We start from the raw sequence: 140,632 nt of genomic DNA on the forward strand, positions 1-140,632 counted from the left end.
ATGCAATGTTAATAACTTTACAACCATTAGTTTCAAACAAGACATTGTGTCCTTTATCACATAATTGACTAATACTCAATAGATTACGCTTTAATCCATTCACATATAATACTTTTTCTATTTGTATGGAAGATGTATTACCTGTAGTACCTATACCTTCAATGTAACATTTTAAGTTGTCACCAAAGGTTACCACTCCTTTATTTTTGTCGTTAAACTCTATAAACCGGCTCTTGTCTCCGGTCATGTGTCTCGAGCATCCACTATCAAGGAACCATGAATTTGAACATGTATTTTATGCCTTGTAGCAATGCACATTTTCCTACAAACATAGTTTAATTTTTTATTTTGGGTCCATATTCATTAGTCCCTAAAATCCTAGTCCTCTTAGGTATCCATTTGTGTAGGATATCCTTATCTTTAGTAGTAATGAGTTCTTTAGGAATCCATATACTTCTAACGATTTTACCATTAGAGGTTCTTTGGGGATATCTATGATTGTAGTTTTTAAAGCCTTTTCTAATATAGTTGGATTTTGAACTTTGTCATTTTTCAAAATGTTTTGTTCCAACTTTATCAAAAGAAGCTTTAAGATCATCAATTTCTTTTTGATGATCATCGTTGACTCTTGAAAGTAAATTATGCAAATCAGAATTTTTATTTTCAAAATCTTTGATTTTGATTTGCAATTAATTAATTTTGCTTTCAAGATCATTGTTGGTCTTGGATAAGAGATTATTTTTCATTTTTCAATTTTGAAATATCTTTCTTATATTTCGAAAATAATTTCTCATAATCCGAAGCCAACCCAGTATATTCATCTACTAACTCATCATAAGAGTAATCTTCGAAATCAAATGAGTAAGAGATTACTGAGAGTCATCCCCGGTGGCCATCAAGCACAGGTTCACTACTTTTTGTTCATCTTCATTTGATGATTCATCGTCATCACTCCAAGTAGCCACGTATGTCTTGTGCTTCTTCTTTGATTGACCCTTCTTCTTCAATTGCTGGCAATCGTATTTGATATGCCTAGGCTTTTTGCATTCATAGCAAATAATAGGGTATTTCTCATTCGGTTCACTCTTGAAGCCTTCATTTTGTTTGAATTTTCTTCCTTTATTGGGCTTTATTAGTTTTCTGAATCGTTTGACAAATAATGTCATTTCCTCGTCATCGTCATCTTCATCAGAACCACTCTCAACTTTTATGGATTTGAGAGCAACTCCAATGTTCTTCTTTTTCTCCGTCTCCTACTTTGTCTCGTCTTTCTTCTCAAGGCCTACCTCATCTTGAATCATCATTTCGTGCGTGAGGAGAGAACCAATTAGCTCATCGAGGGTTAAAGATTTTAAGTTTTTAGCCTCGATAATCGTCGTCTTCTTCGATTGCCAAATTTTTGGAAGAGAATAAATTATCTTCCTCACAAGCTACTCGTTTGGAATGATCTCTCCATATGATTTGAGACCATTGACAATCACGGAAAATTTATCCGTCATAGTTTTTATGTCTTCATCCGGTTTCATCCTGAAATTTTCATAGCTATGAATAAGAAGACTTATTTTAGATTCTTTTACCTTGTTGGTGCCTTCATGAGTGACTTGTAGTTTATCTCATATCTCCTTGGCGGTTGTACAAGATGAAACTCTCCCGTATTCATCCGGTCTAAGAGAACAAAATAGAATATGAATAGCTTTTGAGTTGAGCTGGAACATTCTCGTCTCTTCTTCACTCCACACATTTGGGTCTGTGGAAGGTTCAGAGTATCCGTTCACTACGATTTTCCAAGCTCCCATGTCAATTGCTTGAATGAAATACCTCATCATATTCTTCCAATAAGCATAATTAGCTCCATTGAAGAAAGGAGACTTGTTGACAGTCTGAGAATCGAGAACGAAGTCGAAGTTTGAAGTGGAGGCCATTGATGACTTGATTATCGATATAATTCTTCCCGAATCGACTCAAGAAGTAGTTAAACCTTCAAATGAGTGAGACTTTGATACCAATTGTTAAGTTAATCGATCAATAAAATAGCCAAGAGGGGGTAAATTGACAATAAAAATTTCGGTAGAAGCTTTTACAGAAAATTGAAAATATTTGCACAACGATTTAGAGTGGTTTGACTTCTCAACCAAGTCTACGTCCACTACCTTAGCTATCCACACTAAGGATTTTCCAATAAATTCACTAATTTGTTCTTTCTTTTGAGGACAAAGAGTAACCTTATAACTCCCTCAAAAATTATACCCCAAATTCTTGAGAACACTCTCTCTCAAAGAAAAGATTACAAATTTACAAAATTACAGAAAAATCTCATAAGGTAAATTGTTTGCATAATTCTAGAACAAAGAAAGAACACTCAAGAATTAATACAATTGAGCACAAATTATGTTCTTAAAAGTAAAATGAATATTGAATGGAAATAGGCTTGGAAATGCTCAAACAATAAGTTTAAGGTTTTCTCTTTTATTCTCTAGCTTTTCTTCTTAATTGTTATTGATCAATGGCTCCTGAGCTTGTTTAAATACACATTGGACCACTTCTGAACGTTGGGGGATCATTGGTGAAGTCAATAGAGCTGTTGAGGTATATTTCCCATTTAAAAAATATGTTGGGAGTGTAGGTATATCGGTACACTATCAAGGTGTATCGGTACACTCAATGTAAAATTCAAATATTTCGATCATTATTTGACCTAGTATATCGGTACACTAATTACATTCGATGTTTCTCGGAGCTAGGAGTGTATCGGTACACTAAATACATTCGATGTACAGGGTGTATCGGTATATACTGGAGTGTATCTGTACATCCCTTTGTAAAAATTATTTTTGGCTCAAGTATGGTTCAAAATACTTAGTAAAAATTGTTTCAAAAATATTTTAAGATTAAAACACAATTTTACACTTAAGTAAGGATTAAAATTGACCTTTGAAAACTTGGAGTACTATTTTTTATATTCAAATAATTTAAAATGAATATAAAATCTTAAAATTCAATAATATTTTATTTGTTATATTGAAACATCAAAATGTTTTCAAAATACTGAATGAATCTCTTCACTTACTGGAGTCTTCAAGAGTCCATATCCTCTAAGTTGCCATAATGCATGGGCAAGACTTTCGATAGACTCACATGATATACCATCACGAAATCCAAGAGTTTATCTACCATATCTATTTAGTGTGCTGACCTACAAATAGACATAATAACCATGTGTTTAACACCATCAAGTAAAGTCGCTATAAATATTCTTCAACCACAATTGAGGGTTCTTCTTTACTTTCTTCCCCTTTAGTCCCATGTATCTCATTATATCTTCATTTCAATCATAAAGAAACACTGACTAACGATTGTTTCCTCACCATCATAATTATTCGTCCAATTTATAAGAAGTGAACGGTTAATGACCGATGAAATAAATTTATTCTCATTAACAAATTATATATATTAAATATTGATATACAATAATAATATATTTAACTTTTTATAATATAATTTAAGGAATAATTTATGAGTAGAGAAAAATATATCATTAAAAATAGTTAGAGAAAAAGGCATTCACTTATTCACATCGACATTCAATTCACCATGCACTAAACCCTAAAATAATAAATGAAAACCTAATAACACTTCCATTTGAACGTTGCTCATTCTCACTTACATTTTTTGGAAATGATCATGTGAGGTATCTTTAATATACTATTAAAAAGTATTATCGGTTTTGTTATTATTTAAATAACAAAATCGGAAAAAAAATTACCGGAAACATTATTATTTCTATCGGTTTTGTTATTATTGGGCGCTTTACCGAGTTTGGTAATATATCCGGTAGAAAAATAATATTTTAAGTAGCGCTTTACCGAATATATTATCAAGTTTTGTAAAGCGTCCAATAATAACAAAATCGATAAAAATAATACTATTTTAAGTAATTTTTTACCGATTTTATTATTTAAATAATAAAAAAACCGATAACATTTTTTTTAACAGTATATTAAAGGTATCACACCGAAAAACTTCTAACATTTTATTCTTTCTCTTTCTTTAATCAATTAAAAAGTATTTTTTGAAGTTCCTCTTCACTCTACAGGCTACAGCTATCCATTTTCTCCCTTCTTCGTGTACACTCAAAATAGAACAAAATAAATACTATTATCATTAATTATATACTTATCATATAGAAAATATATAGTTAAAAGTGGTATACCAAAAGGGAATTGGGAAGGAGATAGCGCTTTGTTTGAAGGGGAAAGTGAAAGAAAAAAAGAACGAAGAACCGATTTGTCTGAGAAGATGAGCGGTGGGGGGTTTAGGGTTTCATCAATCCCCAACAGTGTAAGGAAAACGATCCAAAACATAAAAGAGATCACGGGTAATCATAGTGAAGATGAGATTTATGCAATGCTTAAAGAATGTTCTATGGGTCCCAATGAAACCGCTCAGAGGCTCCTCCTTCAGGGTACGTTTTCATTTTCTTTGAAGTTATTTTTAGCTAAGTTTTCGATTTCTCTTTTGGATATTTTCAATGGGGTAGATTTTCTTTTTCTTCCTTGTACAGGAGCTGTTCAATGGGGTTGAATTTTTTAATTTGTTTTAATTTTTTTGGTTTTTGTTGTTTTAGTTTGATCTATGCCTTTTGAGTTTGTCTTTGATCTGAAGTTCATTTTAGTGATTTGGGTGTTATTGCTTAGGACTGCAGTATGCTATTTTCTGGTATTTATATACTTATTTTTGGTTCTGATGGGTTGCATTGTTCATTGGATTATATTAGATCCTGATTTTGATATTTATATTTTTTTTTCATTTTTCCTGGTTCTTTCATATATGAATGTCAAGCCTCGTTTTTCCCCCTTTGACAATTACATAATTGTTTGTTGTTCGATTTTTAAAAAATAAAATGAGCTCTAGAAATGGAGTTTTTGATTAAGTTGCTTCTTAAATGATCGTATTTTCTGCAAAATTTATCCTCTTGAAGCCCATTTTTTTTAATTTCCCGCCTTCATCTCATGAATTCAGACATTTTGATTCTGTTGCATTTTCATTAATCTACCATTTTCTGTTATCATATTTGAAAAAAAGGTTTTCAATTTCAATTTTCTCATTTTCTTTTTTTTCCCTTCAAATATTTTATTTTTAGGCACATAGTACATGTGGCATTTACTATCATAGCACTATTTGTCTTTCTAATGAATTGTAGAATTGTATGCCTGTTAAGTGAAGCTTTTAGTCAGCATTCAATACCAAATCAAGTCTATTGAGGAAGCTTAATGTGGTGATATGCATCTGCTCAATCTGTGACTTATTAACCCTTAGAAGTTTTATTGGTTTAGGTTTCTCTTATATATTTTGTTATTGTCTGTTCTTATTCCATGCTTTCTGATATTTAGATGTTGGTTGTTACTTCAGTTTGGTATCAAGTTGAGCATCGATATCATATTATGGCCTTTGTCATGTAAGCTTAACGTTTCCTTAGTTCATACGAGTTATGGCTTGGTTTTTAGCAAACAGCTGTCGGAAATATATGTAGTAGCGTATGGTACTTTCTTGTTTATATTTTATTGCTTGCTTCTCATATATTACAGTTTTAATTGCCGCATTCTTTCTAACCATCTTACTATCATTTTGCTTTGCTTCCAAATACATGACAAATTTGTATATTGTTCCTCAGATCCTTTCCGTGAAGTCAAAAGAAAACATGACAGGCGAAAAGAGGTAAGTGATTCTACAGCAAAATTTGAAGTGTTTACTGTTTTTTGGGTTTCTGCAAGTTCAACATTTTCTGTTTTTGCTATGTTGAAACTTATTGATATCTGTTTAGGAGAGTTGGAAAGGTATTATATGATGAATAAGCAAAGCACAAATTTGATTGGCGATAGAGGATAAGAGGCATAGGTAACTACCGCCAATTTGTGTTTTATCCATAGCCAATTGCATTTCTTTTTAAGCTCAATCTGTAGGCTGGAGAATATGGGGTATGAAGTGTCGGGGGTGTATGGGGTTGGTTGACAACAGGAGGACGAAAGGCTGAAGAGAGAGTACAAAAGGTACTAGGGAGACTAGTTTATTATATTATGTGGTTAATGTGCTATTGTCACTTTTTATGGCAGAGTTCGAACAACAAAGAGTCTACAGAGCCTCGGTGGCGATCTGGTTCACAGGGAAGGGGGACTAGGGGTGGCCGAGGGAATTTCCCTCCACGTTACACAGCACATGGTAAAAAGAAATTTCAGAACCCAAATTTGTTTATGATGATTATTTAGTTAATACTGTCGGGCTTCTGAAAATATGAGTTGATTGTGCCTTGTAAATTTGCTTTTGTTTCATCCATGTGGCTAGTTTACTGCCGGGTCAATGAACAAGTTGTTAAGTTTGTTTTGAACCTGTTTTTATCTACCCTCATCCTTGCAATATTTTTTATTTTATTATCTGTTTCATATGTGGTTTTGGTTACTAACCCGTGGTGCTGCTGTGGTGGTTGTTGATGTGCTATTGTTATTATACTTTGCAATTCTTTCAGTTTGATATATGAGATGGTCATGACTCATGAATCTGTGCTTATTTTAATGTCGTAAATCTTGTGCTATATATATTTTGTTTGCAATTGTGCTTATTGTAATTGTTGTCTGCTTATCTCACCAGAGGCTGGTGTTTCTAAGAGTTCTGGTCATGGAAGAGACAATGGAATGGATCAAGTTGCAGAGAAAGGTGGTGGTCAGTCCATGTCAACCTTGCAGGACACAAAAACAAAAGAATCTACGCTCATTGTCAGGTGGCTGCAATTTACATATCTGCTATCTTTTATATTTTTCATTTTTTGTCGATTGCTGAAAACATGACTTCACTTAAGTACAGTTTGTTTGATTTACATTTTTATGTTTTATAGTCCTGTACCTGCCATGGTCAATGGTACTCCTGGTGTAGTGGCTGAAACCTTTTCTGCACATGCAAGAAAAGCTGCCAATCAACGTAAAGAAAAATCATCTGCTGGTAACAGTGAGTTAAGGAGTGCACAATCCCCTGTTGATGCCATAAGCAAACCAACTATTGCATTTGGAAGTGGGGACATGAGTGGGCATCCTGCAGCAACCTCTAGTGACTTTTCCATGTCCACTGCTCCAGCATCTTCATCAGCAATCTGCTTCTCATCTTCAGAACCCGAATCAGTTCTACACAATGTTTCTCATCTCCTTGGCACTTTGGACACTATCAAACAGGAAAGCGACCGAGCTTCTACAGAACCAAATGCAGTTATTCCTACCGAAAACAAATTAGCATCCTTCTCGTCTTCAGAACCTGCACTAGTTCCATCCAATGTTTCTCGGCTCCTTGGCTCATTGGACACAATCAAACATGAAACAGGAAAAAACCGAGCTTCTACTGAACCAAATGCAGTTATTCCTATTGAAAACAAATTAGCATCTGGTAAAGACTTTGGAATCCTAATAGTTTTGAACAACTTTTATTTTGTTTAGTCATAAATCTGATTAATTTCTTTCTTCGACTTATAGCGGCTACTGAGGCTAGTAGCTCCTTCCTGCAAGGAAAGATGCCAAGCAAATCCTCCGCAGTTGTGAACAATCCGCTGGGTGAGTCTGCTCATCCTTCATCTACAGTAACCCATGGTTCCTCTGCAACTTGGCCTTCATCCAATTATAGTAGCCGCTCGCAACAAATAATTGACCCTCAGAAAGGTAATTGGAATATTCTATTTTTATGCATTAGTTCATAGTTGACTTTGAGATGTGTTTTTGTTTGATTTATGTAACTTATTGCACAAAGCTGGACAAATATTGTGGATTTTGTGCTATAATCCTTCCTTGTACACAGAGAAAGAAAGAAGCTATTGATGTTCTGATTTGTTTTAGCTGGATCCTACATAGATGCTTATGATCCTACATAGATGCTTATGTTTTCTAGATCTAGCCTTGGTTTCAAGATCTATTGGTTTTTGGAGATGGCAGTTATTTAGCTTTATTGCTGTTGAAATCTAAGGGAATAGATTGAGAGAGAAGGAAAGAATAAAGAGAATAAACCGCGAGAGAAGAAAAAAAAATAATGGAGTTCACACAAGAACAAAATCTGATAATTGAAGTAGGAGATTACAAGAGTCTAAATATATTGAGTTGCCTACTTCTGATAGGACTTTTCTACTAAGTATAAACTTCTATCTAGATTAAGTACTCCTAATACTTATCTTTCTTTTCCTAAAAGACTCCTAAACGAATTAGATTACTAGTATTACAAGGATGTTTCTGACAATTACTGTAGGAAAATTTAGTTGACTACGTGTCAGATTTATTTATGTAGCTTTATTGGTTTTTGGAGATGGCATTTATGTAGCATTATTTACTGTAGGAAAATTTACTTGATTACATGTTTGCTTGAAAAATGTTCAGACTCATTAGTTTAGCCCTTATCATAATTGGAACATATAACTTGGTAAAGATGCATCATTAACATTTGAGCAAGACTAAAGTATGTACAATGTTAATTATAATTCTTGGATGAAAATCGTCATTATAACTTGGTAGGATAGGTGATGAGTTCTTATGCAAACAAAAGGTTAAAATGGCTAATTTTTATCTTTAGCTCAAGTATGCTTGGTTTTTATTTTCATATTATTACCAATGGTTGGACAAATTTCAACTAAAATGTGTGGTCTTGGAAGCTATTTTGGTCGATACTGACAAATCATTGAACCACTCTATGTTCTTATCTTAAGATAGTTGAAAGGGATGCTAAAGATATGTGATTAAGTATTAATAATTCCCTATTTCCCATCAACAGTTGGTTCTAATAAGGAGTGGAAATCAAAGCCAATCAACTCTAATATTGGGCTAGGTTCTGGAACAGCTGGTGCATCCGAAGTTCCTATTTTTTCACTTGAAACTAATGCTCATTCGTTGCCCGTTTCATTTGAGTCAGAAGTAGCCACTTCAAAATTGCAGAAAAAGTTGGAGGAATTACATTTCCCACATCGTCAACATGTAATAATTCCCGACCATATCCATGTCCCAGAATCAGAAAGAATCAAGCTGAGTTTTGGAAGTTTTGATGCTGGTTTTGGAGTAGCATTAAACAATGTTGGTAGTCAGGAGACTGATAAGAGTTCTACACATTTGTCTGAGGCTTCTCAAGATGTTCATGAAACTGCCGAGGAACAGGGTTCAAGGTTTGTTAAGAGTTTCCAATGGATGTAACTTTTTAATTCTCTTTCTTATTGGCAATGTTGACCTCTTTTCCCCCACAGAATAAGCAACTCTACTCTTTTTAATTATCATAATCTTTATTACTAGTTGGTCTCTTTTGCATGCCTGGCTCGTGGTATTTTTTTGTTATATTGTTGATTCCAGCAATCAAAATGCATTGGCTACTGCTGAGGAAGGAGATTACACTGATCATCCTCAATCAGCTGCTCATGCACCTGAAAATTTGTCTCGTGATGGTGGTGTTGCTAGTTCCATTCCAGAGTATAATGAAAACAAACAGGAGAATGCATTGCTCTCTGGAAGCCATCAACACTCTGCAGTAACATCTCCCAATTATAGTTTTGGAATTGTGCCTCCTATGTTAGCACCTTTCGGAAATGCTGAATCTCAAGCCCGTGAAGTTTCTCGCCTTTCAAGCTTTGTTGTGAGCATCCACTTGCACCATTCATTTCATTAATAGATGTCGCTCTTTTGGTTTCTATATCTTTTTCAAGCTTAATTTTTTTAGCTTGGCTTTTATGTAGAAAATAGAAGAAACAGAGTAAATGAATAGAGTTTTGAATTTGCAGGTTTTTATATTCTCAGTATGCATTTGTTTTTTGTCATTTTTCTGATTGCAATAGTCTGAAATATTGTTTCATTAAAGTCAGTTGCACTATGCCAATTGTTGGTTCTAATATTACTTTCATTATTAAATGCTTCAATCTACAGGTTCCTCAGCCATTTGACCCGGCAGCTTATTATGCCCAATTCTACCGTTCTAGTTCTGATACTGATGTTCGTGTTTCTCCCTTTCCCTCCGGAGTTGCTACAAAGTACAATGGGAATGTTGCGGTTCTTCCTCCACAGACATCTCAGTGTGCTCAAGAGGTTTGCGGAGATTAAGATTAAGCAAGTTATATTATGCCATATACTGAAGAGCCGTTATTGGCGGTGTTCTGTGAACATTGTTGACAACACATTGTTGCTTTAGACTTTTTTCTGCTTCCAGTTTGGTCCTGGGATGTTTGTTGAACCTCACGTGATTAATGGATAGGATTACTCTAGGCAAATAATTTGGGGAAATTGACTTCTAAAATTATATCTTTGGGAGATTAGTGTATTTCTTTATCATAATCTTAGGGTAGTAAGAGAGTTTCTTTCAAACTTAGTTTGTAACTGTTGGATACTGGAGCTGAGTTTCATCTTTTGGCAGGGTGGAAACTCTTTGGTACTGACTACAAGTAGTTCATCTCCAGTAGCGACTCAAGCTGCTGGGATGATGCAAAGTTCTATAGCTGTGACTCAGCAACCAGTCCCTGTCTACCGCTCAGCATCTGGGGTGCATTTACCACATTATCCTCCAAACTACATTCAATATGCCCCCTTTTACTCTCCTTTTTTTGTTCCTTCTCCTGCGATCCACCAATTTATAAACAATGGGTTGTTTCCTCAACAACCTCAAGTCGGTACTGTTTATCCTTCTGCACCAGCAGCACCTACTGCAGGAGTCAAATTTTCACTTCCTCAATTTAAACCCGGAAGTGATACACCAAATTCTGCTCATATTGGAATTCCAAGTGGTTATGGACCATATGGCTCCTCAGCCGGTTATAATCCAAGTTCTGCTGTGGCCACTGGGAATTCAATCACAAATGAAGATCTTGGTGGTGCTAAGTTCAAGGAAAACAATGTCTACGTCACTGGGCAGCAGGTTGACACCATATTCCCATTTCCATCTCTTGCTTTGATTTCCTTGTCTTATTTCTTTAAAGAATTATTTGTGACATACTATGAGAATGTTTGAAACAATGATTTTGTAGGTAGGTTCATGTCCCAATTTCTTCTAGTTTTCTTTTCCCAGTGATGATCACATTACAATCTTTATATTTTAATAGATACTAGTGAACCAGCCATATAATGGACTAAATTGGCAAAATAAGACAAGAATGTAAGAGCGGGCTAAGTTCAGAAAATAAGAAATGTAAAATTGGTAGCTTTGATATTGGTTTGAATTAACAGCAAACTAGTGCATACTCAAAAGTGTTTGTCACGGCAGACAGAGGATGACCATTCTTTTAGTTTTAGGAATTTTTAGGGGCCATTAATTCATGTTAGTTAATTGCCTATCAACGGTGATCAAGTTCTCATCACTTGATTTGATTGTCTCTTATGGTTCTACCTAATACAGTTGCTTGTTCCTTTCCTTTCTGATAAGGATAAACATAGGTTTTGGAAAGAAAATGTCATTGGGATTTTGACATTCTTGAATATATTAGGCGTTAATTTTTTTTCTCCAAACAACTTTCTCTTCTAAGATGATTGTTTAACTTATTTACTTTCTTGTAGAGTGAAGGTTCAGCTGTATGGATTGCTCCCCCTGGGCGAGACATATCCAGCCTGCGGCCAAGTTCATTCTATAATCTTGCCCCTCCAGGTCAGAATGTAACTTTTGCTCCTACACAAGTTGTTCCTGGCTCCTTTGCTGGTATATATCACCCACAAGCAGCAACAGCAGCAGCCGTTCATCCTCTTCTACAACAGGCTCAGACTATGGCTGGAGCTGTTAATATGGGGGGATCTGCTGCTGGTGTTTATCGGCAGCCACAACATGCACAGATGAACTGGTCCAGTAACTACTGAAGCAGGGCCATATACTTTTTTTTTGTAAACCAACCAACCAAGACATTCAATATCCAATCTTGGGGTAATTTTGGGAGCTCACCTCCAATAGGTTTGAATGGAGGGGAATCAAGAAGATACATCATTGGCTGGAGTTGAAAAGTGTAAAATCCATTGGAGGATGGAGAAAGAAAAACCCGTGAATAGTATCATCTGTCTTGCTAGGGTTGAGGATTTGTAGGTCTTTCTCTTGGCATATGGTATTACCAATATTCATTTTCTTAGTTTAAAGCTAATGACCCCTTTTGTTTTTGTAAGTTTTTCAAGTCCAAGGATTTTAGGATTGAGTGGTGAGACCGTGAGAGAACATGTTCCCCTCTTTATTTTCAGGTTTAGGGGTTTCTGGAAGGTGAGATTTTAAGGTTGGTGGACGATTCTTTGCAGTGTCTTTTCTTCTTATCTTTACCTGTAAACAGAATTTCATTAGTAAGGATGTGCGGAACTGTTGTATTTGGTATAGCGAATGCTTACGTTTTTCAACTGTTTTATTGGCTTCTGCAATTCCGACGTAACGTATTTGTTGTTTGACATGACACGGGAAAGTTCAATCTTTTAAAAGTTTTTTGTGTTTACTAACATATATTTATCGGTTAATGAATCGAATACCATAGTTTAATTAGCATTATTAAGCACCGCTTAACATTTCTGTTGTAAAAGCAAAAGGTTAAAAAAGACAGCTACGTTCACATGGCTACAACGTCGTTTTGTTATCATAATCTCTTATTTTTTGCAGAGGGACGAACCCAAAATGACCACTAACACTTTATCTCAAGGCTTTCAGTATATAATATACAATACAAGGGACACTGATTGTCCGTTTTCAGATTTCTGAGTTGATAATCCGTTTCCTTTTCCGTTTCTCTCTAGAAGGAAAAATGTCAATCTTTTTGGCCACGAGGATAATGCTTCTTCTTCCACTCATGTCAACAATTCCTCCAAAATCAGGTGTCATTTCTCCTGATCCAAAACTCGTGTTTTTTTCAGACTCCAATATCGTCATGGTGTTTAACTAGTGTCGGTGTTGTTATATGAACAGCTGCAGAATTTGAGCAGTGGTGCATAGCTGATGAGCAAACCCCAGATGATGAGTTAAAGGCAGCCATGGATTGGGCTTGTGGGAGCGGCGGTGCGGATTGCAGTAAGATTCAGACGAACCAGGGTTGTTATTTCCCCGACACCATGAGAAACCACGCTTCCTATGCATTCAATGACCACTTCCAAAAGTTCAAGCACAATGGCGGATCTTGCAACTTCGGAGGAGCTGCCATGATTACAGAACTCGATCCCAGTAAGCAGCTATATTAACTATGCGTTGTGTTTTTTTTTCTTTATTATTTTGCACATGGAAACTTCTGAAGAAAAAAAATTCCCATTTCCATGTATGCATGTGCCTAGAGTCATGTGAGATAGCTGTAATTTGGTGTTGGATAGTCAGATTTAGGAAGCAACTTGCATCTTAACAATGCTAAAAAGCAAAGCATTAGGGTATTAGGTAGCACAAAGGAAGATGAAAATGTTTAAGAAATCTTTTGTGATTGATCTCGTGCTTGTAATAATATTTTTCTTACATGTTACTGCTGCAGGTTATAACAATTGCCAATATCCCTTTATTCCTTGATCAATATCAGATTCAGCTGTTGGTCTTTCTAGTTTTGATTTGTTTGAGATTATGGAGATGCACCATTTCTTGTTCAAAACAATTTGCCCATAAAGCTATTTTTACATTATTTTGTTCGCGTAATATATATCCAAATTATGATAATATATATCATAATGAAATAAATATATTTTTTGCTACTCGATTTTAGTTTTTATATGTTATTTTTAGTATAATTAAATATTTAAAATGTTTTAATGGTATAGTTAAATATTTAATTTTTTTAATTACACATATTCAATTAGGATTGATTTATATTTAATTAAAGGGATACTATGAATTATAGATTCAAAAGTCTTGCCCGTCTAGCTCAAGCTCAGTTGGTAAAGCACAAGACTCTTAACCTTGTGGTCGTGTGATCGAGTTCCACTGAGGACAATTCATAACGGAGATCTTCCACGGAAACTGCTCTCAACCTGGCATTGGGGCAGCCTACTTTCTCTTATTACAAAAAAAAAAAAGTTATGTGCAACAATTTTGAATGTGAACACATGTAGTTTTAAAAAGTCTTAGGTATCTAATTGCATAAAAATTTTGGATACCTAATTTCATTAAAATAAAGTTAAATATCTAATCACAACATTCAAAAGAAGTTTGCATATATCACATCACAAATAAATGTCAAAATTAGATGCTGAAAATTATTTTTATCTAATAAAATACACATTAAGAATCAATTTCTATTTTTTTAATCAAACCAATTCTTTTATTTTAATTTGATTGATTTTAATTTTTGTACTTGTTTAATTTAAAAAAATTTAATATCGGTCCAAATGATACGGAAATTCAAAAGAATTAAACTATAAATTAAAAATTAAATTTATTTATCTATGATATAGAATTAATATTAAAATTTAACTTAAATTCAACTACTATTATCTAAATCAAAATGGAAGTTTTAAAATTTAAAATAAATTTTAGAGAAAACTTGTTGTATTATATGCTCTAAACAATTTAGTTATTGAAATAGGAAAATACTCTTATATTCAGAAGGGGTACATTTAAACATCATTACAGGTCGTAATTTTACGTAAAATTTGTCTTAAAAGCAAACTTTTCGGTTTAAGACAAATTAAGGAAATAAAATGAGGCTTGTCTTCCATTTCCATTTTTCTATTTATCCACAATTTCTCTACTTCTCCATCTTCCTCTCTAAATAAAGCTTGCAATACATATTTGTAACTGAATTTGCATTTTTGGGTATAAAAGAAAACAACTATTGGATTTTTTTCTTAAAGAAAGGCTACAGTAATAAGGAAATATTTATTTCAAGGGGAAGGCGAATAGAAGAGGAGGATGAAACTAACCTCCTCTATTCTATTCTGATTTTGCCTCCTCTCAGTTTTTTGTTGTTGTTGCTAGATTTGGTACTTGGGTTTCCTTTGATTAGTCGGTCATTTTTTGCTGAATCTGGTTTTCAGTTTTTTTTAATCTGTTGCTTAAATTTTCCAAAACTTTTGCAGCTGTATTGATTGATCAACCATCTGGGTTTTTTCCTTTTCATTTCTTAATTTTAGGTGAAGTTAATTTCTGGGTTGGTGGGTAGATTGATCGTGGAAAGATCTGTTTGTTTCTAAATTTTGAACCAGAGAGAAAAAAAGATTGGTTTTGTATCGGATTATTCTTGTTAAAGAAAAGGTATTGAATTGTGTCTTCATTATTATGATTGGATTGCTATAAGTAGTCAATAAAAGATACACCTTTGATGTGTTATTATTAATTTTATTCAGATAAAAATAATATTTTGGTGTTGGTTTTTGTCTTTTTGATTGGTCTGTTGTTGTTGTTGTTGTAATTAAAGCATTGCACTGAATCCAATAATGAATTTGGCTTTCTATGTTAATGCAAGTACATTTGCGTTTGAGATAGCTTGGACTTCGTGCTGATGGAACTAGTTTTTTCTGCAATGTAGAGGAAAGATGCTTGAGAATGGAAAGCTATTTATTGGTGGGATATCTTGGGACACGAATGAAGATCGTCTCAAGGAGTATTTCAGTAGTTTCGGTGAAGTGGTAGAAGCGGTGATCATGAAGGATCGGATGACAGGGCGTTCTCGTGGTTTTGGTTTCATTGTTTTTGCAGACCCGGTTGTTGCTGAGAGAGTCATCAAGGACAAACACAACATTGATGGCAGGATGGTGAGTTGTTAATTTATAACCACACTTCTTTAGATTATTGTTGTGCAATGTTCTATTCATCAATGCTATTAGGTTTATTGGATATGAACCCGCTATTGAAATTGCAGGAATTGGTATGATCCTTGTTTTGTGTCGAACTAAATTCCAAACTTGAGCCAAGATTAATAATGTTTCCCTTTATTTATCTTTTTTCTTTGCAATGACGTTGGTTACGATTGGAGTTCTCTTTGATTTGTATAGTTACCTATAAGCTGAAAGAGTTTGCCTTGTATAAGTTTTATTTTCACCAGAGTTACTTATGCTCAGGTTGAGGCAAAAAAGGCAGTTCCTAGGGATGATCAGAACATTACGAGTAGAAGCACTAGTAGCATCCATGGTTCACCTGGTCCAGGCAGCACAAGAAAGATTTTTGTAGGAGGTTTAGCATCTACAGTCACAGAGAGTGATTTTAAGAAGTATTTTGATCAGTTTGGGAATATCACAGATGTTGTAGTGATGTATGATCACAACACTCAAAGGACTAGGGGTTTCGGATTCATCACTTATGATTCGGAAGAGGCAGTGGACAGGGTGTTGCTAAAGAATTTTCATGAACTGAACGGTAAAATGGTTGAGGTTAAACGAGCAGTTCCCAAAGAGTTATCTCCTAGTCGCAATCATAGCCTCCTTTGTGGATATAACAATGATGTGAATAGGATCAACAGCTTCCTTAATGGCTACACTCAGGGATATGGTCCAAGCAATGTTGGAGGTTATGGACTTGGGATGGATGCGATATTGAGTCCAGTTACTGGTGGTCAAAGTGGGTTTCCTTCTTTTGGTTCTGGTTATGGAATGGGCATGAACATTGAGCCCAGGTTAAAACCAACTTTCGGCAATAGTGCACATTTTAGTAGTAATATGAGCAATGGACAAGGATTGAGCCCTTACTATGTTAGTAATACAAATAGATTTGGTAGTAATCCTATGGGGTATGATGGAACTAGTGGAGGTAATACTTCCTTTTTCAGCTCAGTGACCCGGAACCTTTGGGGAAACGGGGGACTCAACTACAACACAAAAGCTTCTGGTTCCAGTGCATATATGGGATCTGGAAGTGGGAGTATTGGTGGAAGTGACTCTGGAAACAATGGAATAAATTGGGGTTCTACAATTTCCAGTCGAGATGAGAGGAGTAATGTTTCTAGTGATTGTGTGAAATATGGCTATGGAAGCGATGATAACAGCTTTGGTTTGGGGACAACAGGGTATGGAAGAAACTGCCTGACCAATTTGGCACATACAGCATCATATCTAGCATCAAATGGTGGTTATGATGAAACCTTTGCAGACCTTTATGGTGGTGCTTCAGTTCATGGGGATACCGCTAGGCAATCATCAACATCCGAGCCAGGTGTTTCTGGTTCCTTTGGCTATGGACTTGGTAGTGCCACTTCTGATGTTTTCGGTAAAAGTTCTCCTGGTTATGTTAGCGGTTATAGTGTTAATAATAAGAGACAAGAAAATATAGGTAAGTCTTGTTCCTGCATCCTAAGATTCTATATCTTTCACTTGAGGAAATTTCTGCTAAATGTTTTACTCTTTAGTTTTGTTGGAGTTTAGTAGCTCAGTCTTGTCTAAGCGTTGTAGAAGCATAACTAAAAGAACCCTAAAAACTTTCATATGAGGAATGTACTTGTTTACAGTTACAGTTTTTGGGAAACTTTTGAACATAATTGTCAAATGATTCATTCATATACTATTGTGTACCATCAACAGTCCTGGTTGGCATTTTAAAGTTCTTTTATGATTGAATTATTGTTAAAGGACATCGGCTCAGGGTTTGGGTTACTGATTTATTGTTGTGTGAAAAGTTTTGTGATTGCTCATTCCCGCCATACGGTCATAGATTCAATTGCCTGCTCATGAAATAATGTCTATCATATCAAATGCTTCAGGCTGGAAAGCTCTGAATAAGCCAAATGCTCTTTTGATTTTCTTGCAGAATATGTTTTGTGATTTACTTTCCAAAACATTGTTATAGTTCTAGTATTCTTGAGTCGATTCCTTTTTACTTACACATTTTCTCTCTCTCGTGGTTCAGGAACTGCTACCTAGAAAAATTGTTTTGGCCATCATGACATGGCAGGCAAAGACAATCTTACGATGCAGGTGGTCTGTGAATTCTGCACACCTCCAGTCTCGGATAATCTAAGAGCAAACTGGAGTGCCTGTTTTGGAGAATTAAACTTAGAGTTAGAGATGGCAAGGGATTTTGTGGTAACTGGTAAGTGCCTAAGGCTTCAGTTTTGAGATACCTTTTTAGGGGTTATTGATTCGAATGAGACGTAAACTGAGATCACGGGATACACTCGTAAGTTTCATGCATCTCGTGGGAGTGGCCATACATCATGGATATGGAGTTTATGATCTATACTGATTGCTCAGGCAAAGTTATGAGGTATTGTCTGGAATGTATTCTTTGTAATTCGTCCCGTTATTTGGGTTTGTGTTTCAGCCAGATTGTATCTGAGGTTCTGGTTGATTTTTATTAGTGTGACAATACTGATCTTGGCCTCTCTGAATATTCTTTGTGATAAAATGGACTATTTGTATTGATTTTTTTATCTAATACCCTTGCAGTATGCATGCCAGGATCACAGCTTATACTATTTTGATGATTTCTACCAAATGCCATCAATTTGGTAAACAAAATGAGTTCCACATTGTTTTTGAATATTCACATTGCAGGATAATGTGACACATTAAATTAATGAGTAATATCTCATATGATCCCTCAACAATAACAAAAAATTTATTTTATTTCTTTTGTAATATTTCTAAACAATAATTCTAAAAAGAATTAATTTTTTTAAATATATAAAAATTCTAATTTATTTTTAAAACTATAAAAGTATTTTTTAAAATTATATTTTTAAAAGATTCTTTTATAAATCATAAAATTTTAATAGAACCCTTCATATTTCTAATTACTTTATTCTTTCACCTCCTTTAAACCATAACAAAGTTTGATAACAAATACAAATTTAAAATTTTAGTAATTCAATTTAAAATACTTTAATACAAATATATATCAATTTTAGTATTTAATATCTTTATATATTAATTAAATGTGTTTCAATATTAATTAAAATTAGATGTAAAATGTTATGATTATAGACATGAGGTTTAGTCATCTTTAAATGTGTATTTCTTCAATACTCAATGCCGACCTCTCGGAAACAAACTATATCTCAATTGAGTGGATAAATCCTAAAAATATTTTATCTTTATTAAAATTTTAAGTCAATTATTTTCTTATAACGTAGATATTAGCATTACTAAAACTAGGGGATTCGGCAATGCGGTCCAATCTGAGTTTTTGGGCATGGTTCTCGGTTAAAGGCTAGTATAGGAACAGGCCTTTGAACCTGTCATAATTCAATCTGATGGCCTCACTGTTGTTCGACTGATAGAGAATAAAGATGATGCTGCAAACTCATTTTTGCTAGTCCAGCTAATCTATAATCTGCGTCAGAAATGTTAGAAAACGGCAATTCAATGAACGTCTCGCAAGAGCAACATGATAGCTGATGCTCTTACTAAATTTGCACGCCTAAACTCTTTTGATATGTTTGTGTTTACTTCCACACCGGTGAACGTGCTCGGTTTAGTTACGACGGATATTCATGATCCCTCGTACTTAATCTCTAATGTTATTTTTTCGGCTATTTTTTTCTCAGAAAGATGCCCCCACGTTTCCAGGGTTACTCTCACATTGTTATATGTTTCAATCATGCTCATGCCCTCCCCTAGCTCCAACCTTAATAAGCACTAGAAACAAAATTAGTTTTAATTTTATGTGTGCAGAAGATTTCGGATCACCACACGACCCTTTCAACTTGGAAACAAAATCAAATTAACAAAGCAACACCAAGTGCTGCTCCTCATTTGAGGTTTTTCAACCACCGAAAAGGAAAGAGCTTTGTTTGTTTTGGGAAGGGTCAAAAGTAACTGGTTTTGGTTCTTCTTCCATCTCCACTGTTTGATGTCTTTGGCTGTACCACATTGCAGTTAATATGTCGTCAGGTGACAACAAGGACAAGGAGGAAACTAAACACACCACTGGCAATCCTGAAACTAAGCCAACCCATCACCAAGACAGTGATAATGATACCGACGAGGCTATTCCTTTGGGTCCACAGACAACAGCTTGAAAAAGACAAGGTTTCATATTCTCACACACTTTTCTTTATTAACTTCCATTTCTATACAATACATACAATTTCTCTAACAAGTGTAGGATGACGAGAGCTTAAGGAAATGGAAAGATCAGCTTCTTGGAACTGTGGATATTAACAACATCGGAGGTGCTCATCTTGCAGAATTATGTAACAAGTTACGGAATCGAATATGATTATGCATTCTACATTTTTTTCTTTTTTGCAGAAACACTTTATCCAGAAGTGAAGTTTCTTAGCGTGTCGATCGTGCCTGCAGACAGGCCGGACATGGTTCTTCCGATTCCCGAAGATGGAAAGCCCGGGGGCTTATGCTTTACGCTGAAAGAAGGTAGTCACCATCGCTAGAAATTCTCCTTCCAAGTGAGCAACAACATTGTATCTGGCCTTAAGTACACTAACACTGTATGGAAAACTGGTGTCAAGGGTAAGCCATCTGTATCTTCTTTGTTCAGTTTATAGCACAAAAGATATGATTGGAACCTTTAGCCCTCAGCTGGAGCCTTACACGCATGAAATGCCAGAAGACACGGCCCCTTCTGGGTTTTTTTTTCTAGAGGATCATATACTGCAAAATCAAAGGTATAATCCTACAAACGTAGTTGCTCAGATTCGAAACTTTTAGGGTGAACAACATTCCTTTTTATCATTTGGTTAATACAACTGACAACTTTTATTTCAGTTTCTTGATGATGACCAGAAGTGCCACTTAGAGATCAACCATACATTTGACATCCGCAAAGACTGGGCTTAGAGCTCTACCACCCTTCATTCACTCAATGTTCTTATCCTACTTATATATTCACTAAAAAAAAGCTTATGCCCTTCAGTCATTTTATTTAACTGCTACTGCTTTATGCAACCAAGTCAAGCTCACTGCGGAAATATTTGCTATTAATTTAAGAGCAGAGTTAGCATTTTTAGGAACATTTTTGGTAATGAAGATGATTTCTACATATGGTTCTTTCTTCTATACTTGTTTTTGCATCAATGAATTTTATGCCTTTACTTTTTGTTGTGTCGGGAAAATCTATTGTTTCCCCTTTTTTTCTTCTCTTCTAAGATTTTGTTAATTTTTATTTAAAATTATATGATATTATCATCTTAAAATTATCTCAAAATTCAATTGGGTTTAGATGAAACCATGAATAATTATAAAAGGAATCAAATGTTTAACCACATATCATATGTTTAAATCTTGATGTTTACGAATAAAGTAAATTGGGTTAGGAACATCGTCATTCCCTCTATAATACACAATCCAAACTAGTCGATTAATAAATCAAAAATCGGTGGTTATACCAAAAAATATTTAACCACAAATCAAATTATATAATTATTACATTTCTGACCAAACTAATATTTAGCTTAAAATAGGATTAAAACGGAAGACTAAACTAGAAATAATTTACATTTCATTTAAAAATAAAATAAAATCATAAAATATTTATTTATTTATTTTTATAAAATTGAAATTATTCTAAAAATTAAATTTCTAATATTTATTTTAAATTATTATTATTATTTAAATAAAATTAATAATCGTGTAAATTAATTACTTTAAATATAATTGTTTTTTTTTCATATTATATAGGTTGTCAAAATATTCTTAATTATTTTATATTTGTTCAAATCTAGTCTAGTTCGATTTAGAATACAACTTTTAGATTTTATCAATGATTATTCATATTTATAAAGTTTGATATCTTCAAAACTCAATCTAAATTTTCTTTAATTTTCACCAATACATCATCATTTTATAGCATGGGTTACTCTTAAATAAAATTCGGATTAAAGTGATAAAATGTATAAGTAATAATAATACCCGAATGTAAAATTGTTTCATTTTTACCAAAAAGCATATGCAAGTCATGGGCATGTCCCTTAGAATAGGTGCATTAATTTTATTATATTGTTAAGTTATAGAATATGATTAATTGGTTGTTAAATGCATAAGCATTGAATCAATTTAAAGAGGCATATAATTGAATATATGAATTGGAAAGTAAGAGTATCGTGCACAATTAGTTGATTTACAGTTGTCAATGCAGACTTCTTCTGCTGGCAGCAACCACTAAACATGCGACAACCATTCCGGTCGGACCACTCAAATCAATTTTCATAAATATTATTTATGTTTTTGTATTGTATAAATAACTAATTATATTTATCCAATATAAAAATTCATGAATATATTTATTTTAAAATTGCGTACAACTAAATCAAAACTGCATATATATAATTGAATCAAAATTTATATATCATATTATATATTAGGTCGAATTTTATATATAAATTTGATATTTATCTCTTAAAAGTTAATTTTTTTTATTGATTCAGTTTAGCTTTAGGGAGAATATAAAATCTGATTTGAAGACTATGATAGAATCGTAATTTTTGAGGAAAAAAAAGTAAAACTGAACTTCTAAAAATATTTTAATAAATATATTAAAGTAATGTTTAGGGGAACATGGGCACAGTAGCCCCTGTCTACACACTTGTATTAATATAATTTTAATATCTTGTTATTCTTTAAATACTAAAACCAATTGCTGAAATAGTTTATTGTTATTTATTGTATGACAAGATATTTTTTGGATTTGCTGGATGATGGTTTATATTTGTGTTTCTATTTAGAATTTATTTAATTTTATTTGTTTGATATTTGAAATTATTATATATATATATATATATATGTATATTTGATTTTTTAAATATATCAAAAGATAACCAAATTAGGTTTAAATATATTAAAGGTCGATGCATTATTTTAAAATTTAAAATTTGATCATTGTATTTTATTTTTGTGAAATTGAATTCATTTACTATTGTTTATTTGAAAATCTTGGTCAGACAGTAACATGTTTGGGGAATAAGCCTACATTGTCCTCTTTACTTGAAAGAGTTGCCTAATCGAGAATGCTTTATTTTTCCTTTAAGGAAGCATTCATTAATCCCCATCTCATTCATGAATTTTCTTTTTTTTTAAAAAAAAATTGTTACCGACATCTCTTTCACGTACTAATTTTCTTACAAACGCCAACACAGATAGAACAACTTTATTTGTTTGTTTGTATTATTATATATATTAGAAGAAGGAAACCCCATCTTTATATTGTCTCTCAGCTTATTTCAATCTGCTACATTGGTACCCAGAGCAGTAAACTTTCTCTCTGGATTCCTCCTGCTCAGGTTAGTTTCCTCTTTCCTGCATCTGTCAGCTCTCATTTTAGTTTTCTTTAAGACTTCTATTGATCCATTCTTCTTTCAAGTTAAATGAGTGTTACTCTATATCTAGATCTCTTCTTTAAATGTCTGTTGATGTACATTGTGTGGTTTCTTCTTCCTTCCATTTTTCTACTTTTGGTTCTTGAACAACTTACTTTACTTCTAGTATGAAGTACCCAGCAGAAGGAAGGTTGAGTTCAAGCCATTTTGTAAATTCGATGGATTTGATATGTGTTTCTGTCTGAAAGTTGATTGCTTGGGGCATTTGGCGAGCTTGTTGAAGGAGCTCAAGAACAAAAAAAAGTGACCATATATATAAATTCTGTTTATGGTTCTCAATCTCCAAATTCCAATGTCATCTGAAATTGCATTGTTTTAGATCCTGTTTTAAGCTTGTTGTCTTATTATGGTTAACGAGTGTTCTCATTATTTGATTTGTTGGATGAGGTACTCAAGATCTGGTTTTTAGTTGCTTTTCATTCCTGCAGGAAACTGTAGATCTACTCTTATTTATAATGCATACTTGTTTTATACGGAAGATTGAGCTCTGAGATTCTGATCTAGATTGTGGTTTTTGTAGGAATTTGGAGAGCGGTCACGACTAAAGCAAAACCAAATTTCTGGGGGTTGGAAATGGAGTTTTCCAGGATTTTTATGATTAGTAGTTCTGTGTTGCTCTTATGCTCCTCCTTGGCATATGGTCAGGATGCTAGTCCTCCGGCTCCTGCCGCAATGAGCCCCAGTCTAACACCCGCACCGGCACCCTCACCGGCATATGTAAACCTCACTTATCTGCTCTCGGTGGCTGGTCCATTTCACACTTTCCTCGACTATCTTGAATCCACTAAAGTCATGGATACCTTCCAAAACCAAGCCAACTACACTGAACAAGGCATTACAATTTTTGTGCCGAAGGACAGTGCATTCAAGGCCCTTAAGAAGCCTTCTTTATCCAATCTCAGTGATGACCAACTTAAATCACTCATCCTTTTCCATGCCATGCCCAAATTCTACTCCCTTGCAGACTTCAACGACCTCAGTGCCAAAGGCCCTATCAGTACACTTGCTGGTGGCCAATACACTTTGAATTTCACAGACAATTCCGGCACCGTGCACCTCAATTCGGGATGGAGCAGAACAAAAGTCACCAGCGCTGTGCACTCGACTGATCCTGTTGCTATATATCAAGTTGATAAGGTACTTCTTCCAGAGGCGATCTTCGGCACAGATATACCTCCGATGCCTGCCCCTGCCCCAGCCCCTGATATTACACCCTCTGCAGATGCTCCATCGGCAGACTCCAAGGGAGCTGCTTCGCCATCCAAGTCTTCACCTTCAACTTCATCGTCCCATATGATAATGAACATGGGCATATGGAGCCAGCTGGTTTTGGCACTCTTTGGCGGGTGGCTCCTGTTCCTCTAAGATAGGGACTTCACCGAGTTTAATTTATGTTCAGAGGAGGAAGCATATCTGGGTTTCTGAATTTACTTTTGTTTTTTAAAACCATTTTTTCATCTATATGTCACTGAGATTATATGTTAAGAATGTGAGTTCTTGTGACAGTCACTGTTTCAGTTAAAATGGATGTATTATCATCTTTTATAAGAACACTGAATAAAGTTGCAAATTTTGAAGTAAAGTTGGTGCATCAAGATTTGCTTTTGCTGCTGCTAAATCTAGTATTAACATCAATTCTTTCAAGTTTACCTACAAATAGAGAGATCAAAGGAATCAACTCGAGCAAACGCAAGACACGAATAGAGAGATGTTGCTCGAACCGGAAACTTATAGGGAGAACAACACTCTTCTTTACCAATAAGGACACTCGATGAGTGCTAACCAGATCTAATTTTATAGAAGAGAATGTTTTTATTTTTTTTAATACTCCTTTAATTTTTTTAAGAGAAAATAACCTCAGTGACCAAAAATCTCATATAATATACGATTTTAACCAACTTTTTCCGGATTTGCCAAAATGACCAACAAAATCGCAATGCGATCGCTAATTCGCAACGCGATCTCCATTATCGCAAATTCGCGTTGCATTTCGCGTTGCGATAATTGAAAATCGCGTTGCGATGGTCTACAGTATCGTTGCGATTTTCCCAATTCGCAATGCGAATAAGTAAATCGCAACGCGAATTGGGAAAATTGCAATGCGATACTGACTATCGCAATGCGATACTTACTATCGCAATGCGATAATACAAAATCGCAACGAGATACTGACTTTCGCAACGCGATTCTGACTTTCGCAACGCGATAATACATAATCGCAATGCGATTTTCAAAGCGCCATTAGTATCCTGACCAAGTATTTTATTTTTAAATTCCAAACACGAATATTAATATATTGGAACACTGAACCGTCCACAGTATATCCCGTAATCGCAACTCATAACCTAAAACCTAAAATCACAACTCAGTCCCATCTCCATCTCTCACTCTCTCACCCATCTCCGACAAAATCCGTCCCCATCTCCGGCGAAATCCGTCTATCTCCATCTCTCAGAGCCACCCTCACAATCAGAAATGGAAAATCAACCAAATCAACCAACGATGGTTAGTTTTTTTAATTATTTTCTTTTTGAAATTTTTGTATTATTATTAGGTTTTTCATATTGAAATTGATGATAAGTTTACTGGTAATTTCAATAATAGATTAACCATTTCACTTAGATTGCTTATTAAATCAACCGAGAATCGCAACGCGATTTTAGTTTCGCGTTGCGATTCTCTCGTTGCGATAGTCAAATTCGCGTTGCGATAGTCATTTTCGTGTTGCGATTTTCATTTTCAGAAACTATTCTTCTTCTGCAAATTGAAACTTGAATGAATTGCATTACTTCAACCAAAAAACAAAGACAAATACGAAATTCACAGTGTTGCAAATTTAAGTTTGAATAATAAACTACTACTCTTTATGTTTATTATTGTTTTTGGTATATCTTCATAGTGTAGTTTTTGGTATATCTAACTTAGTATGTTTATTGTTTTTGTAGAACTTTTATTCGACTCAATTGACCTTAAGAAATAAAGTCAGCCTGGCCAAAACAATTGCGTCGAAGCTTTCACCTGCACAAAGAAAAATGTTTGAGGATACATGCTTCGGGCCATGGCTGAAAGTACAACATCCCGGTGGAGATGCGATGTTGACACACCTGTTTCTTCAAACCATGACTAGCGATCTACCAGAGACTATACAACGTCGTGATGAAGAGATATGGTTTGATTTTCCACCGGCGTATACGTGTTTTGGACGGGAGGAGTTTTGCTTAATCACCGGTCTACGCTTCAGACACGATGATGTAGGTCGGTACACTAGACACATTACCCGCCCATCATGGCTATCCCGGGTTTTTCTTGAGCTGGAGAGGCCGAATCTACACGTAGAAGACCTGACAAGATTGTTGAATAAGAAAGATGGTTTTACTCGGATGGATGACGTCGACGTTGTCCGAGTATGCCTTATAATTCTTTTGCATGCCGGCTTTTTAGGCAGAGAGGCCAGACAACCTATTCCAAATGATCTAATCAAATTGGTAGAAGACCTAAATGCGTGGAACCTGTTTCCGTGGGGCTCGTATTTATGGAAAGCTACATGGAATAAGTTATCGTCTGCCTTGGATGATCGAAAAAGTTTGCATGGCGATGGTTCCAAATACACTTTGACAGGCTTTATTTGGGCCTTTAAGGTAAGAATTTTTATATAATGTTTCCAAAATTATAAGTAATTATTTAACAATTACTAATGTTTGTTATTATATTGATTGTAGATTTGGATATTTGAGGCCTTTCCCGCCATGAAGACATATGCAATAAAAACTTCAAATGATATTCCCAGGGCTATTTCCTGGAAGAGGAAACGAACCTTGCAATGGAAAGATTTACTACGGTATACGACAATAAATAATGTAAGTTAACATAAATACTACCATATGTTTATAAACAAGTTATTACTAGTACACGTTTAACTTTGTTTGAGCTTTTATATTGTTAGGAGGCCAACACTCCTCTACAGAGGCTGACACTCATGGAAGCTGAGCTTGCCACTGATTGGTGGCAAGCTAGTAAGCATTTTTTTGATGGAACGGTTGATGAGCAGCCTCCATTTCGGGAGCCATCACCTCGCCCAGAGCTATCACCTCACCCAGAGCCATCATCTGATCGACCCGACTATACACCTCCACAACGACAGCCATCACCTATTCTGTCACATCATCAAGCCTCTTCTCCACCATCACCGCAAGATAGGCGACCGGAAAAGATGCCACGACGTTTATCTCCCTGTTCTCCATCTCCACCTCAACGGGATGAGTTAGGGGAGTTACGTGATGAGGTCAATGCCTTGCGTGAGGAGGTCGGTACTTTACGCAAAGACGATGGTGCATGGCGTGTTGAGGTGTCTACATTACGCGGTGAGGTAGCCGCTCTACATGAGATGGTAGCATCGTTTCAGAATGAGGTTCATACTCTACGCAACGAGGTAAGTTTAAGATTTTTCATACTCGTAATTCATTCGGTTGCTGCCAATACTGCTAAACTGTTTTTGTTAGTATTTGTTTTTGGTTTTGTTTTTGTCTTTTGGTTGAAGTAATGCAATCCATTCAAGTTTCAATTTGCAGAAGAAGAATAGTTTACTTTCGCAACACGAAAATGACTATCGCAACGCGGAAATGGCTATCGCAATGCGAAATGAAAATCGCAACGACAAAATCGCAATGCGAAATGAAAATCGCAACGACAAAATCGCAACGACAAAATCGCAACGCGAAATGAAAATCGCAATGCGATTTGTGTTTCGCGTTGCGATTTTGTCGTTGCGATTTCATTTCGCATTGCGATTTTGTCGTTGCGATTTTCATTTCGCATTGCGATAGCCATTTCCGCGTTGCGATAGTCATTTTTCGCGTTGCGATTTTAAGTTTCGTGCTGCGAAAGTAAACTATTCTTCTTCTGGAATGTTTATATATGTTGTCCTTTTAAATATTTATATAAGTGCTTACTTCTGGAATGTTATCTGAGCATTTTGTGAACTATGATAGAATAATGACTTGGGTGAATACAATGCTAGTTTGAAACATATTTGTCTTTGTTTAATATCATGTCTGTTTATTTACTAATTTATGTATTAATTTTTTTTAGCGGCCCGATAAGGTGGATGCTTTACGTCGGGTTTTCCTTGCACGACGGAGTTCACGCATCAGACGGCATGGACGTGCTATTACGTCTCCGTTCACCCCAATGGTGCGAAGACTCCGCAAGAAGAAGCCCGACTCACCTGTCATCCCTCAAGAGTCCCCTCCAATCGTTCAAGAGGCCCCTATCCTCCCTCAAGAGTCCCCCCTCACCGTTCAAGAGGCCACTGTCATCATTGAAGAGGTCCCTCCCACCATTCCAGAGCCCGATTCACATGGGGTAATATATCGAAGTATTGAGAAACCCCCACCGGTTCCGGACATGATGGATGAGAGTTGGCTCTCGTATGAGTTACCGGCTAGTACCCTTCCGGTATCTGAAGTGGAGAGGAGACAACTACCGGAAACAATTGTGGATAATACCCTTTGGGCTAAGACCGCAGTTGATTTTTATCTACATGAGCGGAGCCAAGGGTGTTATACTGACATAAGCAAACTCAACGATGAAATATTTTTGTTGCTTGATCGGTCTTGGTGGGGTGTGCTATTAGGGGTTGAAGACAGTGGCTATTTCGATGGGGAGGTAAGTATTATATTTGTCTTATATATGATTTTGATTAATTTTTTTTAAAATTAATGTAATTCACTAATATATGTATTTTTTTGTAAAACAGCATATCGATGCGTGGGTGTCACGTCTGCTAATAATAAGGAAGCTTAGGAAAAATAAAAAAAAATCACGATATACAATAATGCCGGCGGCTTTTCACGCAGTTCACTTGAAGAATCAACGAGATGAATCATTTTCGTTGGGCAACGGACAAGCTAAACTTTATCCTGCATGGTGGGAGGTCGATACGGTTAGTGTTTATTTTTTAAATTTTTTAAAGGTGTTCATAAATAAGTGCGCAAATAAATGAATTATAACTTATGATTGCAGGTGTTTATCCCTGTTTTGGAACGTCGTCATTGGCTTCTCGTCCAACTTCAGCTCCCATCCCTGAAGATAATAGTGTATGACAGCATGATAAATTACATATCACTGTCTGATTTGAGAGATATGATCAAAGGATGGAGCTCTCATTTGGCTAAATTCTTGGATGGGATTAATTATTGGACTCATTCTGGACACAAGAAGCCAAAGAAGTTCAATGTCACAGTTGTCAGAGACGAGACCGCGCCACAACAATCGCCGGGAGCCAGAGGGGATTGTGGTCCTCTCGTATGCTTGTGCTTGGCGCGTTTGACGACGGGAAGCACAGAGTTTCTACCTCCCACCGATAGAGATAGAGCTGCAGTAGGCTTGTGGTTTCGGCATTATATGGCTAGAGCAATATATTCGGAAGATAATAGTGTATGACAGCATGATAAATTACATATCACTGTCTGATTTGAGAGATATGATCAAAGGATGGAGCTCTCATTTGGCTAAATTCTTGGATGGGATTAATTATTGGACTCATTCTGGACACAAGAAGCCAAAGAAGTTCAATGTCACAGTTGTCAGAGACGAGACCGCGCCACAACAATCGCCGGGAGCCAGAGGGGATTGTGGTCCTCTCGTATGCTTGTGCTTGGCGTGTTTGACGACGGGAAGCACAGAGTTTCTACCTCCCACCGATAGAGATAGAGCTGCAGTAGGCTTGTGGTTTCGGTATTATATGGCTAGAGCAATATATTCGAGACGCTGCCTACCTGCATCCGCCTTATGAAAGTGCCCATTGTTAATTGGTAAGTCAAATACAAGTTTTGTTAACATATATTCTCCTTTTGGTTTGAAAATGTTTGGTTAAGTACCTAGAATTCAATAATTTGCTGTTTGTAGGTTTTAGATGTGTAGGAAGTCTTGTTTGAGCAAATGTTTGGTTTCTGCAGGTTAATCCTTAAGTGAGCTGCGTGAAATGGATGTACGGGGTCAAAAAGTTGTTGATTCATTGATTCAATTATTTATGAACAAATAAGAATTATTATTATTTTTTGATTGTTTAATTGATTTGTAAAAGATTATTTGTAAATGTTGATTTGTTTAATTGATGTGTACATAATTCTTATTTGTGCTTGTTTAATTGATTGAAATGTAATAGTTGATTTGTTGATTTTCAATCTGCATTATGTTGAAGGCAAAACAGACTATCGCAACACGAAACTGACTATCGCAACGAGAAAATCGGAATACGAAATGAAAATCGCAATGCGAAATGAAAATCGCAACGAGAAAATCACAATGCGATTTTCATTTCGCATTGCGATTTTCTAGTTGCGATAGCCATTTTTGCGTTGCATTTTTTCATTTCGAATTGCGATAGCCAGTTTTGTGTTACGATAGCCATTTTCGCGTTGCGATTTCCCCGTTGCGATAGTCAAATGAATGTCTAATAAGTGATAACAACTGAACAGATCATAGCAATGTTCAAACTCAAGTTACTAATACATGCCTAACTGAAAATGTTAAAAGTGCACACATAAAATACACATAATACAACGTTTGCATTTAAAAATCACCTAAGTTAACAGTCCCAAAAGGTGAAGCCGGTTGTGATTGGGATTTTGAAGATGATTGCGATTTTTAGAATCTCGTTGCGAAAGTCAGAATCTCGTTGCGATTTTGTATTATCTCGTTGCGATAGTCAGTATCGCATTGCGATTTTCCAAATTCGCATTGCGATTTACTTATTCGCATTGCGAATTAGGAAAATCGCAATGCGATACTTACTTTCGCAACGAGATAATACAGAATCGCAATGCGATTTTCAAAGTTCGCAATAGGTTTTAGTTTCGCAACACAAATTTTTTGTGTATATATCTACGCATAAGCAACAACTCATAACCTAAATCCCTAAATCGCAACTCATTCCATCTCCATCTATCACTCTCTCCGGTGACATCCGTTCATATATCCGTTCCTACATCCTTCCCCATCCGGCAACAGGTCTTAGTTTCGCAGCTCGTTTGTTTAGTAAATTAATTTACAACCATGAAATCATCTAATGTTGATCATGTTTGGATAGATTTGTGTTTTGGAGGGTCATGGGAGAATGTTCATGGTGTTTTACAATATATGCCTTTACCCATGAATCTTCAACTAAAACTGTCATTAAAAAAGTTAACTTATGAAACTCTAATGTTACGTGTTTCAAAGAAATTGAATTTAGAGCCCCTAAGTGGATTTAGGCTATCTTATCAGAGGAATGGTAAAGTTTATTTGTTAACCGACAATGAAGATGTTGAACGATTCATTGCTTACATTAGTGTTTCAAGTGATGATGTTACATTGTATGTTGTTAAACCTAGAAGTAGTATTGTTGGGTCAGTAGCGGGTAGTAATCAACTAAGTTTTTCTCAAAACCCACAACCTTTCTCTAATCCAAATCCCAATCAACTTTCAACACCAAATTTCGGTTTTCGTATTGACCAATTAGACGATGATGAGCCAAGAGAAAAAATTGTGAGTACTAGTCAGTATTCGAAATTTGATCTTGGTCAATACCCGGACTTTGATATTGGTCAATACTCGGATTTTGATGATGTTTCAGAAGAAGAAACATACCCTGCGTGTAAAGATTTTGATATTGGTCAATACCCGAATTTTGATGATGAAATAACCGTTGCCGAGGAAGATGTTGTTGATGATAATGAGGAGGAAGTGGAGGCTGTGAATAAACATGTTGAACATCCATTCTGTAATTCATATAATCCTGAAGAAGAAAAAAAAGAAGAAAAAGTCCCCGAAGAAAAGAAAATGCCACGGGAGTATAACTGGAATATGCCAGAATTACTTCAGATACCGGAAGAAGAGTTGGTAAAGAAAGCAGTTGATTGTTACACAAAAGTTATTCGTATCAAGAAAGATTATTGTTTTGATACAAATGAAGACTTAAAGATAGCTTTGTATACGAAATGTGTGGAAGATGGCTATCAACTAAAAGTTAACAAATCAAGCAAAGATCGTTTCGAAACAAGGTGTATGATTAACAAAAACTGTAAGTGGCGTATGATTGCAAAGAGGATAAAAGATTGCGAAATGTTTCAAGTTGACTCATTTCTGTTAGTTACATGCATTTCACATTTAAATGATTATATTTCTTGTGTATATTATTTTGTAGATTCGTTCGTTTATTACTTGCATGCGCCCAGTTATTATAGTTAACGGAGCACATTTGAAAGGTCGATACCTTAGAGTAAACTTATTAGCAGTAGCCATGGATGCTAACAATGGGATATTGCCAATAGCTTACGGGGTTGGCAAATCTGAAACCTCTGATTTATGGACATGGTTTATGGGGCATCTTAGGGATTGCATAGGTCCTATTAGCAATCTGACAATCATATCCGATAGGGCAAACTCAATTGACAACGCTGTTAGAAGGTGTTTCCCAGATGCTTTTCATGGACTTTGTGGTGTTCATTTGTATAGAAATCTAAAATCAAGGTCTGCTGGTATAAAAAAACACAAATGGACATACTGGAATGCTGTAAAAGCTTATCGGGAAGTGGATTTCAATAAGCATATAAACTGTTTAAGACGTGTTTTGCCTCAGTGTGCTCAAACACTAGAAGATGTCGGGTTTGAAAGATGGTCAAGAGTACATCGACTTGGAGCAAGATATGGTTTCATGACGTCTAATAGTGCAGAATCAATCAACGCTCTAAGTCGTCATTCCCGGAAATTACCCATTACTATGTTAATGGAGTTTTTTTGAGCCTCTATTCAACAGTGGTACTACAAGAAAAGAAACCATGCATGTATTATTTCTTTGAATTCGTAACTTATCATATATTTTACTAAGTATTATTTATTTAAATTTACAGGAACATTGGAACATCGTGTTACACCATGGACTGAAAAAAAGATAACGAAACGTGTTGTGAAGTCAACGTCATAGAGAGTTGAACCATGTTCAAACACTTTGTTTGAAGTACTGGATAATAACTTAAATGAGCTTGTCGATCTAAATGCAAGAACGTGTAGTTGTATGAAATGGCAAACATCTGGTTATCCGTGTGGCCATGTTATAAAAGTTGCTCTTCATCTAAACCAAGATGATTCAAGCACATACGCTATGGATTGCTACACTACAGAAGTATATCGACAGACTTATGCCGAGATTGTCTACCCTATTCCACATCCTTCTGAGTGGGACATACCAGATGACTTACAAACAGTTTTGCCACCATCCATGGACAGAAGGCTACCTGGCCGACCAAAAAGTCACGATCGTATACCGTCTAAGGGTGAAGAGAAGAAGAGATCGACATGTAGTCGGTGCAAGGAAAGTGGTCATACAAGGTTGACATGTGGATCACCAGTGCCATCACAATCATCTTTTCCTCTACCAAAATATGGATCATCATCAAAATCCAAAGCTCATATGGTGTCAAGAAAAAGGCAATCAAAATCGCAATCATCTTTAAAATCCCAATCACAACTGGCTTCACCTTTTGGGACTGTTAACTTAGGTGATTTTTAAATGCAACCGTTGTATTATATAGATTTTATGTGTGAACTTTTAACATTTTCAGTTAGGCATGTATTAGTAACTTGAGTTTGAAAATTGTTATGATATGTTCAGTTGTTATCACTTAATAGGCAATCATCTTAATGTCTATCGCAACGCGGAAATTACTATCGCAATGCGAAATGAAAATCGCAACGAGAGAATTGCAATGCGAAATGAAAATCGCAACGCTAATTTCGCAATGCGAAATGAAAATCGCAACGAGGGAATCGCAATGCGAAATGAAAATCGCAACGCGAATTTAATTTCGCGTTGCGATTTTCATTTCGCATTGCGATAGTACTTTTTGCCTTCAACATAATGCAGATTGAAATCAACAAAATCAACCATTACATTTCAATAAATTAAACAAGCACAAATAAGAATTATGTTAACATCAATTAAACAAATCAACTTTTACAAATCACCTTTTACAAATCAATTAAACAATCAAAAAATAAGCAATAATTCTTAGAGAAAATAACACTTCTACTATTGAATCAACTTTTGCAGCCATACATCATTTTCACGCAGCTCACTTCTGAGATTAACCTGCATAAACCAAACATTTGCTCAAACAACACTTTCTACACATCTAAAACCTACAAACAGCAAATTATTGAATTCTAGGTACTTAACCAAACATTTTCAAACCACAAGCCTATAAACATATCAATTGTTTATGGACATTTTTATAACGCGGATACAGGTAGGCAGCGTCTCGTATATATCGATCTAGCCATATAATGTCGAAACCACAAGCATACTGCAGTTCTATCTATATCGGTGGGAGGTAGATACTTTATACTTCCTGTGATCAAACGGTCCAACGCCAAGTATACTAGAGGACCACAATCCCCTCTGGGTCCTTTCGTTTGTTGTGGTGCGGTCTCGTCTCTGCTAACTGTAATATTGAGCTTCTTTGGCTTCTTGTTTCCAGAACGAGTCCAATAATTTATCGCATCCAAGAATTTAGCCAAATAAGAGCTCCATCCCTTAATAATATCTCTTAAATCAGCCAATGATATGTAATTTATCATGCTGTCATATACTATTGCCTTAAGGGATGGGATCTGAAGCTCGACGAGAAGTCAATGGTTATGTTCCAAAACAGGGATAAACACCTGCAATCATAAGTAATAATTCATTCATTTGCGCACTTATTTATGAATACCTTTAAACTCAATCTAAAATAAACACTAACCTTATCGACCTCCCACCATGCAGGATAAAGTTTAGCTTGTCCATTGCCCAACGCAAATGATTCATCTCGTTGATTCTTCAAGTGAACGGCGTTAAAAGACGTCGGCATAATTGTATATCGTGTATTTCTTTTATTTTCCTTAAGTTTCCTAATTATTAGAAGACGTGACACCCACGCATCGATATACTGTTTTACAAAAAAGACATATATTAGTAACTTACATAAATTTACAAAAAAATAATCAAATTAAAATATAAGAAAAATATAAGACTTACCCCTCCATCGAAATAGCCATTGTCTTCGACCCCTAATAATACGCCCCACCAAGACCGATCAAGCAACAAATAGATATCATCGTTGAGCTTGCATATGTCAGTGAAACACCCCTGGCTTCGCTCATGTAGATAAAAATCAACTACGGTCTTAGCCCAAAGGGTGTTATCCAGAATTGTGTCCTGTAGTTGTTTCCTCTCCACTTCAGATACCGGTATGGTACTGGCCGGTAACTCATACGAGAGCCAACTTGAATCCATCATGTCCGGTACGTCAGAGGGTTTCTCAAGAATCCTACATATGACTCCATGTGAATCGGGCTCTTGAATGGTGGGAGGGACCTCTTCAACGATGACAGTGGCCTCTTGAACGGTGGGAGGGGACTCTCGAGGAATGATAGGGGCCTCTTCAACGATAGGAGTGGACTCTTGAGGGATGACAGGCGAGTCGGGCTTCTTCTTGCGGTGTCTTTGCACTATTGGGGTATACAGAGACTTAATAGCACGTGCACGCCGTCTGATGCGTGAACTCTGTCGTGCAAGAAAAACCCGACGTAAAGCATCCACCTTATCGGTCTGCTAAATAATTAAATACAAATATCAGTAAATAAACATACATGATATTTAAACAGTGAAAACAAAGACAAACATATTTCAAACTTTCAACCAAAAGACAAAACAAAGACAAATACTAACTTCACAGTGTTAAAGAATACACAGTTTAGCAGAATTGGCAGCAACCGAATAAATTTACTTCAACCAAAAGACAACAAAAAGACAAATACTAACTTCACAGTGTTAATAAACAGTTTAGCAGTATTGGCAGCAACCGAATAAATTTACTAAGCAATCTAAGTGAAATGGTTAATTTAAGTGAAATTACTAGTAAATTTATCATCAAGTTAAATATGGAAAATCTTAAACTTACCTCGTTACGTAGAGTATGAACCTCATTCTGCAACGATACTACCATCTCACGTAGAGCGGCAACCTCACCACGTAAAGTAGACACCTCCACACGCCATGCACCATCGTTATCGCGTAGAGTACCGATCTCCTCACGCAAGGCATTGACCTCATCACGTAACTCCCTTGACTCATCCCGTGGAGGTGGAGAACAGGGAGATAGAAGTCGTGGAATCTTTGCCGGTCGCCTATCATGAGGTGATGGTGGAGAAGAGGCTCGATGATGTGACGGGATAGGTGATGGCTCTCGTTGTAGAGGTGTATAGTCGGGTTGATCAGGTGATGGCTCTGGGTGAGGTGATGGCTCTCGAAGTGGAGGAAGTAGAGGCTGCTCATCATTCGTGCCATCAAGAAAACGCTGACTATCTTGCCACCAATCAGTGGCAAGCTCAGCCTCCGTGGGTGTCAGTCTCATTAATGGAATGTTGGCCTCATAAAAATATAAAAACTCAAACAAAGTTAAACGTCTACTATTAATAACTTGTTTATATATGATAGTATTTGTGTTAACTTACATTATTTATTGTCGCATATGGTATTAAGTCTTCCCAATCCAACAGACGTTTCCTCTTCCAGGAAATAGCCCTGGGAATATCATTTGAAGTTTTTATTACATATGTCTTCATGGCGGGAAAGGCCTCGAATATCCAAATCTACAAACAATATAATAACAATCATTAGTAATTGTTAAATAATTAATTATAATTTTGAAAACATTATATAGAAATTCTTACCTTAAAGGCCCAAACAAAGCCTGACAAAGTGTATTTCAACCCATCGCCCCGTAAACTTTTGCGGTCATCAAAGGCAGACGACAACTTAGTCCAGGTAGCTTTCCATATATACGAACCCCACGGAAACAGATTCCATGCATTTATGTCCTCTACCAATAATATTAGCTCCTGAGGAATAGGTTGTCTGGCCTCTCTGCCTAAAAAGCCGGCATACAAAAGTAGTAGAAGGCATACTCGGACAACATCGACGTCATTCATCCGAGTAAAATCATCTTTCTTATTAAACAATTTCTTCATGTCGTCGACGTGTAAGTCCGGCTTCTCTATTGACTCATCAGGAAAAACCCTGGATAACCATGATGGGCGGGTGATATGACGAGTGTACCGGCCTACATCATCGTGTCCGAATCGTAGACCAGTGATTAAGCAGAACTCCTTCCGCCCAAAAACAAGTATACGCCGGTGGAAAATGAAACTATATCTCCTCCTCACCACGTTGTATACTGTCGGGTAGATCGCTAGTCATGGTCTGAAGCCACAAATGGGTCAAATTAGCATCTCCACCCGGATGCTGTACTCTCAGCCATGGCCCGAAGCAGGTTTCCTCAAACAATTTTCTTTGTGCAGGTGAAAGCTTCGAAGCAATTGTAGTGGCTAGGCTAACTTTATTCCTTAATGTCAATGAAGCCGAAAAAAATTTCTACAAAAACAATAAACATACCAAGTTAGATATACCAAAAACTAAACTGTCAAGATATACCAAAAACAATAAACATAAATAGTAGTTTATTCTTGAAACTAAAATTTGTAACACTGTTTTGTCTTTTGGTTGAAATGAAAATCGCAACGAGATAATGAGAATCGCAACGCGGAAATGACTATCGCAATGCGATTTTGGTTTCGCGTTGCGATTTTTATTTCGCGTTGCGATAGTTATTTCCGCGTTGCGATTTTCATTCTCGAAACTATTCTTCTTCTGCATTACTTCAACCAAAAGACAAAACAAAGACAAATACTAACTTCACAGCCTAAACAGTTTAGCAGTATTGGCAGCAATCGAATGAATTTAATAAGAAATCTAAGTGAAATGGTTAATCTATTATTGAAATTACAAGTAAACTTATCATCAATCTCAATATGAAAAACCTAAAATAATGCAAAAATTTCAAAATAAAAATAAAACAAAACTAACCCTCGGAGGTTGATTTTCCATTTCTGAATGATTGTGAGGGATTTTTGACTGTGAATGGTTGTGAGAGATTTCGCCGGCGATGGGGACGGAAATCTTCGGAGATGGGGACGAATTTCGACGTAGAGAGTGAGAGATGGAGATGGGACTGAGTGTTGTGATTTTGGGTTTGAGGTTATGAGTTGCGATTACTGTGGACGGTTCAGTTTCCGATTTATTAAGAAAAAATTCGTGTTTGGAATTTGAAAAAAATACGCGTTAATACGAATGACGCTATGTAAATCGCGTTGCGAAAGTCAGAATCGCGTTGCGAAAGTCAGTATCTCGTTGCGATTTTGTATTATCGCATTGCGATAGTCAGTATCGCATTGCAATTTTCCCAATTCGCGTTGCGATTTACTTATTCGCATTGCGAATTGAGAAAATCGCAACGATACTGTAGATCATCGCAACGCGATTTTCAACTATTGCAACGCGAAATGCAACGCGAATTTACGATAATGGAGATCACGTTACGAATTAGCGATCGCATTGCGATTTTGTTGATCATTTTGGCAAATCCGGAAAAAATTGTTAAAATCGTATATTATATGGGATTTTTGGTCACTGAGGTTATTTTCTCTTTTTTTAATGTCGTAATTTCTCATAAAAAAGTGTTATCAAGTATAAAAACACTCTTTCTTATATATTAAAAAAATTATAAAAACACACAAAACTGTTTGTACTAAGAAATACACCATGCTACAAATGAGATGCTTATTTTTCTATCAAATATACTATAGAGAGGTAAAAAGAAAGAGAATATCCATGGTGTTCATATCAAGCAAAGACAAGATGATGAAAAGAAAACAGAGCTTATGTAACATAATCATGGCCATCAGCAGCTGAAGGGAGAGATTTTTCTTGTTCTGCAACAACCATAAGCATCTCTAGGCGCTTATCAAAAAGTAGAGCACTTTCATCCCTCTCGTCAAGCTCAGCACCTTCAGCTTCAAGCCATTTTTCTCGAAGATCATCAAGAAGATTGGCTTGGTCTGTATTAATCACAGCTCCTGGGGCACTTGGAACTGTCGTCCGGAGTGATGAATCTCCAGATGGTGGTGGCAGTGTCAAAAGCATTGCTCGGAACTCACATGTGTCCGCAAATGTCTCAAAGTTGCAAGCAATCATATCTAGACAATAGTCTCGTATCTTCAGAACACCATACCTACACGTGAATTAAAATTCTGAAATAAAAAACATTTATATCCATAACGGCTAGGCCAAGGCTGATAATGACATTAGTTTATCTTTAGACAGGTACAAAAGTTCCGACCAAAAAAGAAAAGAAAACACTTTAAACCAGTTTTGAACTCAGTACCTAATCTTTTGATTCAATTGTTCTGTTAAGGAAGATGCACCACTTCTATGAGATAATATCAGAATCTAAACGGCCTACCTACACACCGGAAAGCAATTGCTGAAACATTCCAGCAGACCAAGTAAAGCTGCATGTAAAGAGTCTACAACTCCCAAAGCTCCATTTAACAAGCAAACAAATCATTTCATTACTGCACTTTCATTCTAAAGCCACGCAAGTACAAAATCCATTCCTAGACCAGAAAGAGTTCTAATTTAATGATAATTACCCATTCAAATAATGTTTAATAAAATAATACATTGATCTCATACTTCAGACTTCAGAGGAAATAAAAGGTAGATAAACCATACATGTCAGATAGCATCAGCCAATGGCACAATTCAGCTGGTGAGACCATCTCTAGATGTGGCAGCAGTACATCAGCTACAGCACGCTTCAAAGGAAATAATAGATAGCGAGAAGCGGCATCAAACATTTCTTCCGCCTGATTAATTGGAAAAGTTAAAAGTTAAATTTTAACTGATATATATATATATATATATAAACCATTTTCCTAAGACAATACAAAATACCTGATCTGGATCTATATCTGTCAAACCATCAGTGTACCTGAAGAAGTTATGGAGCTATTATAAGTTGCATGTAGTTATGACAGAGTATGAAGAACAAAATCATACATTAACTAAAGCACACTTGACCATCCCTAAAAGAATATCAATTAATAGAACCAATTTCTAAATACTTTGTACTATTTTAGAAAAACAAAACCCTAGATTTGAGTTACAGTACTAACTACTGAAGTAGAAAGTAAGAAGTTAGAGGCGAGGAAAATATTTACATATACTCGATCATTTTCTCAAATGCCTCAGCACTCAAACCACGTTCTTCAAGATATGGAAGGGTATCGCTTGGTAATGCATCTTTCCCTTCATGAAATTCTTTCATACGAGTCAATCTTGTTTTAAAATATTCTGATCTTGATGCTAAAACAACTTGATGGCAACGGAAAATCCTTTTATCAACTCTTACACAAATATCTGCAAGATCATCTAGAGAGTCACTTAACTGCATAGCACCAACATGAGGCAGTAATCTGTCAACACCAATGTCTAGGCTGTTTTCCTTGGATGACTGTGCCAGTGAAATTTGAAGGATTCGATGCAAGGAAGCAGGAAGCCGGTCTTCCTCAGGAAGGGACAGGCCCTGTAAAATAAACCGTTTTTGAGAGTTGTCGACATCTCTCAATGCTTTGTATTCAGCATATTTTTGGTGAATCAGTTCTTTCTCTAGAATCCTTTGTAACGATTCACATTTGCATACTTTACAAATTCTCACAAGATCCTCCATATCATCTACAGCAACCTCTAGTCTGTCAGAATAAAAGAAGTGGATGAGACTATAGAGAGCAGGATAAGACAACTTTTCTCTTGAAAATCGCACTTCATTGCGATCTTTCCAGTCTGTTTCAAACTTTCTCCTAAAAAATGGAGAGCGGGAACTTAAAATAACTCTATGAGCCTCAATGGGTCTGCCTTGCACAAAAAATACAACATCTGGTGGGAAATAATAGGAACTTGATGCCCCATTCGATGCAAAACCTGAATCAATATCCAAGGTCGTGTCAGACACACACATGCATATTTTTCTCAGACGAACAATACTTGCAACGAAAATGAGCTGATATTTTGGGACCCAATAAATTAACAAAGCAACATCTACAAAATTGCAATTGACTTGAGATTTCATCAAAGATTTCAGTGTTCCGTTATTTTCTGATATTCATACTTGCAAAGCTTTCAACAACGATTGAAATGCAAATATAGGAGAAGCAAAAGTGCTCTTTCAGAGCTAGCTTTCACATTTACTTCATTAAGAAAACAGATTGCCTCTGATGGCTAAATATAAAGAAATTTTGAGCCATTCATGCTAGATGTTCACTTTAGAAAATGGGGGTGGGGTGGAGGGGGGACAGGGTCTAATAGCTCCATTCCACGAAAGATTTAAAAATTTTACTCAAAACTAATAACCATGAGCTGATAGAAACTTATGAAATACCACCAGGCCCTAACAATTCCTTGGTTTATATTTTGGATAAGTATCCCCAAGCATTTAGAAGTCAATTATCCTCAAAGTGGATCACAACACCATATAACTTACAACCATTCTCAAATCTTAGCATCAGGGGTAAAAGAAAATCAAGATGTTGGAAACACAAGACACCATTTCTTCAATCTTGAATTATTGATGCAAATTTAATTAGGAAAAAATGAAGAGAAAATGAGTGAAATGAAGAAATTACTCGGCCAAATCAAGAAAAAAAGAGAAGAAATTCTTAGCCCACAATTTGAAATCTTTCAATAATTATATATGAGAAGCAACGATAGATATTCAATTCCCCGTAATTGTGTAAATTCATTGGCACATTACTTAGTTTTAAATTTTTATCTAACCCTAGTGAAAAGAAGTTACTTTTCATTCTATAAACCACTTCTATTTATGAAGCCTTTCCCTTTTCTTTTCTCCCCTATAAATTCAGAAAATTTAGTTTCGAACTTCACATTGGTTTTGTAACCGTGATTCACCAATGCATCAAACTCCACTAAACTAACAGCATTCATCAAGCAATTCCAAAGTGGAAAGCAGCAATACGACAAAAATCAGTCAAGCCACATTTCACCACTAAATTAAGTAGCATATCAGCTTGATCCAAATAAACCCAAACCCAGAATTAAGTAAAAAGTAAAACTGACCCGAAACCTGGAAATGTAGCCCACTCTCAGTAGCCTGGTCGATAAAACCCCGATTAGCCTCACAGCTCAAGAAAGTATCTCTGAGGGCACCCTGCAAGGGTCCAAGAGGCGGCGGACGAGCCTCGAAAGCCTTGAGAAGTTTCCTAACCTTCAAGTTCAAAGCAGCATAGTGACACCTATCCCCATCGAAGGTATGCTCGGAGCATATAGCCCCATTCTCCAGTAACATACGGGCGGCATCCAAGTGTCCAGCTAAGCAAGCATAGTACAAGGCAACGGAGTCCCAATTATCTCGGGCGTTAACGTTGACGCCGGACTCGAGCAGATAACGGAGACGGTCAACGTCACCGGCACGGGAGGCCTCGAATATGTCTCCGTTGGGAACCTTTTTGAGTGGGACGGAGGCGGTGAAGTCAGAGGCGTCAAGGTCTATGTCGTCGAGTTCCGAGAAATAAGGTGAAGGTGGTGAGGGCATTTGGGAAACTGTAATGGCTATTGTTGTGGCTGTGGGGAGAGAAATTTTTCTGTATGTGTTTCGGCCTTGGGCTCTTATTGCGGGTGGATGGAGGGAGATCTGTCTTTTGGGCCTCTTTTTTTTATAGATCATTACTTCTGGATTTCTTGCAATTTGTCCTAATTGTCTCGTTAAACACAACTAATAATACCTTTTGATGTTTTAGATAATAATTTGGGTTAATTGCACCCCACATTTCAAACTATGATTCACTTTTTAATTGTTCCTCAATGTAGTAATCGAATAGTTTCACGTTTCAATGGTTGCTACAGAAAAAATGTCATTGTTCTTTGTAAATAATCTGTGTTCAAATAATTTTATTTATAAATTGTTCTGATTTTATTTAAGACTAAAAAAGAATATATATTTTTTCATAGAATCATATTAAAAATGCTCAAAAAATGTAATGCACAATCAGATCCTTTCGTCATCTAAATTATCAATTTGGGTGTTAAAAACTAATTTGAAGTTGAAGTAAACCTCTCCAAGCTTTCCTATCGTTCAATTGGATAACTTCTCCATCTCGACTTTTGTAGACCCCAAACGGAGATTCTCAACACTCGATATTCCCTTCTAGTGTCGCAGCTTTGCCACATCTTTCTAGGCCTCTGTCACATACTTTTTAACATCAGTAACTTACCTTTGAGCTCATTTACCTTCTTGAGCCTCACTTTAAGCAATTGTAAGCTCTCGCTTTGCATATTTCAACTCCGTTTTCAATGTCACGTTCATAGAACTTGAAACTTACAATTTGAACTTCTTAGTCCCAATCGCTTCTTCCCATTTACTACCCCATGAAGAAGTTTTTACAAAGGTAGAGTCAAGCTTATCCTCCGCTAATATTGGTAGTCTCGCCAAGTACCTTAGAAACTTCCGCATAGCAGGGCCTGCAGAAGTTCGAAAGAGACCTAAAATCAACAATTCCTTTAGACACCCCTTAAAGGAAGCTACAAGTGCACGACATAAGATTATAATAAAAATGCCCAAACAATAAGACTTAGAAACCGGAGCACACCCATCTACAACCATTTTTTGTCCACCAAAACCTTTTACCATTTTGAAATCGTGCTTTCTTGACCTCAACCTCGAAATGCCCCATTTCACCCACAAGCTCAAGGGGAACCGCTTTTATCTTTTTCCCAACTTGCATAAATTCAACGGCTAGATCCATACTTAGTATCCTTTTGAGGCTTGGATCACACTCTGTCATGCAATCTAGCTTCAGATTTGTTGAAACCTTGGAAGGATTACCTCCATGTTAACGACCAAGGGTAGTTTTAACTTTCTCTAGGAACTAGATAGAGCGGAAGAGGACTAGGGAATGTCCTTTTGGATAGTCCAGTTCATCTAGTCGAACTAGTATTCGGCCGCCACACCCAACGACCTTGTCGAAGTTATCGTCAAGCAAGCCCTCCGACCTTCGATTTATCTCCTTCTTCAAAACGTTCCCATCATCAGGCCCAAAAGCCCTGGAAAAACCCATGGGTGTTTGTCGATCTGACCAAGGTCTCTGAGGGCAATGACAAAAAGGCGAGTGGAGTATCATAATCCCCTGGACTCTGGTACTGCCTTTAGTAATATTTACAAACTCATCTGTACCTTCGTACGACCACACGTCTCTAAAACTGAGAATGCCTGGTGGATATTCCCCACCGACCATATCATCTCCGACCTTAAACTCGTTAGGGTTATTTTTCTTAAGAAAATATATGAAAATAAATTCTAGATGGGGATTATATCCAGCAATCTAACCATACACCTTTCTTCAACACAACAAATTACTTCCTCTCCTCATTTTCTAATCCTTGAATGGAGGTCCTGGCCCACTAACCATGTATACTTCATCGGAGAGAGAATCCAAACCCTCAAAGGAACCTTTGAATCATTTTACTGAATCTAGAATGATCCAAGCTCAGCCTCAATTTAATAGTCCAACTTACAATAGGCTCCCTAATCTTGAACATATTCCCACACTTAGCCACATTATTGAGGGTAAACAAATTGTGCAATATAGCCACAGAAAGCACCCACTTATCGTTCCAGTAGAAAATTAAATAACCTACTAGAATCCTCCAAGAAACCCCGACTAATTGACCCGGAGCTACTCCATAAGTTTCAATACATCACTCACAAAGTTGTGCACATGAAAAATAAAATTCGACCTCCAAAACAAGAGTGGGAGATAAACCACTATGGGTCCCTATTTATCCATCGTCATAATCACTCATATGTTACGAATCACAGGGAACAATACACTCAAATTCGTACTTCTCCCATAATATCAAATGGCTCAGTAAATAAATTCTTAACCTCAAGTCAACGAGTTTTGCACTCGAATGTCCCGCCATCCACTGGTTCACCTCTCCTTTCTCCTCTAATTTCTTAACATCATTCATGCTACTTTTTTTCATAACCATTGCAAGCTAATTCAAGCGAAAAACAAAGAAAACTTTATTGAGATTTTGCAACAATACAAGAGCATAATATAAACAATGGGATTTAGGGTTGTTACTCGAATCGTTCTTAAATAGTTGAATAAAACATGTCCCCAACAGTCAAAACGTCGCACCATTCCACTACATTAGGCACAAGACACCGCGTATTTAAGCCTGCAAGTTGTTCAAAAAATAATCATTGTGACGTTTCTTAAAAGAACGGTCTATTAAATGCCAATAAAGCTTCAACAGATAAATCTCAGGTCAAGTCATTCTACAGTGTTCTCTCGACTAAGAGAGGACAAATGTCATACCTCTTTCAAATCTCTTTTGCAAGGTTGCTCTATGCATATCAGGTGCTCCAGGGAACCCCACCTCCAAGAATAAAGACTTAAGAGTTGTGCACCCCTCATAAAACTCAAATGATCTATCAATGTTAAATCTATCAACTGCTCATATCTATTAAGCTTGTCAATCTAGGAGTAGTCACAATTATCTTATACTTGACACTGACAGTAAACGTCACTATAAAACTTCTCGATCAAGATCGAGAAAAACCGGCTAGAACCTACCTCAACCATCTTTAACCATTCTTTCACTCTTTTCCTACCTTATGAGAGTAGAGTACACAAATACCGACCAACAATCGTATGACCATCGATTATGATTCTATATCCAAACCAAATAAAATGAATTGTTAACAATTGATATAATTCATTTATTTCTACCAATAAAGTTGATAATGTGGCGTATATAATTTATAGTACATTATACATGTACAACCATTTTTTTAACTTTATGAATATTTAATTAACTGTGCGTGACTTCATCGATGTAATAGTTTTTCTAAGAAAAAATAGAGACAATCATAGGGATAAATGAAAATGAAATACTGAAAGTCAAAGAAATTAATCCTCGGGCGCAATGCTAGCCGTGTTGTTTTGGTAGGATCCGACACACTCCACGTAAACAAATGTTGCCATGTTTTTCTCTCTTTAGAAATCCTCACTTTTAATTTATTAATACTAAATATAGGAATTGATCTACAATCCTAGAAAAATTAAAGAAGTAGGTAATTTTTATTAAATTATGTTTATGAACATAAATTAATTTACTTATATTGTGTAGTTGTAATATAAGAAATCTCATCTTAGTTACATTATTTGGGGAAATAAAGTAAGAAAAGATTGTTGGAATCATTTAATCTGAAGGGCCGCTTATGTTAATTAATAATTAATTAAGAAGGTGGGTGAAGGTTGAATTAATTAGCAGTGAAAGCGACGCCGACGCTGATGCAGAACTGTACCGGTTTTGCTTAAATTCTCGTCAGCTTCGATTTAACACTGTACCAACAGACCACATTATGTAGGAGCTAGCTGCAGGCCACACTATTCTGCAATTTTGAGACTATTTTCATTGAATTTCAATTTCCTTAGAAATTTCAGATTCAAACAATTATATTTATAAAATGAATGCATATTTATTATCAACGAATTAAAAAAAAATTAAACAAATATACCTTTCGTAACATCATCAAATGACAAGAACGTGGGATGGTACTGAAACATTTTCCTTTCTGTAGTATATCTGCAATCATATATGAATGTTGATGCAAAAAGAACAGGGAAAATGAATCTCTGGTTCTGAATACATATCTGCCGAATCTGCTTAATTTTAACAAGAGAGTTACATACATACATGTTTAAAATTCTCATTATCAAGAAAAGGATCACGTGATGAAAGAAAAGAAGAAAACAAACCCAGAACAGAACAGGAAAAAATGCCTGGCTTTCCCATGTACGCCAAAGAAAAAATTTCGAATATATATAGATGGATGGATAGATAAATAAATTCTTCACCTCCAAAATACCGATAAATCTTCTAACGAGCCAAACTTTTCGACCACTGATCAGTATGTGGCCAAGCTAGAAAGCATTTCCGTCTCTTGCAAGCAACCGATAACATCGTATTTCTTCCTCTTCTTCATGATTCAAACCACAATTTGAAATGTGGAAATGGAAGGAAGGGATTATGGACTTGTCAAAGGAGAAAGAAATGGGGAGGGTTTGTTGTTGTGTAGGACTTAACGCAAAACAAGTTCAAGATAAAATTAAATAAATAATGTAAGAAGCTAGCTAGGTAAAAGGGAAGAAAGGTGTTCCCAAGAAGACGACGAGCGTTTTCCGTTATTATTGTTTGGATAAACTACACCAGCTCATTCAACTATATTCAAATATCATTGTTTAGAATTCGGGACCTCAAAAAATAATAATAATTCCTTAATCACTAATATCACTCGGTTATGAGCGTTTAATTTTAAATGATTAAAGGTCTTTAAATATATATTACATTGTACTTATCCCATATTAATTAAAAAATTATTTTAAGTACTATTTTAAAATATATATATATATATATATATATATATATATAACTGATCATTAAATCAGTCAAACTGCTATAAAATTATCACTACAACTTTATAACAATGATAAAAGTTTAATAAATTTAATAACTATTTTGTAATAGTTTGATTATATTTAATAATTATTTTATAACAATTTTATAAAATTTAATGATCATTTTATAACAGTTTCATAAATTTAACGATTATTTAATATTTTTTTAAAGTTTAATAGCTAAAACGATAATATGTGTACGGTTAAATGACCTTTGGTATGCTGCCTTTACCCTTGTTATTTTTATTTTTAATTTTAGGATAGAATACACCATAGGTCATTTAATTATTAGTAAAATTATAACTGAGTCAATGAATTTTAAAAAGTTACAAATGGGTCATTTAGTTAGTTTTTAATTATAATTAGATCATTCTATTTATCGTCTATAACAGTCAAGTCATACAGTTATAACTAAATAATTAACCTTTATTTTTATAGGTATAATATCAAAATTAGCTACCAACGTTTACTAAAATGGTCATTTTGACCATATTCCTTTTTTTTGAGCATTTTGGGCCCCAACGTTTCATTTTAGGGTGAAAAAGTCATTAACGTTTGTCAAATAGCCACTTTGACCCTCATTCTTTTTTCTTGGAGCACTTTGGCCCCTAACGATTCATTTTAAGATTAAAAGCCCCTATTTTAGAGCGTTAACCATTTATTAACTAATAATTTTAATTCAAAAAGGGGCTTTTTATCTAAAAAAATGAAACGTTAGCGGCCGTAATACCAACAAAAAAAGTCAAAATGAATATTTAATAAACATTAAGGGCTTTTTTTGACATTATGCCCATTTTATATATACGGAATGGTTTCCTTTTCCTTCACCTTAACCCTAGCAAACAAACTAACATTGGGTCAATGCTAGTTTTAGTTTAAGGGTCCCTTTAAATAACTGAACCGACTATGTTAGGTATGGTTTTATTTTATTTTTATTAATAATGGCCTTGTTTCAAGGAACGTTTCCAGAAAACCATATGTATATCTTAATTATGTAATTAAGGGTTTTCTCAGATTGTAATTTATTAATTTTATTGGTAGGGTACAAGGATGAGTGTATTATTTTTCTGGATGTACACTTGTATCCATTCTTCATATTTTCTTTTTATGATACAGTTAATGTGTTGTTATTTCTAAAAGAAAATTTCTGGAAATTTATTATATGAGAAAAATAGTTGGCAAAGATTGATGTCTCCAATTCCTGAGGTTTCAGATTGGTGTTCTCATACTTATAAGTATTATATATGAACTTTTAATCTAAATATATTATGATTTAAATTTTTATGTGTTATTAAATATATTTAAGAAGTTATTTTGTTCTTGAAATAAACTTAAATCAATAATGTTGTCTTTTATTTTTTTTTAATTGCATTAAGTTTTTATTTGATTAACATTTATTGTTATGATATTGATATGACAGATGTTGACATGATAGTTCATTATGTTGACGTTGTAATCTATTATATTGACGTGATAATTCACATCCGAATAATAATATGACAGAATGATTGAATTGGGTTTTTAAGTCGACTTCTAGGATATATTTGATTTTTTTTTTATGAATTTGAAGACATAATTAATTTTATTAGAAGTTTGAGTGCTTGTTCAATCTTTTTAAAAATAAAAATTTAAGATTATTATTAAAAAATTTAAAAATATTTTTTTATAAAACACTAAAAAACACTACAAAATTATAAATTGATAAATTTAAAATTTTAAAATATTTATAAAGTATTAAAAATTTGAATTCAGATGTTGTTGCCATGCTCGACGAGCACGGATGAATATCATTAATGATGAACATCATTAAATTAATTTATAAAATATTAAAGTATAAAGTACTAAACATATAATTATAAATTAGTTAAAAATCTAATGTAATTTAATTAAAATATAATATTTATAAAACATTAGTTTTTAGGGTAAACTATATCATTGACCACCTAATTATTTACCCCTTTTACTTAACCGATTTTTCAATTTTGTCAATAGGATCACCTAACTATTTAAATATTGTCAATCAAGCCACCCACAGTTAAATATTAACGGAGGAGATGATGTGTCAGTTAATAACATTTATATAATTACACATTTAGTCCTCATTACTTACATATTCTATTTATTTGGTCCTAATTTTTATTTAATTCAATAAATTTAATCTTCAATCCAATGATGACTTGTGTCACTGTGTGATTGGATTTTTTAATATTTTTTTTAATAAAATTTTCATCCAATCAAATGGTGTCACGTGTCACCAATGAATGTAAAATAAATTAAATCAATAACCGCTATTGGTGAGTTTTGAACCTAGGACACAAGCCGAAAAATTAAGCACCCTAACCACTAAACTAGACCACTAAATTTATCTAATGTATAGAACATAATCTATATAATTTATAATATAGTTAATGGTAATAAATGACCTTATAATGACTCAAACATGAAATAATTGAATAATATGAAAATATAAAATATATATAAACAAATATTATGATTGATTAATAAATGAATATGTTTTATTTATATTTAAATCACATTTAATGCAAAAATTAAAATAAAAGTGAATTTAATAGGTTATAATTGAAATTTATCATTTTACCTATTTTAAATTAATAAATTGTCTTCATTATTCTAATTTTATTGAACTGAAATGTATCGTATCTTATATTTTAAAATATTACAACGTCGATCGAATTCTAATCTTATTTAATAACTCTATATTAAAACAGACTAATTCAATATAATCAAATTTGCCCTAATTTTTTTTCAAATATATAATGAATAAATAATAAAATATAAAATTCTTAGTCTAACCGGGATATAAACAAGTCAAATCATAAGTTAAAATGCTTATTAGGATAAGCCCGCAACTATCAGGAAAATTCTAAGTCTACGAAATTCTTCATTATATTTCAATTATAATATATTAAAATTATTTGTATTTGTATTTTTTCTTTAAAATGATTTAAAATATAAATAAAATGCATTCACATATTAATCAGTTATAATATATGTGTGTGTATGAGCATGCGCATGCGCATGCGCATGTGCATGTGTATGTGTATGTGTATGTGTATGTGTATGTGTATGTGTATGTGTATGTGTATGTGTATGTGTACGTGTATGTGTATGTGTATGTGTATGTATATTATCGTATTATTCAATTATTCTATATTAGAGTTCTTATTAAGTCATTTTCCTTTTTTAATTGTCATTAACTATATATATTATGTCGTGACAGGTTTGTTATTTGAATGGTGCAACCCAATGGTTAGGGTATTTGCTTTCTCTCCTCACGTCTTGGGTTCAAACCCCAACTTCAGCGGTTACATCATCTCCTCCGTTAATATTTAATGATAGGTGACTTGATTGATAAAATTTAAATAGTTAGATGACTCGATTGACAAAATTGAAAAATCGCTAGTTAAAATAAAAGAGGTAAATAGTTAGGTGGTCAATGGTATAGTTTACCCTAAAAACTAATGTTTTATAAATATTGTATTGTAATTAAATTACATTTAGATTTTTAACTAATTTATAATTATATTTTTAGTATTATAATTTAATGTTATATAATTTTTCTTTGAATTCTCATATGAAAAGTATTCAATTTTTTACTATCAGTTTGAGTTTATTACCATTTCTTATATTTTACAATGAAATCAACATGGTATTAATGTAATAATAGAATTCAAATTCTCTTTCAAATTTCTACACTAAATATTAATAATGACATCACAAGTTTGATCTACTATCAATTTTTCATATAAAAATATGTGCTAGAATTAAACGTATATATTAAGAGGAATATACATAAAATGTAAATGAAAATTAAACTTGTAACAAGAATATATAATTAATGATGGGCAAAATCTGGGTCAACTTATTTTTTTCCGAGGGTAATTTACATTTGTGACCACTTAATCATGTGGATTCTAATATGATTAATGATCTTTTAATTTTCGATCAAATTATTTAATTATTTAAATTATATGGTCAAGTCACATTCCGTTATTATTTACGGAGAAATTAACGTGTTAGTTAAAAAATATAAAAATTTATTATAATTATACATTTTATCTTTATTATTTTCACATTATGTTAGATATTGAACTTATGATGGGGGGATTAAACGCGTCCTCACCGTTGCTTTTTATCTCTTTAAATAGTCATTTTTTCATAATTGTCGCCGTGAAAACTATTTTATCGACCTTCCTTATCAAATTATCTATATTTCTAGCATGGAAAACCACCTGTTTTCAAGAATTTCCATCCATGCCATCAACCCAAACTCAGTTACCGGACGATTTCTAGCCTTTTATTTAATACTGAATTCAGATCAATGAATTGGAACAGCAGCGACAGCTTCTGTGTTGTACTACTGATATTCACTAAAATACACACGTTGATTGATTTATAACAACCATGACATGTGAACATGGATGAGTTTAACGGCAAAATCAAACCTTTATTTATAGTTCATTCGGTGGTGATTGGGCTTGCAATGAGTGATGAAATGGTCAACTGGGATCTCTTCACCATTTCCAGAGGAGAGTTGGAACCTTTTGTTTTGCAAGATCCAGGCACCTAAAGTTCTCAGGGAATTTGCAGCTTCCAAATTCAACAGTGTAAGCTCTCCCAAAGTTTTGCTTCAGTTGTTACCAACCTCTTCTTGTCATCGATGACTCCGGCATTTGCGGAAGAAGCAGCGGTAGTGGCGAAAAGGGTGGCTGCCAAATACAGCATAGCAGCGCTTCTTGCTTCACTGCCACCTCATTCTTTGGTGTCAAGACTTTAACTTGTGGGGTTCTAATCACGGTCAACCTGTGACCACCAGACACGACTGGGGGAGCAACTCATGGCATCCACTGCGTGAGATTCTACAGTTGCAGACTAAAACGCTGGAATTCATGGCTGCCATTGCTACAAATGGGACTAATTGTTTTCCACAGAAAATGAAGCATAATTTTCTTTATTATAATTTTGTTCTAACTAGTCATCTACCATAACAATAGACTTGTGATTGGGGTAGAGTGGAAGCTTAATTTTTGTCCAAGGAACGTTTTGCAACAATCGCGTACACTTGGTTGCTCTTTAAACCTTCACTTTTACGTAATTAATCAAATTTTACATGTTCAAATATAATCAAGTCATGAGCATATATATCATGATCACGGTTAGAGATATAATCAAATCTTGGATGGAACGTTTACCCGTTCAACTTGAAATCGATGGCCCTGGAAGAAGGGAGCATCTTGAACAAACTACGGCTTACTGAACTATTTTACTGTGGAAAATCATGAATCAACAACGTTATTGCAATTACTTAATGATTCAGAAGAACACAGTTTCATATTCCTAAGCCCCCGCAACAATAAGAATCAGCTATTCTACAGCATGTTATAAAAACAGAGACATCTCAGGAGATGGAATGAAGGAGAGAATGCCTTCACCAAGCAATTCGAATAATGTTACCAAAGTATGTCCAGAGTTCAGGTCATCCTTCCAAATTTGATTAAGGATGACCGACTTCTTCAACATTTGACCATATTTTCCAACTCTCTTGGCCATCTTTTCAGATGATGATGGCTGGCCTGCATCATTCTGACCTAATGATGCAAGTGTTGTCACGGATGGCAAGGAGTTGGCTGAAACCAAACTGCCAATTGGGCTGTCAGTTGCTATTTTCTTCAAGGCTGGTTCATCTTCCAAGGGCTCCATGTTCGCCTTTCGTTTATCTTTAACATTTACCACAAAGCAAGAATGTTATTTAGAGCTGAACATCCAGAAATAAGATAAAATACCAGGCATCAAGCATTTCCAACTTGCTTGCTCAAAATAGTTTCCTTGGGCTTATTAATGCAGCAATGAATACAAAACTAAGCACGGTTTCTTGCCACCTTGATGCCCTAATTTATCAATGACATCAATCAAAGAATATATGGGAAGAAAAAAGATAAATTAAAAAGAAAGTAAACAAAGGCAAGATAAATATATAAGCCAGAACCTTTTTTTAATAAGAAAACATGTTGGCATCTTTCTTTTTTGGTCAGTAGATTTGCTTATACTCGAGCATGTCAAAGAATGAATGACGGCAGACCTTTTTGCAGTCAAGCACATTATATGCATGTCCGTAATTCTTTTAGGTTTATTATAATTGCCCCCTTTGACCAAAATCCAGAATTCGTCCCTGCTTGGGGTACCTTTTATTTTATTTTTCCTAATACTATTTAATATTTACCGTGCACCATTTGTGCAGTCCATCATTAGAAATTTGAATTCACACAACTTTGGAGCATCTTAGAAAAAGGACATATTACTTGGAACTGCAGTAAAAACTTTTTCTTTGGACTTCCAGATAGCATGGCCTGGAGGTGATGGTAAAGGTGGAAATATTTTGAGGCGCTCATATATGCCTTGACCTGCTGCACGCTGGCAAGTGTATGCTTGTGTCAAAATTTCAGTGTTCAATATGAAGACCTAAACAAGAATAACACTCACCAGTAAGGCACCATAAACCCGCCATGCTTCATATCTCTTCATCTCATTCTTTTGCTTCTCTAATAGCAACTCTGGTTCAAGGAGTCGAAGATATGGCTCAAGATTTGGCAGAATAAGAAGACGAACCTACTCATGGAGTAAGATGTATCATGAATGAATAATATTACTAGAATTAGAATAGCAACAAAATGCTCAAAACTAAAACAGAAAATGCTTGAAAGTTAAATCTTGAAAAAAGGAGTTGAAAGACAGAATAGAAGCTTTGCATAAAAGGCACCAGCCACTTTTACGGGGAGATGTATATCACTCATATTATTCTCACCATGCAAAAAGTAAACTAACATGCACTAAGAGTAAATGAAATGTGAGGACATACCACATTCGGTCCTAGGGCTGCCAACCCTTGAATTGCACCATAGTGTTGAGTCAATGCCCGTTGTGGGTCCAGAAGTGCATTGAGTAAAGTTTTTGTAAGACGTGTCTGAAGGGTGTTATAAACATGGCCAAATCTGCAACAATTTTTAAAACCTAAATTCCAAGTATAAGATTGACCCAAAATAAAATAAGAAGAAAACTAAATGGAGTATTTGTATGGAAGTCGACAGCAGTGATCAGCATATCAGATAGAAAGATCATTAACATCAATTTGAATTATTTTAGATTATCTAACTGAGGTCGAGTCACATTTAATTCATATTTTAATAACATATATAAATGCACAGAACAACTAACCATCACGTGACATGTTTCTTAAGAGGATCACATTCAGTAGTTAAAGCAGAATATGAATTCTTTTTCTTTCACCAAAACTGAAGGGTTTTTTTATGACAATCTCAGAAGCAGAGTTGTGTCAACAGACCAGAGAATCAGGGCAATGTCCAATCCAATGAAATTTAGTGATTACCACCTTCGTAGACCTTATTGACACAATTGACAATGTTGAAAACTACATAATATAACTCCATTGCTCACATATTGCTATAGACAAGTTTTTTCACTGCAAAATTGACAGCATCACAGAAGGAAAAAAAATCCAACTCAAGACATTTTATTCAAATGCAATACAGGAAACACATTAGAAGTTTTACCTTTTGCATATTGAAGCAACTAACTTTGCAGTAAAATCTCTAAGTTCCCAGTGGTTGTCACCAATCCGGTTCCCTAGTTTTTTTGAAACAAGGCAGGTCACTACAGATGGCATCAATTGGTGCAGCTGGCAAGACAGAAAAACAATGTTCTTTCTTAGTTTAGAATTGGTAAATCCATGACAGGTAAAACTCCATATAGAACCACGAGTCCACAACAAGAGCATGATTTGCTTGGCAAACCAGTAGGTTGAAATTGAAGTTTGTTCAGTTGCATTAGAAAAGGATTGAACAATTTTAAATCCTTGATGAACATATTTCCTATCAATATATAAATCCAACAGGACAAAAGATTAACTTACATAAGGTTCTATGTGTATGTGGGGATTCTGGAGAAGACTCCAAACAACACGCATTAAAGCAAATAGAAGAGAATAATCATTCAAACCACGTGAAACCTGATATTGTTGGTGGAACAAACAAAGTTAGCAGCAAATGTATAAATGTCCTTGTTCATCTGAATCAATATTCTTGTTTTAAATCAAAAAATTGTTACCTCATCAGCTACAAAGAAAGTGAAATAAGGAACTAAAGGATGAAGTCCTGAATCTGTAGCCAAACTCACTAATGCTTCTTTAAACAGGGCTGAATCAGACTTTCTCAAAGTAAGCTCTGTGATTTTGTCAAAATAGAGCTGCAATAGAAAGAATGTTGGCCAAATAAATAAATAAATATTAAAAATATATAATACATAATATCAATGGTAAACTATGTACCTGAAGCTCCCTAGATAGCACATGCTTAACAGGTAATTTAATGTCAACCGGAAGTTCATCCTTTTGTTTGTAAGTATTGCCATTAGTAGGAGCAGCAATTACTACAGATAAAACAAATCAAACAAAGTATTAGCACCTGGATTTGGCTAGTACCCTGTATTATATTGGTCATGAGAAATTTTTCATAAAGTATGATCAAACAAATTAAAAGGAAAATTTCGGTATCCTAATACCAGAAACAACTACAGAAAATCATAGTTGCAACATACTGGAACCTTAAAAAATAGACAAAGATGACAAAATAATGCACATATGGAAAAAATGCTTGGCCTTTACAGCACATTAAGGTAAAAATAAACTCATATTTTGAATGATCTATGCTTAGAAACCAAAGATTCCAAAAGGTCCAGCTCAAATTTGTGATCAGTAACTACTGATAATGCCTCTAAATTTAGACAAACCTCCCACAGGAGCATTCTCTGGAATGGCAGGTTGTACTCCTTCGATAGCGAGCCAGTGACAAACAACTCTGGTATCAAGTGGTGCTTTTGGTAAAGGAGCCTCAATAACCTACATGTTGAGAGAAAAGACAACATGGAACTTCAACAAGTACCCAACCAATTTCAGCTCAAAGCAAAACTAATGTAGCCTCAGGTTTCTTACCTCTTTCAAATCCACATCCCTATCATCAATGTAAAACAAATCCCTATGCCCAATTGCCCTTTTGAACTGCAAAGGACCTCCAGATGTAAAGCCATATACGGGCTGAGGCAACAAAACAAGCAGAGTGAGACCAGAAGAAAACAATTTTTTTTCTGAAGTAGAATACCAAAGGAAGAAACCTTAAGTGCATCAGAAAAGTGTTTTATTCATCATCATCATATGCAAATCACTTATATTCTCAATCAATATTGAGATCATGTAACCTTTTCAAACAAAAAACCCGCCACTAGCAATTTATGCTTCAAGCCAGGCCCATACAGCTATTGAATACAGGTTAAAAATTTTCCCCTCGCAGCATTTTCTAACAATATCTTCAAAGTTAGAATATTCAAATTAGAGAGACGATTATTTCAAAACAATACATTTGTTTTTCTTGTTCGTGGTTTTACCTTAAAAACACATGCACCGCACACAATAAAACCAATGAAACTAAGATGAGCAAACAATGAAATTAAGACTAGTATATATACAAACTAAGAGTACATGAAGCTGTATTGATGCCAAATAACCTCAACGTTTCTTAAGTTAAGTGCACCATCAACATCGTCTGTAGTTAATATGGTCCTCCTCGAGTGACGCATACATTTGATGGCCTCCTGAAATTTTTCAAAAATTAAGGTAAAATAAAAAAAACCAAGAATCACAGTGACACACTGTTATTCACTTCAATTTTATAATTTTATGCTATCTTCTTATAATTAAGAAAAAAGGGCAGCATATATCACCCCCTAGTGAGGTTTAAAACCCTAATAGAAACAACAAAACATAAACGAAGAAATGAGAAGTAAAACCTACTTCATTAGGGAGAAGGAAGCATTAAAGGTTATTTTTATTTTTTTGGTTTGTAAAAGAAAAGAAACCTGCATAATCTCGCGCATGCGGTACTCGACATCGGGAGCAAGAGAAAGGGCAGCATCATCTGACAAATTGTTTATGCCAATGCTTTGAGCTATAACCTCGATCGTCTCCTTTGCCACTATGCTCATTTTCTTCTTCTTGTTCTTCTTCCTCGTCGTCGAATTTACAAAATTTTCATTTGAAGTTATCTTTTTCCGGTGTCTTGTTGTTCAGGGACTGATATGAGGAGAACTCTCACGCTCGCCGACCTTCGGGAATTTTGCATTAAAGAAACAAAAAGGGGGCGGGGGAGCAGTCGGGTTTAATTTATCGGGTGACCCGAATTGTTTCTACTGGGCTGCATCTTTTGCCTTTTGAATTTGGAGCTCCATAATGGGCTTTTCCCAAATCAGGTCCATTATATAGTAGAAAATTTTGAGATTCGAATTTTAACCTGGATAAAAAAAACGTTTGGGTAAACTATACTATTGGTCATTAAACTATTACAAATTTTCTACTTCAGTCACTGAACGTCTTTTTTACAAAAATATCACTAATGCTACATTTTCTATGTAGATCACGGGCCATTAAAAATTAATTGCTATGGTAATGTGAACTAACATAATAATAGTTTTAATCCTTAAGATTTACATATTTTGTCAATTAGGTACTAATTCAAAATAATTCATCACATATTTAAGCTAAAATCCAAATCTCTCATCCTATTTCTTTTTTCTCCATAACACTTATTTTTTCCCTCTTTTCACCTACTTATTCATGCAATTCAATTAGTCCTGAGAATACCCAGATTGATTGCCTAGAGCTTTTTCATTAGATCTCAAGAATTTTGGTTTTTGTTGTATAGGAAGATACAAATTTAAATGGCCAAAAATTATTATTTTAAAATTTTTGAAGATATAATAAGATCTTTATTTGTATAATTGACTGAGATATTATTATATCAGATTACATCATCGTCCCGTTAAATTTTGAAACAATCAATGACCAAAATAAAAAAAAAGTAACGTTAGTGATGATTTTGTAAAAACAAAAGGTTTGTAACTAAAGTAAAAGATAATAATAGATTAGTGACCAATTATGTATTTTTCTCAAAATATTTTAGGAACGAAAGCCTTCTCGAAACGCAGTGTTTTCGTCATCTCCCTCGTACTCGATAGCTAAGAACAAATCTGTGGAACTGATAAAACTCGGTTAAACCCACCCGTTTTCCTCACTCACAGATCAATTAAAAAAACATAAAAAATGCAAGTCTCTCTCCCCATTTCGCCCTCCAAAATCCCCTCAATTTTCCCATTCCACCACCCCATTTTCCCCCTTCAGCAACCCCAAAAGAACCTCACTTTCCAAACCCAAGCCAGCCCTTTCAACTCCCTCAAAACCGCCGGCTATTTGTCCTCCATAAGCCGTGCTATAGATGAAGAAGAAGAGTACCGAAAAGCCAGAGCTGCTGTTACGAGAAAGGGTATTGAAATTGAAGGCTACTTCATTGAAGGACTCTCTATTGGCGGACATGAAACCTGTGTCATAGTTCCTGAATTGAAGTCTGCTTTTGACATTGGGAGGTGCCCGTCTCGTGCTATTCAGCAGAATTTCGTTTTCATCACTCACGCACATCTTGACCACATTGTAAGTTCCATGATTTGGCCAAAAGATGGTGTTTTTTGCCATAGTTTGAAAATCATGTAGCTCAAAATTATAAGTTCTGGGTATTAGTATAATCTCATGTTGTTTACTGGCTCAGGGTGGGCTGCCAATGTATGTAGCTAGCCGTGGTTTGTACAACTTAAAGCCTCCGACAGTATTCGTACCTCCATGTATTAAAGAAGATGTAGAGAAGCTGTTGGATATTCACAGGACAATGGGAAATGTGGAACTCAACCTTGACTTGGTCGCACTTGATGTTGGTATGTTGGTTTCATCACAAATTTATTTGTTTTTTTCCCTTTAAGATGACTTTAGTAGGTTTTTTCAGGTGAAACCTATGAACTACGGAATGACATTGTTGTCCGACCATTTCGAACTCACCATGTTATTCCAAGCCAGGTATGTTTTACCAAATTTTATTCTGAATTTTATAAATTTTGCATAGAAAAGAACATAGACTAGAAATCTTAATGCCTTAACAAAATATGTGGTTCTTAATTTTCTGCCCTTGGTAAATTCATTATTGAGGTTTGAAGCGTAGATGAAGATCAATTTTTTATTTAAGTTGTTCAGATTTTGGATATTTTACAGTCTGAAGTATTGTTAGTTGTTTTTTTCTTTATTTTCTTCTTTCAGGGTTATGTCATATACTCTGTTAGGAAAAAGCTGAAGAAGCAGTATATTCATCTGAAAGGGAAACAGATTGAGAAATTGAAGAAGTCTGGTGTTGAGGTCTGTAATTTCGGTGAAATAGAGCAGCCGGATTCTTTAGTTTTAGGCATTTATTTGACTTAAAGCCTTCATTTGCAGATCACAGACATCGTATTGTCTCCAGAGGTGGCCTTTACAGGGGATACTACAGCAGAATACATGCTTGATCCACGAAATGCTGATGCCTTGAGGGCCAAAGTTCTTATAACTGAGGTATAGACCGAATAGAATCTTTTCAATCTTCTTTCCCTTGTTAGCTTCATGCTGAATAACTTTTTTGCATCATCTGTGGTAATATTGTCTATTTATGTTGCAACAAATAGTATAATCTGTGATCTAACTTAATGTTAAGGACAAAGCACAATTGGGTGACATGATGGGACATGTACAATGCCTCATGAAATCCATGATCAAGTACTGATAGGCTCCACTGTGCATGTGTGTCACATGCCAATAAGGCATGTCTTCTCTTTGCCTCTTGCAAGTTATAACAGGTGTGAGCTTAGCTGTAAACTTGCACAAGAGACTTGAACTATTATATTCCTGCACGTTGGGAATTATTTTCTTGTTTTGTTTGATATATAACTGCACAGAAATTATTTCATCAGTGCAAGCGAACTTCCATGACTATGGACCTTGTCCTTTCTAAAAGTGGAACTCAATCTGCCAAGTCATTAAGATTTCTAGTATTCGCACGATTTTCTGATTTCTGTTTTAGTTTATATGGAGCTTTTCTGTGATATTAGTGGTTCTTCTCTGGCCAAGAGATTTTTTAAAGTTGCAGCTGTTATGAAAAGAGTATATTTGACATGCTTAAGAAAAGGAAAAAGCCCTACTTATCTTTGCATTGATCAAATGTAAAAATCATTGCATGCAATTTCAATATTATATTTCTTTCCCTTTCGCACCATGGACCAACATTCACAACTTTCTGCAATTTGTAATCTTTACGTTGCTGATGTGGAAATATATTTTACAGGCAACATTCCTTGATGACGGTTATAGCGTTGATCATGCAAGACAACATGGCCATACTCATTTAATGGAGGTATGTTTGATCTTTGAGTATACGATTTTACTGTTACAACATCGTTAATGATTTTTAACATGATCTGATGTTAAATATCAGATCATTGAACATGCTGAGTGGATCAGGAATAAGGCTGTCTTGTTAACACATTTCTCTTCCCGCTATAGCGTGGAGGTAAACATTTAATCGAATTACTTGCCTTTGTTAATATATGCACGAGGAATACATCTGCAAGTCATATGATATTTCGTTCTATACGTGTTGCAGGACATTCGTCAAGCTGTTTTGAAGTTGCAGTCTAAAGTGTCTGCAAAGGTGGTTCCCCTAACTGAGGGTTTCAAATCAATGTACACACAGTAGTCTTGTCTGCAGATACAACAATTAGAGGATAGATGAAATGAGGAAAAATTGCCCATTTGTAATACATTATTTTATTTAAATCTATCCACGTTGTCTAGTGGTCTTGAATTTTTGTGGGTTTGTTTACGTTTAATTAGTGTAAGATACAATAAGTTCAATCACTTGGTTCATAATCAATATAATCATTGTGAAATACGATCTCCAGTGAGCTCGTTTATGCAACTACAAACAGAAGATCACATGAAAATTTCTGCCTACAGAATTTTCAGACAAACTTCAGCCATTACCAGCACATTGTTGTGAAATGAAGCTAGAGAAGCTGCTCTCCAAGTTTCTTGCTAGATCTTGTCTGCCAGATTTCTGGAGGTGCTTCAAAACATTCATATACACTGCAAAGTTTGGTTTTAGACCCTTTTCTATCATCTCCGAAAGCACGGGCTGTGCGATGACCGGTTCTCCCCTTTTTATATGAAGGTTCGCCAACAAACTATAAATCGTATTGCTTGCCGTCTTATACTTACCACTACTAACAACCACATACTGGTGTGCCTCCTGATACTGCTGTAATTTGAAGTAACCCTTGATAAAGGCAGCATGTGTCGTTTGCCGAGGTTCGATATCATCTGATTCCATTTTATCTAGCCACTCAAATGCAGTATCTAATTTACCATGGCTGCAGAAATGGCAAATGAATATCTCAAACGTTAATGCATCAGGAGGGCAGCCACTTTGGAGCATGAGTTCAAGCAGTTCATCAGCCACGGCAGTATCATTCTTGCGTAAACAACTGAGTAGATAATTAAAAATCTGGGAATTCGGGTGACAACCCATTTTGATCATCTCATCAAGCACGTTCCTTGCTTCTTCGAAATGACCTCTACGACACCGTCCTCAAACCAAAATACTGTAATTAGACAACCTTTTCTTTGTACTTGCAACCACATCCACATATTCAGCAATTTCAAAGGATCCTAGAGAGCATAACATCTCAATCAAAGCATGGGTACAAGAAACACCACATGACCCACCTATTCTATTCAACACTTCCGCATATGGAGTTATTCGTTGCAGCTTTACTAGAAATCATATCACGTAAAAAAAACAAAAGCCTTTTGATTCAGACAAATGCCATGTAACCTAAAGTCGTTTAAAAGATTAAACATTGAGTCAAAATCACCTAATATCCCACAATTGTTGATAACCAAACTAAAAATATCATAGTTATGATAAAACCGGGGATGGGATTGTCGAATCCAATCGAAGAAACGCAATGCAGGAACTTTCTGGTAATTTAAAGTTCGGAAAATGGTGTCCAATGATACCTCGGAAAGACTTACATTCATAGCATCCAACTTGGATTCTAAATCGTTATCGCGTCTTCTAATCAAATTGGTAACCTCCGAAATTTGATTTCGACTCGCATTTACCCTCGAAGAAGAGGCAGAGAAACTGCGAGCCCACTGAAAACCGGATGTATTGAAAAATCGAGAAGATGGGTATGGTGTAGAAGGAAATGAGGAAGACCCAGATGAGGAAATGGTGAAATGAGTTGAAGTATCCGAAGAAGGAACGGCGTGAAGTTGATGGGAACTGAGAATTGGGGTTTGGGGAGTGGAAGAGAGGGGAATGAGTGATTTTGAGGAAAGGGCAAAGAGATGATAAAAGAGAGTGCAGCGAGGATTGTGGAAGGGGCTGAGATTGAGATGTTTTCGGAAGAACTGATACATCTGCAGTCCCTTCAATCATAATTTCAGGGTTTTAGGGGAGGTGCCGGATAAGAAACCCTAAAGCTTTGTTAGTCTATTTCAATAGCAGTGAACTAGGATTTAATCTGATTTTTTTTACGATATAATTTGATGATTCATATACAGGAGATAACTTTTTAAAATGATTGTCTAATTTTAAAGTTGTTAAAATAAAATTATTTTTTAAAAGCTTAATTAAAATAAATAATAATTTAAAATGTGTCATTTTTATTTAAACATATAAAATATTTTAGACTTAATTATAAAAAAGACTTTATATTCCAATTGCATAATATAAAATAGATGATTAAGATTATCTTCTTCTTTTTTTCCATTGTATATCTTCTCATTTTCACTATTAGTCTTAGTAATCTATTTTCACTCATCCAACGATCTTAAATTTATGTAAAACTTTGTTAAAGTCGATTTCAACTTTGTCGACAACTTTAGTAATCACGATAACATTCACCCTATACCTAAATACTTTGTCATCTTGTCCTTAATGTAAGTCCCTCCTCTTCTTTCCTTCATTTCATTATTGTTTATGTTAGCTCCTAATCGTTATATCAGCTTATGATTTTATCATCGTGTCTTCGAGTTCACGTCCGGTGCCGGTCGAACTCAGAGAAGCATATCTGAAAGCCTAGCTAACCCTAGTGGCAGTGATATTCCAATGGATAGCACTTAACTCTCTCAATTTTCCTTTGCGGCATCAACCCTTTCACCAGAAAATTGAATTACAGCGCCTGTGTGGTTTTATAAAAAAATTGGCTGTAAATTAATGCTTTCTTGTTTTGTTAGAATTTCTAATGGGTTGTTAAATTTATTTAGGGTGGCCTGAACGTTAATGAATGAAGCGCGTTCCAAATTTCACGTCCGAAGATAATATAATACTCATTCCAGAAAGATGAATCAATAAACTGAGAGTTGGATAGCAAAATTTATGCTGAAAAGGAGAGTACTGAAAAAAGAATCGGATAGAATCAAAGAGTCTTCAAATGAGAGATTGGAGGTATATTATCAAAGGAGAGTCGAGAGGTGGATGTATAGATGAAAGAAGAAATCATAAATCCTGAAAAGTACCGAAAGTATGGTTATTAAAGTGAAACAAAATGTATCACTAATGTTAAAAGAAGTGAATTAAAAGATCAAAGCAATGAATGAATGAAAAGATAATATGTATGCTAAAGTGATGTTTTGCAATGTATTTTGTGTTTATATATTTTATATGATTGTTTTGTGTATTAATTGCCTCACTAAGCCTTCGAAGTTTCCTCTGTTTGTTATTATAATTGTAGGATGTTATGTTAGATAGATCAGTTTCAGATCATATTTTCAGAGGTCACAAGTAAATCTCTCACAAAGGTGTATAAAAAAATTATAAACACTTGAATTTGATGATCTTGCACTCAAAATCCAAACGTTCTTCTCTTTTTCAGCTTTTGAATGTGTTTAAAAAGTGATTTCAAAAGCACTTTCACATCTCCAAGGATAATATTTTATAGTAACTCTACTAGCACAGCAGAGCATCCATCATGAGAAGGATATCAACTCCAAGGAAGAAATAAAGGATCTTACAGCTTCTCACCTGCATTTATTTTCACCACAAAAACAAAAATTGCCTTCTGCCCCCCAGTATTTTGCACGTTTCATATACTCGGGGAAATATAACCTACAACACTGTCAGACCACACAAGTTAATGGGTGCAGGAGGTACATTATCATGGAAGTCTTCTTGGAAGGTTTCGAACTTACAAAACAAACTAGTTTAAAAAGGATAATAAAATGACACCGATGAAAACAGTTTCAGTCTTGTGAGGTTTTCGGAAAAGCCTGCAAAGAATGTGGTGGAGAAGCAACTTGTTCAGACGGATCATCTGAATTCTTTGTCTCCGAGTTCTGATGTTTCTTGCTTACGGCGTCGGTGTTCCGTTTCCAATCGGGAAGTCTTGATGGAAGAGGAGGTTCAGACAAATTGACTGTTGGTGACGTTCTTTGATATGTTAGGAGAGATGTATCAAACACTGATAAAGGAAGGCTTAGAGCATAGTTATAAGGATATCCCAAATAAGGATGATCAAATCTGCATCTTGGTCCGTACTTGCACATCCCATACATACTGTAGCTATAACAAACGGCTTGCCCCTACAATACAGAAGAACAAGAAGTAGACATTTAGAATTCATACCAAAGCATGTGGAAAATAGACATTAAGCTTACAGGTCTCGAAGGAAGCCCGAGGGGGCCAACACTATTAGCCGCTGAATTTGCAATCCTTTCCTTTGGATGATGGTACTTGCAATCAGATCCATATTTGCAACTGCCAGTGTTCATATAATACCTACATTCTGGTTGACCAGGTCTTTCAGGATAGTTAGAAGCAGATGTTGATGACAAAAGCATCTGTCCACTAGAACCTGACTCGGGGGGATTCGTTGAGTTGTAAGCAAAATTGGATCCAATAATATCAGGAGAAGATACAGGACTCATATTTCCCTGATTAGAGTTAAATTAGAAATTGAGAAAAATAAGCAAGAGCAACCTATAAACAAATTTACCCAGCAAAAGAAACATTCACTTACCATGTAGGTGCACCAGCCATTTGCAGGAATTATGTTTTGAGAAGGAGAAACAACAACAGGCACAAATGGTGCCCTAGGTAATGACCAGGTGGGTAATCCATCAGCATATGGCACACCTGGTGACAAAATCGATGATTGCACAGGTCCATTTACAGGTAAGCCAGTCCCGTGTGAAGCAGGCTGGGGATGATGGAACTTGCATGCCACCCCAAACTTACATGATCCAGTCCTCATGAAATAAGAACACGATTTTTCATCCTGATAAATAGAAAGCCAGAGTGAGATTACATAATGTCAAGAGAAAGCATCAAAGAAGAGAAAAAGAATGTACCTGACGCATAGGAAGACCAAGAATGTTAAATGTAACAGGTCCAGCTCCTTGTCTGTCCTTTGGATGGTGATATTTACATGTGGATCCATATTTGCAAGTCCCTGTCTTTAAAAAGTACTGCAGAGGAGGTCAATGAAAAATTCTAAATTAGAAGAGCACAATAGACATAATGTCAAAACAGTTTAGCACTAGATCAACCATATCAATGACGACCCTGAGCTACAACATCGCCAGTTTTCTTTAGGAGAGAAAAAAAAGGGTATGCATCAATTCACCAGGTTAAAAGGGAACATTAGCGCACTGATGAGATTAAGAAGACCATCCAAAATGAAAGCAGCAGCAAAATGATGACCAGCATAATCAGAGAACTCCATTTCGCCACATGTACATGAAATCATGCATGCTATATGTTCCACAGTTCAAGTGAATAATGGACCAAGCAAGCAATATTCATTTCTCAAAAACTTGTTTCTAATTAAGTAAATATCTATTCACCAAACCACATTAGTGCCTTTCCTTTTCTTAGCAAGAGTTATATATGAGCACAAAATAGCAAGCACAAACATCTCCTAGAAAAGGCAATTCAGTGATATTAAATGAGAAAGTATTAATACTCCACAGTCTGGCTGTCCATCTCTTTCAGGGAGTTCTTCCCGATATTGGCCATCCTGCACCAAAGAACAACATATTCAACCATTACATCGGCACCTGATATCGGTCAGTAAATGCGATTCACTTCAAAAGAATAATAAAGACTTCATTACCTGAGCATCATAAGCCGGATGATTGAATCGACAATTACTTCCATAACCACATGATCCAGTCCTTAAATAATAAGAACAATCCGGCTCGCCAGGACGGTCAGGATACGAGGCTGGTTTAGAAACACGCACCTCTTGATCATCATCATTAAATTTCAACTGCAAAATTGCTTCTGAAAACATAGAAACAAAAAGATCCCAAAATTAATTAAAATTAGAATCTCTCAATATAAATACACAATGTGTGTATGTGTAATCTGATTTTACCGAATAAGCCATCACATTTAAGAATTGAAATAACGAACTTCGAAACAAAAGCTATTACTGCTATAGTTTAAAACAAAAAAGAAGAACATAAAAAACATTTGTAGAAGCTACGACTAAACGGGCTTTCAAATTGAAATATACGAAGTTGCTTATTTTATTAACTGAATAGAAATTTACCCTTTTTCACAAGAATTTTAAAAACACTGATCATAATGGAAAATGATCACAAGAAAGGAATTCTAAAATATATAGAAATAACAGGGAAAAGTATGTGGTGGCATCAGATCTTTGTATGATTTGAAGTAACAAAGAGCGCACAAAGAATCGGCGCTACCTTCAACGTTATCAGCGGATTGATTCGATACAAAATTGTTCTGAACTTGCCGATTATCTGGCATCGGTGGATGCGGCACAGAATTTTGTGAAACCGTATCTTACTTTTGATCAAAACAATGAAAAAAACAAACAAACAATGAGGAACAAAAAATAATTTCTGGGCATAAACCAAACCAAGTTTGTATGCTTTTCCAAAAAAAAAGAGTTCGATTTGAAATCAAACGATGATGATGATGATCAAAAGAGTGAAATGAGAGAGAAATTTCAGGGGGAGGAGTTTCTTCTTGTGGAAACAAAGAAAGAGATCAAAAAGAAGCAGAAAATGAAATCCTAGAAAATATTCCAATTTGATTTTCTTTTAAATAAATGAAAATTATTTTTTCTTTTTTATTGTTGTAAATCTTGGATTTATTTTCTTTCAAGTAAGCTTTTGTGTTATGTCCTGGTGCATCAATATTCAATAATGTAATTTTATTTTAGTCAAAAGACATTATTGCCCACAAATTCAACTACTCTCTTTCAGTTATTGACCGACCGCAACAGGTTTTTCTTTTAATTTATACAATTACCTATGTTCAATGTGTGAAGAGATATAATTTAAATTTAATTCTAGTTGCACAAAAAATATTTTATTTTTGCTAATACTGAAACGAAACAACAGTTCTATTTGGTGTAGGTTTCCTCTTGTAGAACAAGGTTAATAAATTTTGTTGGGATCTTAGAATTGGCTCTCTCTCATATATAAGTCGTGGGACAATGTAACATGATGGTCCGCGACTGAGTTTACTTTCCTTCGAGCAAGTAGAAATCTATTTTTTTTTTTGCTCTCATTTCAATGTCATTTTTTTGTCTCAATAAATGTTGTTCTCGTTAAATATATGATAATCCATCCAGAAATCATAAATCCTCAAGATATGTTTATATATACACATGTTTTGTACTCATTCGTGCTGCTCTCTTCAAATTCAAAACCTCGTGTTTTTATTTAAAATTTTATTATTTTAACTAAAATCAGTTTGCATATTAATAATTAAAAATTTTAGTATTTCCAACATAATTAAAGACCAAATTGAATGTGTGCAGAACTATGAGGGCCTTAATGTCCTTTCACTTTTCAGTAGAAAGAGACAAATAAGCGTGAAAGTTACGGCAATAAAGGCTTTCTCTCTTTTTTCTTTTTACAATATATTTTCTTTAATTATTTTAAAATTAAATAAATATATAAATTCATCACCGTCAAAAGCGCGCGAACTTGGGAGGCGGCGATGAGGTCTGGAGCAGTGGATTTGAATCTACGATGGGAGTGGGACCCGATGTAAAGTTTTGTTCCAATGACGAAACTGCCTCTTACTGCCACAAGGTTCACCAAATAGTTGAAAAGGGATGTAACTGTCTTTCCATATTCAGTTATAACGTGGCGCTAAATAAATATCTACATTAATTATTTTATTTCAGCTTATTGTCCTTTAAACGGGTGGGGGGAAAAAACGTGACAAATCTTCACCGTTGGAGCCATAGCGCCATCTGGACAGGCCGTTGGATACAGAAGGAGCGGGACCCACTTCTCTGAGAGCGACAAAAAAAAGCAAACGAAGCTTTGTCTCATTCGCTAAGCTATGGCTTGTGGGTCCCAACAAAGAAGGGGGGAAAGGCTCCGACTAAAGTGGTTCAGCATTGTAGTCTGCACCCGCTTTCGTTGCGTTTCTCGGAAATTTTAATGTTAAAACAAATTTTAAACGAAAAATTGGGAAATATGGGAAAAAATAATTTTCTAAACAGTACAGGTAGAATTTTATTTATTTTTAATTAGGGTGATAAACATAGTATATGAAAAAACGGTCAGAGTACATGATATTTTTATACGAAAAACAATTAATTTATATCATGTTTTCATGAAGACATTCACTAGAAAAGAGCTACGCAAAGAAGAAAATGATTTTTCAAATTTAAAAGAAGAAGACATCATAGACTTTTATTATCTTTATATCTCACCGTTCATTTCACTCTATATGAAAAAAATAATAATTTCTCAAAAATATTATTTGGGAAATTATTTCTTCCATATTATTATTAGGGCAATTTTACCAGAAAAATTGGGATAATTAACTTTTTAATTGACAACTTAAGTTAAGCCCTTAATATTGTAAGATATATAAATAAGAGACTCAATTGTAATTGTGTAAAATTTAATATATAATTTAGTTAAGCATGCAAACTTTATTTAATATATAAATAAGAGATTTATGTATCGATTAAATTAGTCTTGTATATACCCTATTTTTAATTTGTTATGAAAATCATATTTATTCGATTTAATTGTTTGTGTTTTATGTTTTATTCATATTAATTATATATATATTTTAATAAAATTAAAAATATATAGTATTTGTTTGATATTAAAAATTTAGACTATTAAAAAGTAATAAAGATATTTAAATTTCATATAATAGAGACAAAAATTAAATTAAAATTAAAATATTATCGAAAGAGTCTTAATTGATCCATTTAAGTATAACAAATATCTACTTTAACGGACACATATAACATGTAACTTTAAGAGGACGAGCCTGTAAATCCTTTAAATTCTAATATATATACTTTATTTATAAGCCATGAAACTCCGATTTGATTTAAATGTTTTGTGAATTGTTTTGTTATTAAGTTTGTTTGGAAATTATTAAAAATTTCAATTTATATTATTGTATAGATTTCAGTATGTTTGGGCCAACTGCGATGCTATTTGGTTCTCGACCCACCCACATGGGCTTTGACTTCATAACGTCGTTTTTGTTTTCAAGAAACCCAGGTAGTTAAACACACACTGACAAATGTGATAAATATGAAAGATATATTTAAATTCCAAGAGAAAAAAAATTAGAGTATATCAAGTGAGATGAAGATAGATGTAAAATAAATAAAAATAAGATATCAACTGTTTATGTAATACCCAAATTTTGACTAGTAATTAAAATGTAAGTTTTGAAAGTTTAGGGGCTAAAGTATAAACTTTGAAAAGTTTAGGGACTGAAATTTGTATTTTTTAAAAGTTATATATTTTAGCTTGTAAATGATCAGTTTGGATTAAAACAGAGATTTTAGTGAGAATTAATTTTTTGATACGGGAATTGTGTTAAAAGTTATAAGAAGTAAAGTTCGGTATTGAAATCAGATAATCGGATCGAGCCGAAATTTTACGAAAATTGGAAGGATGTTAGAAAATGACAAATAAATAAAATATCGAAACATATATAAAATCATTAAAAATAAAGCAGATTGAATTTTCAGAATGTTCAAACCGGATATCTAATGTTGAACTTTATCATAAACCTAAAAAAAATCATCTGATGATTTTCACAAAATCATAATAAATCATATCAGACAGAATAGCCAGTCCATATTCTTTTGTAATCAGACACTTTTCAAAACTTTCTTATTTCATTTTTATAGCCCAAAGTATATTTTAAGAGACTAGGATAGTCTAGTAGTGTGGGTCACATCTCTAGGGTGTATCATCTCTGTCTTCTTTTTAATGCCTTTGTAGTAATTTCCATGACTTCTACTTTTTATTCGTTTCTGTTATTGGTATTTATGAAGGCTTAGAACTGGGCTTGCTATCGTTTAACTTCTGTGTATCATTATCTCCACTTTTAATTTTAGTCGGGTCTTACGTTTCTGTCTATATACAAAGATTTTTTCGCAGGGATTTTTTTACAGGGATTATTGCCCATTACAGACGCGCATATGATATTAATGATATTAATAACTGCATATGAAACTGTTCAACTATGTATTTTTATATTTATTTATACATGCATTGCATTTTATCTATATTTTTAATTTTCTGACTGCCGGAGGTCTTCCACGGAAGCTACTCTCAACCTGGCGTTGGGGGCAACCTACTACCCTACCTCCCCCTTACCCTATTGCATATGGGAATTGGGTTTTGTTGTTGTTGTTGTTGTTGTTGTATATTTTAAGAGAATATAAGGTACGTGAGTCATACGAGGGTGCGTAATAGATATATCATATCATCAGAGTCGAAACAGATAAGCACAAACAGTGCTATCGTATCGGAAATAACAATATGCACACAAATTGCATTCAGATCAGAATATATATATATACTAGTGTACACTTCGGTACACCACAATATATCATAATCAGAACAGATAATCGCTCCACCTCATGGCATCTCAATTGTACCTTTGACTCTCCATATAACATATAGTGGACTTTTTAGTTCATTTCGTAATCATTTGATAAAAATCATATCAGAATCAGAAATATATTTATTTCACATTCGTAAAATGTGACATGAGCAGTTCATACCCAAAATCAATCATAAAACTTATTAAAAATATTATGGATATAATTCCATAATCAAAACATAATTCATATCTTTGAAATAAATAAGGTGATGTTGACTTACCGCAAGTCGTCCTTAATCATAATAATTAAATAAATAAATTGCACTTACAATTCCCCCACTACAGAACTTGTATACAATAATTCTAATCACGAGCTTTGTCTTTTCCTTACAGATCGTTCGGATTGCTAATTTTATTGTAATCTTGAAACATAACTCACGGCTGGAAGAAGAAAGCATGAAGGAATTCTTGAATTTTATATGCATAAAATAACCTTTACACTTGCATTTAAAAGATTAAAAATGAATTAAAAATTCATTTATTGCAAAATGACCAAATTACCTTTAGTGAATCTTTTTATTTTCATCCATGCCATCCTTTTATCTCTTAATATTATTAAAACAGCTGTAAAAATTTTATCTCTCAATTTTTTTATTTTGACCCTTCAATTTTTTAAAATTTCACTTTAGTCACTAATTTTCACTGTTCGGACAAATCTGAAAAATTCCACTATTTTTAGCAAACTTTATCTGATATAAAATATGAAAAATAATATTTCCAATCATTTTCTAACATCCTTCCAATTTTCGTAAAATTTTGGATCGATCCGATTATCCGATTTCAATACCGAACTTTACTGCTTCTAGTTGTTAACACAATTCCTGTATCAAAAATATGATTCTTACTAAAATCTCTATTTTAATCCAATCTGTTCATTTACATGCTAAAATATATAACTTTTAAAATTACAAATTTCAGTCCCTATACTTTTCAAAGTTTATACTTTAGCCTCTAAACTTTCAAAACTTACATTTTAGTCACTGATCAAAATTTGGAGTATTACAGTTCACCTTTTTTTTTATAAAAAAAAATTACGTATATCTGTGTAAGATAAATAGTCTTTTTTTGTGTAACTTCGAATATGAAATAAGTTTTTATATCTTATTGGTGAAACTAATTATTTGAAATTCAATTGACCTTGTTTTCTTGAAAAATGATTGAAATGAACGGTTTTTATATAAAACTAAATACTTTTTTTTTAATGTGAATTTTGTTGATCAGTAATAGTAATACCAGTCATTTCGATATACAAAATGATTTGTGTGTGTTTTTTAGAACAGATAATGAAGGCAAAGCTTTTATAAATGAAAAAAGATGGTTTAATAAATATTTTTATTGATTGTAATTAGTTGACTAGTCTCTTAGTTATGAATAAGTATAGGCTTTTGTGAATTGATGATTTATTTGATTAATTGATAGATGTTTTAGTAAGATGGATCTTTAATCTAGGATAAAAGTGAAGCTGTTGAAGTCATTATGTATTTTAAGCCTAAGAATAATCATGATATCTCTAAATAGTTCTCTAAACCCTATTTAGTAATATCTAAATTATTCTTTTATAAATTCGATACTATTCTACGTCCCTTGAAAATTAAAGTCTTTCTATTTCATAGCTGTGAAAGTTTTGAGTTTCGATCTATGAATTTAGAAGAATGAAGCTTTCTAGTTGAAATTTGAGTCCAATCTAAATATTCTAAATTCCTTGAAAATTAAAATCCTTCTATTTCATAGTTATGAAAGTTTTGATTTTTGATCTATGAATTTAGAAGAATGAAGCCTTTTAGCTGGATGATTATCCATTATTTTCTTTAAAATTATATCTAACGTTATGTTTTGATCACTAACTGTTAAAAAATAAACATAATTGCTAACAATATATTTTTTCATGGTGATGCGATATTAACTTATGATGACAAACTAGCATCACTATTATTTTTTTAACAATAGGTGATCAAAATGAAACTCATATGATTTTGAATAAAAATAATAATTAAATGACCATAAAAAAATCAAAATAATAACTGAATGACTAAATATATAATTTAGTCTTAATTACATACAAAACGGCGGAATCTTAAAATTTAAATGTTATTGTTAAAATTTGCACGCAAATCTTTTTCAGTTAGTCAATATTTATAGTTGAGGACATGACATACAAAGGTCACTGACAAAGACCTATGCTAGTGCAATATATATAAAGAGATATTCTTAACCTAAAAACGAACTATTAACCTATTTAATGGGTTTTTATTATGATAAATGTAAAAATATTTTTTAGAGTATATATATTGTCGTTTGAGTTTTAAAGTTTCGCTTTGACTATCTCGGATTCACGTCACATATTTGATTTTGGTGGGTGAATCTCCTAGTTAAAATTTTTTGTATACATAAAGGATTCAAACTCGAGATATTGATTAAACAATATTAAATTATTTACCACTTGAACCAACCCATGTTGATAATAGATACACATACATTAATAACATAAAAATATTATATGAGGGTAAACACAAAAAAAGAATTATAATAGATACAATTAATAAAATAAATAACTAAGAGAATAAAATTTAGAGGGTTAATACACTAACCCTGATAATATGTGCATCCGCCACTGGGATTAAAAACTGATTTTCATTTGCTATATATGTTTAGCAAATAACTAATAATATAAACGAATATGAATGGTTGAAAAGCAAACTCAAAAAGCTTTGGAATGTGAACCAACTAAATTGTGCGTGATTTAATTAACTAGGCAGTCAGGTGGACCAAATATGAAGCAAATGATTGAAACCATTAGTTTTTATTTTATTTTAAAGAAAAAACTTCAAACACACAAAATTAGGTCAAGGAACTAGGCAAGGTTTACGTGAAGGGTAGGGCAAGCAAGTGTTTTGAAAAGCACTCAATTAGCCTCTTTATTTTATTGGTTAGAAAAAAATAATTAATGGAAAGTGGGAGCTTTTGTTTTGATGTTAAAATTTAGGTAAATAACATAAATGTGTCATTATACAATTATTGAAATATATTTTAGTCATTAAACTTTTAAATATTATAAAAAGTAATTGAAAATTTTAAAATTTAATTATAAAATGGTCATTGCGTAATTAGCTGTCATTAAATATTGTTAAGAGCTAACTCATTGTGTGACCTAAGTGGAAAAGAGAATATTGTTCTTCTTAGAGGATCTGAGTTCGAATAACTGCATCTGTAGGCTGTGTGCGTGTTTCTAATAGCTAAGAAAGATTCTGAACAAATAATAACTTATAATCATCTAGACTATTTAAAAAATATATTGTTAAGGGGATGATGCAACAAATTAAATTAATGAATAATTTCTCATTTGACCCTTCAATTATAACTAAATTTTTATTTTCATATTTTTCTAATATTTCTAAACATTTATTCTAAAAAGTTAAAAAATCATTTTTGAAAAATATATGAAAAATTATAATTCTTCAACCGTCCCTTCATTCTAAGATTAAAAAAACCTTGAAATATTTTAAAAAATTAATAAATTAAGACTAATTAAAAACTACTAATTAAACTTGCTGATATTAAGGTCCATGAAGACAAATTTTTATGCAAAACATTCCTGATAAATTGTCCAGCATAAGTGCGTGTAATGGTAGAGCTTTGACCCTAGACAAGAGGTGCAATGGCGTAAAGGGTTTAGCTTTAAAATCGAAAGAAAACATTAGTTTAAAATTTAAAAATTACATTATTGAATGAGATCATAAACTCTTAATATAATTCGTAACATATATACAGGAAATATTATTCTCCTTAGAGATATCGGATTCGAATAGTTGCGTATGTAGGTTCTGTGTACGTCTAATAGATTAAGAAAAGTATAAACACATACAACCTTATAATCACCTTAAATTATTCAAATAAAAATATAAATACAAAAATATATTTTTTTAAACAAATAAATAACCTTAACAATTAAACAAGTACTTAAGTTTGAATATGAAAAAATAGACCATTAAGGTGAAATATTATAAAAGGTTATATTGGCAATAATGATGGGTGGTGGATAGCTTTTTGGGTTAAATATGAAAATGGACGATCGGATTTTGAAAAGCAAAGAGAATTGGCAAATGATATCGGCACAAGTAGTTTTCGCATCCCTATATAATATTCAGCTAAATTAGTAAAGGCGATAATGTTTTGAATTTTTGTCACGACAATTTAATAAATATTCCATCAAAATTCTCTAGTTTTTGGATTCATTTCCTTTTTTTATTTCATTTTCTATTATTCTCCGATTACATTTTTTTAATTTAAAAAAAACTATTTTTTTATATAAAGGTCACTAAATTACAAGTGTTAGTTGTAAATCCTTACATGATTAATTATTTCTATAGGATATTTTAGGTTTACGAAAATCAATGAATCGAATGTATGCCAAAAGCATAGTAAACTTATTTGTGTAAGAAAATAAGAAAAAATACATCAAATATAATTGAATTCTAAAGTTTTATATTGTTTTTTTATGGAACTTTCTTTTAATTCAATTATAATATTAAAATTTTGTTTTGATACAAGATAAATATCGAGTTGTTAAAGTTCAAACCATATGATGATATGGATAAATCTTTACGTTAGTACGATGATATGATTTTAGTGTGGCTATGGATGCTCAAAACAAAGTTGTTTTGAATGAATATATAATCTATTATTTTTCCCTCATTTACTTTCATTATTTTCCCATATTTTACCCAACCCATAATCTAATTAGGTCCTAATTGCACCGTTCGTCATTCATTGTTTTTCAATGTCGGGCACTGTCACTATCGTCATTAACGATAGTCAAATTTTCATCAAATACACCTTTTAACTTGTTTTTCTTTCATGAACCCAAATATAAACTTAATTTTTCCTAGATCTAACCCAAATGACTTAGATCTAAAAAAAAAAAAACCTTTTCACTCTATCTTTTCTAATCTTCGATCTTCTATTATCGGATCAGGTTGATTTTCAATTATGTTATTTCTCTTATTTTTGTCGTACTTCCTCATTGTTTTGATCTACAAAAATGTGTTTCGATCACTAAAAATAACCCTTGACCGAAGAAGAAAAGCACAATCAAGTGATTAGAACTTCATTTCATGTTCATACCAATCATTTATTAAACAAATTAATCCTAAAGTTTAAGTCTAGTCTCATGCTTAACTAAATTTGTGCATTAGTACTTCTCATAATAAGTTACAAAACCCTTTTATATTCACAAATGTCATTTCTTAACACCTTTCCTATATAACAACATCATGATTTATTCAAATATATTTACCAAATTTCAATTATTCTACTTTAACCAACATGTATACACATAGCAATGCTACCAAACATGTATTCATCACGCATCTTTTCATCATTTTCCTTCCAACTAATCTATGATCATATTGTATTATAGCACACTCTCATGATTTATATTTTTACATCAATAACATGACGTTAACATGCTATAGCATATTGTAAACATAACAAACATGATTTTAACATGACAATTATACACACAGATACCAAAACGGCCACGAAGACCTCAAAGACATGTCATCCTTGTAGGAGTTGATGGACAAAGAGATATGACACAATCTTGAGTTGTATCCTTGATACAGTAACAAATAAAGTAAGCTTCGAGATCTTATTGATATAATAAATAATATCATAGACATAGCATTTATGATTAACATGAACTTAAAGTAAAAAATATTACCATACATATAAGCATCTGATAAAATGATTGCACACGTTTCTTAACTTTATTTAGTGTAAGCTTACTTATTTTCGGAAGCTCAATTCGAGATAGTTGTAATATCTAAGTGCCCTCAGGTTTTATAAACTTAGCATATAGATGGATCTATTTTCACATTTTTAATAATTTTATAATAACCCATTAACCACACCCATTCTAATATTACATAATTTAGAATATTCATCAAGCGATGAAAAGAAATATTATTCTTTATATAGGGTCTCGGTTCGAGCAGTTGTATCTGTAGGGTATGTATACATTGTTAATAGATAGTGATGGATCAAGAAATATTTTTTAGGGTGGGCACATATATATTAATAACATAAAATTTCCGTATAGGGTAGACACAAATAAAATTTCAGGGTGGGTACGTGCCCACCCTAGGCAAAGTCTACATCCGCTATTGTTAATAGATTAAGAAAATTTTGAACAAATATTACCTTGTAATCAACTCAAATTATTTCAAAAAAAAGTATTACACAATTCACAATTTGATCATATATGACCAGGGTCAGATGCATAATTTTATATTAGAGAGGGTGAACTTATCAACTTTTAAATGGGAGTGGAAGTTATAAAATTTTAGGAAGACAAAAATAATTTTTCAAAAAATATTTAAAAATATTTAAAAATATATCTAAAATATATAAAAATTTAAAAATTTTAAAGGGCGATAGCGCCATTCACCTCTTATATCCATCTCTGATTAAGACCCTTAATCAGATCAATGAACTCATTGATGGGTTTGACCATTATGACACTTAACCCGGTTTTGATCATACCATCAACACCCTGAAAAATTCAAAATAAATAAATAAATATAAAACCAATAATTTATATAAATATAAGAATTCAATATAAACTGATTGGATTGAAATATTTAGAAGATTCCTTATTAAAGGTCAATTTCGCGATATAAAGAGAAAGGCATCGGCATGCATATAAAAAATGCCCTTTCTTATTAAAGTCCATGCTCTTGAACTCGAATTACTTTTCAGTTTTGAGGATTCCACCGTGGCTAATTGCACACCTCAATTCAAAAAACGAAAAGAAAATAAAGAAAACAAACATATATATATAAATAAAAGCATAATATAATAAACCATCCAAAACTTGTATTATAAAAAAAATCTTATATAGATTTGACAACTATAACACGAAACCGTTAAAATTGAACTCAATTCATATTATAGAAAATTAATGACTCATATAGGGATTTCTTCTAGATGTGATGTTAGTGTATTTGGGATGCATTAGACAATTTATGATTGTTAGACCTTAAAAAATACGATGGGTTAAAAAGTTACGTCTATAAGATATATATATATATATATATATATCTGTGTGTGTGTGTACATTTTCAATGGGTTGAGAAAATTTTAAACATATACAATAGATTGAGAAAATTTTAAACATATATTATATCGTAATCACACATACTATTCAACAAAAAAAATCATTAAGTATGATTTTGAATAAAGAAATAAAATTTAGCTACTAAAAAAGAATAAAAATAATAATTTAAGTACTAAATGTATAATTAATCCCAAAAAATTTTGGGCATTCCAGTCCAGAACATTATTTATTCCCTTTTCGTCTCTCTCCATAAAGGCTCAAAGCATATTCTTTAGAATCTACTTCTTTTATTTTATTTACTCTCTCCCTCCACCCATTTCTTTTCTTTTCTTTATTCCTCCTCCTTTTTTTTTTATTTCATTCAATAATATCTTCATATCCATTGTCCCTTTTTGATTTTGACCATCTATAATAAACCTAAAGTGATATAATAAATAAAATAACTATTTTATTATAATTTTTAAATCTTATTATATACATAATTTTTCACTTTTATTAGTTTTTCCTTCTTTTACTGCTTATAATTCAAATATAATGTTAAAAGCGAATTACTTATTATAGTTAATTATCTCACAAAAGTTTTACTACATTTGATCAGGTTCATCAAATTACATTAATGAATTTCTTTACTACATTAATCAAGTTTATTATATATTATATATATTTTTTTATTTAACAATAAAATATAAACATTGAGCTTAATTCATGAGAAATAACACAATTACAATTTTTATTTATTTGATATTTAATTAAATATGTATTGTTTGAGAAAATGGTCAATTGATGCCATGTGATGATTGTCGACATCCTTCAATTTAGACAGTTGGTTTTACACAATAAATTAAGATTAAGTTTTGTGATAATTCTATTGTGCGATAATTTCATTTAAGATGACCTTCAACTTAAAATATTATCTTGAGAAAAGTTTAGGATTTATAATAAAAAAGATTATATAAATTTAGAATATTTTTTGGTTGTAATTAAAAATGTTATGAAAAAGATAACATTTTTTTTTTGTTTCAACCTAAAATATTACTGCAATCTAAAAATTACATTTTTAATAACTTTTTGATTACAATCAATTTCTACTGTTTTTCAATATTATATCAACGAATTGTATTTAGAATTTCCAGAAGGTTTTTTGTTATATATAAAATTTACTCTTTTTTAACTAATGTGTGAAATGCAATTAAAATTATTCATGTTTTTTTTTGAAAAAGTAAAATTATTCATGTTTTATTCTTCAATAGGATTATGTTATAATAATTTTAAGGTACAAACTGATATTTAAAATTTTTAATTAGGTATTTAAATTTAAATTTTAAAATTTAATATATTATTTCATTTTTTTATCTCATTAGATATTTGATCTTAACTTATTAGTTCAAATTCATACATGAAACTTCACAATTCATTCAAATTAGTACTTATAGTAAACGACTTACTTGAATTAACTTGGACTATAAATCAAGTTCATATATCAAATTAAATCTAAAAACCAAGTTTAGACACCTCATTGGACCAAAAACATTTAGACACTAAATTGAAACTTGATGCCAAATTTAAGTATATAACTGGACAAAATAAAGTCTAAGTACCAAATTATAACTTGAAGTTAAGTTTTAAGTATCAAAATATATATTTACCCTAAAAAAAACCAAAATATAAAGAACCAGTGTTGTTTCATGCCGCTTCGGGTCCCTCTAGTATTCTGTCTCCTTTTTTGTGCTAAAGTTTCTTACTTTAGAAAAGAAAAATGGTGTTGGATCGGATTTGGATATATAAAGAAACCATGTTCATCTCCATGCTTCGTCTTCCTTAACAGTTAACTCGCTCCATTTTTACCACCAGCTTCCTTTGGCTATCACCTTGCAGCCCAAGTCAGAATCGTCCGTACCCTAAAAAGGCACATTCCCTTTGATCCTCAACACTTTCTCTTTCTTCCCAACTCTATATATTGTTTTTCCATTTGTTTCATTCATGAAAGACAACACTGCAACATCTAAACTAACCCAAAACCAGCAACAACAGATGTGCAGAACCACAGGTGTTGTTTCCTCCGTTGACCAAGACGTCAACATGTCGCCGCCGGCCATGTCTCCGGAGGTGGTTCCTTCCAACGCTGGGGATGACCTTAACTTGATCCCTCCTTTGAACTTCGCTATGGTTGACAATGGCATTTTCAGGTCTGGTTTCCCTGACTATGCTAACTTCTCTTTTCTCCAAACGCTTCATCTTCGCTCCATCATGTAAGTCCAAAGTTTGTTTCTTTAATGCTTTTTTAGCAGCAAATTTTTGTTCTTTCAGTTAAAGGTTGTTTTTTTCTTTGAACGTTAGATATCTGTGTCCTGAGCCATACCCAGAAGCCAACAATGATTTTTTGACGGCCAATGGAATCAGGCTGTTTCAGTTTGGAATTGAAGGTTACAAGGTAAACTATTTCCCTCTCAAAGTTGATTACTTTTATTAACCAATTCAACTTCTTAAAATTTGCTTTTCAATTAAAGTTTTTTTATTGGCAATTAAGATCAAATGTGATTGTCCTAGGTCGTTTTGTTTCCAGTCCCTAAAATTTGATGACAGCATATATACAAATTTCAACTTCAGAGAAAAGTAATGATGAAGATGTAATTGAAACTTGAATTATCTTGTGAGGTAGGAATTTACGGGGAATATTTTCAATTAATCCCAAAAATTAGATAAGGGAGAAGAAATTAGCATATTCACTCTTATTTTCTAATTCATTTTTCCATTTCCATCTTGATCATGCCTTTGGTGTTGGTGATTCGTTTGAGCCTGGTGCAGCAGTTGTAGTTTGCTTAAAAAAATGGAACTTAAAAATTCTGCCATGATATAGGTATTAATGTATTCGCTTGTTATGTTGGTTTCATCACATGTATGCCGGAGATCACAGTAACTGCAGTGAAGCTATCTTGCTCAGAGAGCATCAAATAAACTGCCTCAAATGTATGATCGATTTCGGTGTGACGATAAAGTGACTCAATGTCTGATTTCTGATGTGCATGTCTAATATTTTGTAGGATTTTATTATACTTCCTTTCTTTTTTGGAATTTGGGATCATTTTTACAATTGGGATGCCATTTATCTTCTGTCCACCAATTAGACATCAAAAAGCCTCGGTTCATGCATGATATATGTATTTTGAAATTATATCTTATGATAGAAACTAATATACACATTTCATCCAGGAGCCATTTGTAAATATCCCACAGGATACGATTCGCGAAGCTCTAAAGGCTGTCCTTGGTACTACAGGCTTTTAACACAGTTACACTTAATCCATGGCTAATCCGAACATGTCTGATTATTTTTTCGATAATTTGATTTTATCTGTCTGCATTGCAGATGTAAGGAATCACCCAGTTCTAATTCACTGCAAACGAGGGAAGGTATATATGCATGTTGCGTTTCTTTTTTCTCGTATCTGAGTATGAGAAAGTGAGTACCTTCTTAGTTTGATTATGTTTCTTTTTCTTGTGTTTCTAGCACCGAACTGGCTGTCTTGTGGGATGCTTGAGAAAACTGCAAAGGTGGTGTCTGTCATCAGTCTTTGATGAGTACCAAAGGTTTGCTGCTGCAAAAGCTAGAGTTTCCGATCAGAGGTTCATGGAGTTGTTCGACACTTCTAGCTTGAAGCATCTACCAATGTCGTTTTCTTGCTCAAAGAAGTAAAGAATCGCATCGGTTGAACAGCTTTTGCTTTCTTTCTTTTGCAAAGAAGAATGCCATAGTTCCTGCTTCCATATAACTAGGAATAGGTAACGAGTTCCCTGAATCGCAATAAAAGGCGCACATAGAAGCAATGTCCGGTTGTGATATTCAGCGTCGAGATCTCCTCCCCACCTCTTTCTTCATGTTCATCCAGTTGTCCTCTACTTGTTTTACTAAGAAGTAATTCCCTGCCTGCCATGGTGCATGCAACAATTATCCAAATAGATATATAGATAGATCTATCTCCATAATCCGTATTTCACTTTGAAAATCATTGTTAGCTTTGTTAAAGGTTTCAAGATGAGCTTTTACAGTGAACAAGAACCAAGATTTACAGCTATTCTTCTGGTCATGCTGCTTCTGCGAATAATTACAGGCAAGGCAGCTAGAGTTCAGGCAATGTAAACACACGATTCTAGTTGGCTACTCAATTATCAATATTCATATACAAAACAGCTCTTCTTTGAAAACATTTCATTTTGCAGAGTTATCTGTTTATTCAATCTTATAGACTCCATAAATTCTGTAAATTTATGTTTTAACATTCTTCAAAATTGGTTTTTGCAGAGGTTCATTAAACCTTAGCCTTTCGAGGCTGCCAAGGGACATGCTCGTTCATATTCCTTGCTCTAACCATAACTCACATTTATGTCGAAACTCCTGGTGGATAGGGGCAGTCGCACACCCTGAAATTTTCAAATTTTCAAATTCTCTTATATTTTAGATTTTTTTTACATATTTTCTATTGATAATCTGTTTTCACCCATTAAAATTTTATAAATTCGTCCCCACTAAACTTTTATAAGTTTGTTACTCTTAAGATAAATTTTTGCATCGTTGTCTGCCAGCTACCTCTCTGAGCGCAACCTTGGTAAAGGCTGGTCCATGCCCTATCAACATTGAGCAAGCCTGTATCCTTTAGCAGTTGTTTAATGAGTATGGACCTCAATTAGTGATGGATGAAACATCTCTTTAGTTCTAAAAGGACAGGCAGCAAGCACCATACAATACTTGTTAGGAACGTTAATACCAACTTGTTCAACCGGAGACCAAAGAGCCAGCTACTTAATATGATACGTAGTTGCATCATCAACAGTTTTGTCGTGAGCAAATAAGATTGTAGCGCAATCAATAGTCACTGGGCAGCCTACACTACGAGAAAACACATTTTTAGTGACGTTAAGGATGGCCGCAAGTCACTAAATTTTTTAGTGATTATTTTTTAAATCGTCACTAGTTGTAACCAATAACTTCGTTATTATTATACGAGTGATAACTTTTATGGATTTTGACACAGTTAAAAAAAAAGCAGTGATTAAAAATGAATGGAAGTGAAATGAAAATGTTTATTCTTGTAATTTATCCAATTTTTTATTTACAGACTACATAAAATTTATTTTACACATTCTACTTATTTTAATATCATTCGTCCTATTTAGGTTTTAAGATATATTATTTTATATTTTATGATTTAAGGTTTAGGTGCAGGGATTATGATTTAGTACTAAAAAACATATTATGTAAAATTTATATACACAGTTTATTAGTATCAAATAGTAACTTATATAAATATATGTCAAATTTTTATGTAAAGTAAAAATCAAATAATATGAAATAAAAATTACTTTTGCAACCCTATACATGGGTGAATGAAAAATTATGTCATGAATTCTCATCATTACATCAGTAGTCGATTGGGTCTTTTACATATTTTAGGGGGTTTTTTAAAGATTTCAAAAAATTTGAGTTTTTCTAATTTCTTTTTAAGTTTTTTTTTATTTTAAATGAAAATTTTAAATTATCAGAACGTGACATGTGTTATTTAACATAATTTTTTAACGCCGTTTCAGTCGGAGCACTTAAAATGGTAATGTTTGTAACGTTAGACACCTGGACTAATCGAAAAATAGTTTAGATACTTAAATAAAATATATATATATATATAATTTGAGCACTTATTTTTATATTAAGTCTTTTAGATATTGACGTAAAATAACTTTTTTAAATAATTTAAGATAATTACATAATAGTATTTAATTAAAAATTTTCTTAACTATTAGATTTATATAAAAAAAATTGAGTGAAGATTCATATTAAAAATAATATGAAAAAAAGTGAAATGTGTGTAGTTTCTATATTGATCGAGGTCATAATTACTATGCGAGGAGTGCATTATATAATTTTAGGTAAATTATAGGATTGATCACTTTTATTTTAGTTTTGTATATTTTTTCTCATAAAATTTAAAAAACATAATATATGGTTATTTTTGTTTTTATTTAATTAAAATATGATCATTTTTATTTAATTTTTCACTAACAATAGTCAAAATTTCAGTTACTAAACATTTAAAATCGATAAGTAAGCGACTATATATTAATTAAATAAAAATGAACATGATTATATCTTAATGAAATAAAACAAAAATATTAAATATTATTTTTTTGAATTCGATGAAAAATATATAAAATTTTAACAAAAATGATTTATCCTATATTTTTTTTATGACCGAAGGATTTTCGTATAGGAGATTTGGACGAAGAAAAGTAGTGTGTGATGTGATTATTATTTTTGGGATAAACTTCATGATCATTAATTTTTAGGTAAATTTTTCATTATTAAATTTTGAAAAATTACATTAAATTGAATTTATCACTCTGTCTTAATGAGTGAAAAAAGAAACTCTGAATTCTTCTTTGTTTTTTTTTCCACACGCCATTAGAAAGCTTAAAAATAGATTAGCAGAACTCGTTATTTCTTCAGCAACTCAAAGCAGATAAGGTATATGATTTTCTTAAGCTGATGCACTGGGAGCAGTTGTGTCTCTGGCTTTCATGGCTGGCTATTTTCCCGGTATATCATCAGTGATCGGTATTATTATCGATCTAACACCGGTCAGATTATATTTTTCGATCTAACACCCTTAGCAGAAAAGTGCGTCCCCTACACCGCGCTATATGCTGATTTGACGCCACGTGGGTATAGCGAGCCCCCTGCCCCGCGATATACGGTAATCTGGCGCCACGTGGGTATAGTGCCCCCTGATCCGCGCTATACCTAGATATTTGACACGTGGGATATAGCGCGGTGCAGGGGGCGCGCTATACCCCTAATTCACGTCCCCATCCTCCCTATAAATATCCCCATCCTCAATCACTTTTATCACACCAAGTTCTCTCAAATTCTCTAAATTTCTCTCAAATACTCTATTTTTAAGGTATATTTTATAATATTTTTAATATTATGTTTTTACTTTATTTAATATTTTACTAATATAATTCTTTTGTAGATATATAATGGAAGACAGTCTACTTCGCTCGGATGTAAATCATATATCTCTATACTTTGTTGATACGATAACATTTTAACGTTTTAATTTAATTTGAATTATTAGTAATATTTAGTTGATTTATTTAATGCATGATTATTAGATTAAGAATTAAATATCTCGACACTTTGCTAATACGGTAACATTTTAACGTTTTAATTTAATTTAAATTATTAGTAATAATTAGTTGATTCATTTAATGCATGATTATTAGATTAATAATTAATTTTTGTAATTATTTATTTTTAGGAGAAGGACCGTGTATTAGATCCTTTTATTAGGAATCTTAAGTTAGTGATACCCAGCCGTGTCTTACCGTATTTAATAGAGGCTGAATTCGGTTACATAGGTAGATATCAGGGTCATTGTAAGATAGAGTCAGACCTGATTTCTGTCTTAATAAAGCGGTGGAGGCCGGAGACAATGATGTTCAAAAGTTCGAACGCTGTATAAGTTCGAACATCATCATTGTTCGAAAGTTCGAAACTTTGAGCTTCAACCATCATTTGAACATCATCATTGTTCGAAAGTTCGAACGCTGTATAAGTTAATGACAATAATGATGTTGGAAATTTGTACTGCAACGACGACATTCTTCTGTTACTTCCAACATGAATCTTCCTCGAAATCTTCGTTATTAGCTTCTCAAGAGTTATGTTTCTCTTGAATGATATTTTAACACGCTCATTTGATACGAAAACAACGTTGGTTTGATCTTCTCGAATTTCACTATCATAATAAACAATAGCTGAAAGTCGCGTCATTCTTTAAGTTTAAATGTGCGGCAATATTATATCTGCAAAAAAAAAATAACTTAAACAAATCTGATTAAATAAATTATATATGAACGAAAATATAACACAATAAATTTTTTACACATCAACGTAAATAATTTAAATAATATAATTTTATATTATTACATGTACCGTAAAACTATTTTGACGTATGCTCTCCTTTTCAATTTTACAAACATAAACATTAATTGAAAATAATTAGTATAATATTTTTTCAAATAATAATAATAAACAATTAGTATAATTAAAAAATTATAACAAAATTACCTTATAACGAAAAATCGCACGAATTTTTAAATTAAATTTGAGAAGATTGCGAGAATTATTACTCGTTGACGGAATTGTTGTATTAATTTATAAGAGAGGAGAGATGCGAGGAGATGTGAGCCGGAGGAGTGTACTTATAAGCATATAAGGCGCGGTACCTGCACCGCGGTATATGATAAAAGATATAGCGCGGATCAGGGACCGCGTTGAATATAATTTTAGTACGGCGTATAGCGCACCCCTGATCCGCACTATACCCCTACGTAGCGTATAGCGCGGATCAAGGGGCGCGCTATACCCACGTGACGCCAGTATATGACGCGATACAGAGGACGCGCTTTTCTGCTAAGGGTGTTAGATCGGGAAATATAGTCTGACCGGTGTTAGATCGATAATAATACCGATCACCGGTGATATACCGGAAAAATAGCCTTCATGGCTTCAAACCTCGGTTCCTTGGCCTGGAATTTCAGTCCAGCGTATAGCTTCATGTAATCTTCAAACATAAATTTGGGGTACACTTTTTTCTTCTAATCTTCCTTTGCTTTCTCCAGCAGGGCCGGTGCCGGGTAGATAACAGCGTCGCTGCCAGGGTTGTAGAACGAAGCTATCAACATGCGAGCACCGTCGGTTTGAGCAACAACTCTATGCTCCACGCTCTTGTACTTGCCATTCGTGATGACCTCGAGCTGATCCCCGAGGTTGATGACAACGGAGTGGCGCAACGGGGGAACATCCACCCATTCATCGTCTTTAAGAAGCTGAAGGCCTCCCACTTGGGGGTCTTGGAGGAGCAAGATGATGCCACCGGCATCAGTGAGAGCTCTGAGACCCTTGATTTTGTCTGGGGTTGGGCATGGTGGGTAGTTAGCAACTTTGATGCCAAAGGTTGGACCTTCTGCCCCATAGAAAGCTTTTTTCAGGTATCCCTTCTCTACTCCCAGGTTCTCGCACAAAAAGTCCGGGAGCTCTTCTGCTAGTTTCTCCAATTTCAATGCAAATTCTTTCATCACCTTCCTGCAATTATATTATTCAATTATATGGCTTGATTTGATTGAAGAAAGTTGATTTGTATATTACATGTATTCATCAGATAGATCTGGGATTTCAGATATGTTTGATTGAGGAAGATGGCGCAAGTGGAATGTGCTTTCCCAATCCATATCGGTAACCTCGGCCTCGAGGCCCTCCATGGCCTTGGTTGCCACCAGTTCCTTGAACCTCTGCTCCATGCTTTTCTTGTAATGCTCTTTCTTCAACCTTTCCACAGTGTCTAGAAAATCATGTGGAATTCCATGGTTCAGCACCTGCAACAAATGAGCTCACAACAATCAACAAAATACAATTAGCAAGGTGGTAGCTAGGTTTTGGTATATACATATGGGGATTGGGTTTTGTTGTTGTTGTTGTTGTAAAGAAACCCCAGTTCTGACAGGCATATTTGTTTTGGTCCATGGTGGCTGCTCTCTCCTCACCATTGTCCATGTTGATCACTGGAAAGTTTTCCATTTCTCTTACCATTCTTCTTCTTTTTCCCTAGAAATTTCTCAAAAGTATGTGGGTTAATGCTGTTATGGAAAAGCAGTGTGCTTAATGCAGAGTGGAGGAAAGGGGTGGGGTTATTTATAGATAGTTTCTAGTGAGGTTTAAAGAAGCCGAGTGTTGTGGGTTTGTCGATCAACATTGATAGTAATAACCATCCGTTTGAATTAATTCATTAAATTTTTCTAATTTAAAACATTAATATATATTTTTAGAATTCATAGGGAGGTGCTCCATTTATTCATTTATTTGGGGAATTTAAAAGTTTAAATTTATTGGGTGCATTTTTAAAAAATAATTTGTGAGAATCAAATATATATATTAAAGAATTTTAATACTTTTTTTTTTCAAAAAAAAAAAAATCACGACTCCTATCAATCTCTTTATGGTTTCATTATTGCAAAGTATTTTCTTTTCCATGCTCGTTATTTTTCTCCTTAATAGTCATCCGTTAAATAAATTTATAATCTTCTTAAAATTTGTTTTTGATTTTTTTTAATAAACGAAACCTTAAATATTATTATAATCTCAAATTCAAACCATAAGCAGACCTTCAAAATTTTGTATTTAATGAGTTAATTACTATTGTAGAGTTTTTTTCGGGGGTAAATTATTGTGAAATTAAAAAAAAACAAATAAACACATGAAACTAGAACTCAATCCATAACCTTATCCTCTTTTTAAAAATCGAACTTTTCATTTTCGAACATTAAGAACAAAAGAACATAGAATATAACATATTGTTATATTTTATAATAAGAAATTAAACAAAGAATTTTTTTTATTAATCTAAGATAATATCTGTTCAAAGATTAATTTTAATTATTTTTTACATTTGACGCTTGTATCCTTAATATTTATGGTGCTTCTTCAACCCGAAATCTCAAAAAATATCGACAATTTCTTTTACCATCGAAGTCGCTGGATTTTATGCAACAACAAAGAATTTTTGAATCACGAGCAAATATATAGTAACTTTTTTGAACTAAAAGTATTATTAATTTGCTTCTAATTCGCCGCCGTTTTGTTATCGTTAGGCGCAAACGTGGAATTCATATAGAAAAATAAAATAAAAATGACAAAAGAAGTGCGACCAAATTGATGATAATTTCGTAATGATGAACCCAACATGCTGATATCATAAAATGAAAAATTCAAATTCGAAAATGCTTTTGCAAGACATGTTTTATACGTGGCTTAAAATAATAAATTATTTTTAGTTTAGATGTGGAATATTTAATTTTATGTGCGTGATGTGATATTTCCTATGATAATGTTCTCATCCTTTTATGAACCAACAAAATAAATCAACTTTGTTTTATTCTTTTTTGAATATTTTATTCTTCTATTTTTAAGTTCCTTTGTGTGATTCAATGAATTGTCTAATTTAAATATTAATTAAAAATAATAATAATTAACAGTGCTGGGAAAAAATGAAGTAATTAGTCTTAATATTTATTATTTTGACAACGCTTAATCAAAGCTAACGCGTTGAGTTGAAGTTTGCTGCAATAGTAAAACATATGAAGAGTAGATCAAATAATAAGTTTGTGTTTCTTTATTTTTAATATATATAGATTACCATTATTAAAAATATATTTATTTAGATCCACTTTTAAAATATTTTGATTGTTTATTATCAATTGATTTATTAACGATGAATTATTTTATGCACAATCAATGTATCAACTATAGGATGATAGTTAAATTATCGACAACTTTTTAAATGTGGGAACACAAACCTAAATACAAAAAAAAATTATTTAAATTAGCATGTTAATTTTACAGATCTGTTCCTAAACCCAGAAGCAAAGCTAATCATGCAACTAAAGACCAGAAATCTAAAAGCTTATTTCAACAGTTAACTAGTAACAAATAACCACCTGCAGAGGCTTAAATAGCCATGGCAGACATGCATGAGGTTTACTTTCTTCGATATCAAACATCTCAGGGTCACTAAAGCACCCCAATTCCACTTACTCATGCCTATCTCAATAAATGGAAAATACACTCAACAGATCTACAATTGTATTGACTTATCTCAGTGCATATTTACTAGGAATAACGGGAGCAGGCATTGGTTATGGCATTTGCAATTGTGATGAAACTGCAGCAAGAAAGGACTGCAAAATAAAAAATCAGCCACAACTGGAGTTTTTTCTGAAACATCATTTCAGCGATACAAACGAGGATCAAAGAGGCATCAAGGTCATGAGGCACTGCAACTGCAAAATTTATTTGGCCATAAGGAAACCTTGATACGAAAACTAAAGTGATATTGCAATCTACTAAGTTCCTTTACTATCCTAACCAAACCTAAATTCTCACAATCTCTCAATCATACATACAAACAGACACAACAGAAAAACCTCTGACAGCACATTGAACTAGCCTATCAAACCCAAAATCTTTATAATGTAAAGCATGTAGTTGAAACAACTTTGAGCAAAATTCTAACCAGAGCCAACACAAACAAATAATTATATATATAAAAAAAGAAAACCAATCAAATGCAACTCAGCAATCATTAAACCCAAAAACCATCCAGTAAATTGAGAACAGTAGCACATATGTAGTCTTTCTAGAACCCCTCACGCTGCTGCTAAAACAAAGACATTTTATAAAAAAGGTAACCAGACTGGGAACATACAAAACTCTTCCTCCAATCTTGCAACCGGATCAGATTTAGTTGCCCTTCTTCCTGAAAGAGCAGCCTTCGGTGAGCCTAGCTCTACCACCGGTCGGCTGGCATAGAACAGTATGGCAGTTTCCGCACACCACCACAGTTTGAGAGTGGCTAAATACGGTCGCTCTGCAATTAAAAAAACCCAGAAATTAAGATCAAATGTCCCTTAACTAAATCCTACTTAAAACTTGATCAAAAAAATCTATTTTAAAAAAAAAATTAGCATAAAATCCTATGATAAACTTACATGTTGAAGCAGCCTTGACATTTGACATCCTTCGAGAGAGCAGAGAAATAGGAGAACCAAGTTAATCCACCATATAGAACAAATCATGATATGAAAACAAATAAAGAAAAGGCTAAACATATTACCATGAAAAAGGAATTGGGAGACTGAACAAGACGCTTGAGCTTGTGCTTCTTCTTCTCGAGCTCGGCTGGAGGGTTCAACAAATCGACATCGTTTTGAAGAACCTAAAATCACACCAATACAACAACATGAAGAGAAAAAAAATTAATAAAGAGAATTCCGATATTAATGATTAAAAACAGTAAGAGAAGTGCAAAAGAAAGCCAGAAAATTGAAAATAAAGTTAAGAGAAGAGCTGGAAATGGCTAAAATGAAGATGAAGAGGAAAGGATGAAGGGAGGTTTACCATGTTTGCAGTTTGCGGAATGAAAGCTTGAAGGTGGACAACGGCGCTGAGTGAAGGATTTGAGGTTAGGGTTTTGGATTTGGGCTTGAAGATGCCAATTACGAGGATTTAGCCCCTTGTAGATTCAAATCAGTTCACATTTACCATACGTTCAGTTTAGTAGGGTGTTACTATTTTTTATGCTTTAATAAATCAGCTTCATTTCATGTTTTAGAGAATTAATATGTATTGCTTATTTTAATTTGATATAGTTTTTTATTTGACTTTTTATTATTATTTTTAATTTCAAGTTTGGATTTATATTGATTCTTCATTGTATTATGATTGTTGTAATTATTAAGATATTTTTAAAAAATTCAATCTCGTATTCCTTAGAAAAATTATGAGAATCTTGTTTATAAGTCATTCTACATGATTAAGTTTATAAGAGTAGAATTGAGATGTTGAACTTTCATTGTATTATGTGTTTTTATTTTATTAAAATTTTAAGAGAATCTAAGAATAATTAATTATTTAATTGATAACTTTTAAATTTAATTAAGATAAATTTATCTTAATTGTTAGAGGTTATTTTTAACTTATTTTTTTATTATTTAGAAAATAAACTATTACTAATAAAGTGAAAAATTACTTATTTTTCTTAACTATCTATGCTATTTTTTCCCTAAAACGATAAGTTAGGTTTTCATAAAATAAAATACAAGGTACCACGAAGGCAATATAATTCCAACATAGAAACTTAAAGGATGTGACGAAAATAAAATCAAAATCTTCCCTTAAATGCATATTTCATCTTCCAAAAATACTAGCAACTATCAATAATCTCCTTATCTCTAATCAAAATTAGGCACAATATTGATGTAGGCATTGATATTGAGAGATCTAACTATACGAGATCATTGATATTTTATGACGAGGAGGTGTGATGTGATGTGATGTGATGAATGCAACCCAAAATGACAAGCTATCGTAACGAAAAACAAAACCACACCATAAAAGCAGAAGAACAACAAACATGTCAAGAATATACGAAAAAGAAAGAAATCGAATTAGGGAAAATGTTTACTTGCATCTAAATCAAAAGAAATTAGCAAAGAAATGAAAAACGAAAAGCGACGACACTAAACCACTGCATAAGGCAACACTTTGAAAGAAAACTAGAAAACGGCTTTAAAAAAGAAAACTAAGGCTAGGGTTATTTCAAGATCTTTTTCTTCTTTCTTTTTTAACTACCTATGCTACTTTTAGCTAACAACACAACTATAAAATTATCTTCTTATTTCTATTTTGAACCTATTAAAAATAGAAACCTCTCCTCTCTTACTCCACTCTAAACAAATTAAGAATTGAGAATCTTTTCTCTTTTGTGCGTTATTTATACTCCTATTAAATTACAAGATCAACTATACTTAAGATAGTGTTTTGTGTATATCTCAAGCTATCTATTTTGTATTTCGATATGTAGATCAACTATACTTAAGATAAATGTATAAGAACATGTAAAAGTTAAAATAATACAAATTATTATAATATCAAAATAGACCTTAATGTTTACAAGGTACATCAACTAAGACATGAAATACACTTTAACACTCAACATAGCTCTAAAGAAAAACAATGAATTTATCACAACAATGAAAATGGTTATGAACGAGTTTATTCACATTCACAACTAACAATCGTTACACTTAACAACCCAACATTTTTTAAATCAAGATCGATTAATTAGATTGTAAGAGTAGATTCACATACCAGGTGGCAGTGCATAAATTTGCAGAAAATCCCTTACCGACCATTTCCTCAAGGATTTGGGTTGCCTTTGAGGTAGAGCTGTTTCGGAGAAACCCCTGGATCATTACATTATAAGAGATGCTATTAGGCAAACAGTCATTATCTCCCATTCTCCTTAACAACTGGTGAGCTTCATCTGGCAATCCCTCTTTACATAATCCATTAATCATTATAGTCTGTGTGTAAATATCGGGTTTTAAACCATTGACTGACGGTTCATGAAACAATTCCTCTGCAGCTCTAATATGCCCAGATTTGTACGCGCCATCAATTAGGGTATTATGAAAGATAATATCGAGTTTCAATCCACTATTCCGCATTGACTGAAAAAATTTCAATGCCTCTTCAGCTTTACCACTTTTGCAAAAACCTCCAACAAAATCATACAGGTCACTGGACTTGGAATTTGTCCAGAAGCAAGCATCTCCCTTAAAAGTTCACATGCAGCAGAAACTCTCCTTAATTGATACATACCTTGCATTAGAATGTTATGTGTGACAGTACTCGGGGTTGGTCCTGTTCGAGATATTTCATGAAAGAGTTCCATTGCTTCGTTGAACCTTTTAGCTTTGCAATATGTGTTGATCATGATGTTATAAATTTGTATATCAGGTACACAACCCTTCTTGATCATCAACATAAATACTCTTCTAGATTTATCAATTTCGTTTTGCAAGAAATGGCTGTCTATCAATGCACTATAGGTAACAACATCAGGCTCGATACCTTGGTTTCTCATGGTGTCCACAATATCTTCAGCTTTGGAAACCATTCCCTCCTTGCAATATGTGCCGATCAATCTACTATAGGTGAAAATATCAAGTGAAATATTGTTCTCCCTCATTTCATTCAAAAGCCTAGTTACCTCCTTTTGCTGGCCCAAATTACACATAGAATGAATTAAGCAATTATAGATGACAATTTTGGTCTGTTTCCCTTAACCTTCAATTCGAAGAAGAGATCGAGAGCCTCCTTCAACAACCCCTTCTTACAAAGACAGTCAATGACAGTGCCATATGTTACAATATTGGGTACGAAACCTCTTTCTTCCATCATCCTTAAAAACCCAACAGCTCTGTCGGTATTGCCGATCTTGCACAACCCACTAAGTATTGTATTGTAAACAATCAAATCAGGATGATACCCCTTTTCAACCATTTCATCAAACAAACTCACAGCCTGGGAAAACTTGCTTTGTTTGCGAAGTCCATTAATCAAAATGGAAAAGGTTACGACATTAGGTTCAACACCTAATTTCAGCATTTTCCCCAAAACAGACAACCCAAAATCAATTCGACCTAATTGACAAAGGCAGTTAATCAAGATGCTAAAGGAATACACATCATGCGAAACTCCAAATAATTCCATTTGGCTACACATAGGAACAACAAAGACATATTGTTTCATCCTAACGATGGCTGCTAATAGTTAGTGAATTCCACAGTTGAAGGCTTTGGGTACTTAACAATCATCTTATCAAAGAAAACCAAAGCATCATCAACATTATCAAAACTATAATGCTTTTTTGGGTTTCCCTTTACAAGCATTGAATTCTTGCTTAAAGCTTTAATGTGGTTAGCGATGGTGTTAAAAGAAGAAAAAGAAAAAAAAAAGTGGAAAATAGAGAGATTCCTCCACCATTAACAATAGGACGAAGAATTAATGAATAACGAAGCTTACCCATATCTTGAAACTAAGCAGTGTTGAAGCAAAAGGGCAGAGCTTGAAATTAGCAGAACACCAAAGACACGCGAGGCAGAGAGGGAGAATGCCAAGGATGAAACTTTAGAAAGATGGGATGCGTTTTGCCCTTTGGAAATGAACTATAAGTTGGTATTTAGATACTGTATTATATTTCATCCCTCTTCTCAAATTAAAAATTAATTTATATTATAACAAATCCTAAAATTATTTTTAAAAAAAATAATAATCTAAATTTCCAATTAAAATTTGAATTTGTAAATGAAAATAAACAATCAATTGATCTAGTGAAATGAGATACTTGATCTTAAAAGTAAAGTTAAGAATTTGAATCCCGATGTTTGCGAATGAAATAAACTAAATTAGAAAGATTATCTTGTAATGAGTATTTGCAAAACCCGATCTAATATAGTCGATCAATACATCGGATACTCATATAACCTAGTAGACCGTTATTTCATTTGGCATAGGTTTGACAAAAACTTCAAAGGAGTTATTGCTCGAGAAATTCTATCGTGCAACACCCATAATATAAGGCTAAGGTAAGACGCTATCGATTTTGTTATTATTTTTTTAACAAAACCGGTAAAAAATTACCTAAAGCATTATTATTTCTATCTAAAACATTAATTTTTTTAACATTTCTGGTAAAGTATTCAATAATAACAAAACCGTAGCGCTTTACCAGATATGTTAACAAAACCGATAAAACGTCCAATAATAACAAAACCGGTAGAAATAATAATGTTTCCGGTAATTTTTTTATCGGTTTTGTTAAAAAATAATAACAAAACCGGTAGCACCTTACCTTAGCCTAATATTAAAGGTGTCGTACGTAAGACTTCCGTTATTGCTCATAGTGAAAGATCATCAAGATTATCTTGAGTATACATTTGGCCCATTTGTTAGTGACTCTACAGGAACCAATGCTAATGGTGAAGCAGCTCAAGGTGCTCAAAGAAAATAATAATAAATACTAGAATTTTGAAACTATACATTTCAAATTGTATCATTTACAAAATTTTAAAATCAAAATCAAAATCAAAATCTCTCGTTACAGAAAAAAAAATTGAAACATACAATGATTGCCATTCCTTTTTTACACTAATTTCAAACATACAATTGCTAGTTCTATAGTACATTTCACTTTCAACATTAAGATCGGGATTCTGTATATTAAACCCTAGCTCGACCGAACTTGTACGTTGATCATGCGACATAGGCTCATAACAAGTACCAACAGTGCAAGAAAGACCATTTCCAACACCTTGTTCCTATCTTCCGGACATAAGCTTGACAAGAGCTTGATTTTCATAGAAAGAACCAACATCCCAATCCTCTGTTGAGGATGAAAGTGTCATTAAAGCAACCACTATGGATCTCATGCTTGGTCGTAGCTGAGGATTTTCTTGTGTACACGCTTTCGCAAGCTGAGCCATCTGCAATTATATAACATCCATTCCTTTTTATCAATTTGAAATCAAAATCCTACCACATTATTTCCCAGGAACTGGTCTCACCTTGAACACGGCGTCTACCGGGTAATTATCTCCAAGCCTCACATCAATAAGTTCACAAAGTGCTTCTTTAGGGTCAGACTCATTAAGAGCATCCTCAAACTGCAGAAGGAAAGGGAAAAAGGGTTTTGATTTGCCAAAAGAATTACTCAAACCAGTCTAACTTCAACAATCAATATATATATATATATATATCTTTCATTCAGCTCATTTACCACCACTTTCCATGAATTGGAGTAGAGGGATTGAAAGAATACTAACCAAGGCAACAAGACCCTTTGATTCAGCAAGAGAGCCATGTGACTTGACAATAGCTTCTTTAGCAGAAATAAGCTCATAGAGCACAACCCCAAAGGCATATACATCTACTTTGGGGGAAACATCTCCGTACTGCACATATCTGCGAACAAACATGAATAAAGTTACTCCATACCTACAGAACACCTACACGAACACAAATATTTCACAAATTTTTTTATTCCAAAACTAATGTAATCTTGTGTAGAATATTTCAACTGAAATTCCTACTACAAAAGAGCATATCTATCTTTCACCCCATAATATAGAGAAAATAGCAGCTCTGCAAGTACACACAAAAAACAGAATAACTGATATCATATTCTAAATAGGTATGCAGAGTTTTCTATTAGCAAAATTTGACATCAGAAACATGGCGTATGATAATTAAACAGTAATATCGCGTCCATAAGGAATAAGGATTGCATAACTATGTTATGGCATGCGCTCCTCTATAGGGTGCGCAAAATTTGATTCGGCTCGAAAAAATCATTATTTTTATTTTAAAACGATGCCTTTCACTCTTATTGCCTTTTGCCTTTGTTTTGTTATTTGATATATTTTGATTTCTACACCTATTTGTTTTGGTTTAATTTAGAAAATTATGATTTTTCTTATCCAAATCAAATCCTGCACAAATTATACAGGATGCATCTCCAATAATAAATTCATTGACACAAGATATGCAGTTCCTAAATAGCAGCCATTAAATTAGGCGAATGAAAATTTTATAAGTAGAACTTGTAATTTCTCTAGAGGATCATTGGCTTCTCTAGTCATAAATCTAATGACAGTTTTGGCCTATTGTTGAACTTAGGTATGGTCCTTGAAATAGTAGACAGAGAATTAAAAATTGCATCAAATTAATACCAGCAAAATTGATCTTACTCTGGTGGCATGTATCCAAATGTTCCAACAAGACGTGTGGGTAGTGATGCAATTCCGACTTCTGTCAGTTTCGTTAATCCAAAATCTGCAACCTGTATGATATGTTAAAAGTGATTAAGTATAATAAAGACAAGAAGCTTTCAAACAGTCCAGCTGATAAAGGATCGGGAAAAAAATAACCTTTGCACGAAACTTTTTGTCAATCAATATATTGGCTGATTTAATATCACGGTGAATGTAAACAGGGACAGTATGCTCATGGATATATTCAAGACCTCTGGCTGAGTCGAGGGCAATTTGCACTCGATTAGACCAAGGAAGTGGCTCCCTGCCTGGAAATAAACAACAGAAATCTGTTAGTGCTCATCTGAGTCAATGGAGGTAGCAGCAATTTCCACATAAGAAATCTCACTTGAGCCTCGCAAATGCTGGCTTAAATTGCCATTCTCAATGTATTCGTAAACTAGGAATAGAGAGCCTTCAACACAGTATCCAATTAAACGCACCTGCATTGAGCATCCATATTAATATTCGATTTGAAGATAAATAGCAAATAAATTTTAGAAGGTCATAACTTCAATGGATGTCTAGATAGGGGAAAAATCTATAATTTTGTTTTTCTAAAGTAAAAAGACAGGCCACTGATTGAGAAAAGTTAAAAAACTTCATTAGTTGTGCATTATCACAGCTGCAATCAAATGCATAGTTGATTCAACGAGAACCTACTTAAATAGCATGCCTTATCTACATTATATTTCTTAAATAAACAGAAAAGAGGATTATGAAAACTAATACATGAAGAATGTGCGGTAGGTGGACATAGACAGTTCCTCTGACTCATTGTACAACAAGAGATCATAAAGGGCTTTTGGCTGTTACCTATGGCGTTACACCCTGAGTATTAACAAAATGGTACTTAGATTGACAGAGGGAAAAACATCAAAGAAATATTTTTAATTTTCTATTTAATGACATTCAAAGATATATTACCCTTTAGAAGTTTCAGTTTGGCATTGACTTGCATAATCCAAACACGAGAAAAGAGAGAGTACATTACCAGGTTCAGGTGATGAACATGTGCCAAAACTTTTAGTTCAGCTAAAAATTCTTTGGATGCTTGCATATCCATCTTCTTGATTGCAGCTTCCTGCACATTGAGATACAGAACCAATATGAGAGAGCTATGGTTCTTTGATGTAGATGCAGCTATATTTAGCCTCAAAAAGCATTAAACAGAGTAACTAAATATTCATAACTAAAAGAAAAAAAGTTGTGCACATAGTAAAAAAAAAATTATTGGCAAATTTAACCATTTCTTGGCTTATTAATAAAAATGCAAGAAACTGTAAAGCTGTGTTTTCTCTGAATATAGGGTACACTATGAAAACACAATACTGACATGGCATGTTCAATAAACATGAAAACAGTGTAATAAATATGAAAAAACGCGTCTAAAGACTATTAGCATTATCAACAGCTTATAATAACTTGACTAAATGCAATCATAAGCACCAAACAATAAAAAAATAAAGTATATAACTATGAACTAACCTCGCCTCTCAAATTTGCATAGTAAACAGCCCCAAAGCCACCTTCACCAATCTTGTTAACCATACTGAAATTATCAGTTGCCTGGGCAAGTTCTTCATATGAGAACTCAACTGATTTGTCTACAGTAATGCCAGTTAAGCCTGGAGAAGCAGAAACAGCTGCAGTTGTTTCTGCTGCCTTACTTCCATAAACTGAACAGATCCCACAAACAAAAGAAACATAGAGAAGAAAAGAAAAAGCAGGGACCAATCAGCAATTAAGATAATGATAATCAACAAGAACTAGCAAAGTATAATAGTTTTGTCCTAAAAACAAATAAAAAGGTTGAATACAAAGTGTAGAGAATATGTTGAACATTTATTCAAGAACAGAACAAACGATAGCCTAGGTTCTCAGAGAGGATGTAAAGTGCAAATTCTTGAACAGAGAACTTTAGGATATTAGAATGAAGACTAAAAGTATGTTCTTTTGCTCTACATTCAGGAACAAAAGGCAGCAAATCAACCGATTTTGCTAATAAATCACCTACTTGAACTGTGTTTTCAGAGATTCAACTGGCAGAACTGTCTAAAAAATACTTGTGAAAAGCATTAAATTGTGAAAAAAAATGTCTTTTTAGTTCGTTAAAATATCACAAATAAACAAAAAGGGGATAGAGAAGCAACGGGCTACCATTCCCACCTTCAGCAGATATGTCTTGGGAGACCGTCGAAAGCAACATTGTTCCCTTTTTCTTTCGGAAAAATTTAACATAAATACCAAATGCCAGCAACAGTGCTACTACTACAACTGCTATAGATATCCCAGCGATAGCTCCACCTGAAATCCCTGCTTATATAAAGGCAAGATATGAGATCAAAGTAAAACAATTACCAGCTAATGAACATCCCAATCTCGACATGCAAAGAAGGCCAAACTACCTGTGCTGTAAAACAGAAAGAAGAAACAAATTTAGAACTCTTATGATTCAAAACTTAAAAAAGGATAATAATATATTCAACTATTTTCAAAGTACAATGTTGCATTCTCTACCTTGATTTGAGGGGACGAAAACTATTATCAGTATCTGCAACAAAAACAAAAAAACCTTTAGTGAGGCAAAACAACTGTTGTTCGTGAAACTCAGGGTATGCAACCACAATGCCATAGGCCCATACCCTTGGTGTCTAAATATAAGCGAGTTGACCATATTGTGTAAAACTCGTGGGTATCAAAAGAAAAACCTAGAAATGAAACAACTTCACATATTTGACAACACAACATTTTGATACATAAATATACTCCAAACATTACCTGAATGTCAATTAAACACAGCACACCAAGTGAAATGAACGGATACATTTAGATGACAGTGGAACAAATGCTGACATCATTTACAAAATACATTAAACTCCCCCATGACTTTTTGAAGCAATGTAAACCTTGTTAATTTCCTATGAAAAAAAAATCATTGCAACTGAACATTTCTTAACTCAACTCCTAGAGAGTGAATTCTTTCTTCATCAATATTAGCTAGCCTATGATCAATATAACTAGAAAAACTGTCGAAGCTGAATTTATACTACATTAGCCATTCATCTATCGCCAATTCAACAACTCATGCGTGATGGATAAAGAAAATTCATCTAAACACATTAGTAGAATGAACAGCTATTAAATTACTTGAACATGGTAATCATCCTGAGTTCCAAGCTAGAGATAGGTACTAAAATCAAATCTAAAATTATTAAATTAGTTCAAATAATCATCTATACTCCTATGCTCTCTCTCTTTCTCTTAACAGCAACTAAATTCCAATGTCTGGCACTAAATTCATACCGGACAACATAATTATCCCGGTCACTTGCCTATAGAATTTACAAAAAAGAAAACAGAATCAAACAAAAGAAATCAGCTCTGACCAGTACTACACAAAAATCCCATAACAGACTTAACCCTTTTGTTTTTCGCTGCGTAAAAATATCCATTTTAATTTACCGATAAAACTGACAAAATCACAAAATCAAACTAAAATGCTAAAGAAAATATCTTAGCACGAAAATGATAATCCTAGAACAAAATTATCCCTTTCTTTGTTCCATAAAATTATATTAATTTCACTTGCCTATAAATTAACAATAAATAAATAAATGTTAAAGGAATCACCTCTGCTCGGAATATAAACCAAGCCAGCCCCGAGCTGAAATTTGCTCCGGGGTTGTAACTCTGCACCAACCCTGATAAATCCGATGACAAATTCGTCTGAGTCAACACAGTATTCAAAGTCTCATTCTGTCGGAGCGGGTACGTAATAAACAAACCGTAATCCCTGGAAATAACAGGATCTCCACACGAACAATTAACCACCACATTAACCACCCCACTGTCCGGTATATTGGTCGGAGGGTAGCTTTAAACCGCTGCAACCAATCAGCCGTCGTCAAACCCGAATAATATTCAGAAGCAATTTTGTCGTAAGTGTCGCCCCGTCGAACTGAGAAGGTGAACACGTGACCGAGGAAATCGTCATTGATGCAATCGCAAGGGAAAGGAACGTTGAGCCTGCTAAAAGCCTCGACACTGTCTTTGTTCGGAACTTGCCTGTTGTAAATAAGGATTGGATCGAAATTAAGTGTCGAGAACGGTACGATGCTGGAGTTGAGAACCTCGGATATGAAGGTCAAGTTAGCTCCTTGCCAAACGTAGTACGACGCTAAGGCTAAATCGCAGCCTCTGCTACATCTCGATTCAACTGAAATCGACGAAATTGAGATAAACAACAACAGAATTGAGATTAATTTCAGCATTTTGGAAAAGTGAAATCCCTAGATGTCGATTTTTGGGAGTTTTAAAGGGAGGAGAGTTGAAGGTGAAAGGAAGATAAATTTGAGAACGTTGACCGAAGATATTTGAAAATTGGGAGATAACGAAATGGGAAAAGGGACGAGAGGTGACGTGGCAGATGATTAGTGGGGCAATTTTGGCGCTTATTTGATTATCGTTTTTCTATTCAGTTAATTAATTGTCGTCTTGGTTGCGGTTGAGTGTGTAATACCAAATAATTGTGAATTCCCGCGGTTTTATTCTTTACTCTTTGGAGATCCTACTCACACTCTCGGCGGCCTTTCATGTGTAAAGCACGCGCTATTGATTTTGATTTGAAGGCGGCGACGCCCGCTGGCTCGGTCCACATTGCTACCAGATATTAATTTTATCCTTTTTATTGTGGCTTTCAACTTTTCTTCAAACATATAAATATTGCTTCAAAATTTTAATTTTCTAAAGACACAATAAAATCATATTTTAATTTTTTATATATTTTAATTATGTAAATTTGAATTTTAAATAATATTAAATATTTTAAAAAATAACTTTAAACCCCATAATATTTTTATTGACATTTAAATATGTGTTTGGTTAGAAAATTATTAATAACAATAAAATTACTAGGCTCAGAGCTAGCACCTGGCCAAGGCAGGAGGGGCGTCCGGCCATGTCCCATAAATTAAAAAATATTGTTAGTATGATATTTTCTTTTATTTTTTAAGAAATTTTAAAAAATGCAAAATAAAATATTGGGATCATAAATTTATTAAGGTGTAAATTGTAATTATTGATTTTTTATATTAATATTAATAAATTATTCCACTTATCATAAAATTCTAATTCAATATTTTTTTCCAAAATTTAAAAAAAAATACAACTGAATTTCTTTAATTTTGGTCTTTTTAAACTCTCACCATCAACGCACCAAATCTCTTTTCCGATTTTTCATGTCAATGAAAATTTTTATTAACGTTATTTTTTTCTTTTCAAAACTCAATGAGAGAAAAAAATAAGTATAATTAGTATGCTTCTTTTCTCTTTCATATTTCATAATTCATCTGAAAATAATTATTTTTACTTTTTAATTTTTAATATTTCTCACAAACACAAAGTCGTCATTATTTATCATTAATTGTGGTGCTTGAATCAGATTCAAGATAGTTTTTAAAATTATAGGTAAGATCATGTTTCTAAATTTTTTCTTTAAATTTTTATATATTTCTAAATTATAGATAAATTCGTTCTTTTATTTCAAAATGTTATGTTATATATTCAGAAATATATGTTGAAAAATATTGATGTTAGACACTATCATTAATGATTTTGCTTCAAAAAAATATTTGAAGGCAATATTTTTTTTGTAAGTATTTGTATGCTTAAATGCATTTTTGACATTTTTATATTGTAATTAATTGTTATTTGTTTAATTTAATAAAAAAAACTAATAAAAATTTTATATTATATATTTTTAAAATTTCTTTTAAATTAAGGGCCATTTTTTTAAATTTCATCTCAAGCTAAAAAGATCGTCATGATTGACCCTGACTAAGGTTGAAAAATAATATAATAAATATATATTATAAAATCTTGATATGTCATAATAATAATAATAAATTATAAATTAATATTGTAAATATATAAATAAATAATATAAGAATTTTACCGACAATTAGATAATCTATTGTAATAAGGCACTAGATCTCTTAAGTAATGTCAGGAGCCCGATTCTAGTGTTTGCTAATGGAGCAAATTGGGTTGAGAGGGTCTCCCTTGCCTCTACAATATCTGATCTAAATTAGTCGATTAATAAATATGAAACCGGTGGTTATACAAAAAAAATAATATAAGAATTTTACGCATATATAAATAAAAATAAAATTCAATGAAATCTATTAATTAGTCGAGTAGTTAACGATGTTCATGATGTCTAGTCTTATATATGTTCGAATCCCGATATTTATTTTAAAATATAATATTTCTCTATTTAATAAAAAGTTAAAATATTATACGTATAAAGTTGATATTATAAATAAAATTCACACATATAAAAATATTGTTATATTATTTTCTTATTTTTAATAGAATCAACTAGTTTTATCAAAAATAAAAATATCTAAATTAAAACGAATGTTTACAATCGTAATCATAATAAATATATTTTCCTATAATTATCACAAGAAAACTAGCCACTTAAGATCACACAAAAAATCATATAAGGAAAATATTACAAACCTAACCAAATAAGCTCGAACAAAAGTTAAATACGAAAAGATCTGACTGCATTGGCAAACGAATCATAAAAGGAGATCAAACTATTGAAAGACCACCGACAAACTATAAATCAAAGTAGAACGACATGAAAAATTATTCACGAACGCAAATTGCGTATCCAAATCTAATATGATAGTCAAAAGCATGGAAGATCAACATGATAACCAATAAGTTTCATCTTAATTAATCGTGACGATATTAGATCCAACCATGAGAAAAAATGATAAAGGAAAACAACAACCATACAAGCGAAAATATGTCATAAAAACAGAGAAGATTGTGTCATAAAGATAAAGAAATCGTGCCATAAAAATATAGTTATTAAAAATTAAAAAATATATATGCTATAATAAAATAAAATAAAAACAACGAATACCAACAATCGATGACCAATACCAAAATTAGTGTTGTCATCGATTATAAAGATAAAGAAGAAAAAAATTAACACTGATAAAAGAAAATAGAGAAAATTAAGATAAACTTCTCGTAGATATATCTATTCTATTCTTATTTTTCTTTTCATAAATTAAAAGATGTTATTAAATTTTTTAATTATATTAAATTTAATATAATTTATAGATTACAATAACTATTATGAATTCTTCAAACAAAGTCAACAAACACGATAGCAGTGAATTTTGAATATATCAAACACTAATAAATTGGGAAAGTAGAAAATTGAAGGCACGCGAGAAAGACGGGTAACATTTATGCATGTGACTTTCAAAGAATCATTATTGAATGAAACAAAACGGAGCTTTTGATTATTTTCAATATGTACGTTTGTAATTTTTTTTTTAAGAGGGTACTTTGTATAATAAAAGAACAAAGTGAAGTGATTGTTTACAGTGACTATGGCGAGTAAGGTGAATAGATCGTTTGGGATTAATTGCTTTACGGTGATCTTCTTCAATATTCAAGAGTTTCTTCATCATTAAGGTCTTTGGCAAATATTCGATAGATATGGTGAGGTGGTTGATTCTTTCATACCTAACAAAAAGAGCAATGGAGGAAGTAGGTTTGGTTTTGTTCGTTTTTCCATATTGGAGGACGCGAGGAAGGCAATCAACTGTGCTGATAGATCTAGGATTCAAGGTATTAAAGTTAGAGTTTTCATTGCGAGATTTCAACCTCGTAAAGCTTTCTGGAGAAAGAAGTTTTCTGGTCCAATATCAGCCGAGGCCAAGAGTAGAGTGGAGGATGATAGTCAGTCAGAGGCTCCCATTGTCGATTTTGTTGACGATGATAAGCTCTTAACTCTTAGAGATTGCTTGATAGGTTGGTGTAGAAAATTTATAAAAATGAAAGAGTTAGATGCTCTTATGCACAAGGAAGGTATATTAGGTCCGAAAATTATGAGGTTAAGCGGGTTAGCTATTTTAATCATAATTGAAGATGAAGAGAGTAGGGATTATACTCTAAATAATCAGATTGGGGCGTTGAAAAATTGCTTTGACAAAGTGGAAGTGTGGTCGAAAAATTTTCAGTGCAGCAGCCGTCGGGCATGTCTTTCGTGCAAAGGGATCCCATCGTTTGCGTGGAGCCATTCTACCTTTAGAAATATTGCAGGAAAATGGGGAGAACTTATCTCCATTGAGGAAGGGACCTTAAATCCTGGCTCGTTTGATAGGGCAATGTTTCAGATTATTATAAACTGCCAAGCTCGAGTGGAAGAATCCTTTGATTTAAAAGTTGGGGAAGGGATTTTTACAGTATATTTTTATGAGTTTGAACCTTGTTTCAGCCCAGAATCTGTCTAGGAAGATTCGTCTTTGTTGGACAAGGTTGTTGCCAACCCGCTATCCATGGTGGGGGAGCTCGCTGGTGTCTCGCCAGTAAAATCTTCCGAGAGGGAAGAGTCTTGATTGTTCATAGACGGCTCACTGGTGGGGGGTGGAGCGTGGTGCACAGATGTTGTGGAAGTGGCTGAAGTTCCATTGATTAGCGAAGAACATGCTATTGGTATAGGTCCCGAGGCAGTTTGTAATATGGCAACTTCGCATGCTTCGCTCTGCCAGAGGAGCGTTAATGTTTATGAATTGGAGACAGCTAGAATGGGGCTAGTGAAAATAAGGGTTGCTATTGAAGAGAATATGCACGATGTACCAATTTTTGATTATGTTGGTCCTAAAATCCAGTTTGTCGATGCACGTGGTAGGCTTCTGGCGTTAAATAGAGTAGTGGACGAGGACTTTTCAGTAAAAACATGCATGGTGGAAATGGCGCAATCCCAGCAGTCCAACCAGGTTATTCCTAATTTTCAAGTAAATTACTATCTCTCAAAAGCTGTCAAAGGGTCGTTCGTTAATGAAAATAGAAGTGTATGCACTAGTATCGCTTTAAAAATAAAGAAGAAGATTTTGAGGAGGCAAAAGTTGAGTCAAGCTGACAGAAGGGGTATGGTTGTTCGTGGTATTTTTGCGAAGGAAAACGCTACTGATCGAACGGAGCTAGAAAATGATGCAGTGGCAACGGTTCGTGTGGGTGAGGAATTGGGCGTTGCTTTCTCAGCTTCGAAAGATATTGTGATTTAAAGATTGGAGCACATTGTGCTCTCGGAAATACATAGTGGCTATAGTTATATTAGGTGATTGGGCTTATTCGCTTTGGCCCTCGATGGATCCGAGTGTTCAAGACTTTGTTCGTAGTCTCGTTTCTTTATTGATTGGTTGGCGCTGAAAGGGTTTTGATCAAAACATATACATCATTGTTGTTTTCTACTCAATTTCTGTATGCTATTTCTTCTTCCTTCTGAGGGTGGCTTAGCTTGAAGCTTCTGTTTCTTTGTCTGGAATCTGTTTTCCAGTAGCTCGGGTGGTTGCCAACGCTTATCTTTTGGTGGTTTTCCCTTATTTCTTTGGGTTAGTTCCAGCTAGTCAGTTTCTCCATGCTTCAGTGTTTATTATCGTTCATGTTATGGGTGGTGCTGATGCCATTAGATGTGTTAGTTCATTACTTAGTTTATGTTGTCTGTATTTGGTCCCTGTTTAGATCTCATTTCACTTTAATGGTTCGGTAGTGTAAGCTTACTTATGTTATGTTATGGGGATTATTGTAGGGCAGAGGTATGGATTGTATGGTGCAAGAGTTTTTGTGTATTAGAACCCTGTCACCTCAAGGTGTACTATTTTTTTCTTCATTTAAGATTATGGAAATTTTTTAATGAGGTCCTTGAGGTGGTGTATTTTGTTTCTTTATTATACAAAGTATCATCTTTCAAAAAAAAGTTTGCAATAATTATGTTGAATATATTATACGAAATCCGGTGTTCCGACGTCGCCAATGCTTTCAAAGGATTTGTCATAATCTTTAACTCTTTTGACATAAACATTATAAATTATTATTATTATCTTCATATTTATATCTAAGAAGATTTATCAAGAGACACAAATAATTAAATAATTTTTTTAAAAAAAATTAAATTCAAGTAACCACATTTAATGATGTATATGTAGTGTCAATAATTAAGAAAAGTTCAAGATAATATTATTTTATAATTATCCTAATTATTTAAAATATATGTATAGAAATAGAGTGCATGCACATTATACGATGTGTTAAATCGAATAAATCATATTCCATGACACTCGAATATAGCATCTTTTTGTTATCCTCCTTATTGCAAGACTTTATCTTGAATATATTAATTAACTTATATCGTATATCTAATTTTGGTGAATGTTTCTCTTAATGAAAATTTTATGTATACACAATATTTTAAATTTGAGAATTAAATAATATCAAATTATTAGCTACATGAACAAATTATGTTGGTGCAGCCGAGTATAACTTTAATTGTTTATAACTCGTCTCCAAATCGGAACCACGTCATTTAGGTTGGATTTTGATTTATTATTGTTTGTTTAGCCTAACGCCTCCAGTGGTCATGTGTGAGTGCGCGCGGGGCAGCATAACCTTTGGTGCGCTTTTTATTTATTTTAGTTGGCTACTCCTTACAACCGGTCCACTCGTGTGTGCTGCAAGTTCAGGAATATAGTTAGAATTAAATATTCGTAAGAGTCAAAATATTTTACTATTTTAAAAAATTATAAAGATTTATTAGATATTTAAATTTAAAATTTAATATAAATTAAGTGATCTTAGTGATTAAGGGATTGTTATTATCCTTGATGTCTCGAGTTCGAGCATTACGTATATAGGTGTATGAGCATTCATTGTCAAATAGTTGAAATTATTTGTACAAATACTATCTTGTATTCACCCAAGTTTTAAAAAAAATCAAAATTACAATTTAACACCTATTTTGTCTAATATTTAAATTTACAGTGACCTAAATTATTATTAGACTAATGTTATCTTTCTTTAATTCAGTATTTAATTGATTAAATATTTAATAAATATTTATATTTTTTATTTAAATATTTATTTTTACATAAATCAAAATTATATTAAATATACAATTTTTAACAAGGAACGAACCCTTTGGACACTAAGCTCCGCCCCTGTACATAACCTATTTACTTAATTTTTTAAGACATTGTTATATATGAGTAAAGCTGGTTGACAATATACTGTAACAAGTTTACTTTTCTTTTAATAAGTTTTATATTTATTCAGTTGTTAAGAAAATAATTATTTATTTTACTTATATTTTAGTTTAAATTTAACATATATCCGTACATAAACAGTTAATATCTCTATTAATTTTTTTCCATTTCTTTAAAAGTTATACTTATTGAGAGAATCATATGAATTTGATTTTGAGGGGGGTTATTGAGAGACTCGAAGAACACGTCCACTATTTTTGGACAATTATACCCCTATCGCTTATCATATGAAAGGGAAACCTCTCTTCATTTTCTTCTGCGGCCTCACTTATTTTCATAATTTCTTCTACTTTGGTAGTTCGTTCATTCTCGTCTTGCCCTCGTTAAAAAAAATAATCCTCTTCAAAACAATGTATAAATTTTGAAAACGTCTTTCAAATTACATTGATCACTTCTGATACATTAATTCTCCGCAACATAATATTTTATTTAGTTTATTATTTCATTTCCTCATCTATTAATACTTATCAGTGCCATCATCTTTGTTTTGCAATTATATTATACAACATTATATGCTAATCAAGTTACAAAGTCACTTACACGCCCATTTCATAGCATAGGCATGAGTTTAAGCACTTACGCACCCAATCCATAGCATAGGTATGAGTTTAAGCGGATGTGCAGGTTTAGTTCACTTGTTAATCCTTTACCACAATACAAATATGACAAATTCTATTTATAAGCCATGTATAACGAAAATTACACGGATTTGCATTAAAGTTAAAGAGTACGCGGGTCATGAACCAAGTGAATCAACCACTTTGTTTCTACATTAGCATTACCAGCAGCAATGAAATGTCACAAATAATACCATATTCGTTGGCAAAGTACGCCATCAAGTGGTGGAGTCTTGAAATGTTTGGAATTTACAGACTACCTAAACAACTAACCAAATTAGCCATTTGTCTTGGAGCTTTTTCCGGCATCCATGGAAGTGCAGTCCTTGGCCCAGTGCCCAGGCTTATCGCATTTATAGCAAGTGCCGGATTTAGCAGGAGTATGCGATGAAGGAACATTACAATCTTTAGCCCAGTGCCCATCCTTTCCACATTTGAAGCATGAAGATCCGGTTCTTACAGTATAGGCGCTGTTGCTTGGATCATTCATGTTGCAGTAGCCTCTAGAAGCAGTAAGAAGAGCATTAGTTGATACAGTTTGATCTTTACATGACTCGAAGGAACCCCCAGAACTTCCCTGCACGGAAAGCAAAGCCTTAAAGCCAATACGGTTATCTTAAATGCCTATGTTGATACTAAAAGTGGTGCAAATTTTCTGAGTCTAAAATCGAGCATAGACACTACAAGAAATACAATAAAGATTGTCCGGGTGGAAATTCGATCGACTACTTGAGTAGCTTGACAGACGACACCTCACAGACTTCTCCCACACAGGGTTATGGACGAGCTCAAACAACCTTCCTCACCACTCAATATCTCTCGTCCTTTGCCACTGCTGCTTATTGATTCCTCTGGTGTCGTATATGGCAGACGAAACGACTAATATTTTCTTAATGATGCGATTACAAATTCAAACAATAATGCAATCTTTCTCCATTTTGAGCAATTCTCAAGGTAAAATTGTGAATGACTTTCACACAAACCTCTATTTGACAGCTTGTTCAACTTACATGCGTTATGGTTCTTGTATATCTAATTCTATTTCAACATTGCACAGGTTCATATTGCTGACAACTAAGTGAAATTTTCTCTATCTGCATGAAATATTACATTGTAAAGAAGACAACTAATACAAGATGAATTTATAAGTTTCAGTGGAAGGGAAAATTTTACCTTGGTATGCATAGGAATGCCATTGCTATGAGTTTGGGAAGCAATGTCAGAGTCACACCACATAAAGAAACCACAGCCTCCATTTTCCTATACCGAAACCAGAAGCCATTACTTGAAATAGAAGCCGTAAGCTATTGAAAGAGATATGAAAATTATTAAGGTGCGCAAACATGAACCTGTCTAAGAGGACATTTATAGAACATTCGACCGCGATTCCTTTCGGTGTTGGCAGTGAGAATCAAACAAGTACCGGACCCGCACGGGCAACTCTTCTCCGATCCGGATCCCCTTGTCCCCGCAGCAGCTGAACCGTGAACTCTGCTCTTGCTCTGCGAAGTAGTAAGGGGGTTAATTTGTTGCCAGAGACTGCTTTTGCTCCCTTTGAGGGCGGCGGTGTAGGCCCCCTCGATATCGTCTTGGTTAGGTTTGCGGCGCTTGGCAATGGATTCTTCGGCGGCCGCCACCGCCGATAGGAACTCGGCCTCTTCCTCTTCGGTTTCGATTATTCTCTTCATCCGTCGACTCTCTCCTTGATTTCAAAATTGTATCAGTCGTTTTATATATCCAATAAATTACCCCCGCCTTTGATTTTTGAAATTTCCCTCCTTTTCCCCCTCCTTTCCGGCCTCGTTTTAGGTCAGTTAATTTCCAAACGGGTGATTAGAGTTTTAAGTAAGTTTGTTAAATGGTTTGCTGTGAATTTGTTTATTGGGTAAACTACTTATCTAGTCATCTAATTATCATTTTGGTTCTATTTTTATCACTTAACTATTATTATTTTTCTCAAAATCATACTTAAATTTACATTTTACTTCCATTTTGACCGTTTGTTGTTAAAAAACTAACGGTGATGATGATCTGTTATCGTAAGATAATTCCATATTATTTTTGAAAAATTTAAAAATTAGTACGTAGTATTTTTGTTTATTTTTTAAGATGAACTACTCAAATGATCATTTAATTATGAGATTGGTGTTGATATGATCACCATAATTTTAATATTAATTATAACATGACTAAGTGATTTTAATATAGTAATATGATCTGATTATTAATAGGGATGGCAAAAAAATCCGAACCCGACGGGGAAAATCGAAAACCGAATTAAACGGGTCGGGTTCGGGGATGATAAAGGGGGACGGGGACGGGGAAAACCCATTTATTTTAAACGGGGACGGGTTTGGTAATCCCCGCCCCGATTACCCGATTACCCGCCCCGATTACCCGCCCCGATACCCGACCCGATAAATATTAAAAATAATTATTTATATATATATATATATATAATATTAATAAATTTAATTTAAATAAAAAATATATATTTAATTTAAATATATATATATATACCCGGCCCGATTCCCAGCCCAATACCGACCCAATATCTGGCCCAATACCCGTTTAAATAATCGTTTGTGCTAAACGGGGATACCCGTTTCCCCGCGGTTTTCCCCGATTACTCGACGGGGATCCCCGTTTAAATCCCCGCGGTTTTTTAAACGGGGACGGGTACCGGTTTTTTAAACGGGGACGGACGGGGGACCAATACCCGAACCCGGCCCGTTGCCATCCCTAATTATTAACGAGTAACGTTGTTGAGTCAGAGGTGTACATTAAAAATGATGTATGGAACAATTCAAATGATCAAGCAACGACCAACTTGGGCCCCAAGAAGCCATTGCGCAGTTCACGAGCTTCGTCTAAGGTCTCTAAAAAGATGGAGATTCAGATTAGTTATAAGAATAAACACAGGAGAGCCCAAACGGCAGTTGCTTCAGCTTCATTGCCAGTCAACATCCCACACTGGTCCAAGACTCTCCAAGCGGAATACATAGAACATGGGAAAACCGATGAAGATGTTATCGTCGGCGGCGGCGGAGAAGACAACAGCGATGGAGACGGAAGGGTTCCGCCGCATGAGTATTTGGCTAGGAGGAGAGGGGCTTCGTTTTTGGTCCATAAAGGAATTGGAAGGGCTTTGAAAGGAAGAGATTTACGTCGCGTTAGAAAAGTTGTTTGGAAAAGAAGAGGTTTTGAAGGTTAACAGCTGACTAAAAAAAAATTCCACCGTTTAATCTGCTGAGTTCCAGGGGACTCCATTTCTTGCCTGGGGCTGGGATGGATCGTTCAGCAATAGTCTTCTTGAGCTCAATGTTATCATCCTTGAGCACTTGGACTGCCAAACCGACTTCTCTAATCACTTGTTTCTTCTCCTTATCTTTCTGCAACAATTAAGCATTCTGGTTCTTGTTCTCTCCTTTCAGTCTCTCTATTTTTTTTCCTTTAGCTTCATTATTTCATCATCTTCGGATACCCCTCTTGAAAGTTCGTATATTACGTCATGTTTAGCGTCATCGACTTTGGATTAGGCATTGTCGGAGTGACTGCCGTAGGCCATGTCCATCACATTAATTGTCTTCTCTAAGTCGAACTTCATGGATGAGGATGATCCTAGGTGCCTGTCTTCACTTGATCGTATCGCTCGGCGAGTGAACGGTGGGGTGGGCTCGGTAGAGACCTTTAACCAAGCTAATCAACTCCGACCTCTTCTTGTAGTACATTTCTGCACGTTGCAGAAAGGAATCTGCATCTTCTTCGATCAATTTCAGCATCGTCTTTGTCTTATACTCAGGTTCTGGCATTGGAATAAGAAAACAATTCATCATTTAAGCAAAATGGAGATGAACATGTCAAAATAAAATATTGAGTTTTTACCAGAAAGAGATGAATATATCATAATATGTCTGACGATAAATCTAGTCTTAAGGGGGTAATTATGCTAAAGGATTGCTAGTAGTGATTGACGATAAATCTAGTCTTAAGAGGTAATTATGTTAAAGGATTGCTAGTAGTGATTGACGATAAATCTAGTCTTAAGAGGTAATTATGCTAAAGGATTGCTAGTAGTGATTGACGATAAATCTAGTCTTAAGAGGTAATTATGTTAAAGGATTGCTAGTAGTGATTGATTACAAATATCATTATAAAGGCAAAGAAAAAAATTGTAAGTATTTATCATTAGACGAATTATTTAACAATGCCTTTTTATGATTATTATGTATATCAAATGAGTTATTAGTTTCTATACTATTACTCCATAATTTAATTATAAATTAGTATGAACAATAAAATATTATTATAAAAAATTACCTTATAAATATGAGATAAATATCAAAATTATATACGAATTTTATTTAAATGTGTAATGAATTTTGATTTGTACATATATACATATGAAAATTTAATTTTAGTTCAAATATACATATAAAAATTAATTTTAATTCAATTATAATTGTAAATGGATATCTCTGAAATTCAATTATATTAAAAAAGATCATTGGATGGTTTTGGGACTTAGAATTTGAGTGAATATTAGATAAGACAGCTATACCAACCACCCAAATACACAACAATTGGTCCATTCATTATGAAAAAAGACTGAACATTTTGTTTAAATTGAATTTCATTTAACTAGTGTAATTTTTTTTACTTAAATCTAATTATAAATATGAATATAATTATTTTAATATTTTGATAAATTCTAAATAATAAAAGGAATTCTCGACTTCCTATATAATAAAAATTAATGATAAGTGATGTTGTTTCATCTTGGATGTTGAATTATGAGAAATTGTCGTTGGACGCGAGATAGTGTAGAATCTTAGAATGTGAAATATTATATTAGAGACGGATAATAAGGAGGTATTTTACATGTTAATACAAGGCATGTCGATGGAGAGAATATCACCAATGATGTCGCATGCTGTTCAACTACTCCAATGGAATTGGCAGCTACGATTTGGCAATATACCGAGGGCATAAAATACAGTTGTTGATGGCTTGACGAAGATGACGAGGTCCCTCCTGTTCGGTCTGCACATATTCCCGGAGCTGCCTGAGCCCGTAGGTGCTTTGCTTGAAAAGGATCGGACCGTGGCTATAGCTGACTGGTTTAGTTTCTTTTCTACCTTCGTGTATTTTTTTAAAAAAAATCCTTGATGAGTAAGTTTGTGTCGGTGAACATTAAAAATATGGGTTTAAATTGATTAGAAATCTAATTTACCTTTTAAGATCTTTGAAAGTGGAACTTTTGCAATGATAAAAACCTACCTCCTTTGCATCATCATAAGCCTTCCATAGCCCCGATGACATTGTTCGCATCATGTACGACATAAAATTTCTCCATTATTTTATTTTTAATTAGTTTTGAATAATTATAATATAATATTTATTTAGGTTTGTTTTCTCTCACAACATACATACATCCTATTAAACATAATTATTCGAACCTAAAATCTCTAAAATCAATAATACTCCCCTTTATTATTAAATACATTCTCCTCGATCGCTTATAATATCAAACAAACATGCGGTTCGGCAGAATGTAACAAGCTAGGGTTTTCATTTGGTTTTTTTTATAGCAACTTAATTAATTTTGTTCTTCAAGCATATGTTATATATTGTTGGGAAAAAATACCCTACAATTGTAGGACTCCAGTTGTCATTTTTATTTTCTGCGGAAAAGACTCAAATTCCAACATCCATTAACCCAGTATTTCCCATCTGCAATTTGGAAGACAGAGATGGCTTCCCTTCCCCTCCACTCCAAGTTTTCACATAAGAGTTTGTGTCATTCTCCTGTCTCCTTTAGCTTTCAACTTCAACTACCGCACCCCACCGTCAAATGCCGGTCATCCCCTTCCTTTGATCTTTCTCCACCGTCTGATCATATTTATCCAACTCTACTCCCAATCCCATGGCCCTACCACAAAACCATAATAATAATAATAACACACCGATCTAACTAAGATCCCAAGGTAAAAAAGAAAAAAACTTGCATACATAAAAGAAATGGACCAATGCCTGTGCACTTATATTATTATATATATAATAATAATATCAACTTGGGTTTGCCATTAGTGCCTTGATTTCCCATATCTCTCCAGTCTCCATCGATCCCTCTCAGACCAACAAAAATAAAAAGATGAATCGTTTTCAGCTTTGTTCCCTTGTTATCTTCTTCCTATATACTTCCAGGACTCATGCATCTGGTGTTTCGACCGAACATAGCAGACAACCTCGTCAACATGTTTTTCGTCCATGGTCGTCGTCAACTAGTAGTTCCCCCTTCAAAGATCAACCCAGCTCCCACTTCGGTGAAGAAAAACGAAGAGTTCCGACCGGCTCCAACCCATTACACAATAGGTGATGCATGTCAAGAAAACCAGCTGCAAATGAAGTCAAATTTAGGTAATCTCTCTTTCTTAATCTTCTTATGCTATGAGCATATTTTTGGATGATATCACAATTTAGTATACGTAGAATTAGTTGGTGAGTAGCGAGTAACCAGATATTGTACAGAGTACAGAAGGTAGAGATGAATTAATCAATTAAACTCTTTTTTTTTTGAACTCTTATATATATATATATTTATGAACGTAGTTTCAGCATGATTAAATAGGGTTGAGTTGCTTTGCTCGTTGCCCTCCCTTTGAACGTGGTTTGGTTTTGTAATTGTGAACCCGGTTGTTTTTCTCATGGATTTTCTGGGAAACTGCAGCAAGAGAGAATATTATTGCAGGTTTGTGAACCATCATTATCACTTTTTCTTTTTTGCTTGGCACTGAATGCAATTCAAATTAAGATTAGTACAAGAAACCCAAGGCAAAAAAACTCATAAATCACCATTTTGATTTTTTTTCCACTTGTGTGCAGTGATAATAGGACTGTTTTAGCCAGTTTTTGAGTCAGCTGGTGTGAGTGAGAGGTGCAGGTCTTAATGGAGGTTTTTAATATTCTATTATTTCATACAACAACCATACAATTAATGTCCGGTTCCATAATAAATTGTTTGGATCTCAGTTCAACAATTATTTCCATTCGGCCTTACACCATATGCAGAAGCCCTTCATAATTACAGCTTCCCCTGCACCTACCTTTCAATATCATTGCTTGTTTTTTCCAATGACAGCAGATTATTATAGTTGCTTCTAGTTAGTTGTGTGCTTCCATATGGTCAAAATTGGGGATATTTTTTCCAATAGGGTTAAGATGTAGCCCATTACTTTTTAATATATATACAGGTATATTTCATTTATAGATTGCTTAAACCATGCTAAGAAATGATGCTTAAGTTTATAATAGATGAGAAAGCAATGGGTGGGAGCTTCATCTGTCTCAAATCGCTCCCTCAATCTGTCTGCGTATCCCAAGAGAGTTTTTTGTGTCCTTTACTTTTGCGTTGATTACCCAATTCAAGATTTGTTCTCCACTCATTTTTCCACGGTTAAATAAGAGCAAATAAAATTATATTTGACTTAAAATATTTGGGTAAATTATGTGAATAGTCCTTTTTTTTTATCCGACCGACTTTGGTCACTAATTTAAAAATTAAGGGTACATGGTCCCTAACATTATCAATCCGTTTAATTTTAGTCCCTCAGCCGTTAACTCCCGTTCAATTTTAGTTCATCAACTATGTCACATATTCGTTAAGGGTTAATGATGGAGGGACAAGATGAATCGATAATGTTAGGGACCATTTACCCTTAATTTTTAAATTAGTGACTAAAGTCGGACAGACTCTAAACAAAAGAGACCATTTGCATAGTTTACCCTAAAAAAATTAAACTTTTTGATTTCATTTAACAATAAAAATCTCAATACGACTTGACTTAACTTGTAATTCAATAAACTCAATTTAATTCGAAAAAAATTCAAATAAATAAAATAAAACATGAATAACTTCAATAATTAATAGATTAATTTTCAAGTTTAAGTCGAATCCTTGTACTCTATGTTTATATATATATATATATATATATATATATATATATATATATGTATATATGATTATAAAAAATATTAAAATTAAAAAAAAAACTTGAACAACTTAACCCAAATTTTATAAATTCAACTCAATTTTTTTTTTAAAAATTGAGTAATAAAATAAAATTTATCAATTCAATTAACTTTAAACTTTTTAACACGACTCGATTAAATACTCACCTCTATTTCTATGCATTTTTCGACTTATAATAGGAAAAAAGAATGTAACGACTATCCGATACATCACCCTAACCAAAGAAATTGGTCAAAATGGGCAATATCACTCATTCAGCTCATGGTTTAAAAAGACGAGTTTGAAAATTCATCCCTATAAATTGCGGAATACTGCCTAAACATTTCTAACATAAACAAATGCAAAGATTTGTGAATCCCCATCCGTTTTGATCAATAGAGTAATGTTTAATGTGTATAATATCTCATGGAGCCAACCAGTAATTGAAATAAAAATGAAAAAATAAAATAAAAACCAACGCTAGTATTTCTGGATAACAACTGAATTAGCAATGCCGGCCTGCTCTACAGTTTGGTCCAAATCAGTCAGTTGTTTAGGAGGGAAACCCATTGTCTGCAACTGGTAGTTTCTTGCACCACCAGGCCGCGATGCATCGATGAACCCACGGACATCTCTGATTGTATGATGGTAATTGAAGCGTGAGATCATGCGGGTACCATCCGACAACCTTAGCTGGATAGAGGTTGTTGGCAATGATGAATCCACAACCAACCCCATAGATGGGGCCGGTGCAGTGGTGACACTACCAGCAGCAGCAGTTGGCTCAGAGGGAGTAGGGCTTGAGCTGCTGCTACTGCCTAGAGTTCTTCCAACACCCTTAAACGCACCTTGGCGCTTCTTTGGTTCCTGCACGAAAATAAAGGCAGAAAGTTAAAATAATTGCAGAAACTGGTAAAAGCAAAGAGATACCAAGAAACTTATAAGAGGAGAAATAATGGTCGCACAGAATAGTTTTCATCCCGTCGAAGGAGGTGAAGTTCAACTTTTGTTCTCGGATCAGCTGGTTGAAGATCTTTTGGACATTCAGACCTCATCACACTCTGCATTCAAGTATGACCAATAACAAGCACATTAGCAATCTATACCGAACAAGAACTAGGCAGAAACACAAACGCACATGTATGACATTTTAAAATCGAACTTATCGAGAATGCCAAAGATGGTTCAAACATGTAATCACCTCAATTTTACAAACAAACGGAACTTCTGTTACTCAAATTCTGAGTCAACTAACAAATACATATAAATAGCAGCAAATAAACAAAAGATCCATAACAATATGATGCATTGAATAAAAGCGAACCATCTGAAAAGCCACCGGAAACTTCCGTTAATCAAGAAGCTCAGTCATGAAGCAACATTAATGATTGACCTCTAAAGCTAATTGATATAGAGCCAGATCTAAAAGACACAATCCTAAAGTCCAAAAAAAAAACACAAATATATATATATATACTAACTAAAGCCTTGTAATTCATCAAGCACGCAAATATATAAAATATACCAAATATCAGAGTAAATTGTACACCATTGTTTATCAAATATACCTAATAACTAAATTGTACCTCCATGAAAGAAGCACTGGCAGGATCGTTGAGTTGACGCAAAGGCCCATCATCAATTGTAAAACCATTCCTCCAAAAAGTAACCGTGTGATTGACAACTTCAGGGGGTGGAGGAGGAGCAGGTGCCACGGTTTCTCCAGTGAGTAATCTCGCCGTCCCACTGAATCTTCTCGTGCTCGAAGACGATGGTCGGAAGCAATCATCAGATCCTTCCATCGCTCCTGCTTGTCTCGCTTGATTAAAAATCGAGTCCACATCGTGATGCTTCGAAGGATCTCGAACCACCATCCCACTGCTCACCCAGATAAACAAACTAAAGAAGCAAAACAAAAAATCCTCACAAAAAATGAAGGCCACGGTAAAAGAGTTATACCTTTTTTCACCGCCGGTGAAATAATCCTGGCCTTCATCGGAATCGCTGTCGGACCCACCAGGAGGGGACCGGTTCAGATCGGCGAGGGTACGAACGCCACGAGAGTTGCTTCCGTCGCTACCAGACGGTTTCTTATCAGCGTTGCGGCGCGACCTAAGCGTATAAGGGGGGCGAGAGGGGCGGGCAGGAGAAGGGGAGCGGGACCTAGAAGGCGATTGCGAGGGAGAATAATCAGCGGAATCAGAGGGTGAGGAAGTCGGAGATTTGTTAACGGCGCCGGAGACGGGAGGTGCGATTGAGCGCGGTTGTTGTGCGGCTGTAGAATTGCTGTCGAAGAAGGTGGAAACGGCGGCGTCCAGGTCCCACTGGTGGGATTCCAAAAAGAAGAGGGCTTCTTCTTTGGAAGAAGAAGTGATATCGATGAAGGAGTTGATCAAAGCAGCGTTTTGATCGGCGGTTGGGTTACTGGGATTTCCTTGCTGCTGTGTTTCGTGTTCCATTGTTCAATTCTTTTTCTGATAAAAATAGAAAGGACAAGCAAAAGTTGTTGAATGACCCTTTCTTTACAAAGTAACATTGCAGGTGTATTTATGTAGTTAATTTTTTTTAATTACTTGTAAATTTCAATATTAATATATTATTTATCTTATGATTTTAATTTATTTAATTTATTTAATTTATAGTAAAAGTATAATTTAGAACAATAACTATTATTTATCTAAAACTATGAATAGTTTTAATTGTAATAGAATTAAAATTTAAGATGAATGTAAGGTGTAATTTAATATTTATTAGGTTTTGTCTATTTAAATTTTATATTAATTGTCATATAATAATAAAAATTAAATTATAATGAAGTATAATTCAAAATGAATACGAGGTGTAATTTTATATTTTATTGAAATTTATTTATTTATTTATATTTAATTTTGATATAATTAATATTTTTTACTTTTAAATAAATAAAAATAAAATAAAATATTATTATATATAAATTTAAATGTTATATTTTTAGATAGTATTTACTTTATCAATTAATATTATAAATCTCACTTGTATGTGAAAAAAATATGAAGAAATATATATGTATATCGTATATGGTTAGAGAAAGTCATTTAGATTAAAATTACCCAATACCATAATGTAAGGTATGGCTCATAAATATACCGGTAAAGAGGACAGGGGATGGAGCGGAGTGAGCGAAGCGAACATCAACTGTCCTTACAAAGAAAGTCTCGTAGAGGGGGTTACGATTATGTGGGTTGGGGGTGCGGGGGTTGCGCCCCCGCGGTACGGTAAAGGGTTAATTTTGTAATTATGTATCAGGGTTTTCTATTATAAATAGAGATGTAACCTAAACATATGAGAATTGAATAAAATTTTCTAGCGCCGCCTAGGCTCCGAGGACGTAAGCACATTGCCGAATCTCGTTAAAATTCTTGTGTTCTTTCGTTTACTTTGCCCGATTTATCAACACATAATAATATAAATAATTATAATTAAATTTGAATCTAAATTCAAACAAATATATTTGATTTGGTTTTACTTTAATTTTATAATTTCAATTCAACCCAAGAAATTTTAAAATAAAGTTTGAATGATAAAATAGTATTTATTAACTTGACTAATTCAAATTTTTTTTACTCGATTCGATCTTTTTATTCACTTTCGATTTGATTTAATACTCACCTCTAACTAAAAATACAAAAAGAAAACTCATAAAATAAACTTTTAAATCTAAAAATATATTAAAAACCGAAAAGAAAATCTTCTAAGATGATGGAATATTTATAACCAACTACAATAATAAAAGAGGAAAATAGGGAAATATTTGCATTTAAAAAATTTAAAAGTTAAAGACCTCAAATACTTAGATTGATATAACAAAATCTTAACCAAATATCAAACTCCTATAAACCCAATGAAAATATAAAGCATATGTAGAGAAATAAGTCTTTAATTAAAATTATTTAATGACTACCCTCTCAACCCACAATGTTGTTAGAATTTGAATTTTAAAGTATCACTTAAAAATAGTATTATATTTTGTTTAATAATAAAGAATGCTAAAGCCAATACATTTATATTAACATACCATAAATGTCTCTATAAAAGATATCTAATAAAAGGGTAAAAAATAAAATAAAGTGAGAACAAACATTTTGTAGGGGTGTAAATGAATCGAGTTTGAATGAATAAGTGTGTGTTTATATTTGTTCGTTTATTTTTTAAGGTGTTTATGTTCGATTAGTATTTGTTTAAATTTTTAATATCGTGTTTGTATTCTTTTATTTATTTTTGATGGTGTTCGTACTCGCTTGTTTAACGTTCACGAATATGTTTGTTTAACGTTCGTGAACATGTTCATTTACCATTCATGAACATGTTCGTTTAATATTCATTTAACGTTCGTGTTCATTTATATAATAACACAAATATTAAATAAAAATAGTCAATACTAGTGAAAATTTTCATTGTACACGATGAAATCAAATTACCAAAGCTATTCAATGATTTCCAGTCAATTAGCAACAAAACTTTAATATCCCAAATCTCCACTAGCCGTATAATAGTCTTGTGAGATCCTTTGAATCTAACCAACAAAATAAAACTAGATGCTAACCACATAATCTCCATTACTCATAATAGTCTTCAAAGCGGCCAGCAAAGCCAAATCAAGGTTCCCACAAAATAAAACTCTTAAAATACTATCAAACAAGCCCCAGATCATAGATCGAGTAATCATGAAACTAAAATTAAATATTAATCCACAAAATTCTCACACACAAAAATCAAGAGATGAAAGAAAAATAAAAACATGGATTTGTATTTGTAAGTAAATGAAGACGACCGACACATATAGAACTACCGTTATGATCGGGAAGAGGCGAGGAGCACAAATACATCGACGGTGTAGAGCACGGTGTTGCAAAATAAGCTTTATGGTTGATAAAATTTATGAAAAAGGGAGGAGAAGAGACTTAGGTGGTGTTTGTTTTCACTGTTCTACCTCTTCAAACCTCTTATGTTTGCGCCGCGCAGACTATATGTATGTTTTGGGCTTCGCAGACCGTTTGTTTTTTTATAAGACATAATCTCTTCTAATGTCTGTACGGCACAGACGTGACCTTATGTCTGCAGATGTCTTCTAACCTCTTCAAATAAGTTTTATATTTAATTTTATATTATAGATATTAATTTTTTAAATAAATTAAATATTAATTTTTTAATATTATATTATAGATATTATTTTTTTTAAATAAATTAAATATTATTTTTTAATATTATATTATAGATATATAATTTTATATCATATAAATTATTTTATATATTATTAAAATTTTATATTTATTTTAATTATTTTTATTTAAGTTTAAATATAATATTTTTTTGGATTTGTTATTTTTAAATTATATTTAAACTTTTTATACGAAATGTAAGTATTTAAACCACATTGCTTAATAAAAATGATTTCATTGTTTGATAATTAATATTTTAAAATATAAAAAATTATAAATTATGTTTTTAAAATTTTAAAATATAATCACAATTAAATAAAAAAATAATCATGAAATAATTTGATAAATTAAAAAATATTTTCTAAAAATATAATATAATTATAAAAATAAATTATGAATATATATTTAAAAAAATTAAAAGTATTACATAATTGCATATTTAATATTAGTTTAATGATAATTAATGTTTAAAAAAAGAGACGTGTATTATTCATTGATTAATAATAGTTTAAAGATAATTAATGTTGTTGTGCCATATGATAATAAAATTCAAAATTTAATATTATTATATAACTTTAGATAATTTAATGTTTAAAGAAATCATATAATTTAATGATCATTTATAAATTTTATTTTATAAAACTTATAAAACTAATAATACATGTGATTATGTGATACTTATAATAGAATTAATAAGGTGGTGCTTGTTTTTCTAAAAAAATTATTATTGTAGTTGTATGAATTATTTAAATTTCAGTATTGTAAAACTAAAATTATTTAAATCTCAATATTGTAAAACTCTTTTAAGTTTAAAAATAAATTTATTTATATTTCAGTTTATTTTAGCAGTCTGCAAACGTTAAAAAACAAACAGTCTTCTTCTTGCAGACTGCAGACTTTTGGTCCATCTCTTCTGCTGCAGATGTGGTCCGCAGACTGCAGACCTTTTACCTCTGCAAAAACAAACATCACCTTAGACAAAACTGAAATAGGGGTTTTTTCTGTTGTAATAGGAGGAAATGTTGAAATAAGCCTTTGATGCTTAAACTTATCAGGATTCATATTTAAACTTCAAATTTTATCATATATTCAATTTAATATATACATTTACCAATATTTAAAATGTAAAAATATAAACGAGCTCATAAACGAGCTTATAAACGAGTTTGTTCGTGAATATAAACGAACTGAACACACATCTGTTAGGTTCGTTCATTTATTAAACGAACATAAAAATCATATTCATATTCATTTATTTACCTTAATAAACGAGCACAAACGAGCTTTAACCGAACGGTTCACGAATAATTCATCGAGCGTTCAGTTCATTTACACCCCTGAATCTTGGCAATGTAATCCACCACAATATAATATTATTTATTTTTATTTGATCCCTCAACTAATTTTATATTAAAAATTTTAAACTCCATAACGTCATCATGGAAAAAAATCCGAAAAAAGCTTTTAAACTGGTCTTCTTCCACCCTCTCCCTTGTTGGTTGAATTACTCTGGCGAAAGATGTTTTATTAGCAATTCCGACATATTTCAAGTAGTTTTATCTCATTTAAATTCTCTTATATTTTAAGATTTTTTTTTCCTATGGATTATCTAATTTCGCACCCTCTAAAATTTTATAACTTAGCATCTCTTAAAACTTTTAATATAATTTCTTAAGTTTACACCCTAACATAAATTCATGCGTCCGTCTCAACTCCTCCGATAGTTCTAATTCTACTAAATTGTTCGGACCATCCGCTATTGAAGTTAAATGGGAGCAGCCTTCATTTGGTTTTTTTCTGTTTACATACAGTCATACAGACGGGGCAGTAGGCATGAAGAATGGAAGTTTAGCAGGCAGTGTTTTAAGAGACCACGATGACAAATTTGTTGTGGGGTTTAATCGAAAATTAGGTACGTCTTCAGTGATCCAAGCAGAGCTTTGGAAGATATTAGATGGCCTGGAATTGACATTGGAGAATGACTTTCGAAGCTTGATTTTGCAGGTTAATAGCGTTGATGTGTTCGAGCTAGTAACGTTGGCCTCCATTGACAGTCCAATTGCCTTGGTACGTGGTATCTTTGATCTACTTGATAGAGCTTGACAGGTTAATTTTAAGCTCATTCGATGGTAAGCAAACATGATCGTTGATTTCCTAGCAAAAGTCGATGGTGAAGTAAGAATTTTTACGTAATCCTACAAATATGCACCAAATCCTGAATCGGGATATGACAGAGCCTCCTTATTTGGGTTTATAATTTGCATTGGTTTTAGGCTCATCTCTATTAAAAAGAAAGTATATTCAAAAATCAAAATATTAAAATCTTAAAGGGTTATCTACCACTATTTAAATTGTAAAAGATTTTTTTAATTTGTTTTCTCTAGAATTTTCATCTACACCGGTCTCATAAGCATTTCGATTAATGGCCTACTTAGGAGAATATTTACAACATTCTCTATTTTTTAGTTTTATTTATTTTAATTATATTATCTTTTAAATTTTATATTTATTAAATGATTTAATTATCTTTAATATTTAATTTTAAATCAAATACCAAATAAAATTATAATTTAAGCTCAGCATTTACTATTTTTTTAATCTATCGAACAGCGTCTAACTTAGGATCTTTAAAACGACTGTTTTTCTTTTTTTAGATATATTTTATTCATCTATAAATTTTGATAATTTGTACACGAAAAAAATCAAATATATAATATAAACAGATAATTGAATCCATTAACTTATTAAAATCTTTCTAAAGATATTTTTAGTAATATTTATTTAATTTTGGTTTTAATAACAAGGTGGTCCTTGAACAACACCATGATTTCTAGCTTGATCCTTAAAATGTTTCTGATCCTTAAAGTATCATTTTGTTCCTAGTTTATCAATAAAAAAACATTACCAACTAATAAGAATATTACACGCGGCACATTTTTTTTGGATACTGTGTATTTTCAGGGTAAACTGAGAAAAAGTATATTTAGGTACCAATTTTAACAACAAAAAATTAAGGATCAATATAAGTATTTGCTATAGTTCAAGAATCAATTCAGTAATAAAGCCTTTATTTTTTAACTAGTAAGAATGGAACTTTCATTTGGTAAATTAACCAATAGAACCGAAAGGTTAGTAAAAGATAAAGTTTACTTCCCAATCTAAAAGAGGTTTGTTTCTTGAAGTTGAAGCGAAGTATGATACTTGAAGTTGAAGCAAAGTATGATACTCGAAGATAAATATGCACTCTAAGTTCTAACAATGCCCTAAAACCAAGGTTTCATCAAACCTTTTAAACAATATACATGCATTAAGCATACACTTCTCGGATTAGTGTATCGAAGATAAATTTATAAAATTTTAAGAGAGAAAAATAGATTAATTATATCTAAATAATATAAGAGTTGAAATTTTTGGAAAGCAACTGTCTCATAAATCTCCTTGATTCATCATGTGTACGAAATTCCAATCTCAACATCTTCTCATAACTGTAAAGTAATGCTTTCACTATTATAAACCTTCAACAAAAATGAAGGCAAAAGTAATATAAGTGGCTTGAACACCTTTAGTTCTGCCACACAAGAAAGTATTTTACAATACACATGAACCCTATATATATTGTTTTTAAAAGGAGGCAATCGATTGTACTTCATCTAATTGCAACAATCTTGCGAAAACCCCAACTAGTGGCGCTGTATTATATGTGCAGGCCTCAGTCTGCATATAATTATCTCTTTGATCCATGAAATTATCTTGACAATCAGGTCCCCCAACCAATGCCCCAACCAGCACATTCGGATTCGGCTCGACCCGACCATACCAATTGTCATAGCCTTGGGTGCACCCAAGGAACCCTTTATTTTCTCTGTATGACAGTATGGAGGCCCCTCTGTGGTGCACCCTTGTGGGGTACTTGGAACCATAACCCACTAAATAACTCGTCTTCATTGGGTTAGACCCTAGTATGTAATCTACTTGAGATTTGGCAAAATTGAGGATCTCTTCATGATCCACCGTCCCAGAAGGGCATCGGAGGTGTTCGTTTGAGTTGCGGAGGAAGTCGGAGTAGACGGTGAGAAGGAACACCGCCGTCGACACGTATTGCATGTTGTTCCATTGCCGTGTGTATAAAAGACCTCCCGGGGTACGTTCGACGTTGTGATTGGTGGCGTTGTTTTTGTTGAGACATGAGCATAGGTAGTAGTCGGCTTTGGATCGGTATTGTTTCAGAATGTGAGCCTCGTGCTCTTGTTTTGCTTTCTTCAACAACTGCAAAAGGACATTCCATTATAAACACATAGGATTTACTTCAATATGTATATAAAGTATTCTAAATGCTTTCTCTATATATGAAAAATATTATTTGAAAATTAAATATAGTCGTAAACAAATGAAAAATGGCATCAACTCAGTAGAATTGGCAGTGGGACCTAGACGTGTGGTCAATATAGCAGGCCCTACCTTAAAAAGCACAGACAACCCATCACCATACCTCATCTCTCCTATCTATCTATATATTTATCTCCTCTAATTGTGGAGCACATACAATTTGCTACTCAGCACATGAAATTGCTGCTCTTTTTCCACTACATTGAAGACACGTGGCACTAATCTGCTATCACTGATATTAAAATAATTTTAAAACTTGAAATAGAGTATGATGTAAATATATATATATAATAAAATTTGATTTAAGAGTCAATTCTATTTATATAAAATTTTCAATTTTATACTGATTCAAACGTTTATTTATATTTATATAATAATTTTAAATTAATGTAAAATTAAACAATTTTAAATAAGTGAATTTTATTCTTTTAAAATTTTAACATGTCATATAAATGATTAATATCAATTTTATAAAATACATAAGGCTAAGATTTACGTTATCAGAGGCACATGTATCGGATCATACTTAAATGTGAAGATGGTACCTTAATTAGGGGTTACTTACTCACTTTGGTGTAAGAAGGTGGAAAGTGAGAGTATTATTGGATGTTAGAATGAAGGCAAAAGCAAAATCCCATGAGGATTTGGGGGTCTCTTTCGTCCACTAAATTAGATTGAAAAAGCCATAAAGAAAAGCAAAAACATTAGGGGTTAAATTATTATCCGACCTTTTTTAAAAAAAAAAATAACTTTCAAATCACGCGAATAGAAATATTAAATTTGAAAATAAAAATGGACTAAAATTTTAAGTTTTTGAGAAGTTCAAGATCTAAGAGAATAATTCAACCCATCTTGTTTTCTTTTATCAAATTAACTTTTTATCAAATGCATAATGTTATTCTTGAACTATGATTTTATACGATTGTATATATGAAATTTTAATTATATTCAATTTCTACAAATTGTTATAGCAATTATCAACATAACATCATTTTATGTTTATGTATACCCAAATAAATATGTTTATTCAATACAAAAATAGATAAATGTATTTACTTTTTAAAACGTGTATAATTGAATTAAAATAAAAATTTTACATGTTCATTATATAGTTTTGATATATATACCTTTTAATTATGAAATGATAAATTTCATATAAAAAGGAAATGAACATTAACCCCAACACCACCGCCTCCCCCTCCAACAAAAAAAGGCAAAGGCATGTTGTATAAAAAAGGGGTAAACTACATATTTAAACATCCATCTATTCTTGTAATTCTGTTTTGGTCATCATAAGATAATGTCTCATTATCATTAGAAATAAATCATTTCAGCAGTTTTATTTACTTTTAACTATGGGTAATCAAAATAGAGAGTTATGTATGATTTAAAAAAGAATAGTTAGGGTATCAAAATAAAACTGCTGGAATAAATTGATGACTAAACATGTAGTTTACCCAAGAAAATAAGGAAAGTTGAAAGGGAGGAGATAAATTACCTTTGATGCCAAAACTTGAAGCCCGGCATATTTAACATCCCAGCTGAACTCTGATATGGCCCAACCAATCCCACCAAAACAATGAGCCTTGCTAATCACATACTTGAAGTAATCCTCCTTGTCGGTGGCCTCGTACAACCACAACGCTGCCCACAACAACTCATCCATGAACCCACTCACCGACGCATAGTACCTCTTCACCACCCCCACACTCCCGTCATATTTCCCTCTATACTTGTGCCCAAACTCAAACAACTACACCAACAAAACAACAATTTCACCATCATCACATTAACATAATCATATTTTATAAGTTGCCAACACATGACCTTTGTAAAACTACCTCTTGGGCATGGTGCAAGAGTAACTGAGAGTAATGTGGGTTTGTTTTCCTGAACACAATCGAGGCCGCCGCCATTGCTGCTGCCGTCTCGCCTGCCAGATCCGACCCCGGGTTGTTCTCGTCGATCTTGTACGCTCGGCGTGATGTGGTCATATCCTCTGGTCGTTGCCAACAGTAATGGTCGGTGTCCCCATCACCCACCTAATGGCAACAGCAAACAAACAAACGTTATGTGTTTGAGATTTTATAATTATGAAACTTACGCAGTTAAATGTTTGGGAAATGGAATTACCTCCGCCCAGAGTACATTTGGGCTGGTGTGTGCCTTAATGAAGTAATCTGTCCCCCATTTAATGGCCTCTAAAGCATGCTCTAGTTCGCCGGCATTGGCGATCTGATCTCGGAATTCGATGACACCCCACGACAGCATTGTCACTGTGAAAGCCATCGGAAGGCCGAATTTGACATGATCGCCGGCGTCGTAGTATCCTCCGACTAAGTCCACCTACAACAGTTTAAGTTAGGCAAACCAAAACATTTCAATGAGTTTAGGGAATCAGGGTCTGGGCCATACTCCTTGTTCCAAGCCGTCGGTGAGGCCAGAATGGTCTCGCCAAGTGACGCGTTGGTTATAAGGTAACCGGCCGGATCGTTGGGCTTCAAAGTAGAGGAGGCTCTTCGTCAATGCATCGCCGTAATCAAACGCTTGAGCTGTTGCAAGGGAAACGATGAAAACAGAGAATAGAAAAAGGCAACAATGGCGGGCAAATCTGGGGATTTGTCGATGATTCTGCTCCTCCATTGTCCTTTTCTCTCTTTAGGGGAAAATATTTCAGCACACACCCTTTGGCTTTTGCCCTCTTCCTTTGAAATGTCTTTTTATAATACGGGTCGAGCTAAGTGAGTCAGTGAGTGATTTTCATGGGCATGTGAGCGGTCTCTTTACAATCAAAAGCGTGATTTAAGCAATGGTTTGTGGTAGTGTACAAAGTTTGAACCGGAGTGGACTAGTGTGGGAGAAACGGAAAACATGGGAAAGTCATCTGGAAGTGAGATTTGGCGGAAATTTTGACCTCACCATGTATTATTTTATTATTTTTCTTAATCTCACATAAGTTTGTGGGAATTTGTTTAGTATTTTTTTATTAGTTTTGAGAGGAGTATTTATTGAAATATTCTTAATCATTTAAAAATAAATATTCAAATACTCCTACAAATATTATACTTGAACTTATGATCTCTAAAAATGATTATCATTATTTTAATTACTGAAATCACTTGATTCGTACGTATAAAATCATTTTAATGTAAAAAGACAGTTGTTTGAATAGTTTAATGCTTTGAGCGTTACATAAAATTTACATCTCCCTTCCCTATGAGAGTGAAGGAGTTGTGAGATTCATGGGGGACAGTGCTCATAATAAGGGGACTGATGATATTAATAATAATAATAATAATAATAAAAAAGAATGAAGGAAAAAAAAAGCTGCCGACGGAGTTTTGAGGGTATGGAAGCTTCACACTCTCTGCTCTTTCACTGCCCCAGTGTCTTCTTTCGTTTGTGGTCACCATACAAACACAATCCCCGTCGCATAATGGCAACAGTTTTTGTTTGATGATTCGGTAGATCAAAATAAGGGTCAATTATTAACTTTTACCACTCAATGTTTTCTTTATTTTTATTTTGATCATTAAAATTAAAATTTTTTAATTTAATATTTTATTTTAAATTACTCATTTTTTAATTACCTCACCGTTAAATCATCTAAATTTAATGATATAACCCACCAACCTTACAGTCAAATTATAAAGTTCAAATATTTATTAATATTTTATTATAACATGAATTATTTTATAAGATCTAAAGTATAAAGTATAAAAAAAATTTAAAATTTAAAATCCCCACCGACCTCGCCTTCAACTAAGCACTACTATTTGCTTCCGATGCTTTCTTTATAAATTGCTTTAGTGGCTTAAGATTTCGCCTCAACTTTTCTAGTATAATGTAAGAATTAACGTTCAACGTTTATCAAAATAGTCATTTTGATGTTTAGTCTTTTTTTCATAGTACTTCTGCTTCCAATATGGAGGGTCCATCCTAATGGTTTTTTAAAATAAATGTAAAGATGTCTAAAAGGAGAAAGCTGGGTTCACCACTACATTAGGAATGATCATCAAATCCAATTAACTTAAAACTGAACATAATATTTATGATAAACACACCATCAGAAATAGGTTTGTAAGTTAAGAGCAGCAACTTTAGGCCTCAGATTTGTTATGTTCATTGTCGTCAGATAGAATATCAGACAATGTAGGCAATTCTTAATCATCATAAGCCTCTGAAACCACAGATTCATTAAACTCTAAAAAACAAAGCCATAGTAAATAGGACCTCAGAAGTCAATTTGACATTAATATAATGGAATGATTCAGTTGGTAATTCCAATAATAAAATAATAAATCATTATTGCCTGCAAAAATCCAATCTCTGCTACCGCATATAAAATGGATTGAAAAAGAAAATGTAATCGCCGAAAACGGCTCTGTAGATCACCAAAGTTATGATCCACAGGTTCCTATCAGAAAGCGAAACATGAGGTTTATTTCGGTCCAATCATGGCATCTCCGGTCACTGATTTCTCGTTTTTCTGCTACCGGCGACGTGCATCGGACCCAACACAATGGTTACAAATTAAAAAGGGTAAAGTATAGCAAAGGTAAATATATAGTCTATATTATACTCATTTTTTCGTGTGATTAAACTATTAAAAACTACAAAATAATTAAATTTATCAAATTATTATAAAATAATTATTAAATTTATCAAATTGTTACAAAAGATTATTATATCTATCAAACTTTATTAGTATTCTTATTACAATCTTACAGTGACTATTGGCATTTGCATGTAACAAAAGTATTAAACCGTTTCTCTAAACCCTATGACAAAGTTTCATTTACGATTCAATTAACAAAGTAAATTCGTTTTAGCATTCTATGTTTGGCTAGGCGGTATACTAAACTGTTGACGTCTATCTTCTCTCCTTCTGCTGCCATTGTTTGCATCTCCTCGTTACGTTAGACTGTTTTATCAATGGCCATTCGGTTCATCTATTATTTTCACTCATTCCCCACGCATAACAATCATCTCCCCAATGTATATATATATATATTGCCTCTACGAACTAAGCTCAACCTCAAGTTCATCGTTTTACTTACATTTTCATTTTGCCTACAATGTGTACGACATGTTCAAAGACCATTTGGTTGAGCCCCAGTGCTGCCCTCTAATCTAAATGAGGTCCTAGCTTTCCCTCTCTGCTTTTCCTACTGCCAGCCAGACATCACCCTGATTCATCTAAGTAGTTCTACTATCTTGTATCTTCTTCCTTTCCTACACGTTTTCTGATTTAAAAATGCATATATTTCTATTTAACATGTACCTGTTTCAGTCATCCATGCTCGACTTGAAGTAACATAGCCTTATAACATATGCTCAAGGTGACTTCTTACCTCATTTAGTGTTGTCCTTGTAGCAATACATTTGCTTTTGTTTCTCCTGTGGAAGTTTCAAGCAATTTTGTCAGCTCTTGATATGTAGCCTGTATGCATCTCTTTGCTTTCCCTACATCCATTGCAGTTTTTAGAAGACACGTCTCGAGCTTCTCAGTTTGACAGAGTGCATCCTTAATACGATAAGCTGCTTCATGGACTGACTGGAGATGATAACTTCCAGTGCCTGTAATGGCAGTAAATGCTTCTGCATTGATGCCAGATATATCATTTAAACATTTCCCTGTATTTGTTGGGATGGAATGCACAGCGTGATTGCCGTTATCTGGGAGAGTTGTCCCCATTCTTGCAACTATAGATATACCCTGAATAGATTCCACCAGGCGCTCTACAAAAGGTCTGCATTCATTCAATGGACCAACTGAAGCGTCAAAAGTATCATTTACTGCCGGTAACATAGCATTGTGATCGGGCGGCTCGATTGACTCCAAATAAATGAGCTGGTCTTTCTGAAGATTCCTTCCAACTTCATTCACGATTGTACTTGTTACACCTTCCTCCTCCATAGCAGTGAATGCTTTTTCGAGATTTGAAGTCCCCAAAGAAACACCCAATGGTTTTGTACCATTTCCTAGAGCACTTTGTGGTACTTCATTAACTTCAGCATCTGCAGAAAAATGAAATGTTATACTCGATCTTCCACTAGCAGAAATATCTCAGAAACTAATATCGGATCAAATAAGACATATATATCTGTTGAAGAAGCTAAAGTAGAGTTATGACTTGAGATTTGGAGGAAACAAATATATGTATGTTGTTCCAACTCTTTATGTATCCATGTTGAACACCCATATCTGGTTTGGACACCGAGAATACTATCCCTCTAAGAACATTCCCAATATATGAAAATGGCAGAACAACTATAATGAATAACATCATAAAGCAAGGGACAAGAAGGAAAAAAGATAGTGCAAGAGATACGTACATCCCTTTCCAGCAGCAGATTTCTGGCAAGTCTTAATATTCGGTAGGCCACAATGCTGGGGACTCAATATTGGTGGCCTTTTGCCTATCTTAGTAGACCTTGGCCATGAATTCGGCGGACTTGGAGGAGTATCGAGCAGCAAGAAACCACAGGCTCCATGTCCCTATGTAAAGAATACCATTTATGAGTGATAAAATCCGTATCCATCATTCGTACCTTAACCCATGATTGGAATAATCATACAGTAGTTTAATCGTTTGTATAATCATAAGGGGGGAAAGAAATATAATCCAAGAACAAAGAAACAAAATCTGCACTCGAATTTCATAATTTATGTTCATCCAGTGGACCCAGTTTTTGTTTAAAGATGCTTTTGCTATAAAGTTGAGAACTTTAACAAAATTATAAACCCAAACCTTGGAAAGAGAGAACAGAACAGCATACCGTTCTAATTCGGCAAGTATAGTACTTGGTTTCCTTCCCGTTATCGTCTCTCCGGATATTGACGGTGCAGGCTCCGGCGCCACATTCACACATGGGTGCCTTGACATCATCGCACCATTTGTAGAAACTTCTGCCTTGGGTGAAATTGCCGCATTTTCAGTTACGAGAATAGTACCTTCTTCCATAGTTGGCGATGCTGTGGGCAAGACAAACGGTGTAAGCCACACCGCAGTGGCAGCGCAGCACCGGCAGGAGGTGGGTGTCGACTGGAGGAGGCGACGAGAATGAAGCTTTCGCCGTTCGGTCGTTGGAAGGGCAATCTGATGCCCAGTGACCTGGCTTTCCGCAAGTATAGCATGCGCCTTTCTGCTTTCTCTCGGCCAAACTTTGTCTCCCAGGTTGATTGGCCGCCATTTATTTTTTGGGGGTTTTCTTCTTCAAACAAAACACTGTTATTCAGTACATGAGAAAAAAAATGATATTTAACTTTTCTATATTAAAAAATAATATTTATCTTAAATATATAAGATAAATATACATTTTATCAGCAATAAAGATGTATTTTATTAAAAGACTTAATATAAAAAATTATTTAAACTATATATTTTTCTCATTTAGTTGTTTAAACTTTATTTCGGTTGATTTAGGTGTTTAATATTTTCAACGTAATCGTTTTGGTACCTCAGTTGTAATAGATGTTAAAAAATTTCCGTTAACCACTCAAAATACGACAATGACATGTTTATAAATTTTTAAATTTTTATTTAAAAAACTTAAAATTATTATTATTTTAAAAAAAACTTAAAATATTTGTAAAATCCTCTATCAAATAAGTATTATTTCAATAAGTAGTTTTACAAGGGTGTTATTATTTTAATAAATAATTATATATATATATATATATATATATATATATATATATATATATATGGGTACAATAAAAGAAATGATGGAAACTTATTTCTTATGTGTTTCTAAACAAAGTTTTTCTTAAAAAAGGAGAAGAAGAAGGGTGAAGACAAATCTTTTAAGTTTTTATTGTTTAAAGAAGTGAAGCAGTTATAAGTTAAAAAATGAAAACAATGACGAGAATCTTGGAAAGTTTAGCGGTTTGAACTTGACAACCTGTTTTGTATGTAGCAATGGCCATCCACCACTCCTCTCCTTGAGTTGTCGTTATCACGTTGTTATGTTAGGAGAGTCTCCACCACCACTATCTTAAAAATCCCACATGGAATCATAATTTTCCGACGACAGCAAAGAAGAAGATTATTGATCCTTAGCTTTTCAACAATGCCAAGCAAGTTCAGCAGAGCAATTCTTGCAGTGAGAAATCAAACATGCATCAGCCTCTCCCAGATTGTTAACACCAATTCCTCCAATCTCGATGCGGCGGTTCTCAAGGCCACCACTCGCCATCCCGAGCCTGCCGACCAACGTTACGTCGATGAAATCCTTCAGACCATCTCGTCCAACAAGCTCAACGCTGCCATTTGCGCCAACGCCATTGCTAAAAGGATTGGGAAAACAAATAACTGGGTTGTTGCCCTCAAATCTTTGATGCTCCTCCTTCGGATTTTTCAAGACGGTGACCCTTTTTTCCCTCAAGAAGTGGTGCACGCGAGGAGCCGTGGGGCGAAGATTCTGAACCTCACCACTTTCAAAGACAACTCCCATTCCAGCCCTTACGATTACACTGCTTTCGTGAGGGCGTTTGCGTTTTATCTCGATCAGCGTTTGGATTGCTTCATTACAGGGAAGCAGGTTCGACGAAGCCGCCGAGTTAACCAACAACCTGTCCAAGAAATGAAGCCGATGATGTTGCTTGATAGGCTTTCGTATTGGCAACGGTTGCTCGATCAAGCCATTGCCACGAAGCCAACGGCTGCGGCCAAGAACAACCGGCTGGTTCAGTTTTCTCTTAAAGCCATCGTCCGGGAAAGCTTCGATCTTTATCGGGACATCTCCGATGGACTCGGTCTTCTGTTAAATAGTTTCTTCCATTTGCAGCATCAATCGCGCATCAATGCATTTCAATACTGTGTCAAAGCAACGAGACAGTTCGAACAGCTTTCCTCCTTTTATGATTATTGTAAGGATCTTGGAATCGGGAAAATTTCGGAGTATCCTAGAGTGCAACAGATATCCGATGAGTTAATGGAGACATTGCGAGAATTCTTGAAAGACCAAGCTTCGTTACCCTCTCAACATGGTTCGGAATGCATGTCATTGGAAGATTTGATGTATCAAACAGAATGTGATGAACCGATAAGTCCGTCTTTCTTGCCGGGGCATTATTCGGAGGTGGCCGAGGAACAGTGCAATGAACAAGAAGATATGTATAATGTTCATGAAACCGGTTCGAACCATTCATTGCCTATTCAGACTAGTGTGACTATAGATTTTGGATCGTTCGATGATTGGCTGATGGGTGATATTAAATCCCAAGTGCTACAGAGTTCAGCAATGGTGGATTCCACTAATGGTGGTGACTCTTTGTTTGACAACTCGGTTCAACAAGATCATAAACAAGAACAAGGTTTTGAAAATGGAGCTAATGGTCTTTCCCTTCTCGGCAACTGGGTCGAAGAATACCAAAGCAAAGAAGCTTCTCAAAATGGAGCCAAGGGTCATTCATTTGTCAATGATAATCTTCAAGGAAATGAACTGCATGAGCAAGATCATCTCAATGTAACCAAGGGCCATTCGTATTTCGATGACTATCAATTTGTAGGAAATGGCCACTCCTTGTTCGTCGACGATTGGCTCCGGGATGATAGAAAGGATCCCGAAGAACAGCAGCGAACTTCGGCACTGAATTCGAGCAATGATGGTTGCAAGGAAGGATGGGAGCTTGTGTTAGCAGAAGCCACACCACAACCTGCACAAACTTCTCAACATTTAGCCTATGGAATTGAGCCCTCTATGGCTATTGTTCTATTTGATCGAAGGCCAATAGTACCACAACGCGCATTCAATCCATTTCTTGAAGATGAAGCAGATTTATCACCATACATTGCAACCACTGCTATCAATACCACTATAGCTTTTCCTGTTGAGTTCTCAATGGCACCGACATTTCAGGCAGCGCCACCAACTTTCTCCATTCAAGATCCTAACAAAATGGCCAGACCGACATTTCAGGCCACACAGACTTCTCTCTCTGAGGATAATTATAGAACGACAGTAGCGTTTCAAGATAACGTAAGTGACGACGATGACCCTTTCGCCCCATGGCCTACCATGAAAGAAAGCAATAATGCTTCTTTTAATGGGTCAGATGATCAGGAAAATCTGTTACTTCAACAAGAGCTGTGGCTGCAGAACCAAAACAAGATTCTGAATAAAGCTGCGTATTCGTTCTGTAAATAACGTTGTACAACAATTTTACTACACTTGGCAGTTTATCCAATCAGTTATTTTTTCCGTTGGCCAAGATATTCAAATCCAACATAGAAAGAACTCATTTAAGCATTTCTTTTGTCCTCATAGTGAGGCAATATCTAGTGAGTATGGACCAGCTATGGCTGTTTTCTGGGTAGACTGATCCAATTACAGAGTTCACATGAACATATACATTTCAATGGTAGATGGCTTTTCTAATTACTTCTTGGTACACCCATCAATTCTGATCCAACCCATAATTTTGACCCCTCAACCTAAATTTGATCCAATCTTGTTTGATTGTAAAAGTCAACAATCTGAAATACAAATTCGAAAGTAGTCCATCCGTAAAACTGGTTTTGGGCTCAAGTTATCTGCAAACAGAGCTGCGTTTAAGTAGTCCATATCTCCCTATTAGCGTTTGTTGCCTCCCTTTTGTGAACACTCCCTAGGACCTCAATACTGACCAGCGGAGCAGAGAATAGACTCCAGAAACGCAAGCGTAGAAGAAGACGAAGAAGAAGCGAAAGCAAATGGTGAACAAAGCATGGAAGATCATTCCAAGACCTTTACTCGAAACAGTCCTCGAAGCAGTGTGTGGATCAATGTACCATGACAGTTTGATTTGGAGAATAATTGCTCTAGGAGCAAATGAGCGATGCCTGCCTGCTATACTTGTGACATCAGATAGGTTAAGACATCAAGCCCTGTTCTAAGCTTATTGTTGTTTGTTTGATGCTAGAACACGAGAAACATGTAAAATCTTCATTATTACAGCTTATAAACTGAACCAGAACCAGAACTTGACTCAACTAATTTGTATGTACATTTGCTACAAGCGACAACTTTTGATGCGTTAAAAGGTGAGTATTTATTTATTTTTAATGAGAACATTCTGATGTGTCCTGTTGTCTGTAAGCTCATCTTTCCTTGAAAATGGCAACTTGGGATAATCCTGATTCTTGTATGTTGCTAAGATATAGTATCTATTTAAATCCTGAACCATTTTTTGTGAAAACTTACCTGTATTTGCTTGTAGTTTGTTTAGTTTCTTTCCTTTATGGAAGTGAATTGCAGGTATTGGAACCGGGGAAGTTGATCTCTGGTCTTCATCCATCCAACTGTGCGTAGTAACCAATAAAAGTGCGCTTTTATTTTTATGACATGTCTGCATGTTAGTCTATAGTAACACACCGAAACCCCATTTGTTTTTTATTTTTCAATCATAAGCAAAGATTTGTAAACTCATGGTTTTTGAAAGAAAAAAAAATTCAATCTAACGATACTCATTAACCTTGTTGAGTATCTATGTCTCTACCTCTTTTAACGACTATTTTTATTCTCATCACATCTTACTCTTTAATTCTCTTTAAAGTGATTTTTTAAAAAAAAATATTTCAAAATATAGTCTTATACCTTAATTTAATTAAGGTCATTGTCTATTTTTTTCCTTTTCCTTTTTCGCTTAATTTTCGTCTAATTACATTTAAATAATCATCATCCTCATTTTAATTACGCCATATCCTTTATCAAATATTGACGACAATTGATTTGATTGACATCATTTAAATGATTCGGTTGTGTCGGAACCGTCTTTCGGTTGGGCCCCGGAATTGGGCTTCGACTTGAAAAATATGGATTAAACGAATTGGAGTCGCCACCGACCATTTAAAACGAATTTAGGTAGGTCGGATACCATCTTACCTGATCTACGTTGTACCCGAAATATGTTGGGCTCGGGAGTCGGTTACGGTCAAGGAAGGATTAGCACCCTTGAACCGCCCTTTCGGTACCAATTAATTCACCGATTGTCTTTAATAGCGAAAATAAAAAAAAAATTAAATTAGAATTTAAATACTCGATCGAATTGTTTACCTTTGACCGATTTAAAGGACCACTGAAAATGTTAAAGAAAATGTTAGATGATAAAAAAGATATTAAATAAATCAAAATAATAATAATAATAATAATACTAATAATAATAAAAGTAAATAATATAAAAAACAATAAATCAAAGAAATTAAATTAAAATTAAATAAATAATAAATAAATACTAAATAAATAAGAAAAAATATTATTTTAAAAGTAATAAAATGGAAACAGTATGAAGTAAGAAAGAAAATAAAAAGAATAATAATTAGCAAGCATGATAATAAAAAAGGGTCAGAATTTAGGGGGTCAAATTGCAAAAATGTAAAGTTTAAACAGGGACCGAATTGAAACAATTGAAAATCCTGTGGCCGAATTGCATATGGTGACTGAAATGGATTGCGACTCAAACTTACAGGGATCGCGGAAAGGATTTAACTATCCTGTAATTACACGGTAGTCCCTGGTATATATATATCCAAACCCGCCTATTTTCGTTTCATTCTCAACATTTCCTCCTCTCTCTCTCAGATTGAGAGAAAAGAAATTCTCTCTTCACTCTCTAAGGCTCTTTCGCCGGAGCTACCGTCGGCCACCACTACTCGCCGTCCCAGCCGCTGCTCGCGGCGGCCGAGAAGAACACACTCAGCAAAACACTCCCCTCACCAACCTTAACAAAAATCCGAAGCCAAAATCCCCCAAGAAACCCACTGAACGGAGTAGATCTAGGTTTGAAGTTCCGATTTTTTACCCCTTTTCTTCGTTGACCCTTGGATTTCCGATGCTTCTCCTCCGGTGCCGTTCTTCGCTCCTATCGTTGAGAGAAAGGCCTCGGCTTTTCTCGTTTTTGTTGGTATTTGGGGCGATTTTTGTATGATATACTCGTGTTGATTTTTTCTCAGTTTACTGTGGGTACTGTCGTATTTTGGTTCTATGTGGTTTTGATTTACTGACTGTATATCTCTGTTGATCGATGATACTTGGTTGATGGTTCTCTGTGGTTGTCTCTTTGGTGTACTGTTCTCGTAATGGTACTGTGTTTGGTTTTGTTTTTTGGCAGTATGGGTTAATGGTTCGGTTTGTTCGACCGTGGTGGTCTATTTCACTGTGTTCTCAGTTTTTGGTTGTGATGCCTCGTGGGTTCTCTCTCGGTTCTGGGTTCTCCCCAGATCCCCCCGTCGCCCGTGGGTTTTTATAACCCCCACTGGCCGTTGTGAGTCCCGACGATCTCGGGATCGTGGTTGTTGTGGCCGGTCATCCCGGGATGGGTCAGTCCCGGGGATCTCGGCCGGCCGTTGGCACTGTTGACCGTTTGGCTCCCT

General features: G+C 33.8%; 18 protein-coding genes, 1 non-coding gene and 4 pseudogenes across 22 annotated transcripts; 9 read left to right on the forward strand and 14 right to left on the reverse strand.

Moving 5' to 3' along the window:
* Positions 1–4,179: 4,179 nt before the first annotated feature.
* Positions 4,180–12,315, forward strand: LOC120161193 (GBF-interacting protein 1-like). Of its 2 annotated transcripts, none has more exons than XM_039171455.1 (11): positions 4,180–4,462; positions 5,672–5,715; positions 6,111–6,216; positions 6,643–6,772; positions 6,887–7,425; positions 7,512–7,694; positions 8,791–9,175; positions 9,357–9,636; positions 9,924–10,082; positions 10,408–10,905; positions 11,541–12,315. In XM_039171455.1, the coding sequence occupies exons 1-11, from the start codon at positions 4,297–4,299 to the stop codon at positions 11,832–11,834; spliced, it is 2,784 nt and encodes a 927-aa protein (XP_039027386.1). In that variant the 5' UTR covers positions 4,180–4,296; the 3' UTR covers positions 11,835–12,315. The 2 variants fall into 2 exon arrangements, with proteins under 2 accessions (XP_039027386.1, XP_039027387.1); XM_039171456.1 differs by having other exon boundaries at positions 4,297–4,462; positions 7,515–7,694.
* Positions 12,316–12,666: 351 nt separating this feature from the next.
* LOC120161195 (glucan endo-1,3-beta-glucosidase 12-like) lies at positions 12,667–13,548 on the forward strand. Its single transcript, XM_039171459.1, has 3 exons — positions 12,667–12,818; positions 12,910–13,161; positions 13,457–13,548. Exons 1-3 carry the CDS (start codon positions 12,749–12,751, stop codon positions 13,489–13,491), a joined length of 357 nt encoding a protein of 118 aa, XP_039027390.1. The 5' UTR covers positions 12,667–12,748; the 3' UTR covers positions 13,492–13,548.
* A 1,173-nt stretch (positions 13,549–14,721) lies between these two features.
* On the forward strand, positions 14,722–18,274 carry LOC120161194 (heterogeneous nuclear ribonucleoprotein 1-like). Of its 2 annotated transcripts, none has more exons than XM_039171457.1 (4): positions 14,722–15,168; positions 15,438–15,668; positions 15,975–17,178; positions 17,752–18,274. In XM_039171457.1, exons 2-4 carry the CDS (start codon positions 15,450–15,452, stop codon positions 17,763–17,765), a joined length of 1,437 nt encoding a protein of 478 aa, XP_039027388.1. In that variant the 5' UTR covers positions 14,722–15,168; positions 15,438–15,449; the 3' UTR covers positions 17,766–18,274. The 2 variants fall into 2 exon arrangements, with proteins under 2 accessions (XP_039027388.1, XP_039027389.1); XM_039171458.1 differs by having other exon boundaries at positions 15,443–15,668.
* LOC120161117 lies at positions 17,790–20,691 on the forward strand (annotated as a pseudogene).
* A 2,250-nt stretch (positions 20,692–22,941) lies between these two features.
* LOC120161024 (fasciclin-like arabinogalactan protein 7) lies at positions 22,942–24,622 on the forward strand. Its single transcript, XM_039171327.1, has 2 exons — positions 22,942–23,080; positions 23,697–24,622. The coding sequence occupies exon 2, from the start codon at positions 23,750–23,752 to the stop codon at positions 24,539–24,541; it is 792 nt and encodes a 263-aa protein (XP_039027258.1). The 5' UTR covers positions 22,942–23,080; positions 23,697–23,749; the 3' UTR covers positions 24,542–24,622.
* A 14,162-nt stretch (positions 24,623–38,784) lies between these two features.
* LOC120161271 (BTB/POZ domain-containing protein At2g04740) lies at positions 38,785–42,718 on the reverse strand. Of its 2 annotated transcripts, XR_005519468.1 has the most exons (6): positions 42,228–42,718; positions 40,316–41,075; positions 40,050–40,086; positions 39,828–39,961; positions 39,478–39,576; positions 39,185–39,324 (listed from the first exon to the last, which is right to left on the reverse strand). XR_005519468.1 is itself a non-coding variant. In XM_039171544.1 (5 exons), the coding sequence occupies exons 1-5, from the start codon at positions 42,700–42,702 to the stop codon at positions 38,973–38,975; spliced, it is 1,758 nt and encodes a 585-aa protein (XP_039027475.1). In that variant the 5' UTR covers positions 42,703–42,718; the 3' UTR covers positions 38,785–38,972. The 2 variants fall into 2 exon arrangements, 1 of the variants encoding a protein (XP_039027475.1); XM_039171544.1 differs by lacking the exon at positions 39,478–39,576 and having other exon boundaries at positions 38,785–39,324.
* A 10,226-nt stretch (positions 42,719–52,944) lies between these two features.
* LOC120161272 (transcription initiation factor TFIID subunit 6-like) lies at positions 52,945–57,831 on the reverse strand. Its single transcript, XM_039171545.1, has 12 exons — positions 57,581–57,831; positions 57,230–57,316; positions 56,661–56,762; positions 56,459–56,567; positions 55,998–56,098; positions 55,778–55,915; positions 55,584–55,679; positions 55,225–55,349; positions 54,513–54,645; positions 54,137–54,262; positions 53,956–54,067; positions 52,945–53,373 (listed from the first exon to the last, which is right to left on the reverse strand). Exons 1-12 carry the CDS (start codon positions 57,704–57,706, stop codon positions 53,036–53,038), a joined length of 1,593 nt encoding a protein of 530 aa, XP_039027476.1. The 5' UTR covers positions 57,707–57,831; the 3' UTR covers positions 52,945–53,035.
* An 888-nt stretch (positions 57,832–58,719) lies between these two features.
* On the forward strand, positions 58,720–61,418 carry LOC120161274 (tRNase Z TRZ2, chloroplastic-like). The gene is made up of 8 exons (XM_039171547.1): positions 58,720–59,204; positions 59,320–59,482; positions 59,551–59,621; positions 59,859–59,954; positions 60,033–60,146; positions 60,913–60,981; positions 61,063–61,137; positions 61,231–61,418. The coding sequence occupies exons 1-8, from the start codon at positions 58,821–58,823 to the stop codon at positions 61,321–61,323; spliced, it is 1,065 nt and encodes a 354-aa protein (XP_039027478.1). The 5' UTR covers positions 58,720–58,820; the 3' UTR covers positions 61,324–61,418.
* Positions 61,419–61,506: 88 nt separating this feature from the next.
* LOC120161118 (pentatricopeptide repeat-containing protein At1g09900-like) lies at positions 61,507–63,050 on the reverse strand. The gene is made up of 3 exons (XM_039171389.1): positions 62,501–63,050; positions 62,243–62,399; positions 61,507–62,200 (listed from the first exon to the last, which is right to left on the reverse strand). Exons 1-3 carry the CDS (start codon positions 63,048–63,050, stop codon positions 61,600–61,602), a joined length of 1,308 nt encoding a protein of 435 aa, XP_039027320.1. The 3' UTR covers positions 61,507–61,599.
* A 1,590-nt stretch (positions 63,051–64,640) lies between these two features.
* Positions 64,641–67,662, reverse strand: LOC120161273 (zinc finger CCCH domain-containing protein 3-like). The gene is made up of 7 exons (XM_039171546.1): positions 67,344–67,662; positions 66,746–66,915; positions 66,596–66,649; positions 65,982–66,098; positions 65,651–65,908; positions 65,289–65,564; positions 64,641–65,213 (listed from the first exon to the last, which is right to left on the reverse strand). The coding sequence occupies exons 1-7, from the start codon at positions 67,405–67,407 to the stop codon at positions 64,875–64,877; spliced, it is 1,278 nt and encodes a 425-aa protein (XP_039027477.1). The 5' UTR covers positions 67,408–67,662; the 3' UTR covers positions 64,641–64,874.
* A 12,690-nt stretch (positions 67,663–80,352) lies between these two features.
* On the forward strand, positions 80,353–82,838 carry LOC120161275 (tyrosine-protein phosphatase DSP1-like). Its single transcript, XM_039171548.1, has 5 exons — positions 80,353–80,916; positions 81,005–81,098; positions 81,878–81,935; positions 82,035–82,078; positions 82,176–82,838. Exons 1-5 carry the CDS (start codon positions 80,648–80,650, stop codon positions 82,359–82,361), a joined length of 651 nt encoding a protein of 216 aa, XP_039027479.1. The 5' UTR covers positions 80,353–80,647; the 3' UTR covers positions 82,362–82,838.
* A 4,380-nt stretch (positions 82,839–87,218) lies between these two features.
* On the reverse strand, positions 87,219–88,298 carry LOC120161119 (1-aminocyclopropane-1-carboxylate oxidase-like). Its single transcript, XM_039171390.1, has 3 exons — positions 88,211–88,298; positions 87,870–88,110; positions 87,219–87,806 (listed from the first exon to the last, which is right to left on the reverse strand). The coding sequence occupies exons 1-3, from the start codon at positions 88,296–88,298 to the stop codon at positions 87,320–87,322; spliced, it is 816 nt and encodes a 271-aa protein (XP_039027321.1). The 3' UTR covers positions 87,219–87,319.
* Positions 88,299–90,842: 2,544 nt separating this feature from the next.
* On the reverse strand, positions 90,843–91,889 carry LOC120161276 (40S ribosomal protein S27-2-like). The gene is made up of 4 exons (XM_039171549.1): positions 91,674–91,889; positions 91,390–91,491; positions 91,265–91,293; positions 90,843–91,143 (listed from the first exon to the last, which is right to left on the reverse strand). The coding sequence occupies exons 1-4, from the start codon at positions 91,674–91,676 to the stop codon at positions 91,017–91,019; spliced, it is 261 nt and encodes an 86-aa protein (XP_039027480.1). The 5' UTR covers positions 91,677–91,889; the 3' UTR covers positions 90,843–91,016.
* A 565-nt stretch (positions 91,890–92,454) lies between these two features.
* On the reverse strand, positions 92,455–95,247 carry LOC120161120 (annotated as a pseudogene).
* A 1,058-nt stretch (positions 95,248–96,305) lies between these two features.
* LOC120161270 lies at positions 96,306–102,360 on the reverse strand (annotated as a pseudogene).
* A 7,558-nt stretch (positions 102,361–109,918) lies between these two features.
* LOC120161144 (DNA-binding protein HEXBP) lies at positions 109,919–111,448 on the reverse strand. Its single transcript, XM_039171405.1, has 3 exons — positions 111,029–111,448; positions 110,853–110,939; positions 109,919–110,256 (listed from the first exon to the last, which is right to left on the reverse strand). Exons 1-3 carry the CDS (start codon positions 111,365–111,367, stop codon positions 109,957–109,959), a joined length of 726 nt encoding a protein of 241 aa, XP_039027336.1. The 5' UTR covers positions 111,368–111,448; the 3' UTR covers positions 109,919–109,956.
* Positions 111,449–112,566: 1,118 nt separating this feature from the next.
* Positions 112,567–112,893, forward strand: LOC120161121. Its single transcript, XM_039171391.1, has one exon. It carries the CDS (start codon positions 112,567–112,569, stop codon positions 112,891–112,893), a length of 327 nt encoding a protein of 108 aa, XP_039027322.1.
* Positions 112,894–118,063: 5,170 nt separating this feature from the next.
* On the reverse strand, positions 118,064–120,189 carry LOC120161249 (plant UBX domain-containing protein 4-like). The gene is made up of 4 exons (XM_039171513.1): positions 119,650–120,189; positions 119,277–119,568; positions 118,656–118,751; positions 118,064–118,557 (listed from the first exon to the last, which is right to left on the reverse strand). The coding sequence occupies exons 1-4, from the start codon at positions 120,147–120,149 to the stop codon at positions 118,171–118,173; spliced, it is 1,275 nt and encodes a 424-aa protein (XP_039027444.1). The 5' UTR covers positions 120,150–120,189; the 3' UTR covers positions 118,064–118,170.
* Positions 120,190–126,394: 6,205 nt separating this feature from the next.
* On the reverse strand, positions 126,395–129,984 carry LOC120161248 (endoglucanase 11-like). Its single transcript, XM_039171512.1, has 5 exons — positions 129,690–129,984; positions 129,408–129,620; positions 129,116–129,316; positions 128,773–129,027; positions 126,395–127,154 (listed from the first exon to the last, which is right to left on the reverse strand). Exons 1-5 carry the CDS (start codon positions 129,915–129,917, stop codon positions 126,510–126,512), a joined length of 1,542 nt encoding a protein of 513 aa, XP_039027443.1. The 5' UTR covers positions 129,918–129,984; the 3' UTR covers positions 126,395–126,509.
* Positions 129,985–131,374: 1,390 nt separating this feature from the next.
* LOC120161384 lies at positions 131,375–131,456 on the reverse strand. Its single transcript, XR_005519481.1, has one exon. It is a non-coding gene; the product is annotated as a small nucleolar RNA SNORD34 (small nucleolar RNA).
* A 179-nt stretch (positions 131,457–131,635) lies between these two features.
* Positions 131,636–131,789, reverse strand: LOC120161385 (annotated as a pseudogene).
* A 337-nt stretch (positions 131,790–132,126) lies between these two features.
* Positions 132,127–134,194, reverse strand: LOC120161250. Its single transcript, XM_039171514.1, has 4 exons — positions 134,058–134,194; positions 133,614–133,776; positions 132,625–133,295; positions 132,127–132,507 (listed from the first exon to the last, which is right to left on the reverse strand). The coding sequence occupies exons 1-3, from the start codon at positions 134,148–134,150 to the stop codon at positions 132,634–132,636; spliced, it is 918 nt and encodes a 305-aa protein (XP_039027445.1). The 5' UTR covers positions 134,151–134,194; the 3' UTR covers positions 132,127–132,507; positions 132,625–132,633.
* A 1,156-nt stretch (positions 134,195–135,350) lies between these two features.
* Positions 135,351–137,429, forward strand: LOC120161122 (clathrin coat assembly protein AP180-like). Its single transcript, XM_039171392.1, has one exon. The coding sequence runs from the start codon at positions 135,351–135,353 to the stop codon at positions 137,427–137,429; it is 2,079 nt and encodes a 692-aa protein (XP_039027323.1).
* The last annotated feature ends 3,203 nt before the right edge of the window (positions 137,430–140,632 follow it).

This window comes from Hibiscus syriacus, unplaced genomic scaffold (genome assembly GCF_006381635.1).
Source record: "Hibiscus syriacus cultivar Baekdansim isolate YM2019G1 unplaced genomic scaffold, ASM638163v2 tig00111398_pilon, whole genome shotgun sequence".
NCBI classification, from domain to species: domain Eukaryota; kingdom Viridiplantae; phylum Streptophyta; class Magnoliopsida; order Malvales; family Malvaceae; genus Hibiscus; species Hibiscus syriacus.

What these genes read in the sequence shown, in the direction of transcription:
- LOC120161193 (XM_039171455.1), top strand. Translation starts at nt 4,297, where the DNA reads ATGAGCGGTGGGGGGTTTAGGGTTTCATCAATCCCCAACAGTGTAAGG. An exon ending in AACATGACAGGCGAAAAGAG is followed by an intron (nt 5,716 to 6,110) that starts GTAAGTGATTCT and finishes TTTTTATGGCAG; the next exon opens with AGTTCGAACAACAAAGAGTC. An exon ending in CTCGCCTTTCAAGCTTTGTT is followed by an intron (nt 9,637 to 9,923) that starts GTGAGCATCCAC and finishes TTCAATCTACAG; the next exon opens with GTTCCTCAGCCATTTGACCC.
- LOC120161195 (XM_039171459.1), top strand. Translation starts at nt 12,749, where the DNA reads ATGTCAATCTTTTTGGCCACGAGGATAATGCTTCTTCTTCCACTCATG. An exon ending in AACAATTCCTCCAAAATCAG is followed by an intron (nt 12,819 to 12,909) that starts GTGTCATTTCTC and finishes TTATATGAACAG; the next exon opens with CTGCAGAATTTGAGCAGTGG. An exon ending in GATTACAGAACTCGATCCCA is followed by an intron (nt 13,162 to 13,456) that starts GTAAGCAGCTAT and finishes TTACTGCTGCAG; the next exon opens with GTTATAACAATTGCCAATAT.
- LOC120161194 (XM_039171457.1), top strand. Translation starts at nt 15,450, where the DNA reads ATGCTTGAGAATGGAAAGCTATTTATTGGTGGGATATCTTGGGACACG. An exon ending in ACAACATTGATGGCAGGATG is followed by an intron (nt 15,669 to 15,974) that starts GTGAGTTGTTAA and finishes ACTTATGCTCAG; the next exon opens with GTTGAGGCAAAAAAGGCAGT.
- LOC120161024 (XM_039171327.1), top strand. Translation starts at nt 23,750, where the DNA reads ATGGAGTTTTCCAGGATTTTTATGATTAGTAGTTCTGTGTTGCTCTTA.
- LOC120161271 (XM_039171544.1), bottom strand. Translation starts at nt 42,702, where the DNA reads ATGCCCTCACCACCTTCACCTTATTTCTCGGAACTCGACGACATAGAC. An exon ending in CAGATATAGATCCAGATCAG is followed by an intron (nt 39,962 to 40,049) that starts GTATTTTGTATT and finishes CCAATTAATCAG; the next exon opens with GCGGAAGAAATGTTTGATGC. An exon ending in TGGCTGATGCTATCTGACAT is followed by an intron (nt 39,325 to 39,827) that starts GTATGGTTTATC and finishes ATTCACGTGTAG; the next exon opens with GTATGGTGTTCTGAAGATAC.
- LOC120161272 (XM_039171545.1), bottom strand. Translation starts at nt 57,706, where the DNA reads ATGAGCATAGTGGCAAAGGAGACGATCGAGGTTATAGCTCAAAGCATT. An exon ending in GCATGCGCGAGATTATGCAG is followed by an intron (nt 57,317 to 57,580) that starts GTTTCTTTTCTT and finishes GAAAAATTTCAG; the next exon opens with GAGGCCATCAAATGTATGCG. An exon ending in TGCTATCTAGGGAGCTTCAG is followed by an intron (nt 55,916 to 55,997) that starts GTACATAGTTTA and finishes TTTCTATTGCAG; the next exon opens with CTCTATTTTGACAAAATCAC.
- LOC120161274 (XM_039171547.1), top strand. Translation starts at nt 58,821, where the DNA reads ATGCAAGTCTCTCTCCCCATTTCGCCCTCCAAAATCCCCTCAATTTTC. An exon ending in TGAAGAAGTCTGGTGTTGAG is followed by an intron (nt 59,955 to 60,032) that starts GTCTGTAATTTC and finishes CTTCATTTGCAG; the next exon opens with ATCACAGACATCGTATTGTC. An exon ending in CCAAAGTTCTTATAACTGAG is followed by an intron (nt 60,147 to 60,912) that starts GTATAGACCGAA and finishes TATATTTTACAG; the next exon opens with GCAACATTCCTTGATGACGG.
- LOC120161118 (XM_039171389.1), bottom strand. Translation starts at nt 63,050, where the DNA reads ATGTATCAGTTCTTCCGAAAACATCTCAATCTCAGCCCCTTCCACAAT. An exon ending in CAACAATTGTGGGATATTAG is followed by an intron (nt 62,400 to 62,500) that starts GTGATTTTGACT and finishes TATGATTTCTAG; the next exon opens with TAAAGCTGCAACGAATAACT. An exon ending in GTTGCAAGTACAAAGAAAAG is followed by an intron (nt 62,201 to 62,242) that starts GTTGTCTAATTA and finishes ACGGTGTCGTAG; the next exon opens with AGGTCATTTCGAAGAAGCAA.
- LOC120161273 (XM_039171546.1), bottom strand. Translation starts at nt 67,407, where the DNA reads ATGCCAGATAATCGGCAAGTTCAGAACAATTTTGTATCGAATCAATCC. An exon ending in ATCCGCTGATAACGTTGAAG is followed by an intron (nt 66,916 to 67,343) that starts GTAGCGCCGATT and finishes CTATGTTTTCAG; the next exon opens with AAGCAATTTTGCAGTTGAAA. An exon ending in TTGGTCTTCCTATGCGTCAG is followed by an intron (nt 65,909 to 65,981) that starts GTACATTCTTTT and finishes TCTATTTATCAG; the next exon opens with GATGAAAAATCGTGTTCTTA.
- LOC120161275 (XM_039171548.1), top strand. Translation starts at nt 80,648, where the DNA reads ATGAAAGACAACACTGCAACATCTAAACTAACCCAAAACCAGCAACAA. An exon ending in TTGGAATTGAAGGTTACAAG is followed by an intron (nt 81,099 to 81,877) that starts GTAAACTATTTC and finishes CATTTCATCCAG; the next exon opens with GAGCCATTTGTAAATATCCC. An exon ending in AGCTCTAAAGGCTGTCCTTG is followed by an intron (nt 81,936 to 82,034) that starts GTACTACAGGCT and finishes TCTGCATTGCAG; the next exon opens with ATGTAAGGAATCACCCAGTT.
- LOC120161119 (XM_039171390.1), bottom strand. Translation starts at nt 88,298, where the DNA reads ATGGAAAACTTTCCAGTGATCAACATGGACAATGGTGAGGAGAGAGCA. An exon ending in ATATGCCTGTCAGAACTGGG is followed by an intron (nt 88,111 to 88,210) that starts GTTTCTTTACAA and finishes GATTGTTGTGAG; the next exon opens with CTCATTTGTTGCAGGTGCTG. An exon ending in GATCTATCTGATGAATACAT is followed by an intron (nt 87,807 to 87,869) that starts GTAATATACAAA and finishes ATATAATTGCAG; the next exon opens with GAAGGTGATGAAAGAATTTG.
- LOC120161276 (XM_039171549.1), bottom strand. An exon ending in CTCCCAATTCCTTTTTCATG is followed by an intron (nt 91,294 to 91,389) that starts GTAATATGTTTA and finishes GCTCTCTCGAAG; the next exon opens with GATGTCAAATGTCAAGGCTG. An exon ending in TGTCAAGGCTGCTTCAACAT is followed by an intron (nt 91,144 to 91,264) that starts GTAAGTTTATCA and finishes TTTTAATTGCAG; the next exon opens with AGCGACCGTATTTAGCCACT.
- LOC120161144 (XM_039171405.1), bottom strand. Translation starts at nt 111,367, where the DNA reads ATGAAGAGAATAATCGAAACCGAAGAGGAAGAGGCCGAGTTCCTATCG. An exon ending in ATAAATGTCCTCTTAGACAG is followed by an intron (nt 110,940 to 111,028) that starts GTTCATGTTTGC and finishes GTTTCGGTATAG; the next exon opens with GAAAATGGAGGCTGTGGTTT. An exon ending in GCATTCCTATGCATACCAAG is followed by an intron (nt 110,257 to 110,852) that starts GTAAAATTTTCC and finishes CTTTCCGTGCAG; the next exon opens with GGAAGTTCTGGGGGTTCCTT.
- LOC120161121 (XM_039171391.1), top strand. Translation starts at nt 112,567, where the DNA reads ATGGAGATTCAGATTAGTTATAAGAATAAACACAGGAGAGCCCAAACG.
- LOC120161249 (XM_039171513.1), bottom strand. Translation starts at nt 120,149, where the DNA reads ATGGAACACGAAACACAGCAGCAAGGAAATCCCAGTAACCCAACCGCC. An exon ending in CCAGTGCTTCTTTCATGGAG is followed by an intron (nt 118,752 to 119,276) that starts GTACAATTTAGT and finishes ACTTGAATGCAG; the next exon opens with AGTGTGATGAGGTCTGAATG. An exon ending in GACGGGATGAAAACTATTCT is followed by an intron (nt 118,558 to 118,655) that starts GTGCGACCATTA and finishes ATTTTCGTGCAG; the next exon opens with GAACCAAAGAAGCGCCAAGG.
- LOC120161248 (XM_039171512.1), bottom strand. Translation starts at nt 129,917, where the DNA reads ATGGAGGAGCAGAATCATCGACAAATCCCCAGATTTGCCCGCCATTGT. An exon ending in CAAATGTACTCTGGGCGGAG is followed by an intron (nt 129,317 to 129,407) that starts GTAATTCCATTT and finishes TGTTGCCATTAG; the next exon opens with GTGGGTGATGGGGACACCGA. An exon ending in TTCAAGTTTTGGCATCAAAG is followed by an intron (nt 127,155 to 128,772) that starts GTAATTTATCTC and finishes GTCCTTTTGCAG; the next exon opens with TTGTTGAAGAAAGCAAAACA.
- LOC120161250 (XM_039171514.1), bottom strand. Translation starts at nt 134,150, where the DNA reads ATGTGTGAATGTGGCGCCGGAGCCTGCACCGTCAATATCCGGAGAGAC. An exon ending in ATACTTGCCGAATTAGAACG is followed by an intron (nt 133,777 to 134,057) that starts GTATGCTGTTCT and finishes TTCTTTACATAG; the next exon opens with GGACATGGAGCCTGTGGTTT. An exon ending in ATCTGCTGCTGGAAAGGGAT is followed by an intron (nt 133,296 to 133,613) that starts GTACGTATCTCT and finishes ATTTTTCTGCAG; the next exon opens with ATGCTGAAGTTAATGAAGTA.
- LOC120161122 (XM_039171392.1), top strand. Translation starts at nt 135,351, where the DNA reads ATGCCAAGCAAGTTCAGCAGAGCAATTCTTGCAGTGAGAAATCAAACA.